At 47.7% G+C, this 104,848-nt stretch overlaps 1 protein-coding gene, 1 long non-coding RNA gene and 1 other non-coding gene across 12 annotated transcripts; 2 read left to right on the top strand and 1 right to left on the bottom strand.

Moving 5' to 3' along the window:
* Nucleotides 1-6,863: 6,863 nt before the first annotated feature.
* LOC110567604 (uncharacterized) lies at nucleotides 6,864-10,121 on the top strand. The gene is made up of 2 exons (XR_010344464.1): nucleotides 6,864-7,043; nucleotides 9,600-10,121. It is a non-coding gene; the product is annotated as an uncharacterized LOC110567604 (long non-coding RNA).
* PAQR5 (progestin and adipoQ receptor family member 5) lies at nucleotides 7,643-99,946 on the bottom strand. 10 transcript variants are annotated; one of them, XM_064382158.1, is made up of 12 exons: nucleotides 99,859-99,946; nucleotides 94,859-94,937; nucleotides 58,986-59,081; nucleotides 56,926-57,043; nucleotides 51,326-51,491; nucleotides 30,975-33,746; nucleotides 30,571-30,698; nucleotides 26,654-26,859; nucleotides 23,930-24,056; nucleotides 16,020-16,116; nucleotides 13,626-13,767; nucleotides 7,643-9,809 (listed from the first exon to the last, which is right to left on the bottom strand). In XM_064382158.1, exons 6-12 carry the CDS (start codon nucleotides 30,981-30,983, stop codon nucleotides 9,568-9,570), a joined length of 951 nt encoding a protein of 316 aa, XP_064238228.1. In that variant the 5' UTR covers nucleotides 30,984-33,746; nucleotides 51,326-51,491; nucleotides 56,926-57,043; nucleotides 58,986-59,081; nucleotides 94,859-94,937; nucleotides 99,859-99,946; the 3' UTR covers nucleotides 7,643-9,567. The 10 variants fall into 10 exon arrangements, with proteins under 10 accessions (XP_064238228.1, XP_064238215.1, XP_064238219.1 ...); XM_064382145.1 differs by lacking the exon at nucleotides 30,975-33,746; XM_064382149.1 differs by lacking the exons at nucleotides 30,975-33,746; nucleotides 99,859-99,946 and adding an exon at nucleotides 95,766-95,818.
* LOC135277429 (small nucleolar RNA SNORA77) lies at nucleotides 67,034-67,168 on the top strand. The gene has a single exon (XR_010345029.1). It is a non-coding gene; the product is annotated as a small nucleolar RNA SNORA77 (small nucleolar RNA).
* Nucleotides 99,947-104,848: the final 4,902 nt, after the last annotated feature.

The raw sequence follows: 104,848 nt of genomic DNA, 5'->3' as shown, positions 1-104,848 counted from the left end.
TTTTGGGAGATCGAGTTGTGGGGTATCACAAGGTAAGGAGTTCTAGACCAGCCTGGCCAACATGGTGAAACCCTGTCTCTCCTAAAAATACAAAATTAGCCGGGCGTGGTGGCGCATGCCTGTAATCCCAGCTACTCAGGAGGCCGAGGCAGGAGAATTGCTTGAACCTGGAAGGCAGAGGTTGCAATGAGCTCCAGACTGGGCAATAGAGCAAGACTTGTCTCAAAACAAAAACAAACAAAAAACCCTGTGATTCAATCAATTGGTTATCCATTTATCTTGTTAATCTGTCTTTTGTTATGGTAGTGTCAGCTGTGACCCTTAAGCTGGGTAAAGAAAGGTATCACACCTTTTCCACCCTAAGTTAGGATGGTTCCAATTTTTGCTATTACAGATGTGGCTATAGTGAATAAGCTTGGAAATTTATACAATGCAGGTAAATATGTAGGATACATTTCTAGAAACAGAATTGCTGAGTCAAAGCGTATACGGGTGTAATGTTTCACAGATACTGCAAATTGTTCTCCATAAAAGCTGTCCCAATGTACACTCCCACCAGGCTGTATGAGAGTACCTGTTTCGCCACAATTCTCAAAGTTTTATCAAACTTTTCAATAGATATCAATCTATTGATATCTGATATCAATTGGTGAGAAAAATCATGTAAAATTTTCATTTATCTTCTGATAAATGAGGTCGAGTGTATATTCATATATTTAAGAACCCTTTTGATTCCTTTTCTATGAACTGTGTTCATATTCTTTGCTTCTTTGTTCTATTGGTTGTTAGTTTTTCTTAATGATTTGTGAAAGTTCTTATATTAAAAAGAATTGGTCCTCATCCAAAATGTGAGTTTAAATATTTTTATCGTTCATATTTTGGTTATTTTATTTGTATATGTTTTGTGACAGCTTAGAAAAAATTTCAGGTAGACATTTATCTGTCTTCTTTTATGGCTTCTGTTTTGTGTCATACTAGAAAAATACATCCATTCTGAGTTTTTTTTTTAATTTCCCGTATTTTTTTCCTACTGCTTTTATTGCTTTGTTATTTATTTATTTTTTGAAGTCTTTGAATCATTAGGACTTTGTTGTCAAGCCAGAGTTTGGAATTTTGTTTCATTTTGTTTTTTGAGACGGAGTATCGCTCTGTCACCCAGGCTGGAGTGCAGTGATGCGATCTCAGCTCACTGCAACCTCCGCCTCCAGGGTTCAAGCAATTCTCCTGCCTCAGCTTCCCGAGTAGCTGGGACTACAGGCATGCACCACCACGTCCGGCTAAGTTTTTGTGTTTTTAGTAGAGATGGGGTTTCGCCATGCTGGCCAGGCTGGTCTCGAAATCCTGACCTTAAGTGATCTGCCTGCCTCAGCCTCCCAAAGTGCTAGGATTACAGGTGTGAGCCACAGTAGTGTGAGCCCAACCTAGAGTTTTGAGTTGTTATCATTTAGAAATTAGGCTTGGTTGCTGACTAATCTCTTAGTTGCTCTTCAGTTTAGCTTCTACCTCAGACTCTCCATTAGAACTTTTCACCAAGGGGAGGGAGGAGAGAAAAAAGAAAAAGAAAAAAAAAAAAGAACTTGTCACCAAGATTACCATTTCCTTGATGCTAAATCTAACTGACCTTTGTCTTACTTGACCTCTCAACAACACTAAAAGATGTTGCCCATTCCCTTCTTCCCTTGCCTTTATTTTTTCTCCTGGCTGTCTAGCCTTTCTTTCTGTCTCCTTTGTGAGTTCTTTTTTTCTCCCTTAAGTATTGTGGCTCGGGGTTAGAGCTGGTCACTAGGTGTGCCTTCTCCCTAGGCACTCTCAAGCACTCACATGACTTCACATCATTCATGTGTTCTCTTCTGAGCTCCACAGCCATATATCCAACTGTCTTCTGGATTCTCCACTTCCATATCCCACAAGCATCTCACGCCTAACACATTCTAATCTCTTCTCCCAAACTTGCTCCCTCTCAGTGGATGGCATCACCCAAGCCAGAGTCTAAGGCACCATTTTTGGCTTTTCTCTCTTCTTCTGTCTCAACATTCAATCACTAAATCTTAACAATTCTACCTAATAAGTAGCCAAACCTCCAAGCCTCTCTACTTTTCTTCATCTCCTTGGCCACCACCATCTCTGGTCTGATGAAGACAGCAGCGTCCTTACAGGCCTCCCTGCTGCCACGTTCCAATCCAGTTTCCAATTTGCTCACCTCTAAATCACGGATCTGACTATGTCACTCCCCTGTATGAAACTCTGCAGTGGTTCCCCATTGTTGGAGACCCACCACAGGGCTCTGAGGCATTTCCTCTGCGGGCTCTTCACCCATCACTGCCCCATCCCCTCCAGTCATGTTGAACAGCAGTGCCCTGAACACACTGGGCTCACACGCCGTGCTCTGTGTTGTCACACTGTCCTCTCTCCTTTCCTCTGACAGTGCCTCACCTTCAGTTCTCAGCAGATCTGGCAACTACTCTGCTGTGAATACTGGACCCCGTGGGTACAGCCCCCACCTCCCACTGCACACTACCCTTTCCCACTCACTGCACCTGTTGACTTGTTTCAGCACTAACATTCCAGTTAGCTAACCTTCACTGTTCATTCCTGTCTCCTCTACTGGCTTCTCCCCACAGCCTCACTAGATGGCATTGTTGCATGTCCAGTGCCCAGCAGTGTAGGTGCCCCATACATGGTTTGAAGGGATGAATGAATCCATCCCTTCAAAGAACACTGCAGTTGAGGACTCAGTTCCATCGCACCTCCTCCAGCTTCTCTTCAGGCCAGTTTCTTCTTCCTCCCTCACTTCTGTATTAAAACTCTCTGGCTTTTTAATTTTCTTAAAACTACCGAATCATTACATCATTTCTCTATTCAAAAATGGCAAAGGGCTCCCTATAGCCAGGAAAAGATTTGCATTTTACCATAGAATTAGAGATCCAGATCAGGAGTGAGGGTAGGAGGGTGGGGAGAAGAGCACTGGGGGACTTTTTTCTTTCTAAAGTCAGGTATTTTAGGTATAATTTACATACAGTAAAACTGACCCTTTTTAGTTGTATTATTCTGTGTATTTGACGAATATATACTATGCTGTAACCACGATCAATCGAATGTTTATTTCCATCACACTGGAAAATTCTCTGTGCTGCCCCTACTCCCAGGCCCTGGCAGCCACTTTTCTGATTTTTTTCCCTATACTTTTGCCTTTTCCAGAATGTCTTTTTTCACTCAGCAAAACGCTTTGACATTCATCCATGTGTTGTATGTACCAGTGATTTGTTCCCTTTTCATTGCTGAGTATATTCCACTGTATGACTGCCGGACAATTCATTCATTCACCAGTCGGACGTTTAGGTGGTTTCTACTTTCTAGAGATTACGAAACTGATATGATTATTTGTGTAAAAGCCTTTATGTAGGTGTGTTTTTATTTCTCTTGGGTGGGATTCTGGGTCTTATGTTAACTTTATTAGAAACTATTAAATTGGACCAAAAGAATCTTATGCAAATCATTGAGGAGGGGCTAACACTACACAAATTTGAAACCATTTATTAATCAAAACACCCAGATAAACAAGGCCAGCTGTGGGGACCCAGTAAACACCAATGACCAGAAACTGATAACGCCCAGAGTGTTTGAGGGGAGGCATTAAAGTGGAGACAGCACTGCCTTGGGAGCTTGGACATGCTCCACACACTGTTCCCTCCCAGACCCTGCTGGCAACTTAGTGGCCTCAGAAACATTGTCTTAGGTTCCCAGGCCATGAATCTCTCTTGTCAGTCCATTGGTAACATGAATGGTTAGATGTTAATGTTTACATACACAAAACACAAATTAATAAAATCAATGTGTGTGTGTATGTGTGTGTTGGGGGGGACAGTAAAATTTGCACAAAAAGAAACAAATGAGGCCGGGCGCAGCAGCTCAAGCCTGTAATCCCAGCACTTTGGAAGGCCGAGGCGGGTGGATCATGAGGTCAAGAGATCGAGACCATCCTGGCCAACATAGTGAAACCCCGTCTCTACTAAAATATAAAAATTAGCTGGGCATGGTGGCCCGCGTCTGTAGTCCCAGCTACTCGGGAGGCTGAGGCAGGAGAATTGCTTGAACCGGGGAGGCGGAGGTTGCAGTGAGCCGAGATCATGCCACTGCACTCCAGCTGGGTGCCTGACGACAGAGCAAGATTCTGTCTCAAAAAAAAAAAAAAAAGAAAGAAACAAATGATCTGAACTATATTTCAAATAAATAACATACACAGAAAGGGGGAAATAATCCAGGTAACTGTGACTATTTAGAATCAAGCTTGCCTTCAGGCTCAAGACAAAAAGAACTTGAAATGTTGAATTCTAATTAGTAGGCACAGACATGAGTTGGTAATTCTGGAACAACATTCTGTATGTTCTAGGATTGAGCAAATAAAATGTTTTGTGGGCTGGACCAGGTGGCTCGTGCCTATAATCCCAGCACGATGGGAGGCTGAGGCAGGTCTATCACTTGAGGTCAGGAATTTGAGACCAGCTTGGCCAACATGATGAAACCTCGCCTCTACTAAAAAATATAAAAATTAGCCAGGCATTATGGCAGGTGCCTGTAATCCCAGCTACTCGGGAGGCTGAGGCAGGAGAATCGCTTGAACTGGGAGGCAGAAGTTGCAGTGAGCCAACATCGTGCCACTGTACTCCACCCTGGGTGACAGAGTGAGATTTCATCTCAAAAAATAATAATTTAAAAAATAATAATAATAAAACGTATCGTGGCTAATGGGAGTCAGGTTTCTCACTGTTGGAAAATGGAGTAAAGGAGAAAAGGTGAAAAGTACCTGGGAATTCTTTGCAGTATTTTGCAACATTTTTCTAAGTCTGAAATTATGTTTAAAAATGATTGGACTATATCAGTGCTTCTTAAACTCCCTTACATTAAAAATCACCTACAGCTTTAGCTAAAAATTCGAAACTACAGGACCCCCTCCCCCACTGTGGGTAGTCTGTGTCAATATGTTTGGGCCTGAGAATCTGCATTATACCTCATCGAACACATTTTAAAAGGGCTGAATTCAGTGCTCTTTGAGGGCCTTTCCTTCTGTGTTCTGGAGGAGGCAAAAGTTCAGCCTGTTTTAGAAATCTGTTGCTGAGCATGAAGAGAATGGGCATGACAACTGTTTGTCTGAAATGCATCTTTTACAAGTTGACACATTCCATACAAGAACCAAGGAGACATAGGAAAGCTCTAGAGGCAATTTCTCAGGGGGGGAAAAAATCAGGAAAATCTCAGAATTCTTCAAAAGGCAAGTCATCCAGGTATCTTCCAGAGTTAACATCCTTCCAGTAGAACAAGTACCTGCCGGCCTGGGGACCTCTCTACTTAGCTTGACCTGCAATGCCTTCCCCCGACAAGCTGACAAGGCTGGTTCCTTTTTGCCCATTAAGTCTTCCTCAAATGTCAGCTCGTCAGAGTGGCCATCAATTCACATGCCCTATGAGGCTTAGTTTCTTTACAGCACTTAATATCTGGATTCCTCTATATATATTGTCTACCTGCCCAACCAGAACACTAGCTCCATGAGGGAGGGACATTGTAGGTTTTGTTCACTTGTGTATCTCCAGTTCCTAGGATAGTGGCCATTCTATACATACGAAGCACTAACTATTCATTGAATGATTTACTGATATACACGTGTATGGGGATCTGTTTCTCATGATGAATGAACATGTTTGCAGTGTGGTAGATAAAACATAACCAAATCAAGTGGCAAACAAGATGACTTTATGATAATAAATAAATTTTATTTATTTTTTTCTCTCACACAGTTCAAGAAAGCCAGACATTAGTGTAAGTTGAAGAACATCAGAGTTTGGAAATAGGTCTTTGCCTTAACGGATTATTGACTAGAAAATCAGAGGCTGGCATTCAAATAATATGTTTTGAAGTGTTGTTGTACAGTGTTAATAGGTGTTTCAAAAGGGTATCATGGACTGGGCACAGTGTGGCTCATGCCTGTAATCCCAGCACTTTGGGAGGCTGAGGCAGACAAATCACTGAGTCCAGGAGTTTGAAACCAGCCTGGGCACAGCATGGCAAAACCCCATCTCTATAAGAAATACAAAAAATTAGCCAGGCTTGGCGGCATGCACCTGTAGTCCCAGCTACTCAGCAAGCTGAGGTGGGAAGATCACTGAAGCCTGGCAGGTGGAGGTTGCAGTGAGCTAAGATTGCAACACTACACATCAGCCTGGGCAACAGAATAGGACACTGTCTCAAAAAAATTTTTTTTAATTAAAAAAAATTTAAAAGAGTACCATAAGGTACAAAATAGGTCAAACAAAGGGTTTCTTGAACATATCTGACAACGCCATTCTACTCCACCCGACCTTCCTCAGAACCTCTCAAGTGAGCAAGGTTCCACTGGTGGTGGGGGAGGAGGAGAGACAAAAAACAACACTTCCAGAAAGACTTCAGCAGATCAAATATTTAAATCACTCTATACTCAGAAAGCCTCTAAATTTCCCACAACATCCTACCAACAATTACAAATTCATTTCTTTTTTTTCAATTTGAGGCAGGGTCTCGCTCTGTCGCCCAATCTAGAGTGCAGTGGCACAATCATAGCTCACTGCAGCATCCAACTCCTGGGCTCAAAAGTCCTCCCACATCACCCTCCACAGTAGCTGGGACCACAGGTGTGCACCACCATAGCCAACTAGTTTTTAGATTTTTTTATAGAGTCAGTATCTGGCTCTATTGCCTGGGCTGGCCTCGCACCCCTGGGTTCAAGCAGTCCTCCCACTTCAGCCTCCCAAAGTGCTGGTATTACAAGCATGAGCCACTGCACCCAGCCACAGATTCATTCATTCTTTCTTTCTTTCTTTTAAGACTAGAGTCAAGTGTAGTAGTGAGAAGAAGGAAAGAGCAGAACAAGGAGCTTGATCTATGACTGACTGTGAACAATTGAGCTAACTTACTACCTTCAGACCAGCCACAAATTCATTTCTTAAGAAAAAAGATGAGAATTATTTTCTAAAAACTGAGCAATGGAAAAGGAAACCCTTCAAAGAGTGAAGGTAGGTAAAGTTGACTAAATGGCTTCATTCATACACATTCAAGTTTTATCACAATTGTAAGGTCTGGTAAATTTTAGAGTAGTGCTTCTCAAGCAAGGGGATGGAGAGGTACATCCCATTAGGAATGTGTCACCCTCCTGACCATAGTCTTTTTTGAGACAATGCCATGGTGAGCAATTGTTATCAATGGAAATGTGTCACATCTCTTAAGTGTAGTGAGACACTTTTTAAAAATTGAGACCAGCTCCAGTGAGGCCTTCAGCTGACTCCCTGCCAACATTTTAGGCTGAGATGGCTTGGATGGAACTGTACTCACATTAGACATCTAATGCTTATTACTTAATACTTAATGATCATTAGTATATTTGAACCCATTCTTATTTTGCACTGGAAGCTTCCAAATCAGTGTGCTGCAAACTGTCATAAAATTCTGATTTATAACACTGTCCCCAAAAGTATACAGGACTAATGTTTACCAAACTTACAAAAATGTTATGAAACGCTCTATCTTATTTTGTTGATTTAACATTTCATTTTCATCATTAAGCATGTGAAAAAGCAATATAAGCAAAGATTAAATAATCCCCAAATCCTTCAAATTGATCACTGATTATTTCAATTTTTACTGAGCTAAACATTATTTTGTTATCTATAAAGGAGAGAATTTAAAACACTGCATGTTTTTGGCATTCATAGAAAGGGGAATTTAAACTTTGAGCTGTTTTTGCCATAAAATTGAAGTTGCAGTCAGATGAACTGGAAGCCCACAGACCCTGCTGTTGTGGAATTCCACTAAAAATGGCAGGTTGTTGCCAAAAAAACAAATTTTGTCATGCAGCTTGCAATTAATGTGCCAAAAATTTACCAGCCCATATAATTTTATCAGTCTGCCTTCCCCAGAGGAAGTAAACAAATAATAAAACGAATGAAATCATATTTCTTGACCACTCTCATCCAATATAAATTGTTACATGTCCTTAGAGGATTAGACAGTGAGCTACTTACAAGGCCATTCAAATGTCTGGGCTAGTTAATGGTAGAGGCAGTAGTCTAAGACATGGGGTATTCCTGAGTCAGTAAAGAGGATCCTGCAATTTGAGGAAGGCCCCCTAAGTCATTACCAAGTGCAGAACAGGGTTTGATGGGCCTCTGTCAAAAGTTGTCTTGCATCAGCATTTCTGTGTTCCCTGGAAACACCATGAAATACTGAACTTTAATCAGTAATGCAAAAAATGAGAAAATGCTCAGTGTTTCAGAACTATTCAGAGTAGAAAACTCTGGAACATAAAATGGGGCTTACGCTTTTGTTGGTGAGTTGCTAAAACTTGAGATCGGGCAAAACAAGGCTGAGATGTCCAATATCTTCTGGAACGTGTAACACTAGCAGTTCTTCAAGTTTGGCCTCTGGCCCTCCTGCATTAGGATCATCTGGGAGCCTTGCTCCAGTGCAACTCTCTTCTATAAAACCTACATTTAACCTAGTGAAGCAGAATACCCTGGTTTTCCCCAGGAGTCCACATTCGTCACAAGATTACTAGATGTTTCTGGTTCACAGTAAAGCTTGAAAACACTATATGTGACCACCCCACTGGCAAGGTCATTAACATCCTATGCACATGGATACTAAATTTTGCAGCATATTTGAAATGCTGAAGCAATATCAAATATATGACATCCCCAAATATAGCAATTTCCATTGATTGAAAAGGTGGCAGATGAGCACAACTAATTGGGATTAACTCAGCCAACTCTTAGAGTTTAACACATTTTACCTGCACCGAATAATACTTTGGAGATCAAACTGGCAACCAGAAAACAGAGCATAACAGAACACATGACACCCCACTGTGGACTTTTAAGAAAAAAAAAAAGTGACAAACTCCAAATCCATAATGACATGAGAACTTGCACCTTGAAGGCAGAATGGACTTGTGGGAAGAGAGGACTCTCCTTCTGTTCTCCCTTCACTGGGTGGAGAAGGAAAGAAGACCCCTTCCCAAACAGGTCTCTTCATTCTGGAATGTTTTCCCAGTCCCCAAGGCTCTCAGTGACCAACTTCCTTTCACAGATCCTCCCAGTGACTGACCTAGCTCAATCTCCCAAAGTAGTTGACAGGCCACTACAAGAGCTCTTTAGAGAAGCTTTGCTACATGAAATTTATCAAATGAAGAAAGATTCATTTTTAAAGAATAATACAAAGCTCCAGGGTAATATGCTTAATCCAATTGTTTAAATAGAATTAAAAACCAATTGTCAGTAATTGTAAAATTAATAAAATGTCAATAGTTTGCTTTAACAAGGACTTGCTTGAACCATGTTCTCCTTTTAAAATCACACACACAGAATCAGTATACATTTAGAGAACGTTCTCTAGCTGAATACCTTTTTGAAATGAATGCATTCAAAAGACACAAAAGACACCAACCATTATGAATATTTTAGGCCACCTCCGGCTCATTATGGTGGTTAAGGTGTTGCAGCTTAATGTTGACATCTTAATGGCATGAAAAGCTTATGGTCTGAATCATGTTTCTTTTTTATGTAATTCTGGCTCAGGAGTCCGATACAGAGCAGCTGAGAAATAAATTATGTTGCTGAGGCTGAAGATGATGCACAGAAGTATGGCTCCAGCTATCTGAGAGAAAGAGAAGGGCTTGGAGGTGGCCAGGAGCCATTCCTTCCTCAGAGTCTTGTCCAGAAGTATGGCTTCCATCTGCAGGTGCGTGGCCAGGATCACACACACATGAAACAGCTGGTGACTGTGACCTATGGCAAACACAAAAGGCCATCAATATCAGCAATTAAAAGGAATGAGTACTGATACATGCCATGGCATGTATGCAAAAATGATGCTAAGTGAAAGAAACCAGACAGGAGACCACATATTATATGATTCCTTTTATTATGAAATGTCCAGAATATGCAAATCCATAAAGACAGAGGGTAGACTGATGGCTGCCTCAAGCAGGGGTGAGAATAGGGATTAACAGTGCATGGGTCTGATGGAGGGGACGAAAATGTTCTAAAACTGATGTATGGTTACTTTACTGAAAATATCATTAAATCGTATACTTGACATCAGGGAATTATTGAATATGTGAAATATACCTTAATAAACTTATTTTACACTTGATCTTAGCCAAAAGGCTGAGAAGTGATAATAAGTTTATTTTTATTTTTATTTTTTTTAAGACAGGGTTTCACTATGTTGGTCAGGCTGGTCTTGAACTCCCAACCTCAGGTGATCCGCCCGCCTTGGCCTCTAAAGTGCTTGGATTACAGGCGTGAGCTACCACACCCGGCCAATAAGTTTATTTTTAAGAAGCAATATGAGAAAAATAAAAGGGCCACCAGAGAAACCAAATCCAAATTCTTTTTTAAAACAACTTATCTACTAGTCTCATTTTTCAGATGAAAAAATTAGGTACCACTTTCTGCCAAAGGTCATCTCTTGAGAGCCAGCACTGATCAGCTCAGGGTCTCACTTTAATGCTGAAGGAGAAGCTGGCTGAATTTTCTGTTGGCCACTAACCAAGTGGACCTCTCCTTACTGCTGGGTATTCACAGACATGACCAGGACTCTTCCTCCCTGATGCCATGCTGGACCCAGCTCACATGGTGCTCATCACACAGGGTGGGAGCCAAGTAGAGGGTAGTGGGAGTGGACAGGGACATGCTGGGTGGTTGGCGGTTGGTGAGAAAACAAGTCCAATGCCTAGGGTCAGGGGCAGTTTGGAGGACAACCCTCAGACCCCAGGAGTAAAGAGGAGACCACATGTGTTATGGGCTAAATGATGTCCCTGAAAAATACATGTGCTGAAGTCTTAATCCTCAGAATGAGACCATATTTGCAGATAGGATCTTTAGAGAAACAAGTAAAAGTGAGGTCTCTAAGATGGGCCTAATGCACTATGACTGGTGTCCTTATAAGAAAAGGAGGTTAGGACACAGACATGCATGTACACAGAGAATAAGACCACATGAAGAGAGATGGAAAGGACAGCCATCAACAAGCCAAAGAGAGAGGCTTCCGTTGAAATCAACCCTGCCAACACTTCGATCTCAGATTTCCAGCCTCCAGAATTGTGAGAAAATAAATTTCAGTTGTTTAGACCCAGTCTGTGATACTTTGTTATGGCAGCCTTAGTGAACTAATACAACATAAGAGTTAAATAAGGATTCTCCTTTGGTTTTAAAAAATAATAATAAAAAGCCTGGGCATGGTGGCTCACACCTGTAATCCCAGCACTTTGGCAAGCCAAGGAAGGAGGATTGCCTGAACCCAGGAGTTTGAGACCAGCCTGGACAACACAGGGAGATCCCATCTCTAGAAAAATAAAAACTTCAGTGTTGCACTCCCAGGACCTATCTCAGAAGAAATATTCAATAAATGTGTCCTAGGACTGAAGCAGCCTGGCCACCTCCACTGTTGAGCAGGAGGAGAGTCTGGAATAAGAATGTAGAAGGGTCGAGGATTCTCAAGTGGGTAAGTTTCCTATAGCATGGAGCTGTGAGGCCCCCAGTATCTGTCTCCCAGAAAGAAGATGTGCCTGGAGCTGCCACACCTGCCTTACTCAAGCTATACTAGTGGGCTGGGTATGATTTCCAAATCTGTATGTGATACAGCAAAGTCGTTTCTTCTCCAGCAGAGAGCTGTGCTCTCAGAACACAGGGCAAAGCCGGTAACTAGGCACCTTCTCCAGCTGAGGCTCAAGCCTGTCTCCACTGGGGCATGAGATAAAAGACAGAAAGAACCATCAGCATTGGATGTATCTGAAATGTGGCTGCAGCAGGAAGAGTGATTTCAACAATCCTGCCTAACAGGAATAGGGAGGAGCTTCCTGTGGGCCAAACCATGCCAGGCCAGCACTTCCCAGGAAATCTGGGGCTCATGGCCAGAGAGGGATTCCCACCTCCAGCAGACTCTGTTAGTTAAGGACTAACACTGTCCCAAATCTTAATGATCTGTCATGAACTATTGTCTAGGAAATGTCCCCCACAGGGGTGTTTTTCAGCTCTGTATCCCTAGGCCCAAGAGGATACATAGAGATGAAGAAATAAAATGTTAAGAAACCTGAGTGGTAGCAAAAGAAGGCCCAGGGCTCTTTTTCCTGCATCCCCCAAGACTCACTACACAGCCACCTCTACTTCATCAAGGGGGCTGGGGAGGTGGACATGGCAGTCAGGGTGCTGGTGACTCCTGTTCCCTGGCCTCTCCTTTTCCTCCTTTTTGGAAATCTGCCCTCTAAGCATTTTGCTAGTTACAACCCTTTCTGACAACAAAAGAAGGAAAGGAGCTAAAACTTTAATCAGATCAAATAAACCACATCTGGCCACATCTCTTAGGGGAAGGAGATGGAAAATCGGGGACAAAATGGGCTTGGAGAGAAGCAAGCTTCCTGCCCTCATGGGGACAATGACTGGCCCTTTGATTCCTATGTACTCATCTAAGGAACTCTCACCCCAAAGTCTTGTTAGCCTCACCAGGGGTGATGCAAAGGTGCCTCCTCCTAGTCAGTCCCAGAGCCAGGGTGGAGGAGGCACATTCTGCATGTCCCCACCACCTTCCCTAGACAGAAAGGGGGAAAGAGCTCTGCCAGCAGGTGGAAACCCCCGTGACCCTGACACCTTCTCTCCACCCTACATCATCTCAAACTTCAGTGAGCTCAGGTTCATCTGGAGGATGACTTAGCCTCTGTGTGAGTACTGGGTTCCACTCTTGGGAGTTTCTGGTTCAGGAGGTCTGGGGTGGGGCCTGAGAATCTGCATGTTCTCAGATAATGCTGATGCTGCTTGGCTGATGACCACCCCTTGAGAAACCACTGCTCTACCACGACTCCTGGCCCCCTCCCACCCACCATGCTCAAGACAAAGACAGACACTGTCGCCTTTCCCCTTTTCTGCACAGCCCCCTGTTGTCTGGTACCCTCAGAGCCATCTTCATCCTGTCTTTCCTCTTCCTCTCCACAGCTGCCCCCAATGTTCTTTTCATTTTTTCTTCAGATAAGACCTCTCTCACTCAGACTAGAATGCAGTGCATGATCATGGCTCACTGCAGCCTCGACCTCCCAGGCTCAAGCCAGCCTCCTGCCTCAGCCTCCCGAGTAACTGGGACCACAGATGGATGCCACCACACCTGGCTAACTTTTGTATTTTTTTTTTTTTTTTTTTTAGAAACAGGGTTTCACTATGTTGCTCAGGATTGTCTGCAGCACAGGCTCAAGTAATCTGCTCACCTTGGCCTCCCAAAGTGCTGGGATTACATGCGTGAGCCACCACGCCCAGCCCCATTAACATTATCAAATGTTCATTTAATAATGGGATTCCATGTTCTAGATGACAATAGGACACACTGGCTCCATACTCCATCAGAATGCTTTAGGCTCCTGGGTCCACCTGCCCTCCATCCTGCCCATGCTACCTAACAATGCACCTGCTGTGGACATCCTGGCCTCTGTCAACTTGCAATGTCACTCACCTTGGCCTCTCTCCCTGCCCATCCCTGCCTTTGCAGCTACATGTACTGGAGTCGGGGACGGGACCCTTCCCAGCCAGGAGGGCAATGAACAGAGTAGCACTCACCGATGTAGTCAAAGCATCCCGGGGCTAGGCGCTCTGGCAGGTGTGCAGAGTACAAGAAAGAGGCCAGGAGGGTCATGATCATGTGCTTCTGGTGGTACAAGGTGGCTTCATTCTGTGCAGTCTTCCCTGGGAACAGGAATAGCTGCAGGTGTTTGAAGAAACATCAGGTCTTGAGAGGACAAGCCTGAGGCAGGCCCTCTTCCTTCTCAGCACCTGGAGCTGAGACTTTGGGGGCTCTGATACCCACACATGTCAGCACACACACACAAACTCCAGAGGCCAAGGTGCTCGCCTCCTCAGGTCTGTGGCCTGGGAGAGGAAACTCAGGCACCATGTGAGCAGAACTCCTACCCTGAGTGTGGTCAGTTGAGACTCAAGACTATTGTATTTCAATCCCCCAAATGCTCATAAGAGTTTTGGGTTATTTACTTACTGAAGGGGGAAAAAAAGGAAAGAAGGAAGGAATGGGAAAGAAAAAGAAAGGTAAAAATCCTGTTAGATAATTGCTACTCTTAGTGGGGATAAAATGTAAGTACAGTTGACCCTTAACATACAGGCTGGGGCACTGACCCCCTGCAGTCAAAAGTCCATGTACAACTTTTGACTTCTCCAAACTTAACTCCTAATGTTGACTGGAAGCCATGACTGTAACAAACTGTCAATTAACACATACTTTGTATGTATTATATACTGTATTCTTAGAATAAGCTAGAACAAAGCAAGTGTTACTGAGAAGATTTCAAGGAGGAGGAAGAAGAAAAGGGGTTGGTCTTGCTGTCTCATGAGTGGCAGAGGTGGAGGAAAATCCATGTTAAGTTCAAACCTGTGTTGTTTAAGGGTTAACTGTTTAGTAAGAAGTGGTTGATTCACACTAGAACTCACTTTTTATCAGCACATCCACTGCACTGGTGCTCCTAATTAAGGCTTTAAGGCCTAGCAATCCCTGAAAGGCCTTCTGAATCATCCGAAAGTATCAATGATGGCCACTGTACTGTTTCAGAGCTACAGACAGTTTTTGTATTATTGTTATAAACAGCCATAGTAGCTAGCACTTACCGAGGGCAGCAGGCCAGGCCTCTTTCATGCATCATTTCATCTGAGCCACAATTACCATAAGGCAGAATCTTACTTTCCCCATTTTGTAGATGAGGAAAGTGGGCCAGAAAGTGCACATCACTTACCGAGAAGTGAAGTCAGCATCTGAATCCAGGCAGACTGATTCCAGCATCAACATCACCACTTAGAATTGGACCTCCCCTTCCTTCTGCCCTCCTCTGACACGTGCCAGAAGCACACAGCGTTGTCACAACATAGGACCTGCACTGCCTGATTTGGAGGTGCATGGGACAGAATTGCTGTGCCTGCTTTCGGATTCCTGTGTGTGGTCTGCGCCCTCAAGGAAGGAGTGAGGGGAACGGGCGGCACCCCCATCTTTGGGGCTCCCTCAGATCCACAGAGGCAGAGCACAGAGAATGTGCTCAATGCCCCAGCTTCTGGGTGGAGCACTGTCCCTCCCCTTGCCCCTCAGCCCTGCCATCTGGGCTTCAGTCTTCAAACCCACAGAACACTGCCTCTAGGAGGGAGCTTCACTCACTGGGTACTGGACAGGCACTGCAGGGCCTATCAGATCCATTGTTTTGATTAATCATCATTACCCGATACAAAGGAGGGGCTGGTACTCTCAGGTACAGATGAGGAAACTAAACTGAGGCTCAGAGAGTTGTGTGCCCTGCCTGAGGTCACACAGCCAGTGAGCAGTGGGACCAGAATTTGAACTCAAGCTTATATGATTTGAAAGTGCATGGACTTTCCCCTTCTTGTCCTGCTTCTTGTCCCTCCTACATGCTTTCCATCTCATTCCCATCACTCCTTTAAGACCCTCATTCATACCTTTTCCTTCAATGCTAACCACATACTACTTGATGATAGAATCATGCATTCCGAAACTCCTGCTACCAGTCAGCACTTTACATGTTCTCCGTGTCACCCTCCCCATGGCCCATGAGGTGTTATCATCCCCAATTTACAGATGAGGGAAATTGAGGTGTAGAGAATTTGCCCAGGGTCTGACAGCAGGTATTGGAGATCTGCCTGCAGAGCTCGCCCTCCTGCTCACCCCAAAGCCCCAGGCTGCCTGCTCACCCCCAAAGCCCCAGGCTGCCTGCTCTGCCTGGCTCTCTGACGTTCCCGAGCCTCCAGTCATATTGTCTGTCAGGGCCTCTGTGTTTATGCCATCTCCTAACCACTCCTCAAGTGCCACCAAGGCAACACCTGGGTCTCAACTCCTGTTTTGTTCTATGGTTCGCATTGCAGTGTTTTGACCCCCAGAAAGCTCAGAAAGAAACTGACTTCCTGGCATTGCTAACAGGCAGAGGATTTGCAGCCAGTCCTTACCCTGTAGAAGATGGGGAGGGAGTCCCAGGTGTAGGGATAAGCAAAGGCGAGGACACGAATCACCTTACAGAGTCTGGGCTTCTGGATTTCAAGAAACCTAAATCAGGGAAGGAAAGTGGGGAGGAAATGGAATGAAAAGCATCTCAGTAAATTACATGTACACATGCATACACACCGAGTGCCTGGTTATCAACAGAGGACAAGCATTTTTGTACAAGCTCCTGTGGCCAGCAGCTTCTCCACCAGCCTCGTCCATTCCTCCCACCCCGATGAAAGTGACAAAACTTCAGATGCAAAAAGATCTCCAGAGAGACCCCTGCTGACAGTGGGAAGCAGTGATGTCTAGACTGAGCTGGAAAGGAGGTGCTGGGCAGAAACCCTTCGAGGGCCAAGTTATGTAACTGCCAAAGAGCCTTTTAAAACCCTAGTTACTGTGGGACAGGGAACAGGTAGGGGGAAAGGGGGGCCCACTGGCACAGACTCTTGGGGAGCACACTGCAAAGGCGGAGATGCACCCATCTAGTTGGAGGCCGGGTATTGTCATGAAGGAGACCTGGGTTCAAGTAGGAATTTGATCCTTGGAGAGCTTTCTGGAATATTTATACCACACATGGTGATACTTTGCTTGGGAAAACTAAATAAACATGAAGTCTTTCCTTCTCTCCTTCATTGCCACCCTTACCCAACCTACAATCCAAAGACAGCTGACAGCAACGATAAAACAAGTGATGCTGATTGTTGAGAAGACAGGCAGGTCCCCCTGGACAGCACATGACAGGGCCTCAGCTGACTTGGGCCCAGCCTGGGGCAGCAGCTCAGGGTATGGGGAGCTGGGCAGCACCGAGGGCAGGCTGCACCCTGGGAGGACATGGGGAGGCAGGCAAGGAGGGTCTCTGCACAAAACCACAGCCCAGAACTGAGGCCTTGGTAAGGAAGTGCTCACGGGTGCTGGTTGGGCAGCCAAGGCCAAGTAGTAGGGACAGGTACAGTCCCCGCATCAATGCTGAGATGTACTGTGGAGGGCTCTGTCCTCCCTCGGGGCCCACAGGACTGCCGGGTAAGGAACCCAGTACAGTGGATGCAGAGCCACGCACCGAGGCTCTTGGGGTGGCTGTTCTGATGCAGTCTGCAGAGGCAATGCATGCATTGGGGCCCTTTCAGCCTTTGCTGACAGTTCTGCCCCTCATCACACTCTCTGCAGGGATGGGGTCTGTGTCCTGCTGTGGTTCCCACCTCTGCTTCCAAGAACCTCCGTCCCAGTCCACAAGCCTGTTCCTTCTCCTTCAAATGCCATCTGTGTTCCCTCTGAGCCCAGACCCATGTCCCCTGTCCAGGCTGCCCATGCCTCTTAGGAGCCAGTAAAGCCACCCGACCATAAGCCCCACTGCTGCCTTATCCCTCAGCATGGAGTATGCAGGGACTCCCACATCGGGCGGCTGTGGAACCTTCCTCAGGCAGGCGCCAGGTCTGGTCAGGCCTGGATCCCCGGGACCCAGCGCAGAAGCAGGTCTGAGGATGCGGACATTCTCCAGGCTAGTGTGCTCCACTCAGTCCTCAGGCCAACTGAGCACAAAGGGCCACCCAGGGATTCCTATTTCCGGGGAAAGGGACACCTCTGTGTGCCCCAAGAAGCCCCACAGCCTCCTAAGACAAGCCCCAACTTCACTCCAGCCCACTTTCATGTTCCTTCTTTCCTGACCCTGCCAGTAAGTCACACACGCACATGGCACGTACCAGGTGAGAAGCTCAAGGAGAATGGACTCGGATGCATCATCCCCCCTCCCAAAAAAAAGAACCACAGCCAAACTCCAGGACAGGTGAGGCAGCACAGCACTGTGATTTCACGTGGAGGGCTTGATCGGGACACTGGGTTCAAATCCTGACACTGCCCTTCACAACCATGTGACCTCGGCAGGTCACTAACCTTTGTGTACCTCCTGATCCTCAGGTGTAACACAGAGACAATGACTGTGCCTCGTCACAGCGTTGTTGTAAGGATTTAATGAAACAGTGCCCACCAGGTGTTTAAACTGTGCACTGCACAGTCACATAGACTAAATGGCAGCTCTAAACTTGCATCATGGGGTGCCATTCTCTCTCCTTCACCACCTTCTATGTTGGTCCAGAAAATAGGAACAGGAGGGAACAAACAGGTTCTGGGTAATCTGCCAGAAATCAGATGAGCCAATGAGAAGCAGAGCTAGGATTTAAGCCCTGGACTTTCTGGCTCCCAAATGTCATCCCCTCTGCCTCCTGCAGTAGGCTGGACAGCCTCAGACCCCACTCAGCCTTCACCCTTCCCAGCCTGCTCTGCCCCGAGCAGAGGCACACACTCCTGCTACCTGCCTCACCTGCCCGCCTTCTCAGTCCTCCAGCAGACCCTGACCCGCCAAGGCAGGCCGCCCCCTCCCTCCCTGCGCCCTGCCACCGCCTGCCGTCTCTCCAGGTTGACAGGCTCACTCTTAAGGGCTTCTGTGACCACTTACACTCGAAGAACTCTGGCTCTGGCTGGCGAGGGCCATCCCCCAAAGCACGGATTTTCTGTGACTTGAGACAACATTTGGCTTGGCCTGAAAAAGTGTTTCCCCAGGGACAAACGGACCAGCCTCTCCAGCTGCAAAGCCGAGTCTAGAGGGAAAGAAAAGAAGAAAAAAAAAGCAGAACAGAAGAGAGACAGCAACAGAAAGAAAAAGGCAGAAGGGCCAGTAGCCTGGGAGAGGGGCCGCCAGCTACCAAGGTTCAGTTCCGCGTCAGGCCACGCGATGTCGCCACAGCCAGAGCAGAGCCACAGCCGTGGAATCCTCGGAGGCGTTCCACGTGCAGCCAGCCCTCTAGTGGGAACAGCCCAGCCTGCTCAGGCTTACTGCAGTCCCGCCCTAGAGGTTTGAGAGGCTGCTGTAAGGAAATCAGGGCTCTGCCCAGAACGACGTTGGCAGCATACACTGGGTTGCGGGAGAACCCTTCGTTTGGAGAGGGTCGATTCATCACAGCCTGTTCTAAACCCTGACGACAAAGCTGGAAGAATTAGCAACTGAAATTCCGGAACTCGGGCTTGAAACTAGTGGGTGTTTGGAAAAACCGTTCTACTGCAGAGATGCACACACGAATGCATATGGGGCGGTGGTTATGGTTGCTTTGTTTTGTTTTGTTTTGAGATGGAGTCTCACTCTGTAGCCCAGGCTGGAGTGCAGTGGCTCAATCTCAGCTCACTGCAACCTCCACCTCCCAGGTTCAAGCGATGCTCCTGCCTCAGCTCCCTGAGTAGCTGGGACTACAGGTGCCCGCCACCACACCTGGCTAATTTTTTATTTTTAGTAGAGACAGGGTTTCACCATGTTGGCCAGGCTGGTCTTGAACTCCTAACCTCAGGTGATCCGCCCACTTCAGCCTCCCAAAGTGCTGGGATTTCAGGCATGAGCCACTGCACCCGGCCTGTTATGGCTGTTTTATTGTGTAGGAGTTGTCTTATTTTGGAGAACTGCGGGAATGTGAACATTTCCCCATGCTCGCACCTGGCCATAGCAACACTTTATCCTCTGGCCAAGGCTCTGTCTGAGAACCATGCCTGCTGAGCCCTCTACATCCAGCACTGACCCCAAACCCCTTCCAGGTCAGCTCCACCCCTTTGAGCTGCCTCAGCAACTGCCAAGCTATCCTGACAGCAGAGCTCATGGGTGAAAATTAATCTCTCACCCTCACAGCTCTAACCAAGGGGTTTCTCGCTCAGCAGCTGTTTGAAAAAAAAAAAAGGCAATCAATGGTTGGATGCATTGGCTGGAGATGGTCAGTGATTCGTGATACACAGCACTCACCGTGTAACTGACATTCCTGAAGGGACTGACAGCCCTTTCCTGTGCAGGTATGAGCAGGCCAGGGCCCCGGCCACCTCAACCTTGCTCCAAGACCCATGAAGAGAGCATGCATTCTCTCATTTCTCCTCTCAAATGCTATGGAATGAGAAGGCAGTTTTCTGGAACATATTCATTTGAACCAAAGTCCATGATAGTAAGAACCAAAAACCACTCGGAGCATGACAAAGCTCTCTATATTGAGATTGGCCTTAATGGTTGGCCTTGTGATGGAACGAATGCCATTTCAATCCTGATTTTGGGGCAAGCATCGGATAACTATCAGGCTGATAATGAGGTTCCCAGTCTCCCCCTGTGCTTCGGGAAGGGGAAGGTGCTTCTCTCCCGCTCCTGCCCAACTGCGGCCGGATGGAGCAGGAGGGAGAGGCAGGGTGGAGCCTGGGGGAGGAAGGCAGCTGGGAGAGGAAAACCTGGAGAAGACACTAAGGCATTGGCATCGCAGGATGCCCAAGCCAGAGAGGACCCAGAGGACATCGTCTCAGATGCCCTCATTGAAGATGCAGACCCTGAGACCCAGAGGGGACAGTGACTGCCTTGAGGCCACACAGCAAGTCTGGAGGAGCAGGGCTGAAATCCAGGCCTCCAGATGCCCACATCCCCTCTCTACCCACTTCTGCTGAAGTTAGTCAGGGCCAGCGTCACTCCTGCACACGAGTCAGCTTTCTCCCCAGACACCCGAGGCAGAGGCAGGGAATGAACGAGGAGAGGACAGGGCTTGTAAGAGCGGCAAAACCATGGGTGAGGGAACGTGGAGCGAGGACGAGGTACAAAGGGCACTGGAAGGGCCACAGCTGGAATGCCCTCTCTCTCTTTGACTGCAAGAGTGTGGCATGTGCCCACTTCCTCCCTTTCAATTCCAACATAGCCCCCCATCTCTCTCTCCCCTCAGCTCCCACTTCAGTTGCTATTAACACACCTGGAAACCCCTCAGGACATGGAAGCCGAGTGCATGGGATTTTTATTTTTTCCCTAGGAGATTCTCATCCTTCAGGAGCAAAGGGCTGGACCTCAAAGGATTCACAGGCCCCCAGCCCACCCTCCAAGCCCCTCTCTAGCTGCTGTCCTCCATCCACCCTTGCAGACTCTGGCAGCTCTGATGCACCTTACTGCTTCCTGACGCTGGCCCACCCTCTCTGCAGTCCTCACCCTTGTCCAGGCTGGTCACTCTGTCCTCCTCTCCAGTAAAAGTGTCCAGCTTTCTTCAATATCCAGTCCTAATACCACTTCTCAGAACTCCGTGTATCCCAGCAGCTGGCATTTTGCCTTATCATTATTTGTTTACATTACACTCCTTCCTGCTACACTCTAAAGTATAATGGCCTCATGCTGGGCCTTTGGGGGCATCTGCAGTCTGTCTTTCCTATGGCACTGGGTGCTCTCTGAAGGCAAGGGCATCCTCCTGGCACCCCCAGCTCCTAACATAGTACCTGGAGTATGGTAGGCATTTAAGAAATGTTGGATAGGTCTGTAGATGGGTGGATGGATGTGTTCCATAAATAAATAATCCATTTCATTGGCAAAGGGAGAAGCCCCCAGACTCAGGCACCCAGGAGATGCCTGGCAAAGCTGGCCTGCCAGACAAGTTTTTCCAAAGACACCAGGCATTCCACATCCAAAAGACCCCATCTGTTATATCTGAAACATCAGAGAAGACGCCTGGCTAGAAGAATGCAAGCTAGGCTGGGCACGGTGGCTCACACCTGTAATCCTCGCACTTTGGGAGGCTGAGGAGGGTGGATCACCTGAGTTCAGGAGTTCGAGATTAGCCTGGCCAGCATGTCAAAACCCCGTCTCTACTAAAAATGCAACTTTTTTTTTTTTTTTGCTCTGTTGCCCAGGCTGGAGTGCAGTGTCACAATCTCAGCCCACTGCAACCTCTGCCTCCCGGGTTCAAGAGATTCTCTTGCCTCAGCCTCTCGAGTTCTCCTCTCCAGCTAAAGTGTTCAACCTCCTTCCAAGTTGGGATCACAGGCACCTGCCACCACACCAGCTAACTTTCATATTTTTAGTAGAGATGGGGTTTCACCATTTTGACCAGGCTGGTCTCGAACTCCTGACCTCAGGTAATCCACCCACCTGGGGTTCCCAAAGTGCTGGGATTACAGGCGTGAGCCACGGCACCTGGCCTCACTCTGGAGACTTTCTTTTACACTTGTGAAGCCTTCTCTTCCTCTTCTGCTCCCTCAACCTATGGTGCTCTCCCCGTCTAATCCTAACTTTCAAACACCAGAGCCACACAGCCCTGGGAGAGTCAGGCAGACAGGGGCAGTGACTGGTCCAAGGACCAGTCCAGGTTCCTGGACCATGGCCCGTCCATAAGCCCACGCACCCAGGCACTGTTCCCTTGGGGCTGGCTTCATCTCTTTTGGGCTTCTTTCCACAGCGTTATTTTCTGTGTGTGTTGTGCCTCCTGTCATCCACGGCAGGGACTCCTAGAAAGGAGACTTTCACTCCCATGGAAGGTAACGCCCCGCTTCCAACCCGTCTCAGCGCAGGTAAATAGAAGGTAAGTTAGAACAAGTATTCCCCATGTTGCTTCAGAATCTATCCTTCCATTTAAAAATACAAAACAAAAACAAAAAAACTGGTTTGTCCAGTTTGTGAAACCTGCCTGCTCTCCCTCGGCCCCATACATCCCAAGTGTCGCCCCAAGGAAGTTGGAGGCAAAATCATTCTGGAGAAGTTACCAGATGGGGCACATCTCACCTCCCTGTTTTTTCCTGGGGAGAGGTGGGTGAGTGGAGGCAGGGAGACTCCACTGGCTCGCTGGAGTTGCCGCTGTGGGGGACAAGGAACTCAGATGTGCCTGCCAGCCTATCTTACCTGACCAGCACCAAAGCCCTCCAGCCCAGAAGTACCAGCCTTGGCACTATTCAGCCACGGCTGCCACCCCAGCACAACCATGCGGGAGATTTCCTTTAGGGAAAAGGAACTTCCGTGCAGTTTGCTTTTACAGAGAGCCGAATAAACGGGTGTAGTTATCCTCATAACCACATTCCCTGCAGCCATGCCCCAGTGAGTTTTCTTGAAATAAAAAAAAAAAAAGTGGAAATTAGAGCCAGTAACCTGGGCCTGACTCACAGCGATGAGGGATGCATAGGGCATTTGAATAATACTCATCATCTACCACATATGCCCAGAGGCAGGCACACCCAGTCACCATTAGCAACCACACATTTATGGGGCATCTCCTCTGTGCCAGGTTTGTGCTAAGAGTCCGGGTGCCTTACCTGTAATCCTTCCATTTGTCTTAGGGGTGTTTGTAATGGCCTTATTTTATAAATGAGCAAACTGAAGTTCAAGGATAAGCGACTAGTCCAGCAATAGAACCAGCTACATAATTTGTAGAGCCTGGTACCAAATCAAAGAGCAGGGACCTTCAAAAATCATTACAAATTGTTAAGAATGCAGCAGACGAGCCCGGGAAGCTGAGGTTGCAGTGAGCTGAGATCGCACCAGCCTGGGCCACAGAGTGAGACCCTGTCTTGACAACAAGAACAATGAAACTGGCCGGGTGCAGTGACTCATGCCTGTGATTCCAGCACTTTGGGAGGCAAAGGTGGATGGATCACCTGAGGTCAGGAGTTCAAGACCAGCCTGACCAACATGGTGAAACCCTGTCTCTACTAAAAATACAAAAATTAGCCAGGCGTGGTGGTGGGTGCCTGTAATCCCAGCTATATGGGAGGCTGAGGCAGGAGAATTGCTTGAACTCAGGAGCTGGGGGTTGCAGTGAGCCGAGATCACGCCATTGCATTCCAGCCTGGGTGACAGAGTTAGACTCCGTCTCTAAAAAAACAAACAAAAAAAAAAGGCAGCAGAGTATTAAACCAAGTATGAGACTCTCTGAGCATGGAGGGCTGGCGCTTGCATGCCCAAGAAGCTGATTTTGCCACAATGGGAAGTCCAGCTGCAACTGAGTGCTAGGTTCCCAAGCACCCTTTCCATGAGCCCACCTCTTTCCGGTTCCCTCAAAGAGTCCCAGGAGCTGCATGCAAGGCCTTCCCTCCCCTCCCATCTGAGGTCAGAGCCACCCAGTACCTGGAGTAGCAGGAGAGGCCTGTGCTGAGGGTGGTGTTCAGCACAGCCAGAGCCACGTAGTAGTCATGGAAGGTGGTGCACACCAGTGCGTCCGGGAACGTGTACGCAGAGTAGGCAATGGCCGAGCCTGGGGAAGGAAAGCCAAGCTTGGGAGAGGGGCTAGGCCTTGGCACCAGGTGGGACCCTTGCAAAGACCGTTCCCAGCATCTGGCTTGGCCCTCATCATTCCCACAGTCCTGACTCTGTGCCCTCACTTGTGCCATTCTGCCTTCCAGGATGTCCTCCTCTCCCTTCTCTGCTCACCCAAATCCCATCCTGAGAATGTACTATAAGCCCAGCTTTGCTCTAAGGGCTTTACCTATATGACCTCACGTAAGACTTTAACTACCCTCCTTCATAACTCCGCACTTATCCTCATTGTACAGATAGGAAGCTGAGGGACAGAGAGGTGTAATCACTCGCCCAGGGTCCTGCAGCTAGGGAGTTAGCAGAGACGGGCTTGAAACGCAGGCAGTTTAGTGACAGTCCCTGCTTTTAGCCACATGCTGTGGTCCACGATGACAGACCCAGAGAGCTGAGCTCTACTCAGAGTGTGCACTTCTCACCTGCTCAGGGACACGGGTGCTGCTGGTAGAAAGATCAGTGCTGGAGGGAGGGCCCTTGCTGAGATGAGGATGTCATATCACAGCCAGGGGAGCAGGCCAGCTGAGAGGCTGGGTGTTGTGTTGTGTTTTAGGTTTGGTGTTTGTGAGAGAAGGGTTGCCTAAGGACCTTCTAGAGACCTGTTTGCTGAAGCATGTATTTGGAAGAGCAGAGGAGATCACTGTCCTTTTCAAATGGGCCATGCAGCGATTACTCCAGAAATGCCCACACTTATCAAAACAAGCCTGGGGCGGGTGACCAAGAAGCCAAGAAGCCGCCCCTTGGAGTCTGGAATGCTTCCAATGACAAGGAGCCCTGTCCGTGGAGGGCGAGGTGGTAGAAGGTATCGTCGAAGCCTCCAGGGGCCAGGTGAGGTGGAGGGGACTGTGATAACCACGCAGGTGAGAGGCCCGGGCCTGAGTCAAGACAAGGGGGCAGTGCTGCTTACAGCAGGTAGGAGAGAAGTCACCTGGCCTTAATAACCAATTGGCCAGAGGGTGGGAGGGGGCAGGGAGTGAGAGGAAGGGGACCTGAGGATTAGTCAGACTTCTGACTCGGGAGAATGAGTAGGGGCACGGCCATCAGTCAGGTTGGACATACAGAGGGGTAGCAGGTGTGGGGGCAGGGGCGGGAGGAGGCACGGTTCTGGTCTCCTGGCTCCAGGTGGTATGGACCTCAGGTAGGAGGTTTACACTGGAGGTGGGGTTTCTCCAGAGGTGGGGAGAGATGCAGTAGGCACAGAGATCCCCGGGGAGCTGGATCGTGTGAGAGGAGAGGTCAGAGAACCACTTCTGAGCCTCTCCACCCATATATGCTGGAAAGCAGAGGAGGGGAGCCAGCCCAGCGGAAGGTGGGAGGACCCCCCAGAGGGAGGGAGGGACATGGCAGGGGCCAGAGAAAGAGGGGCAATCACGGCAATCCTGGCAGTCAGGAGGCCGGGACCCTGGACAGGGCACATACCTTCCCTGCTCTCTTCTGCAAACCCATCAAAGCCTGAGGGTGACCCTGGCTCACAGGCGAAGGGGCAAGGTCTGGTGAATGCTGGGGACTGGACAGCAGAGCACTGAGGAGTTGGCAATGAAGTGGGAAAGGGTGTGTGCATGTGAGTGTATTGTGTGTGTGGTGTGTGTGTATATGTATGTGTAGTGCACTGTGTGTGTGTCAGTGCATGTGTGTTTGTGTGAGTGTGAGTATGTGTATATGAAGAAAGAGGATGGAGGTAGGCTTCTCATGGACAGCCTCTTGGGCAAGGAAGACAATAACTGGTTTTCTCACCTAGAGTGGGACCTGGAGGAAGAATCTAGAACTCGCATCCTTGGGAATGGATGCATGCCCACAAGGGAAGGAGAGAAGAGGTGGCCAGAGGAGGGAGCATCATAGTTAAAGAAAAAGTCAATATAATCAGGAGAAGGGCAAAAAAAAAGAGAGAGAGAGACATGGAAGTAGAGGCTGTCAGCACCCAGTTTCACTGGCTTAGGCCACTGCTCTATTCCCACGCACTCTGAGCACCTCCCTGATTGCTCTAAGCCTCTGGACGTGCGAGGCTCATGACCTCACCCTCCTCCTCTGCCTGGCATGACAGATACCAGCACTGATGTACTGGAGTCAGCTCATTCTGAACTGTGAGAGAGCTGGGAGCGGAACACAGCCATCATTAAAAATTAAATTACATGAACTTGCAATTAAATAAATCATATTAACAAAAGTACTGAGTACTCAATGACTACATCTATTGTATCTGCACAGTGGAATTTCTGTAATGGTGTGCTGCACATATCTCTTCCCACCCCTGTGCTCTGTGACGTCATGTTGGTGGGTTGAAGCTGGCTATGGTGGGAAGATTTACACCACAGAAATTGGCAAACACTGCAGATCGGGGCTGTCATCCCCAAGGAGCCAGTGGCTAAATATTTAGCAGCATAGTTTCTTATAAAACACCTATTGGGAAACTGGACAGGAGCACTGGTATTCCCTGGGCTCTTCTGCAAACTCATCAAATCCTTCTGGTGACCCTAGCTCACAGGAGAAGGGACAAACAGCTCGGTTGCATGGGAGGGAAAGCAAGAGCAGGGCCTCACCTACCCAGGCCGAAGAGGTTGACGGCGCCATAGTCCAGGAAGTAGCATATGTGCCGGGCATTCTTGGACATAGAGCTGAAGGTGTGTGCACAGCTGGACACAAGTGGGTACACGCAGCTGGTGCACATGTACACAAGCATGGGCCAGGAGTAGCTGTCATTCTTGATGTCTGTCACGTACAGAGCAGTCACAAACCTCCACGCAAAGAACCTGGAACACAGAGGGCCCACTCACCCTTCATGATGGGAGCTCCTTTTAGTTCCTTGCCTATATCTTCTGTCTCCATTCCCCCTCCCACCATGACCAATTCCTCTGTCTTCTCACTTTGGGGAAATACCATGTGCTAGGGAGGTGGGGGTCCTTTTTTAATTGGGAGGCAGGATGTTGGGAATGGGCAGGTAAAGTAATAAGAGAGGCTTTATGTATATCTAGTCCAATCCCCTAGTTATTCTCCAGTCTCAGCTTGCATGCTTCCAGGGATGGGGGCCTCATTACCTCCCAAGGCAGCTCTGAGGGCTGGAAAGTTCTCCTTCACTGGCTCAAATCTGTTCCCCTGGAATCTATCTCCATTTGATTGGCCTTAGTTCTCTCCACCAGGATTATGGAAAACAAGCCTATCAAATATTTCAAGGCAGTCTTTCTAACTCCCTCCCACCTCCTTGAACTTCACATTAAATAAATCCAGTTCCTTCAGCCACTCCTCACAGGATGTGATTTGGCGTTACCACCATCCCTGTGGTTTGTCTTTGCTCCATGTAGTTTGTCTCTGTCCCTCTTGTAGAAAGGCTCCTCAAGTAGAAGCAATGCCCCAGGTGGGGCCTTGCAAGCCCAGAGGACAAGAGGACTATTTTCTCCCTCCTCCTCCACGCTGTTCCTCCGTTAAGAGTACAATCACTTTTCTGAGTAGCTAGTCCCACAGCTGACTCTCAGCAGAGCCTAGATGTCCCTGCAGAGACACTTCACAATTCATCAGATCTGCCTGACCTACAATCCACGCGTGAGGTCCCGTCTACAGAGCACCCCACTTCCACAAACCACTCCTAAATTGCTGGCTCCCTTTCCCACTAACTCCTCCAAGGGAGGAGACTCTACAGAGCTTTTTCATATACAGAAACTGAAGGAGCATTGCTAAGTCCTTCCAGCTACGCTTGTGATCTTTTTATTTTTGTCCTAGCAGAAGTAAAGTTTAAGCTATTTGCTGTTTCTCAAAACATATCATTTAGTCATTTCAATTTTTCAGTGGTCCCATTTCCTTAGGGCTTCTTGATCCAAACCTTCCCAAGTCCTTCCTGCTACTCTCTGTTGCTCAGTCAGGATCATCTCTGAGAGCCTGGTGCAGAGATGTGCCAAGCAGTGCTGGGGGTGAGGGGAACGTGGCTCAGCCAGCTTGGCTCAGCTGTAAAACAGCAAAAAAATCACCTTACAGGGATCCATGCATGAAAAGCAAGACCCGTAAGCAGGGATGGACAGGCTGGCACCCTTTGAAGCAGCTCACATCTCAAAACAGCCTAAATCAACCATGATTAATCCAGAAAATGGAATGGAACATCCAGGCAGATGTTCCAAAATCCAGGAGACATGAAGATTGCAGCTGCTGACAGAGTGAGATCTCCAAGGGAGGGCAATAAGGGGAGAGCAGCAGGGAAAGAGGTAGATGCTGGGGACACTCATAGCACAGATCCTCCTGGTTCCCCAGAAAAGCTCCAGGAGGTTACACAGGAGGCAGGTCCCCTGGCCACTCCAGGGAGGAGGACCAGGGGCCAGTGACAGAGCCTGACTCTAGTCCCTTCTGCAGGATTATAACTTATAAGCATGTATACTTTTAAAAATGACAAACAGCCGCTGGAGCAGGGCTGTGCTGCACCCCCTGCCCAGTCTGCAAGCCCAGGACTGCCACGCTCCTTTACAGATCACTTTGGGGGAATACCACATGCTGGGGAGGTGGGGGGGTCCTTTTTTAATAGGAGGCAGTATGCTGGGAATGGGCAAGTGAAGTAAGAAGAGAGCCTTTATATATATCTAGTCCAATCCTTTAGTGCTTCTTCAGCCTTTATGTATGTCTAGGCCAAATTCCCTAGTGATTCTCAGCTTGCATGCTTCCGGAGATAGGGGCTCATTACCTCCCAAGGCAGCTCTAAGGGCTGGAAAGTTCTCTTTCATTGACTCAAACCTGTCCCCCTGGAATCTATCTCTATTTGATTGTCCTTCGTTCTCTCCACCAGGATCATAGAAAACAAGCCTATCAAATATTTTTCTTTTTTTTGAGACAGAGTCTCACTCTGTTGCCCAGGCTGGAATGCAGTGGCTCAATCTTGGCTGGTCACAAACTCCGCTTCCCGGGTTCAAGCGATTCTCCTGCCTCAGCCTCCAGAGTAGCTGGGACTACAGACATGTGCCACCATGCCCTGCTAACTTTTGTATTTTTAATAGAGACAGGGTTTCACTATGTTGGTCAGGCTGATCTCGAACTCCTGACTTTGTGATCCGCCCACCTCAGCCTCCCAAAGAGCTAGGATTACAGGTGTGAGCCACCGCACCCAGCCAGCCTATCAAATATTTTAAGGCAGTCTTTCTAACCCCCTCCCACCTCCTTGAACTTCACACCAGACTGAGCTTTCTCCCCTCTCCACTGGGCTGGCTGCTGGAACCAAACAGCCTGCCCCTATGTTTTGGTTCCGGGTCTGTCTTCTGACTTCTGCTCAGGCTGACTGTCCCTGTGTGGGGGGCATGGGCCCATCTCCACTCACTGCACACTCTGAATCTCTTCTTGACATGACTGGAGGGAGTCCAGAGACCAGCCTGTGCCACAGCCCCCCTGCATGACATAAGGAAGCCACCCCTTCTCTCTGCTGTGTCTATATCAACCAATGGCGGTCCGAGTGGGACAGTGACTTGAATGGCCTCCTAGTTCTTCCACTTTGGATCCACTGTGATTTGGTGCTTTGACCCTGTCTCCATCCTCCACTCATTAAGCAAAGGGTTGCAACGTGTGACATTGGCTTTCAGCCCCCACCTGTCTCAGCAAGGCTCCCCTTCGCTTCCCTGGCAACTCCCATTTCTGCGTACAGGTTTCCCAGAGCTTTGCTCTTAGCTGGCTCCATCTACAGGCTGCCTGACCAAGTGCCTCCCGGTTGCCATGGTTCCCAGAATGACTAGGAACCCGCACAGCTCTGTGCCAGGTGCCTCTACCAATGTTTTCTTCCCAAACCCTCACGGCAACCCCTGGGGACCATCACAACTGCTTTGCAGGTAGGAACATGTGAAGCTTAGAGAGGCTGACTTGCTCAAACTAGTGACATTTTAACCAGGGCTCCTGGAAGACTAGAAAAGTCTCCAGGACTGAAGGAGATGAAGGTAAATGCTATCAAATCCGGCACCAGAGCAGAGAAGGACAGAGGCGCTTTCGAGATTTCCCCTCAAATCCTACCACAATCCATTCCTTAAATTATGTCATCCCAGTGGCACACCCAATGTTTCTTCCCTCTGTCACACACTCCCTTCACCCGCATGTACCCATGGGGGATCCCCAAATCCCAGCACAGAATCTCAGCCATCTCAACACTAACTGTGTTTTAAGACACGCTGGTCGGCCAGGCACGGTGGCTCACACCTGTAATCCCAGCACATTTGGAGGCAGAGGCAGTTGGATCACCTGAGATCGGGAGTTTGAGACCAGCCTGACATGGAGAAACCCCATCTCTACTAAAAATGCAAAATTAGCTGGTATGGTGGTGCATGCCTGTAATCCCAACTACTCGGGAGGCTGAGGCAGGAGAATCGCTTGCGGTGAGCTGAGATCGCGCCACTGTACTCCAGCCAGGGCAGCAAGAGCAAACTCCATTAAAAAAAAAAAAAAAAAAAAAATTCCTGGTCTCCAGGACTCCCGGAGGAGACAGGCCGGTCAAAGGGGTAGGAAGGTACCAGAAAGGCAGCAAGTGAGTCCAAATGTTGAGAGTCTCATTGGTCATTTGGAAAAGACTGAGGATGCAGGCCGTGGCAGAACTCTGTGGATGGCGGTAGCCGAACAGGATGCCTTGCTCATGGAACACCTGCGGAGGCAAGGAAAAGGACACTGAGGTCAGACCAGAGGGCGGCACGACGGTCTCCGGAGAAACATCTTCGTACAGGCTGTGCACCGTGTGCCTGGAACGCTTGATCACAAGCCGTTGACCCGCTAAGCTGCTCCCCTCACTCTCTCCTTCCCTTGCAGTGGTTTCTAAAATCCCAAGTCCTCCAAGAAGCCTCCAGCCAGCTGGAGGAGAGAATTCAAGGGCCAGGCTCCCTTTGGGAATCCAGTCTGCCTTTGCATCCCCTGCCATACTTACCCTTGGCATGAATCTTGCCTAATAATCCGTTTTTGCACCCTCTGCCTGGGCCTACAGCCCGGTTTCTGGACGCCTTTTTGGTGAGCTGACATAGATGCTGTCTGTCTGAGCCGGCAACCCTGCAGGTCGGGGCTGGTGGGAAGAACTCTGCAGAAGATGCCCCCGGTATATTCACCGAGGTGCTTCATAAAGGGCTTTTGATGATGAGGACCATGATGCTGATGCCTGGGCTGCAGGAAGAGGAGGCAGCTGCCCATAGCAGGGCCGCTCAAGCCACCCCACCCCCATGCAGCCCACTTGGTGAGTCCCCGCTGAAAAACACCCCCACTGAGAAATCTGGACTGGTCAGGTGAAATACAGGCTATCAACCTGCCTGGAGTATTGTATTCCATCCACTAACAGTGGTAAGTGAGAAGATAATGAGGCCAGAGGGACAACAGCCCAGGATACAATCATAAGAGAAGAAAAGTTGAATTTAAACTGTATTCCTGCCACGATTACAAGAGCTTGGGAAATTTAAGTTTACACCATGGGGCAGAGGCTGGGAGGAACATAGAAAAGTGAAGCGTTTAATTTGTTGAGGTAGCAGGATTGCAGGAGACATTTTTTCCCCTTGGGTGTTGATTTAGACCAAGAGTTCTCAAGTCTGACACTATTGACACTTTGGGCCAGATAATTCTTTGTTGTGGGACCCACCTGTGCATCCTTTCCCAGCATCCATGGCCTCTATCTGCTAGACACCACTGGCTCACACTGTCGGCAGCTTATGCCTCCAAATTGTGATAACCAGAAACGTCTCCAGATATTGCCAGATGTACCCCGGGGGCAAAAGTCACCTCCAGGTAAGGACCACTGATTTAGATAAATGACAACATAACCTTTGAAAGGTAAATTATAAGGCCAGGCTCAGTGGCTCACGCCTGCAATCCCAGCACTTTGGGAGGCCAAGGCAGGCCGATCATGAGGTTAGGAGTTCAAGACCAGCCTGAAAAACATGGTGAAACCCTGTCTCTACTAAAAATACAAAATTAGTCCGGTGTGGTGGCGTGAGCCTGTAATCTCAGCTACTCGGGAGGCTGAGACAGGAGAATTGCTTGAACCCAAGAGGCGGAGGTTGCAGTGAGCCGAGATGGCACCATTGCACTCCAGCTTCAGCAAAAAAGAGCAAAACTCTGTTAATAAAAAGAAAGAAAGAAAGGTAAATTATAAATGAGTAGGATAATTGAAGCAAATAATAATAACGATAATATTAGTAATCACAACATAAATCAGGTCACAATAAATTGTAAAGCCTCTTCTTTGAATTTCTAAGGCTGTGAGGGAAGCTAGAGGGACTTCAATCTAGCCACCCATCTCTCATTTGGGGCGCCAAGTTTTTAGTGTAAGAGAGGTTCTCTGTTTAAAAAAAAATGCAATATATAATACCAGAGTGTGTGCTATCTCTCTCTCTCTCTCTTTTTTTTTTTTTTCTGAGACAGGATCTTGATCTGAAGCCCAGGCTGGAGTGCAGCGGTGCAATCATGGCTTACTCAAACTCTTGGACTCAAATGATCCTCCCACCTTGGTCACCTGAGTAGCCGGAACTACAGGAGTGCCGCCATAGTCAGCTAATTTTTTTTTTTTTTTGAGACAGAATTTCTCTCTTTCACCCAGGCTGGAGTGCAGTAGTGTGATCTCCATTCACTGAAACCTCTGCCTTCCGGGTTCAAGTGATTCTTCTGCCTCAGCCTCTCGAGTAGCTGGGATTACAGGTACACACCACCACACCCCGGCTAATTTTTGTGTGTTACTAGTAGAGACAGGGTTTTATCCAGTTGCCTAGACTGGTCTCAAACTCCTGACCTAAAGTGATCTTCAAAGGGCTGGGATTACAGGCGTGAGCTGAGCTGGGCCTAATTTTTTATTTTTTTAGAGACAGGGTCTCACTATGTTGCCCAGACTCATCTTAAACTCCTGGGCTCAAGTGATTCTCCCATCTTGGCCTCCTAAAATGCTGGGATTAAAGGTGTGAGCCACTGTGCCCAGGCTTGTGCTATTTTGGGGGGTTCCAAGTCAAGCAGTCACATGGAGCAGTTCTAAAGGTGAGGGGCTGCCAGAGTAGTGAGTCAAATCTGGGCCCCTGGGGTGCCACGTGGCCTTGAGAAGAGTGAAGCATTTAAGTGAAGCCGAGGCCCTGGGCCACACCTCTCAGGGCTTCCGTGTAAAATGAGATGGCTTGGCTAGCTGAAGGATCGGGACATTCCCTTCCAGCAGTAGCTCCAAGTTGTAGAGAGCCCTTAGTTCAGTTCTGGGTTAAACTGGTCAACTAGGACGAGGGGATATAATGAAGTTGGTTCATGGTCCAATGAAGAAATACTATGAATTAGGTTTGGGTCTTAGGTAATTAAAGCGATTTGTTCCAGTTTTTGGTTCACCATTCAATTCTGCTGATGTCCCGGGTTTACGGTGGACGGATTCCTATAATGGGCAGCAGGAATCTTGACTTGCAGATTTCTACTCCACCAAGGCTGATGACAAGGAGGCAAATAGGCCAGTGGCCTTCAGCCTTTGATCTTTGTGGATGAGGACGGCGCGTGCTTGGCGGGATTCGGAAGGCCCTCTAGCAGAAATAACAGCTCCCACACTGGGTCCATCCTTCTACCTTTCAAGCTTCTTTCTCTGTTCCTTTTAAGTTGTTGTTTCATAATTATTAATTAAAGCACTGGCCACTGGTTACAATGCAGACTCCAACAATCATTATTCACTCCTTCATATGAATTAGGCTAGCAGATCCTATAAATCAAGAGACATTTGTGACAAGGGGCCAGTGAGAGCAGAAACATTTCAGAGCACTGGGTATGTGCGGGCGGTCGCCTGCAGGGAGGAGGCCAGGCAGGGCTGCAGGAGAGCACAGACTCCGTGACAGCCACAGCGGCAGTGGCTGAACACAAGCTGGAGGAAAAGACCACTCCGTTTGTGACTATTTCCCTTCTCTCTGCGGGTCCCGGCATTCTGGCAGGCAAAACTAGGGGGATTGATCTTGTCAAAAGCTAGTGAGGAACATGAGGGAAATCCGTACACTGGACAACTTGGCTTTATTTAGGAATCTGGCCCCAGACCTAGGGAGAATATTTTGCCACCAAAGCCAGGGCTGTGTCCAGATTAAAAGAACCTGCCTCCATCTGACCTGCTCTGCTGACCCCAGACAGGACTGGGAAAGCCAGTATTGGCCGTGCAAGAGGGGCAGGATTTAAAGCAGCCTTTCCAAAAAAAAAAAAAAAAAAAAAAAAAAAGGCAAATGGATAAAGGATAATAAAAGGAGTCCCTCTGTCCCAGGACAGTGATGTTCCAGCTTAGAATAAGAAGACCGGCGTGCCCCTGCCCTCCCCAGCTTGAACCTCTGTCTACTGAACCCCATTATCAGTTCTTAGTTGCACTCCCGCTCTGAGCTTCTGTGAGCACAGGAAAGGACAAACATTCTCTCCGTCTTCCCACTCTAGCCTTAGCAAAGTGCTTTGCAAAGAGCAGGACTTCGTAGAACGCATGGTACATACATCAAAACGACAAACTAAATATTTGAAAACAATTTTGTATTCCAAACCCAGTTTGACCCCAAAGGAAAACTGCAATCATTTCCTCAACAATTTGTAGCTTGGCCTCATTTCTAAGCAGCCCCAAGTAAGCAGGTTCCTGCTTATTTGCACAGCAGAATTGATCTGTAGGACTCCACCTTGCATCCCTAGTTGCAGGCTGGGCAATTTAGAGTGAAATGACATCAAATCATATGCAGCCTGTTATTTAGAAGTGAGAACCTCCAGGAACTCGGAGTGTAAGGGCACATCAGCAAGTTTTCCCTTTCAGTTCCTGCCTTAGGCTCAGCATCCCGGAAAGCCTTCTTGCATGACCAAGACTTGCATGCACCTGCTAACCCATGCCTATAATTTCACTGTGACAGTTTCAAGCCTTCGGTTTTTCTAGCTATTAAACGGCAAACCATCTGGGGAAAATAACTGGGCATTTTTGGCCAGCTGTAAATAAGAGCAGATTTTGATAGCAGGGAAGGAGAAGAAGCCGAGTGGGACCAGGGGGCCTCAGGCATTATTAACGTGAATTCTGCATTTCCTGCTCACTGAATCCTCACGACCAGCTTGTGAGGAAGAGTCTTTCATTGTCCCCATTTCACAGAAAAGGAAACCAAGGCCAGGAGAGGTTAGGGCATTTATTCAAGTTCTTAAAAGTAACAGAAGCAAAGCTGAAACCTAAATTCAGACAACAGATTCCATTCCCTGTCCTCTGGGCACTGTCCTTTATTGCTGCCCCTGGGGAGGGCTCTGTCGAGAGATAAAAACCCTTATCCCCTGGCCTGTACTGTGATTTTGGACTGTGACATACTTCCCTGAGCCTTAGCTTCTTCGTTACAGTGCCATTATGAGCTAAATCTAGGAGGGAACTGCGTCCCTCCCAAAATTTGTCTGTTCAGTTAAAGTCCTAACCCCCAGGACCTCAGATGCAACTGCAGAGATAAAGTCTTTCAAGAGGCCATCAGCGAAGGCCCTAATCCAGTCTGCCTGGTGTCCCTGACAAGAAGGGGAAATTTTGAATTCACAGAGAGACACCAGGGATAAGCACCCACAGAGTGGTGACCCCGTGCAGGGGCAGCAAGAGTGGCCATCTGTGAGCCAAGAGAGAGGCTTCGGAGGAAACCGCCCTGTCCACACCTTGATCTGGAACACCTTTCAGTCTCCAGAACTGCAAGAAAATAATTTTCTGTTGTTTAGACCACTTTTTATTATGGCAGCCCCAGCAAACTAATACAAGCCATGAGGTTGTGCAAGCCAGTGCCTCCCGAACTTTCTTCTGCAGGTGTCTGTAGGCCACCTGGGCATCTTACTGCAGTGTGGTGGCTGAGGTGAGAGTCTGCAGTTCTAACCAGCTCCCAGGGCCTGCTGATGCTGCAACTGCCTCTGGCTTCAAAGCCAGACTCCCACCCCAGCATTGTGCTGTCACTTCCCTGCCCAGAATCCAGTTCCTACAGAAGAGGAAGTTCCCACTACGTAAGCTGGACAAGGTGACAGGGAAAACCAGGACAGGGAATAATTAGAGGCCAGTGGGGAGTCTGGTGAGGTATTTGCTGGCAGAGGGCAGTGGAAGAATGGGAGGGAAAAGGGGGAGGCCATGCATTGCTGCAGCAATTATTATTATTATTATTTTTATTTATTTTGAGACAGAGTCTCACTCTGTCACCCAGGCTGGAGTGCAGTGGTGCGATCTCAGCTCACTGCAGCCTCCACCTCCTGAGTTCAAGTGATTCTTGTGCCTCAGCCTCCCAAATAGCTGGGACTACAGGCGCGTGCCACCACACCCAGCTACATTTTTGTATTTTTAGTAGAGACGGGGTTTCACCCATGTTGGTCAGGCTGGTCTCAAACCCCTGACCTCAGGTGATCCACCTGCCTCGGCCTCCCAAAGTGCCGGGATTACATGCCTGAGCCACTGTGCCCAGCCTTGTAACCTGCGGCAATTGTAACCTGTCATTTGCTGAGTACCTGCAGTGCACCAGGCCTTAGGCTGAACAATATGCCACGTCCCCTGCGGGATCATGCTTAGTTCCCACAGGAGAGAAATACTTAGGCTCTTAATTAAAAGAGCATAAAACAACACTTGCACATCACACACATGCAATTACTAGAACTTTAAACAGGCTTAATCAATAGCCAAGCATTGTTGGTACATGACAATTACAGGAAAATGCCAATTTACAACACTGGGTGTGATGTTTTTTAAAAAATAATGTGTCCAATATTCAGTCAAGCATAAGAATGCTTTTTATACACGCAGCACAATATTTACAGAAGACAATGGTAAGTCTCTATTAGCTGAACATGTAAGATGGATAAAAAGTAATGAAATAAATGATCAATGTCAGGGATGGAGGAACCAAAGGATATTAATAATTTAATGGACAATGGACAATAAAGTGAAAAAAATGATACACAAAATACCTTTAAAAAGTAAATAGCGCTGGGCACAGTGGGTCACACCTGAAATCTCAGCACTTTGGGAGGCTGAGGTGGGCAGATCACTTGAGGTCAGGAGTTCGAGACCAGCCTGGCCAACATGCTGAAACCCCATCTCTACTAAAACTACAAAAATTAGTCGGACCTGGTGGCAGTGCCTGAGGTCCCAGCTACTCTGGAGGCTGAAGTAGGAGAATTGTTTGAACCGGGAGGCAGAGGTTGCAGTGAGCTGAGATTGTGCCATTACACTCCAGCCTGGTCAACAAAGGGAGACTGTCTCAAAAAAAAAAAAAAAAAAAAAAAACGAGGTAGATAAGACTCAGGCAGTGAGTAATAGGGAAGAAAAGTCCCACTAAATGACTAGCATTATAGACAGTATTGATCTACAGAAGAAGAAAGTAAGAAAGTTGATATAACAGAGTAATTCCATCAGATTTACATTTGTTCTAAAAATGCAGTCTTTGATTTAAGAAGTAGAAAACTTATTTTCAGTTTTAGGCATTGATATCACAAGCTGCCATGGGCAAGCTTGTGATAACAGTATACCATGGTTGGTAAGTCTGCAGGAGGCAGAATAATGGCTCCCCAACGACGTTCACATCCTAATTGCCAGAACCAGTGAATATGTTAGGTTACACAGTAAAGGGGTATTAATGTCCCAGGTGAAATTAAAGTTGCTAATCCACTGACCTTAAAATAGGGAGAGTCTCTGGTTACTCAGGTGGGCCCAGTATAATCAAAAGATCCTTAAAAATGGAAGATGGGGCCAGGTGCAGTGGCTCACACCTGTAATCCCAGCACTTTGGGAAGCTGAGGTGGGTGCATCACGAGGTCAAGAGATCTAGACTATCCTAGCCAACATGGTGAAATCCCATCTCTACCAAAAATACAAAAATTAGCTGGGTGTGGTGGCACGTGCCTATAGTCTCAGCTACTTGGGAGGCTGAGGCAGGAGAATAGCTTGAACCCTGGAGGCAGAAACTGCAGTGAGCCAAGATCGTGCCACTGCACTCCAGTCTGGCAACAGAGCGAGACTTCGTCTCAAAAAGAAAAGGAAGATGGAGGCAGAAGAAGAGACTCACAGGGAGAAGTGACTACAGAATAAGGTCCAGAGAGATGCAACGTTGCTAATGTGAAGATGGAGGAAGGGGCCAGCAACTAAAGAGAGCAGTCAACCTCTAGGAGCTGGAAAGGCAAGGAAACAGATTCTCCCCAACAGCATCCACCAGAACTTAGATCTTACCCAACGGGCCCCATGTCAGACTTGCAACCTACAGGACTGTAAGATCATATGTTTGTTCGTTTTCAGAGCCACTAAGTTTGTGGTAATTTGTTACAGCAGCAATAGAAAACTAATGCAAGGTCAGAATTTGACCAAAAATCCAAAAGTATTCTTAGTGCTGAGTATGGTGGCCCGTGGTTTGAATTGCTTACCAGGAGAACTGATTGGGCTCTCAATTAAAACATAAAGCATCGCTTGCACACAACACGCATGCCATCATTAGAACTTCAATAGGCTGAATTAATAGCCATTGTTGGTATGAAACAATTACAGGCAAATGCCAACTTACAACAATGGTGTGATGTTTTTTAAAAAATAATGTGTCCAATATTCAGTCAAGCATAAGAATGCTTTTCGTTTTGTTTTTTGTTTTGTTTTTCAGTGCAGTGGCGTGATCTCGGCTCACTGCAACCTCTGCCTCCTGGATTCAAGTGATTCTTCTGCCTCAGTCTCCCAAGTAGCTGGGATTACAGGCATGCACCACCACACTCAGCAAATTTTTGTATTTTTAGTTCTAAAATTAGGGGTTTCACCACATTGGCCAGATAGGTCTTGAACTCCTGACCTCAAGTGATCCACCCACCTTGGTTTCCCAAAGTGGTGAGATTACAGGCATGGCCACTTCGCCTGGCCAAGAATGCTTTTTGTACGTAGAGCACAATATTTGCAGAAGACAAATTTCTTCTGGACGAACATGATGGCTTTAAAAGTATCCTTAGTGCTGGGTATGATTGCACATGGTTTGAATTGCTTCCTAAAATTGATTAGGCTCTCAATTAAATTTTCTATGGAATAGTTCAAAGATTATATATGACATTTTCTGAATCTTCCCCCAAATGGGACATCTTGCTAATGCACATAACAAATTTGACCTTAACTACTCGTATTCACACAGTGAGAATAACAAATCTGTGCTGTTAAACACTTAGGCAAGATATAGGATGATGGGAAGAAATCAGTGTAACAGAAAAATTCTATTTTTAGTGGGAAATAACAATAATTTTGAATTTGAGCTCTCAACGGACATTTGTTATGAGATAATGTTAGCAAAAGCCTACCAAAAAATCTAGGTTTGGCTATTTCATTTTTAAAGGGATTAAAAATACATATTTATTGTGTTAAATATGTATAGGACTTTTCTAAACCAAAGGAGTCACACATAAAATACATCATAAAGGTGACATTCCAATAAGATAAAATCCAGAAAAGGAAACAAAAATGTCTGTGGACTAAGAAAGAGAAGACTCATACAAATCATCCTGAAGTGAATTTGTATAGGAATTATTTCTCTGGACGTTGTAGACTGAGGTATCATTTTGGCTGAGTAAAATCCTACTGTTTTCAGTTTTCTTTATACTACGTCTTTATAATATATTTTTCCTTACTAAAATAGTCAGATGAATACTAATCTAGATATTACTTTGAGGGAGTAAAGATAGCAAGATGAGATGATAATCTATATGGAATTAAAATACTTAATATTTTTTCTACTTAATATAATTATCATATGTTGCAGCCTCACTATAATGTTTGAACTTCATATGAAAAACTTATAATTTTCCTGCTCAAACTGGCTTCAATTTTTATTAAAAAAAAAAGAAAAAAATTATAATTCATTTCTGATTCAAAATGTGGCCTTAAGAATTTTTTTTGGTAATTCCAGTTGTTTTACTTCAGCAAAACTGAACAGAATCTCAGCAAAATTTCTCCCAAATGAAATTAATTTGAGAAACAAAACGAAGAACTACAAGGACTCAGAAATAGTGGTTTAATTTAACATCATTGTCAATAGAACACAAATTGTATAATAATATTGATTACAATACTATAACTCAATTTTGCTGAAATGAAGGAATAAAATAAATTATGTGGAATAAACACATAATAATTTATAAATTATGTATGCTTTTCTTTTATTACTCTTTCAAACATAAGCAATTCATCAACATTTAGACATGTGCAATAATAATTAAACTCAATTGTGTTTCATATTTTACTGACTTCTGCTATATAAAAATCAGAATTTTCCTTTTTCTGTCCTTATAAAGGGGCATTTGTCAAGGTAGAATAGAACCACTTTACATAACTGTTTGTTGGCTTCATTTATAACTTTTAAGTATTTAGACATATAGCCTATGGCCTGCATTTGTTCCGCTGATTCAGAGTCAGCGTACGTTAAAGGCAGGTCCAGTTTCATTTGATCATCATGAAAGCATGGCAAGGTAGGGGATTGTTGACTCATTTGACAAATAAGAAAACCGAAGCTCAGTGAGATGCAGTTTCCAAGGCCATGATAAATAGCAGAACCAAGACGCAAACCCTAATCTTAAATTGAAAAACCCATGTGTGCTTCACAGTATCCAGCTGGCGGAGCTAAGGATTGCTGCAAACATATTTTATAGAAATGCTAAGTGCCATAAAAGTTTTCAGAAGGAAGCGATGAAGGAAGGACCTGGAAGAATGGCTGGGGGACTCCAGTTCTGGCTGAATGATGGTCGATTAGATGTTACGAAGGATCCTTCTGACTAATGCAATTAATATGCTGTCTGGCACATGCATCGTATGCCAATGTATCGGCAAAATGACACCAAAGTAAGGAAGTCACAAAGCCCCCAAACAGAGGGAATCCAGGAACCCCGTGAGGTAAGGTGCATTCACCGTCAGAGTCTCTGCTGCCAGATTTTGTAAACAAGAGATGAAACCCAAGGCCCATCAAAGGCCGGGAATCTAATAGGAGACTTTGCCGATAAAGCTAGCAGTCTAAAGATAAGTGAGTGTGAAATAAATTCAACCAGGCAGAAGAGGACGATAAGGAAAGTTGTTTCTCTGAAAAATAAAAAAATCTCTCAAGATTCAGAACCATCAACTAGTCTTTAAATGGGTTTGTGTTTAAGCCCCTACTACTTTTGTGGTCCAAGAAATCTCAAGTGAAAAAACTGAAGTAAGTACAAATAGAAAGAGGTCAAAGTTTCATAGTCCCCTCAGGTAAGTAACAAAAGCAAACACAAATCCTCACTGAAGAATTTCTACTTTTTTTTTTTTTTTGAGATGGAGTCTTGCTCTGTCACCTAGGCTGGAGTGCAGTGGCGCAATTTTGGCTCACTGCAACCTCCACCTCCTGGGTTCAAGAGATTCTCCTGCCTCAGCCTCTTGAGTAGCTGGGATTATAGGCACCTGCCACCATGCCCAGCTAATTTTTGTAATTTTAGTAGAGACAGGGTTTCACCATGTTGGTCAGGCTGATCTCAAACTCCTGACCTCAGGTGATCCACTCACCTTGGCCTCCTAAAGTGGCTAGGATTACAGGTGTGAGCCACCACACCTGGCCAGATTTCTACTTTAACACAGGCATGCACACATAGGGAAAGAAAACACCATGAGTGAGAAACAGAAGAACAGTAGATGGCAGAGACAGAGATCAAAGAATAAATACTAAAATATAAAATAACTGTGTTTAACATATTTAAAAAAATAACTTAGCCAAACGTGGTGGCTCACACCTCTAATCACAGCACATTGGGAGGCTAAGGTGGGCAGATCACAAGGTCAGGAGATCGAGACCATCCTGGCCAACATGGTGAAATCCTGTTTCTACTAAAATATAAAAAATCAGCCAAGCATGGTGGCACGTGCCTGTAGTCCCAGCTACTCAGGAGGCTGAGGCAGGGGAATTGCTTGAACTCAGGGGGCAGAGGTTGCAGTGAGCCAAGATTGTGCCACTGCACTCCATTCTGGTGACAGAGCAAGACTCCGTCTAAAAAAAAAAAAAAAGAAATAGCTTAAAGATAAACAGGAAACAAGCGAATTTGAAAAGAACAGGTTGGGCATAGTGGCTCAACACTGTAATGCCAACACGTTGGGGGTCGTTGTGGGGTGGATTGTTTGAGCCCAGGAGTTTGAGACCAACCCAAGGCCACACAGTGAGACACCCCCATCTCTATGAAATTTTTTTAAACATTAGCTGGGTGTGGTGGAGCACAGCTATAGTCCCAGCTATTGTGAAGGCTAAGGCAGGAGTATTGTTTGAGGCCAGGAGTTCAAGGCTACAGTAGGCCATGATTGCACCACGGCACTCCAGCCTGGGTGACAGAGCAAGATCGTATCTCAAAGCAAAGAGCCTAATATAACTGTTAAAAATTAAAATACAATAACTGAAATTTACAAGACATCAAAGGAATAAATAATGCACTAGATCTGTCTGAAGAGAAAATTAGTCAACTGAAAGATCCAGAGAAAGTATCCAGAATGCAGTCCAGAGAAAGTAATAGATAGAAAATATGAAAAAGCAAATAAGAGACATGGAGAACATTTTTGCAGAAGGAGAAAATATAAATGGTTTTGATGTGCTATTTGAAGAAATAACTGATACATTTCCAGAATTATTGAGTCATCAGTCTTCAGATCCAAGAATTTAAGTAGACAGTTGGTGTTCACCAAATATTCCATGTGCTTTCCTACATTCCTCAGACTTTCTCAAAGTTAGGTTGAAGCCATGTGACTATTTCCAGTTAATGTTACTTCTAGGCCAGAACAGTTAAAAGTAGAGGCCAGGCACAGTGGCTCACGCCTGTAATCCCGGCACTTTGGGAGGCTGAGGCAGGCAGATCACCTGCAGTCAGGAGTTCGAGATCAGCCTGGCCAACATGGTGAAATCCTGTCTCTAATAAAAATACAAAATTAGCCGGGCATAGTGGTGCATGCCTGTAATCCTTGCTACATGGGAAGCTGAAGCAGGAGAATTGCTTGAACCTGGGAGGTAGAGGTTGCAGTGAGCCCAGATTGCACCACTGCACTGCAGCCTAAGTTACAGAGCAAGACTCCGTCTCAAAAAAAGAAAGAAAGCCTTTCAGAGGGACTCTTCAGAACTGAGCCACTCTTTGCTTCATGGGAATTGCTTTTGGCCAATGGGCACTAGTTTTATTCCTCCCCAGGGGCTGTACGCATCCACTAATGATGGACCAAGTTCCTGGCCTCCTTTTCCCATTTGGGACACCTCTGCAAGGCCAACTAACGTCCAGAGCTCCTGAGTGACTGGTGGAGGCTTCTAATGCAGCTTCTCCTTCTGCACAATCCTGCCCCCTCACATCCTCGCAGGTGTCGTTTCTGAGAATACTCCCCCATAAACTTCCTGTGCCCAAATCTTTTTCTCAAAGTCTGTTTCTGAGGAAACTAACTTTCTCTTCTCCCTCTCCCATCCAAACTCAAACCCGGACCAGCCCTGCCTAGTTTCTGAGATCAGGCAAGATGCACATGTTCAGGGTGATGTGGTTGTAGACCTGCGCTTCCCGCTTCTGGGATGACTGTGGAGGCTGCACGTTCCGGAAGGAGCAGCCAGGAGATGGTGGATCTTCCATCTGCCTGGGTATCTCAGTCCCTCACTGACCACTTAGCTATGTAGTGTGATGTGAAATAACCTTTGCTATGTTAAGTCACTGAGCTATCTGGGGTGTTTTTTTTTTTTTTTTTTTTTTTTTTTTTGAGATGGAGTCTTGCTCTGTCACCAGTCTGGAGTGCAGTGGCACTATCTCGGCTCACTGCAACCTCCACCTCCCAGGTTCAAGTGATTCTCCTGCCTCAGCCTCCTGAGTATCTGGGACTACAGGTGCGCCACCATGCCCAGATAATTTTTGTATTGTTGGTAGAGACAGGGTTTCTCTTGACGTGATCCGCACGCCTCGGCCTCCCAAAGTGCTGAGATTACAGGCGTGAGCCTCCACGCCCGGCCTGTCTGGGGTAATTTTTAACTCAGCATAGCCTGACTATGTCTAGTACAGCTATTCATGTAAAATAGCTGAAGTGATCACTAAACTAATCCACATAGAGCATATTTCTAACACATTAATTATATGACAGGTGGAAGGAAAAAACAGAACATGAAAAGAAAAAGAGATGAATGTAAAAATCAATCCAAAGAAAGCAAGGGAAAGAAGGGACACATAGAGAAAACATGACAGAAGCATCTGAGACAATGAAAATAAATGTGGATATCAATAATCATTATAAATAGAAGTAGACTAAACTGTCAGGTAAATGACAAATATCGTCAAACTAAATAAAATCTCGCCATGTGCTGTTTACACAAGACACGGTTTAAATATAAACATGAGGAAGAATTGAAAGTCAAAGGAAGGAGCTAAGCCAAACAAATAATAACAAAAGCTAGAGTAGTTATATCAATATCAGATGCATTCCGAGGCAAAAGCATTACTAGATGCAATCACTACAAAATCATACCTTTACATCACCAGAAAGATAGAAGGTGGGACAATTATAAACTTGGATATACCTAAAAATACAGGCTCACAATACATAAAGCAAAAAAATAACATACAAGAAGTAATTTACAAATTTGCCACCATAGTAGAAGATTTTAACACATCTCAATTATGGATAGATGAAGTGGAACAAAATCAGTAAAAACTAAAGATATTTGATCTATGGACAAACATGAAATACTTCCCCCAACAACTGGAGACTATACATTATTTATAGGCACACTTAGAAGATTTATGAAAATTATTCATGTGGTAGGCCATCAAGCTAGTCTGAACAAACGTCAAGGATTGGAATAATCCTTTTGGTCAGAGGGCTTATTCTCTGACCAAGATCAATTAAGTTAAATCAATAGTATAAAAACTCCACATACTTGGAAGCATAGAGTTATTACCATACGATCCAGCAACTCTATTCCTGGGTGTACACCAAAGAGACTAATAAACTTGTCCACCTAAATGACTTGTACATGAATGTTGACGGCAGCATATTTACAATAGCCAAAAAAATAGAAACAACTCGCCTATTCATCAGCTAATGAATAGATAAACAAACTATGGTATATCCATTCAATAGACTACTATTTGGCCATTCAAACAAAGTAATGATAGATGCTACAGCATAGATGAACCTTGAAAACATCATGCTAAGTGAAAGAAGATAGTAAGAAAAGGCCATATATTGCACAATTCCATGTGTGTGAGATTTCCACAACAGGCAAATCCATACGGACAGAAAGTAGTTAGGTGGTTGCCAGGAACTGAGGGGAATAGAAATTAGCGGCTAATGGGTACAGTTCTTTCTGGGGTGATGAAAATCATGGTGATGGTTTTGTGCAACATACACTCTGTGTGTTCAACATATTAAAACCCACTGAATTGTATACTTTTACAGAGTGGATTTTATGACATGTGAATTGTATCTCAACAAAGTTGTTATAAAAAAATCTTCCCATCAAGAAAATTCAGTTGTAGGGCCAAGTTGTTCCCTGTACAACTCCAGAGGTTGCCAGTCAGGTAGACTAAAAGGGAAATGGTGCCCCCTTAGAGTTGGGCAATATGGTAATTTCACAGATAAATTCTACCAACCACTCAGGAATGTGTAATTCTAATATCACATATTTCTCCCTGTAGAATAAATAGGCAGCAACCTCCAGCTCACTTGTGGTTGGCATAAACTGCATCCCAAGTCTAGGCAAGGACAGCGTAAGAAGGAAACATTACAGGCCAACTCATTAAATAGATTTAAGGATCCTAAAGCAAATATTAGCCAACGGATTCTGGCAATAGATTAAAGAGATATTGCATGATAATCAAGCAGTATTTAAACCAGAACAAAAGATTGGTTTAACATTGGCAAATCAATGTAATTGCCATGTTAACAACTTAAATGAATCATATATGATCATCTCAAAAGATATTGATAGGAAACAAGAGTTTTGTAAAATTCATAAGGGAGGCTGGGCATGGTGGCTCACGCCTGTAATCCCAGCACTTTGGGAGACCAAGGCCGGTGGACCACCTGAGGTCAGGAGTTTGAGACCAGACTGGCCAACATGGTGACATAGAGACAATCCTGTCTCTACTAAAAAGACAAAAATTAGCCGGGCATGGTGGCGCTTGCCGGTAGACCCAGATACTAGGGAGGCTGAGGCATGAGAATCACTTGAACGCAGGAGGCAGAGTTTGCAGTGAGCCAAGATTGCACCAACGCACTCCAGCCTGGGTGAGAGAGAAAGACCCTGTCTCAAAAATAAATAAATAAATGAAAAAATCCTAGCAAACTAGGAATATAAAGTGACACCCTTAATCTGATAAAGAATTAAAAGATTACTTATACACATTCACACACATACACACACACACAGCTGAAAGCATTTTTCATTAAAACCAAAAACAATACAAAGATGCCTGCTATCACAACTCCTATCATATATATAATTTTTATCATATATATAAAAATATATAATTTTTTGAGACAGAGTGCTGATTGCCTTACAATTACCCACCTCAGCATCCCAAAGTGCTAGGATTACCCGGCTCCTATCATATTTTAATAAGCTACCAGGTGATTCTGATGTTGGTGAGCCAAGCACCCTCTCTGAACAACACCGGGCTGGAGAAACTAGCCATTGAGATGGCTCTTGTTCCCAGTGGCTGAGCCCGCTACCAAACACCACTGCCAGCCACTGATCTGGCTATGCTTCCTTTGTTCATAATAATCCCACTGTTCTATTTTATTTTTCTTGGATCTTCACAATTGCCCCGTGAGACTGACTTAGCAAAAGTCACCTCCGTTTTACAGATAAGAACACTGAGGCTAAGGTTATGACTGTGTGGCAAAGCTGCAGGGCAGGTCTGGAAACAGCACTGCATTCCCTCTCTGTGCAGACCACCGCCTCAGGAAATCCTCCTGTCCACGTCCTTAAACTAAGGCATCTGGGACTATGGGATGTGTTTACCTGTAGCCTGTGAGTCAAGGCAGTAGTTCATTAAAGATTAGCAATTTGGCCAAGCGTGGTGGCTCACGCCTGTAATCTCAGAACTTTGGGAAGCTGAGGCAGGCGGATCACTTGAGGTCCAGAGTTTGAGACCCAGCCTGGCCAACATGGTGAAACCCTGTCTCTACTGAAAAATACAAAAATTAGCCAGGCCTGGTGGTGTGCGCCTGTAGTCCCAGCTACTTGGGAGGTTGAGGCAGGAGAATCGCTTGAATCTGGGAGGTGGAGGTTGCAGTGAGTCACAGTCACGCCACTGCATTCCAGCCTGGGCAACAGAGCGAGACTCTGTCTCAAAAAAAGGAAAAACAGGTTAGCAATTTGACATTCAACGTCCTTGTTTCCTGGCAAAGTGTCATGCCATGTTGCATATGAACTTGTCATCATTTTTCTAGAACTGTTTTGTGTCTAAATGAGGTCTGTGTTGGAATCAACATCTAGAGAATTATTCCACTCCTTGAGGTTTTGTTCACACCTTTAATGACCCTCTAATGTACCCAGGCCTAGTTTTGGACACAAGGAAGACTAACTATTATGAGGCATACACACAAGTTCTGCCTTCTGAAGCAAGAGAGAAACTGCCCTTTTCCGTGAACAATCTGTCGGCCAGGAATGCACCAAGGAGGTGCACCAAGGATTACAACTCTGATGATGCAGGGAAGTGGACACACCATCCCCTATTGATGGCTGAGGCTCAGAGAGGGTAGTGAAGTGGCCCAGGCCACACAGCTGGCTGATACACAAGAGGAGAGGCAGCTGAACAGAGCAGCCTGCAGAGGTCCAACCAACAGCTGAAGGAGCCTGGAGAAAGGAGCAGTCACCTGTCACTCCATAAAGAAGGAAGCTAGAAAGGGGAGCACATGGTGGGGAGAGAAAGGCCTTCTTCAAACAGAAATCAAGACAAGTGAAGGTTGCATCTGCTGGGGAGAATAAAGAGAAGAGGGTCTGTGGATGGGACGTGGTGGGAGAGGTGGGGAGGGGTCAGGTTGGTGAAGATGGTGAATACCAGTCCGGGGAGCTGGGGTTTGGGTCTATGGACAGGGCTTCTGAAGTCTCCTGCCAGCATGCTCTACCCCTCAAAGTGCTCTAGAGAGCCTAGGAGAGAATGATAATAATGACAACCAACATCACTAACTGTTCACCACGTGCCAGGCACTTCACTTGGGTTATCTGATTTAATTCTCACAACCCCAACAGGCAGATACTATTGTCATTCCCATTTTACAGATGCAAAAGCTAAAGTAGAGAGATTATCTTGCTGGAGGCCCCTCTAAAAACCAAGTATTGGAACCCCCAGAGCCCACCAAAGGTAAGTTTTAACAATTGTATGAAGTCTCCTATTTTAAATACTCACGTAAAGTGTGTATTTCTTCTTTAATACATGTGCATCTGTTTTATTTTTATTTTTTGAGATGGAGTTTCACTCTTGTTGCCCAGGCTGGAGTGCAATGGCATGATCTCGGCTCACCGCAACCTCTGCCTTCTGGGTTCAAGCAATTCTCCTGCCTCAGCCTCCTGAGTAGCTGGGATTACAGGCATACACCACCATGCCCGGCTAATTTTTTATTTTTAGTAGAGACGGGGTTTCTCCCTGTTGGTGAGGCTGGTCTTGAACTCCCGACCTCAGGTGATCCACCCGCCTCAGCCTCCCAAAGTGCTAGGATTACAGGTGTGAGCCACCTCACCTGACCACATCTCTTTTAATACTAATGAATGTCTTTGCCCCCAAATTCTCAGGTGAAACTACCCTCCAGGCAGAGGCACTGTATTTTCTCTATGGCTTCATAAACCCTGGGCATGATGCCCAAAAACCCAATAGTGGATGCTGGAGCCCAAGGAAGATTTTGAAGCAAATAGTGGATGCAAGGTGTGGTGTTGGCTTTCTGCCTCTAGCTAGTGCCATTTCACTAAAAGATATTATCATCCCCATAACGTACAAAAAACTGGACAGAGAGGACCTGTTCATCTTTCTCCCTTAGCCTCTGTTAGGGTTGTCCAGCCCTGACATTCAGGATCTCCATGCATTCAGATTCTCAGCCGGTTACCCAAAGGACCTATCGATACCACTCTGGCCCCTTCGCTTCTTTCCTAGGGACATACTCTGAGCCCAATCCTGACCAAAATGTCCACAAAGATGTCTAAGCAGACTCCCATAACCTCTACCCACAAAAGGCTCCCCATGCCCCGCCCATCACCACCTGCCCCGTCATCTCCCATCTCCGGGCCTTTGTTCACACTGCTCCTTCCACCTGGAATGCTCTCCCCATCTCCACAATCCTGTCCATCCATCAAAATCTGTCCTCCAGATCACCCACTTCACAAAGCCTTCCCTGATCCCTTCCTCCCTGATATCATTTGGCTCTGTGTCCCCAAATCTCATCTTAAACTGTAATTCCCTCAATCCCCACATGTCGAGGGAGGACCCTGGTGGGAGGTTATTGGATCTTGGGGGTGGGGTCCCCCAAACTGTGAGTGAGTTCTCACGAGATCTGATGGTTCTTTAAGTGTCTGACAGTTCCTCCTTTACATCACTCTCTCTCTCCGTCCTGCCTGCTGCTATGTAAGACGTGCCTCTTCCCTAATGATTGTAAGTTAACCTGAGGTCTCCCCAGCCATGAGGAACCGTGAGTCAATTAAACCTCTTTTCTTTATAAACTACCCAGTCTCAGGCAGTTCTTTATAGCAGTGTGAGAATGGACTAATACACTCCCCCATGATGGAAGTGACCAGTCCCTTCTCTGAAACAATCACCCTGTCTTAAGTAGACCCTAACCCACTCTAGGAAAGAATTTCTCGTGCACATTTAAACATCTTCCTGACCAACACATGAGCCATGCAAGGACAGGATTTGTATGTAATTATTCTCCGAATCCCTTGCACATGGTAGGCAGTCAATACAAATTTCATGAGTTAATAAATTCAAGAATCACACTGTATACCCACTAATCACAGCTGCTAATGCTCTGTGGGTAGAACCAACTAGCAAAGTGCCCCAGGAAGAGAAGGTGATGACCCTGTGAGAGCAGAGGCAGGCGCTCTGCCCAGTGTCATTGGAGCTGGCCACACGTGTAGATTGCGTTCCACTTGCCACATTCCTCAGCTCACCCCACCAAACAGCTGTGCATCACTTACGGTTTTCCCCATGCCATCTTCCTGGAATCACTGGGCTTCACAGGCTTTGGGTTTGGCAGCTTCCCCCTCAACCTTCCATTGGTGATGCTGAGTTTATTTAGGAATTATTTTTCTGGGGCAAGTCATAAGTGCTTGGCCACCAGCCAAGTAGAAAGGGGCTCTCCTCCACTCTATCATGTCTTCCCGATGAAACTTCCCACTGTGCCTATAATCCCAGCACTTTGGGAGGCCGAGGTGGGTGGATCACGAGGTCAAGAGATCGAGACCATCCTGGTCAACATGGTGAAACCCCGTCTCTACTAAAAATACAAAAAATTAGCTGGGCATGGTGGCACGTGCCTGTAATCCCAGCTACTCAGGAGGCTGAGGCAGGAGAATTGCTTGAACCCATGAGGCGGAGGTTGTGGTGAGCTGAGATCGCGCCATTGCACTCCAGCCTGGGTAACAAGAGCGAAACTCCGTCTCAAAAAAAAAAAAAGAAACTTCCCACCGTGAGATAACACCCACTCTTCTTAGTCAAAAAGGAAGGAAATTTGACATCAACAAAGGGGTGCAACATAATGCTGTTTTCCTTTGCAAGGGAAGGAGGAAGTGCACTGGTTCTCTGCAGCACACAGCCAGACTCACCTACAGCTTACTAAAGCAGACAATAAATCTCACATATTTCGGGATACCTGCCTGTGAGCTCCCAGGCCCGTGAGTCCACTAAAGGGCAGTGTTAAGGCCCATTCAACAACCCTCCCCATCGCCCCAGTGCAGACCTGGCCTGGGCCTCCTGCAAGTAACAGGGATGAGCAGAGCCAAGCCCTGGGTACCTTTGCCCACAGCCTGCTTTCAAGCACCCATAGGAGACTCATAAAAAAATAAACCTCCTACTCGGCCAATTGCTGCTGGCTTCATCTCTTCAGCTTGAATTTCAGTAATGACTTTGCTTCTGGATAAAACACAGATGTCGCAAGGAAGGGTTACAACTTAAATGATTTTGGGACCACTTCCATTTCAAGGTGCGTGGGGGCAGTAGGAGGCTGTAATATCCCCCAAGGAAGTGTGGGAGGGGATCCTTGAAGAGAATGGGCCTGTACAGATCAGACTAGGTGAAGACAACAGTCCCCCGTGGCAGAGTCCTGGTCACACCCTGGAAATGAACCATTATAATAAATGGAGCACGTACCTGGGGTATCTGGTCTATGCTAAACAGCCTGGGGAGCTTCAGGCTCAGCATCTTGGAGCTGGATTGGACAGGCCAGTGGGTGACAGCACCTCCCTGTTACCAGGCCTCACTCAAAGAGCTGTCATGGCCTGGGGCGTCTCTGCCTAGTTGGTGCTGTGCTGCTTCCCTGAAAGAGGACAGCATGAAGAAATCAGTCAGTTTCAGCCTAACTCCAGCTGGAGCAGGACAGTCAGCTTGTTCAACTATTGAACATATGCTTACTACATATACATGATGGCACAAGATCAAGCTTCCTTAAAAACAGCAAAACGATCAGACTGCTGAGTCATCCACTCCAAGAGTGCTGGACGGAGGTAATTAAATAATAATATGGGTGATTACTATGGTCTGAATGTTTGTGTGTCCCCAAAATTCATATGTCGAAACCTAATCTCTAGTGTGGTGATAAGGAGCAGGGCTTTTGGGAAGTGACTAGGTCACAGAGGCTCTGCCCTTACAAGTGGGATTAGTGCTCATATAAAAGAGGTCTGAGGGAGCTTGTTCATTCCTTCTTCTATGTGAGGACACATAGAAGGAGACATCTGTGAGGAATGGGCCCTCACCAGACGGGGAATCTGCTGGCACCATGACCTTGGACTTCCCAGCCTCCAGAGCTATTACCAATACATTTCTGTCGTTTATAAATTACCCAGTCTTAGGTATTTTGTGATAGCATGCCAAATGAACTAAGACAGTTATCATAAAATTGCAGAGCTAAGGCCAGATTTGGTGGCTCATGCCTGTAATCCCAGAAATCTGGGAGACTGAAGTGGGAGGATCAGTTGAGCCCCAGAGTTCAAGACCAGCCTGGGCAATATAGTGAGACCTTGTTTCTACAAAAAAATTTAAAAATTAGCTGGGCATGGTGTTGTAGTCCCAGCTACTCAAGGGCAGGCTGAAGTGGGATCACTCGAGCCCAGGAAGTCAAGGCTGCCCTGAGCCATGATCATACCACTGCACTTCAGCCTGGGCAACATAGCAAGACTCTGTCTCAAAAAAAAAAAAACACTGCAGAGCTGGAAAGGGCCTTAGAGGTCACCCAGTCTTCTCATGTTACACATGAAGGTGGGAAGGGTGGAGTAACTTTCCCAAGGCTGCACTGCAATGGGAGAGCTGGGCTGCTCACCCTGCATTCTACCAGAGGCTGTCCCTGGACAGAGAGTGGGATCTTAAGTCTGTATCCAGTCAGTGGGCAGAAGAGGACCAGGAACTGGCCCAGATCACAGAAAGAGAAGTAACTCTTCCAGAAAGTTGACCAGTGCTTGGTTGCCCTGAGACACACAAAAGAACCAAGCCAAGCAAATAAATCCAAGGTACTCACTGGAGTACTCTCTCTCCTCCCTCCCTCCCTCCCTCCCTCCCTTCTTCCCTTCCTTCCTTTCTTGCTTCCTTCTTTCTTTCTTTCTTGTGATGTGATCTCAGCTCACTGCAACCTCCACCTCTCAGGTTCAAGAGATTCTCCCACCTCCACCTCCCAAGTAGCTAGGGCTCTAGGTGCATACCACCATGCCCAGCTAAGTTTTGTAGTTTTTGGCAGAAATGAGGTTTCACCATGTTGGCCAGGCTGGTCTCTAAGTCCTGAGCTCAAGTGATCCACCCACCTCCACCTTTCAAAATGCAGGGATTAAGGGCGTGAGCCACAGCATCCAGCCTCCACTCATAGTTCATAGAAATAAGTGTATTCAAAATCAACGAGAGCATCTTCACAACCACAGCCACTCTTGAGTTGCCTGTTTGCTTGAAAAATACTCTCACCACCAACAAAGTTGTTTGAAATCTTTATGTTTTAAAGCGATGTTTAATGCTAATTGCTGAAAAGTGTGTCCCAAGTCACAAGTACTCATTTGCTGTTATTATGCTGTCTGAAATTTGCTTTCAAATACACATAGATAGCATGATACGGAAATGTTAGTTTTAATACAGACCCCTGGCAGACAGGGGGTGATTAGTTAGCATTTGAAAGACAAATCATAAACTCACACACACATTCCGGAGAGTACAGCTTTGGTTCAGTTGGGGTTATTTTTAATCAACATCAGAGGGTGTGCTAATTAGCAGAGTGAATGCTGTTTCTTCAGAGGAATGAGTGGAATTAGAGATATGTGAATTAGTGAGAAGGTTTCCTCTCTCTTGCGTGACAGCTCTGGTACACCCGAAAGAGGCTGCTCCTCTGAATGAGCCTGGATGAGCCCTTTAGGGAAGAGTCAATGGTTTGAATACAACTAGAAATTCAGCTGAAGCATGCCACAAGACAGCTTTTCACATCAGCCACATGTGAACTTTCAAGCAAGGTATGCCTAAGAGTTCCTAAAAGAACAGCTTGCTGTAGCCGGGCGTGGTGGCTCACACCTGTAATCTCAGCACTTTGGGAGCCCAAGGCAGGTGGATCACTCAAGTCAAAGAGTTCGAGACCAGTCTGGACAATATGGGCAACATGGTGAAACCCCGTCTCTACCAAATATACAAAAATAAGCCAGGCATGGTGGCATGTGCCTGTGATCCCAGCTACTCAGGAGGAAGAGTAGCTTGCTGGGGTGTGCTAGGTCATTATATTGTTTCTCTGCCTACTTGTGAGTGCCTGTAGTCCCAGCTACTTGGGAGGCTGAGGCTGGAAAATCACTTGAACCCAGGAGGTGGAGGTTGCAGTGAGCCAAGATTGTGCCACTGCCCTCCAATCTGGCGACAGAGCGAGACTCCATCTCAAAAAAATAAAAATAAATAAATTTTTTAAAAACAGATATTCATGGTGGAACTCAGCCTGAATCTTTCATTGTGCTGTGCCACCTGGTGCTGAGATCGTGGGGGTCCTTCTAGTTCTCAGGTACCTGCAGATACTGAATGAGCCTAGGACTGTATTTCAATCAACTTCAGACACTGCATCAGTTGAAAGTCATGCTGCTATTTTTGTGTACCACTAACACACACACACACACACACACACACACACAAATGCTGCCAATTTTATCATGAAGCACCATGATGGGAAATGAATCCTGATTTCAGAGCTGTTAAAATGTCACACAAAAAAGTGCATGTTGAAATTAGTTGATGAAATACAGTCATTGTGAATGAGCAATTGGCTTAGGTCCATCTGCAATGATTACTCTCTCCAAACTCACTACTCTGCTCTTTTCCTTTTTTTTTTTTTTTTTTTTTTTTTTGTAGAGATGGGTTTTCTCCATGTTGGTCAGGCTGGTTTTGAACTTCTGACCTCAGGTGATCCACCCACCTCAGTCTCCCAAAGTGCTGAGATTACAGGCATGAGCCACCGCACCCAGCCAACTCGCTTTTTACAGGGATCTTTAAAGGCTCTTTTACCACAAAATCAAGACTTGCACCTGGAAGACCATATCCCTGTGAATAAACCTCAATCTGTGTTTCATTTTTTTGCCTCTATTTCTTCCCCTCTCTCTGGATTGTGCCAGGTGCTTTCTGAAAGGATCCCAAATAAGTATTCGCAGGGAAAGGGCAGAATTACCCAGTGTTCCCCAGACAGCCTATTATCCTAATAAAGCGACCCTCAATATCAAAATCTGGATACACCCACCTGTAATGCCACTTCCTTGTTTCCGAAAAATATATTGGAAAACAAAATACTTAATTCATAGTTGGGCAACTCATAGCAAATGCAAATAATTCTGTTTGGTAGGAAGTTTCTCCATACTTGCTTTAGAATGGAAACATGAGACCCGGAAGCTCCTGAGAAGTCATCCAGTCTAAATCATCACTGGATGTCTGGATTTTGTTGAAGGCATTTCAGACAAGTGGTCATACATTTGACCCAAAGAAACAAGCGTAACAGAGGGGTTTCAGGTTTTGTGAGAAGGCAGCGGGGAGATGTCGGGGAAAGGAAGCCAGCATCACCTTTCTCCTCACCCTCAGAGTGGTCTGAATGCCTCCTGCGTGTGGAGCTGGCTTCTTTAGCCAGTGCTGTGAGCTGGCTGGAGAAGAACACAGAGTGAGAGGTGAAGGGGAGGTCCTGCATTCAGGCAGACACTGGGTGGCTGAGCCACACTTCTGATCCTCTCCCTCCCATGGGGCTCCTGTCTAACCTCCTTTATGTGGACAGAAAACAGCACAGAGCACAGGAGGTGACCGAGGCAGAGTCTTGGTCCCATCACTGTGCCAGAAGGCCCCGGCAGTCCTCACCACCACCAAGGACTGAATTGCACCCTGGGGGAGGATGGAGGGAGGCACAGCCCAGGAGCAGGGTGCCCAGCTGCTTGCAGACTTCTGTTCTACCTTAAAACATGTGATCAAAATTAAAAACCTGCATGCATCAAAGCACACTATCAAGAGAGTGAAAAGACAGCCCATGGAATGGGAGATTTGCAAATCAGATGTCTATAAGAGACTAATATCCAGAATGTATAAAGAATGCCCAGAACTTGTCCAGGCGCGGTGGCTCACACCTATAATCCCAGCACTTTGGGAGGAAGAGGCAGGCCGATCACGAGATTGAGACCAGCCTGGGCAACATGGTAAAACCCCATCTCTACTAAAAATACAAAACTTAGCTGGGCATGATGGCGGGCACCTGTAATCCCAGCTGCTCAGTAGGCTGAGGCAGGAGAATCACTTGAACCCAGGAGGCGGAAGTTGCAGTGAGCTGAGATTGCATTACTGCACTCCAGCCTGGGCAACAAGAGTGATACTCTGTGTCAAAAAAAAAAAAAAGAATTCTCAGAACTTGACAAAAAATTCCAAACAAGCCAATTCAAAAATGGGCGAAGGGGTTGAATAGATATTTCTTCCAAAATATACAAACAGCCAATATAAAAGAAAAAAACAAAAGCGCCAATAGGCACATGAAAAGATTCTCAGCACCACTAGTCATTAGGGAAGCGCAATTCTAAAGCGTAATGGGGTACCGCTTCCTAGCCATTAGGATGGCTACTATCAAAAAACAAAACAATCAAAAAACACAGAAGGTAAGTACTGGCAAGGGTGTGGAGAAATGGAAACCCATGCATTTCTGGTGGGACTGTAAAACGGTGCAACAGCTATGGAAAACAGTACGACAGTTACTCAAAAAGTTAAAGAGAACTACCATACAATCCAGCAATTTCACTTCCAGGCATATACGCAAAAGAAGTGAAAGGGGCTGAAACCAATCTTTTTCTTGACAGGGTCTCACTTTGTCACACAGGCTAGCGTGCCTCACCGCAGCCTTGACCTCCTGGGATTAAGTGATCCTCCCACCTCAGCCTCCCAAGTAGCTGGGGCTATAGATGGACACCACCACACTGTCTAATTTTTGCATTTTTTGTAGAGATGAGATCTCCCTATGTTGTCCAGGCTGGTCTTGAACTCCTGGGCTCAAGTGATCCTCCCACCTTGGCCTCCTAAAGTACTGGGATTACAGGCGTGAGCCACCATGCACGGCCTGAAGCAGGTATTTCTAAACCAATTTTCATAGCAGCATCATTCACAACAACCAAAAGGTGGAAGCCCAGATACTCATCAGCAGGTGAATGGCTAAACAAAATGTGGTATATCCATACAACGAAATATTACTCAGCCTGAAGAAACAATGAAAGGTCCAATGTGGTGGTTCATGCCTGTAATCGCAGCTACTCCGGAGGCTGAGGTGGGAAGACTGCCTGAGCCCCGGAGTTCGAGGCCACTGTGAGCTGTGATCATATCACTGCGCTCCAGCCTGGGCAACAGAGCAAGATCCTGTTTCAAAAAAAAAGAAAGGAATAGAATTCGAAAACATGTTTCAACATGGTTGAGGCTTGAAAAAATTAAATGAAATAAGCCAGACAACACAAAGGGACAAATACATGATCCATTAAGATGAGGTGCCTAGAATAGGTAAATTTATAGAGACATGTATGTAAAGACAGTCTGGCAGGGGGCCAAGGGGGCGGGTAGGGGATGGGGAACTAGTGTTTAAGGGATACGTGGTTTCTATTTGGGAAGATGAGAAAGTTGTGGAGATAGGAGATTCTCGTAGCCGCTCAATGCCAATGAATTATACATTTTTAAGTGCTTAGAATGACAAATTTTATGTTATGTATATTTTACAACAATAAAAAAGTATCATAAAAAGCATGTGCTTTTTGTAGCCTGCTTCATAATTTACAGTTGTTTTAATACAAAAATTTATTTTCTCCAAATCTTCCAGAAAAAAATACATATTATATACATCCTGTTACTGCCAACCGCACCCCCCTGCTATTTTGAGAAGCACAGACTAGCTCAATCCACCCTTCTTCCATTTTTTTTTTAGACGGAGTCTCGATCTCTTGCCAGGCTGGAGTGCAGTGGTGCTATCCTGGCTCACTGCAACCTCCATCTTGTGGGTTCAAGGGATTCTCCTACCTCAGCCTCCCAAGTAGCTGAGACTACAGGTATGCACCACCACGCCCGGCTAATTTTTGTATTTTTAGTAGAGACGGGGTTTCACCATGTTGGCCAGGGTGGTCTTGATCTCCTGACCTCATGATCCACCTGCCTCAGCCTCCCAACATTCTGAAATTACAGGTGTGAGCCACCGTACCCGGCCCCTTCTTCTCCTGAGAACCTCAGATAGGAAATGGCTTGTCTGAGGTCACACAGTGAGGACCTGGCAAAGTCAAAATTAAAGAAGGACTCTGACGAACAGTGGGAACATGTGCATGGGCATAGACTAGAGTCAGAAGGACCAGAAGCTCATGCAGCCTTGCCAATGCCTGAATCCACCACGGAGAGAAAAGGACCAACTCACAGGACAGGGAGCTGGAGGGCAGCTGAGGTCACTCATCAGCTGCGTGACACATGCCTGAACTTCAGCCTCCCTGCAGCATGTGTCAAATGCCCACCTCAGCAGGATTATAAACAACTCCCAAGTAGCTTGCCATTCATTAAAACTGTGATTATGCCTGCTCACGCAGTGCTTTCCAAACTGCAGGTCACAACCTCAATGGATCGTGAAATCTGTTTAGTGAGTCATGACTAACGTTTAAAGATAGAATCATATAGAAAAGAATAGACAGAAAATACCAGTGCATTGCAGAGTAAAGGTAAGTACTGTTTTGTGATATTTGTTATATGTGTTAAAGATATTGGTTGCTATGTCATATGTGACTGTATGCCAGCTACTGAGTCACAGCATTGAGCAGCTTCCATTGCTCTCCCCAGAAAAAACCTAGAGAAGCCAATCTCAAGCTTGCACAAGCTTTCAACTGCTTGAGAAAAAAATGTTTAGGACTAACTATGACATGAACCCCCAAATTCCTGTCCTCTGGATGGCAGAAACCAAGAGAACATATCCTCACATAGTCACCAGGTTAAAGCTCTTAAGGACACAAAACAAGACAGAGAAATTTCATCCGGTATTGGTTTCAGGGACACGCAGCAAAGTTTGTAACTGACCAGCCTGGCAGGCTGGCTTGAGAAGTGGGCTTATAGGGGTCCTAAAGCCACACGCTATCCTGTGATGCCCCCTCTTCATTATAGAACACAGAGAGACAAATTCTTAGCACTAAGTACAGCAGATTTGCTACAGCCTAAGACTGGTCTCACAAATCCTTTTTTCTGCTAATCAAACCCTTGCAGAGGAGATCAATAGTTTACTGTTTTACCCAGACAGAGAAATAAAGAGAGACCAGAAACTTGGCTGAGAAGAGTGTCTTACCCTTTTTGCTGGCACACCAGGTTTCTGGGTTCCCTTTCTCTTCAACTTCCAGAAGAATGAAGTGGCATATGATGGCCTGGCTCACTTGTGCTATAGCTGTGGGGTTCAAGCCATTTTACAAGAGAAAATCACCCTTTACTCTTTTATGGAACCATAGGCAAGATTCTTAATTTGCAAAATGCTGCCCAACAGGTTGCATTAATATTTTCCATCCCAGCAAAATGCATGTAACAAAACAGACATTAGTCACCTCATTCAGCACCCAATATCAGCCTGGAAAAGCTCAAACGTTTTCCCATTCATCCCTGTTTTTGATCCACTCCAGGTGGGGAGGGAAGAGCTCTGAATGGTAATTCACAATGGGGTCTCTGGGCAAGGTGAAGAGCAGATGGTCACCCTGAGATACAGGCCTGTTGAGCTTTCTTTAGGGCATATCGAATATGACTAGACAAATAAGGAGGGTTCTCTGAGTTAGACCTGCTGGACTTCCATCAGCAAGCCCTCCTGAGATCCCATCCATATATACAAACACACACAAAGAGGAGACAGACAGAAGGCCTTCCAAGTCAGATCCCTAACCAGAACTCCAAGAGTATCCCTTCCAAACTATCCTCCTAGTCTCCATCTGAGAAACCTCTACAAAATCTTCCTGATTGAGGATAAATCTTGCAAACCAGGACTCTTCCTACTAGTTAGAAAGAGCCAACCAATACCCCACCAGGGGTTGAACAGACACCCCACAATGGGGCTGCAGACACAGACACCCCATGGTGGAACTACAGACATTCCGCAACGGGGCTACAGACACCACACCATAGAGCTACAGAACCAGTAGGGAGAAGGAAGGAGGCATTGACGGCGCTTAGGATACTCACCAATCCAGACATCCCGCAATGGGGCTACACAGACACCCTGTTCCCAGGACAATTTCTCCATTGCAATTAAATCTATGCACATTGGGTTGGCAGCACCCTGCCAGTAGAGAGAGTACCAGAGTCAGCCCCCAGTCCAAGAGAACTGGGCAGCCACCAGGACCGGTTTCTGGATCCATCACTGGAAGGGGGCCACTGAAACAAAGGCAATCCTGGATGAGCCCCCACATTTGTAAACGCCCAAGAGGTTCACCTTGCCTGCTGCCTAGACAGAGCCAATTCATCAAGACAGGGGAGTTGCAGTAGAGAAAGAGAAAGAGTAATTCTCTCAGAGCCTGCTGTGTGGGAGACTGGAGTTTTGTTATTACTCAAATAAGTCTCCCCAAGCATTCGGGGAGCAGAGTTGTTGGCTTTTTTTGTTTTTTTGAGACAAGAGTCTCACTCTTGTTGTTCAGCCTGGAGTGCAGGGGCGCCATCTAGGCTCACTGCAACCTCCGCCTCCCAAGTTCAAGCAATTCTCCTGTCTCAGCCTCCAAAGTAGGTGGGATTACAGGCACATGCCACCACATCTGGCTAATTTTTGTAGTTTTAGTAGAGATGGGGTTTTACCATGTTGGCCAGGTTGGTCTCGAGCTCCTGACCTCAGGTGATCTGCCCACCTCAGCCTCCCAAAGCGCTGGGATTACAGATGTGAGCCACTGTGCCCGGCTGGGGAGCAGAGTTTTTAATGGATAACTTGGTGGGTTGTAGGGGTAACCAGTGAGCCAGGAGCGCTGGTCAGGGATGAAATCATAGGGAGTAGAAGCTGTCTTCTTACACTGAGTCAGTTCCTCGGGTGGGGACCACAAGATCAGATGAGCCAGTTTATTGATATGGGTGATGCCAGCTGATCCATCAAGTTCAGGGGCTGTAAAATATCTCAAGCCCTGATCTTAGGAGGAGTTTAGGGAGGGTCAGAATCTTGTGGCCTCCAGCTGCATGACTCCTAAACCATCATTTCTAATCCCATGGCTAATGTTAGTTTAGTCCCCAGGCGAGAAGGAGGTCTGCTTTGCGAAAGGGCTGTTACCACTTTTGTTTAAACTATAAACTACAAACCAAGTTTCTCCCAAAGTAAGTTCAGCCTACGCCCAGGAATGAACAAAGACAGCTTGGAGGTTAGAAGCAAGATGGAGTCCATCAAGTTAGATCTCTTTCACTGTCTCAGTCATAATTTTGCAAAGGTGGTTTCACTAACATTCCCTGATGTATTACAACGAGTACCCAGGACTGCCTGAGCTTGGAGAATGTTCTGTGAAGATGGGGAGAGGCACACAGAGCTTGGGATTTTGGATCACTGAGGTCAGGTCTCCTCTCTGCCATCTCCTAGGTTTGAATTTGGCTGTCCTTTTTCCAAACGACTTCCATTTTTGCCATCTGTGAAATAAGAATATTAATACCTCCCTGGCCACGGCTATGGGGCAGCTAAAATGAAACAATAATAGATGCGAACAAACTTTATTAACTACAAAACACTGAATCAATGCTAGTGTCATTTACCATTATGGCTACTGTTGTAGCTACTATTACTGTAAAGAACACATTCAGAAGAGTGAGCTGTCTGCTGCAAAAACTCTTAAGATGATTTAAAAAACAAAAATTGAGGCTGTTCACAGTGGCTCATGTCTGTAATCCTAGCAACCTTGGGAGGCCGAGACAGGCAGATTGCCTGAGCTCAGTTCAAGACCAGCCTGGACAACACGGTGAAACCCTGTCTCTACTAAAATATAAAAAATTAGCAGGGCATGGTGGTGTCCACCTGTAGTCCCAGCCGCTCGGGTGGCTGAGGCACAAGAATTGCTTGAACCTGGGAGACAGAGGTTGCAATGAGCTGAGATTGCACCACTGCACTCCAGCCTGGGTTACAGAGTGAGACTCAGTCTCCAAAAAAAAAAAAAATTTAGGTAAAATATACATATATAATTTACCATCTAGTTCAGTGATTGTAAATACATTTATATTCTTTTTCCTCCCCTTCATCCCCCACCTCCTTCCCAGCCTCTGGTAACCACCAACCTACTCTCTATCTTCAAGGATGGGGGTTTTTAACCTGGGTCTGTGGAAATTCATGAATGGGCCTTAGGGAGTTCATCAAATTATAGGTTAAATTATGTGTGGGTGGGTGCATGTATGTGTGAGTGTGTGTGTGTGTGTGTGTGTGTGTCAGTGGGGACAGGGGCCATGGCTTTCAACAAAGTTTCAGTGGCATCTGTGAGCCAGGAAAGGTTAGAACCACCAGCCCCCTACAGTGCCTGGTGAACAAGGTCAAAGCCACATTCCCAGGGTAACCCAGTGTCCAGACCAAATCCCCAATCCAGGGCAGGAGTCATTGGCGTGGCTCCAAGTGGTGGGATAGAGTCATGCTACCAGTCAGTGAATGAAAGGAGTGTCACTTCACAGAAACCTGTTTCTGCCTGGCTGCCCCACCCTGGAAACTGAAAACTGGTCTGGTGGCTGGGAGAGGCATTCCCTCAGCAGGCGTGCTCCAGGGAGGAGCAGCTCTGCCCGCTGAACTGGCCTTGCCCTCCGACTTGGGTCAAGTCCACACCCAAGGCAACCAGCCCCTGACAGAGGCAATGGGCCTGATTCTCATCTGCAGACCCAGGGGGAGGAGAGACAGAGGCAAAGGCAACGGGAACCTGGCAAGGCCCTAAGGAAGGGTGGCCAGCCACGTCACTGTGGGCCACTCAGGGTAAGCACAGGCTGGGATAATGGCCATCCCCACCCTCATCCCCCACAACTCCCTGGGAGTCTCTCCAGGCTGGCCAGGCTGCAGGCCCGTCCCCAAGCCTTGAATCCCCTCTAGCTGGCCACTTGCCTGGCAGACTTTCAGACACAGCCCACAGTCGGCCTCCTCCAGGAGGGACGCCAGCTCCAGGACTCCTCTCCTGCTGCCCTCCTCCTCCCTGAACCCTCTAGCTGTAAGGAAGTGGCTGAGACCAGACTTCAGGGTCACCTGATCTGGGTTTCAGACCCGGCTTCTCTACTCACTGACTGGTGCTTTTGAACATGTTGCTTAACTTTCTCAGCCTTGGTCTTAGCTTTCTCAGCCTCTCTGTCCTTAGCTTGTAAACTGCATGAAGATTTAAATGAAATAATGTACATAAGGTTCTTTGCATGGAATGTGGCTGACAGCGAATAGCTCAATCAAAGGTCATCATTATTATTAGCTTGATTTATATCATTCTCTGATTCTTTTAGGTGTGGTCATTTTGGTAGCCACAATTTAGATTCCTGAAAGACTGGACCTGGATCTAGTTTCATTACAGAAGAGACTTGGCTGGGCTTGTGGCTCACACCTGTAATCCCAGCACTTTGAGAGGCTGAGGTGGGCAGATCACCTGATGTCAGGAGTTCGAGACCAGCCTGACCAATATAGCAAAACCCTGTCTCTACTAAAAATACAAAAATTAGCCCAGGCAAAGTGACTCGCGCCTGTAATCCCAGCACTTTGGGAGGCCAAGGCCAGCGGATCACCTGAGGTCAGGAATTTGAGACCAGCCTGGCCACCATGGTGAAACACCGTTCTACTAAAAATACAAAAAATTAGCCAGGTTGGCAGGAGCCTGTAATCCCAGCTACTTGGAAGGCTGAGGCAGAAGACTCACTTGACCCCAGGAGTTGGAGGCTGCAGTGAGCTGAGATTGCACCACTGCACTCCAGCCTGGGCGAGAGAGCGAGGCTTCATCTAAAAAAAAATAAAAGAGAGAATCAATGGGAAGTGTTGGCTGTTTTACTCAAAGACTGGCTATTCATTCATCTGTCCGTCCACTCATCCACTCATCCATGCGGTGCATGAGCTCTGTGCCGGGCACTCTGCTGATAGCTAAGGACACAGGGGAATAACCACAGCCTGAGCCTAGGGGGAGCTCCCTGCAGAACAGGGGAAACACACAAACTGGTGAGCCCATGTGCTAGATGCTGTGTGGATGGTGAAGGCAAAGTTCAGTGGAAACAGCTGGGCAGGAGCACCTTCACGTGTGGGGAAGCAGGCTTAGGGTCATTTACAGAGGAGATGGCGTGTGAATGGAGTATAAGAGAGCAGGAAGAATCTGTCAGCATGGGAAGGGAGAGGGCACGGCACACCGGCAGAGGGGACAGCTTACTTGAGCAAAGGCACAGAGGCATGACTGTGTGGGGCATGTCACGGGAACAGCCAGTCACCCCTTTGGGTCCCTTTAGCAGACTGGAAGGTATGTGTCCTCTTCTGGCTATGGTGAGGGCAGAGCTGGGTGAGCTGTGGGTGGGAGAGAGAGCCCGGGCTGCCTTGGGGGACTGGGAGGACAGCCCCACTAAGGAGGAGGGGTTTTGCATCTGTTTTCCTTCTCAAACTCACTTTCCTGAAGGAGGCCGCTGCTGGGGACACGCAGGGGAAGGGGAAGGTGGAATACATGACCCCACCCCATCCCTTTCACTTCCTTCTCCCTGTCCTGCCTCACCGGCTGCTACCCAGTCTACACTCACAGCTTGCCAGCCACACCCTGGGCTTTCTCTCGGCTCTGCTTGGGGAGCAAGCCTCGGCCCCACACGGGGCACTGACTCTTACAGGCCATTCATCAAGAAGATGGGGGTGACGGCAGGAAGGCTGCAAGAGGCAGAGAGCACCCTGGGTTCTGAGGTTTGCTGGCCGCAGACCTGCTATGGGGCTTTGGGTACACTCCCCTCCCCTCTCTGGGCCTCATTGTTTCCACCGGGAGAAGGAGGGCCCTGGACCACATGAGTCTGAGACCCCAGCTTAGGCATTCTATGGGGCAGCTCCCAAGGATTCGAGCATCCTCCCCCTCAAAGCTGTTTGTCCTTACCTCTCCTCTCTCTAAAACCGTTCTCGCTGGAGCACCTCCTCTCTCCTCCCTGCAGTCACTGCCACTGGAGATGTGCCCAAGTCTCCATCCCTTGCCACATGCTTTCTGTCTCTCTGTTGTCAACAGGACCTGACATCTTCCTGGAAGCCTCAGAGCCAACACACCTGCAGGCAGTTGCTCAATATGTCTGCAGGTGAATCTCAGAAGCACCCTAGGCATTGGGGAGACTGAGACTTCTAATTTAAACCTCCAAGTGCCTCCAGGAGCTTGGAGTTTGGTAGAAAGATGACGCAGATGAAAAACTGACCACGTGTAGGGACAGGAAGCTCTCAGGAGTGGAGAGAGGGGAGAAGAGCTCAATACTGTGGGGCAGATACAGTATGAAGGAGGGGCACACTAGGATGAAAGAGTGTAGAAAGCAGAGACTTCTGATGACTGAAATGTTTAAACAATAATCTGCATGGGTTGGGCACAGTGGCTCACACCTGTAAGTACTTTGGGAGGCTAAGGCAGAAAGATCACTTGAGTCCAGTAGTTCAAGACCAGCCTGGGCAACATAGTGAGACCCTCCATCTCTACCAAAAAAAAAAAAAAATTAAGAAATTAGCCAAGTGTGGTTGTGCATGCCTGCAGTCCCAGCTACTAGGGAGGCAGAGGCAGGAGAATCACGTGACCTGAGGTGGACGTTGCAGTGAGCCATTTTAATGCCACTGCACTCAAGCCCAGGCAACAGAGTGACACCTTGTCTAAATTAAAAAATAATAATAACAAAAAATAAAAAACCATCATGATACTGTGAAGGTGGAAACATGACATTAAGCATTTGTCAAAGCCCATGGAATGCACCACACAAAGTGTGAGCCCTGATGTAAACGAGGGACAACAGTTAATAACATCGTGCCCATGTTGGTTCATCAGTTTTAACAAACATACTACACTAATGCAAATGTGAATAACAGGGGGTGGGGAGGGAGGGATGGAAAGTGCACCTTCTGCACAATTTTTCTATAAACCTATATCTTCTGTAAAATATAAAATCTATTAAGAAAACAAAAGGCTAGGTGCGGTGGCTCACGCCTGTAATCCAGCACTTTTCAAGACCAAGGCAGGTGGATCACCTGAGGTCAGGAGTTCGAGACCAGCCTGGCCAACAACGCGAAACCCCATCTGTACTAAAAATACAAAAATTAGCCGGGCGTGGTGGCAGGCACCTGTAATGCCAGCTACTTGAAAGGCTGAGACAGGGAGAATAGCTTGAGCTAGGGAGGCGGAGGTTGCAGTGACCCAACAGAGAGAGATTCTGTCTCAAAAAAAAAAAACTGGACCAATATTTAAAAACCAAGAGCTGTCAACATAAAAACCTGAGCTCCCAGTTTCTTTTGATAAATCTGAAGATCTACAACCCTGGGCTGAATTCGCACATGAAAAGAACAGGCAGCAGCTCAGGAGACATAGCTCCTTCCCATGGATACTCACGCTTAGGTTTGCTGAGGCTTCACTGCTCCTGCCAGGCTTGGCTGGGAGCTTTTGGGAGTTTGGGGACCTGGTGATAAAAGTCAGGTGTCTGATCACGAAGAAACAGACAGGCAAATTTGGCTGGGGTCTTCGGAGTACTATTTCCCAGGTGCCGGAAAATGATGATATCAAATGGGAAATGATGAAGAACGTGAGGAAAATCCGGGCAGTTTTCAGACAAATTGAGTTTGATTTGCACGTATTTGCAGTTAAAAAAAATATGATTGCATCTTGGAGGAGATGTTGAAGCTGCAGATAAATTTCAGAGGGAGAGAAAAGTGACTTTCAAAGACCAGGGAATACTTGAGGTCCCACAAAGGAGAGGAACACAGACAGGTGAGCCCAAGGGAAAAAGCCAGGTTCATGGGATGATGTGGTAGAGGTGATGATAAACAATTCACCCGGCATCTTAGTTTCCCAGGCAAATGGCTGTGAGTAGAAGCTGTGGTGGGAGGAGAGGTAGATGAGGCTTAAGGAGACCGGAGAGGGCAGGTGTTTGCGGAGTGGTCAGGAACCAGCCAGGTGAAAGACGGGAGAACTCGGTAGGCCGCTTGGGTTAATGTAGTGCCTGGTTCACCCTGCCCTGGGGCTCATAGCGGAAATGAAGAGTGGGCAGGAATATGCTTGATCATTCATTCATTCATTCATTCATTCAGCACACATTTCCTGAATACCTACTCTATGTCCAACGCTATGGTAGGAAATATATGGGGACGAAGAAGCAGACACAACAGTTCTATCCCCTAAGAGATCACATTCTAGCATAGATCCGCACTAACAATTGCCACATGGCACATCTAATGGTAAAACAGTGGTTACTGCAGACTCACTAGGCACCTGGCTGCAGCCCCAGGTGGGTGCTTGTTCCCTCTGCCAGAGAAACAAACATTCCTTATAGGTCAGTGCTGTGGCCGCCTGACCTATAAGGGTGATGCAGCTGCCTGGAGATACAGAATGCTTACAAAAATAGTGGTTATGCCTCTAGGGGAACACTGAGGAGGGCATTACAGAGTTAGGGGGAGACATCTTAAAGAAATGAAACTTGGGGCAGGGCATGGTGGCTCACACCTATAATCTCAGCACTTTGGGAGTCCGAGGTGGGATGATCACCTGAGGTCAGGAGTTCAAGACCAGCCTGGCCAATATGGTGAAACCCCATCTTTACTAAAAATACAAAAATTAGCCAGGCATGGTGTCGGCCACCTGTAATCCCAGCTACTTGGGAGGCTGAGGCAGGAGAATCACTTGAACCAGGAAGGCAGAGTTTGCAGTGAGCCAAGTCGCCCCGCTGTACTCCAGCCTGTACAACAGAGGAAGACTCCATTAAAAAAAAAAAAAAAAAGAGGAATTAAGCTTGGGATAAGTCTTAAAGAGTCAACAGTAGTGCAGCAGCCATCGGGGAGAGCTGAGGGTACAGGGGCACAGGGGAAAGCAGGACAGGGGCATGGAGGTAGGAAGAGGGTGTATAATTCAGGGACCCGTCTGCAGTTCAGCACAGAAGTGGTGCAGGAGGAGTAGCAGGTGGCCAGAGCGGAGCCCAGAAAACAGAGACCAGATGAAGAATCAGTGTGAGCCACATAGAGGCTGCCCACCCCAATTGTGGTGGTAAGGAGAATGCTGAGGAATGAATGCAGACTAATTTCAAATCCTGGCTCCATCATCTACTGTGTGCCCTTGGACAGATTCCCTAATCTCTGATTTTCTCATCACTTAAGTGAGGATCATAAAAGTTTCATCGGCTCTGGTGAGGATGAAAAACCATGGTATCTACTAGATGATAAGGACTCAATAAAGGGCTATTATCACCACTGCATTTTAGGCGGTCTCAGGTTTGCATTAATGCTCCTTCCTGTGCCTTCTGCCCTTGGCTTATAAGACTGCTTGAAAACAGACTGTTTCCCCTCCAGCTCTGACCCACCTCCCTGGCTGGAGCCGTGGCAAATGGGCACTCCCTGTGTGAGGATGGCAGGGGGTTGCCATGGTGACCTCCCAGCTTGGCTTAGGACTTGAGTGTACTGAGCCTTTTTTTCTTTCTTTTCTTTTTTTTAAGCCCTAGCTATCCCAGCTATTCTAAATATTTACTTCAAGGCGATTATTACACATCTGAAAAAGCTGAATAATATTCCCTAGCACATTGCAGAGAAAAATGGAAAACAATCCACATTTTTGGCAACAAATAACTGGCTGGGTAACTTATGGCACATCCATGCAAAACTGTACCGTGGGGCTGTTAAAAATGCACAGCTCTGTGGTAACTGACAGGAAACGGTGTCATGACAAGTTGTTAAATGAAAAACAGCAGGTTACAGAATAGCCTAAATCTTGTAATCCTGTCTACATAAAATGATGCTACATTTAACTGCTTTGTATTTATGAACAGAAGAAGGTTTAGAAGGCCGTTTGCTGTGGCTCTCTAGATGGTAGTGGTGGATCAGCAAATCTAGGGATTTGCTTTTCTCTTTCTACTTTTCTGTAACAACAGAGTTTGCCCACAATGAACATGTGTATTCTTTTTCCTTTTTCTTTTAACCCAATGCTATTAGAAGAAAATAAATGAATGAGTCCTCTAACTCCTTGCCAATCTTAAAGGGATTGTGTCAGCCAGCCCTTGGGTTGCAAATGCTGGCATTTGCTTGTACACCCACCTGAGAAAGTCACAGGTGAGCCTTACTCTACGTGCCCGCATCCTGCCTGCTGGCCCAGGAGCACCACTGCTCTAGTGGCACCCCATCCAGGGGAGCTGGGGACCGAATCCTAAAGCCTAACAGCTCATGCATTTGGAAAAGCCGCCCCATTTCCCTGGCCAAAGGAGTAAAGAGGAGGCTCCCTTTCTCACCCCCATGGGTGAAGGTGGAGGTTGGTGGGAACACCCCCACTGGGAGCACAGCAGAGGCCATCCATTAGTAGACCTATATCAAGCACTCACTGTGTGCCAGCCTCTGTGTTATCCCTGGAGACTCATGGAGATCCAGGCAGACTCTTGGCCTAGTGGACAGTGGGCTCCAGGAAGGACCTGTCCAAATCCTCCTCATTGTTCCTGCAAGGTTCTGTTCTCCTTCCCACACTTTATGTTCAAACAAGAAAATAGAGCAGTCCCCAGCAGGAGGTCCTGGAAAACCCCATTCCTTAGCATATCTTCAAGCCCTCTGCAGTCCCCAGCCCCACTTCTCACCAGCCTTGCCATATGCCCACCCACTTCTCCTCCCCATCCTTAGCGCACCAGGAACCCACGCCCACGTGCTCATTGTGCTTGCTGTTTGCACTGGATAAGACATCTCTTCCTCCATCTTCTCTTCTTGATAAAATTCCTCTCCTCCTCCTCCTCCCCCTTTTCTTCTCCTTCTTCTTCTCCTTCTCCTTTTCCTTCTCCTTCCTCCTCTTCTTCTCTCCTTCTCCTTCTCCTTCTCCTTCTTCTTCTTCTTCCTCTTATTCTTCTGACGGTCTCACTCTGTCACCAAGCCTGGAGTGCAGTGGTGCAAACACTGCAGTTCACTGCAGCCTCAATCTCCTAGGCTGAAATGATCCTCTCACCACAGCCTTCCCCTCCTGAGTAGCTGGGACCACAGGCACACACCACCATGCCTGGCTAGTTTTTTTCTTTTCTGAGACTGAGTTTCACTCTGTTGCCCAGGCTGAAGTGCAGCGGTATGATCTTGGCTCACTGCAACCTCCACCTCCTGGGTTCAAGTCCTTCTCCTGCTTCAGCCTCCCAAGTAGCTGGGATTACAGGTGCCTGCTACTGTGCCCCACTAATTTTTGTATTTTTAGTAGAGACAGAGTTTCACCATGTTAGCCATGGGTAGCCAGGCTTGTCTCGAACTCCTGACCTCACGTGATCTGCCCACCTTGGTCTCCCAAAGTCCTGGGATTACAGATGTGAGTCACTGCACCTGGCCCTGGCTAGTTTTACATTTTTTTTTTTTTTTTTTAGAAATGGGGTCTCACTATGTTACCCAGGCTAGTCTTGAACTCCTGGGCTCAAATGACCCTCCCACCTTGGCCTCCCAAAGTGCTGGGATGACAGGCATGAGCCACCAGTCTTCTTGACAAAATTCTACATTTTCGTACGGCTAAACGCAAATGTTACTTGCTCTATAATGCTTTCTAGGGCAAAATTAGCTTCCACTCTTCTGGGTTCCACTGCAAGGGTATCTATCATTTTATTTGTAAACTTCAGTTAGATGCCAGTATCCTGGTTTCCATCGGGTCAAGACAGAGTGAGTCTGTCTTGGTCATGGCTGTGCCCATGTGCCTAGCCCAGGAACACTGTTCAGTGTTCAGTGTTCCGGTTCAGGGAATGAAGGTTTGCTGAGCCACTGAATGGCTTCTGCTGTCCTCTGCACACTGAGCTCTGGAGGCAGGGTCTGGCCCGGTTGGCTGGCGTCTTCCACCCAGCGGTTTCCATGCTGTGTTCATAAAAACTGCAGTTTGGTGACAAAATTGTATATCTGTTTGGTCCAAAGATATTTTTTTTTTGAGACAGAGTTTCGCTTTTGTCACCCAGGCTGGAGTGCAATGGCACAATCTCCAGTCACTGCAACCTCCACCTCCTGAATTCAAGTGATTCTCCAGTCTCAGCTTCCCGAGTAGCTGGGATTACAGGCGCCCACCACCACACTCAGCTAATTTTTGTATTTTTAGTAGAGACAAGATTTCACCATGTTGGCCAGGCTGGTCTTGAACTCCTGACCTCAGGGGATCCACCTACCTCAGCCTCCCAAAGTGCTGGGATTACAGGCATGAGCCACCGCGCCCAGCCAAAAGATATTTATTTTAAAAGTTTAAACATCTGAAATCTCAAACAAACTAATTGTAAAACAAAATGTGGGAGAAACTGGGAAAATGTGAACATTTGCTCTTTTATGATAGTGAAGAATTATCAATTCTTAAGGTACAGCAATGGCACTGTGGCTATGTGTTTTATAGGGCCATTTTCCTTTAGCGATATATGCTGAAGTAACTGCAGATAAAATGATATGATGTCTTAGACTGGCTGCAACAGAATCTGGTGGGGATCCAGGGGAGTGGGTAAGAGTGTAGATGAAAATCACTGGCCATGAGTTGATAATTGCTGGAGCCAGGCATGGAAGTTAATCAAACTAATCTCTCCATCTTTGCATATGCTTTGAAAAGGAGACAATAACCATGTCAGAAAAAATCCTGAAGTATGAAATATGTCTTTTGAGTCCTACTCAGACGTTGCATGCCTATAGACAAAGCAAAACTCTGTTGCAAGAGTAATTATCACTCTATTCACAGACTTTCATAACATGTGGGATATCAACAAGACAGTTTGAAACTGATACAGGAAGTCTACATCCGAATCTCCATCTGAACAAGATAAAACCAAAGAACTTAAAGGCAAATCGGAAATGCTTTAGAAACAAAAACTGTGGCTCCTTATAAATAAATGACGGCAGTCTCTGAAAAAAAGCCAGAAGGCCTTGTCAGCGGAAAATATTCAAAGATATCACACAAATATATCTTCTCACTAGTCCCCAACTAGGGTAGAGTCAGGAAAAGTTGTTTCTAGAAAATTTTACAGGGAAAAAAACCATACTTGTGACATAATGATATTGCCAACATCCTTTGATCTTAAATATCTGCTTTAAAAGGATCATATAGTATCTCTTCTTGAACTTTCCATGACTAAATTTTTAGTTTTTGAGGTGGATAGGTTTTAATGTTTCGAATATTTCATTTTTGTTTATTTTATCTGCTACCTTGGATCAAAATGAGAGTGTGTATTTTTCTAAGTCAACCCTTATTGCTATTCTAAAACATTTTTATATTTAAAACTGTTAAATATTTGGGTTTCCTGTTTTACATTTTTTAAATACCTTTTTGAAAAATACTAATACTGATTTCAGCATTATATGATATGCATATTATCGGCCCTGGTGATCTTACCCCAGCACGGAATAACCATTTCCACGCATTGTCAGAGCTGCGAGGGGTTGCTGGGCGCCTCTCTGGATGGACATCAGAACTACCCAGAAAGTTAAAAAATACTAATGCCCAGGCCCAAACACAGCTCATTTAAATCTGGCTCACCAAGGGTCGGGGGAGGGGAACTGGGACCCATGTCAGTGACTCTCAGGTAAAGCTGAGAGTTGAGACCACTGAGATTCTGGTCCCAGGTAAGAGAAGCAGAGCCCACCTGGAGCCAGTCTGCTGCTGAGCCCTGTGGAGCTAGCACCAGGGCGCCAAACGCCAGCCTGGGCTCTTTCTGGCTCTATGCTATCCAGCTAATTGGCCTCCAGGATGGGTACAGCAGGCAGGGTCCTCCCCCAAGCCTGGGAAAGGGTGAAGCCCCGGCCAGGCCGATGGAAGGTGACTCCAGGCCCTGACTGTTGGGTTCCCCTCACCCCAACAGGGAAGCCTCTGACTGCTGGGGAAGGTGAGATCCTATCTCCACCCTGCTCTCAAGCTTCTAATCTGATCAGGAACTTGAAGTCTGAGATAAGGCTGCCAGCCTGTGAAAGCCAGCCCAGACAGCAGAGGGAGGAAAGGAGGGAGACCCAGAGAGGACTTGGGGTGAGGGTGAGTGCCTTCGCATGTCCAGGAGCAGCAGGCTGAGAACCTGGAGGAGGCCATAAAGCCCCTGAGAGCAGAACCAAGACCCCCAGATAAGAACTTCTAGGAGACAGGCTTCAGCTCAATCCACAGAGACAAGGCACTGCTCCCACCCCCACGAGGATGAATGCTCCATGGGCACTGAGTCCCCGCTCCAAAAATGTCCATGTTGAGTCTGAGGTTCTAACCCTGGGAAGTGGTGAGGACCCATTAAAGCTAGGGTGAAGACAGGAGCCTAAAAACCTCTCTGGCAGGAAGTCCCAAGCCCAGCTGTGTATCCAAATAACCTAGGGGCTTGTCAGAACCCAGAGCCGCCAAGGTGGGCCTATCTCAAGCCTTCCAAATCAGAGTCCCTTGGGGTGCTGCCTGGGGATCCCCCTGTTATCAGGCTCCAGTGGTGAGTCCCATGCTTGGCCCAGGGAGGGAACAGCTGCCTGAGCTGTGCTCGTTCGGGTCACATGGCCTAGAGTCCATGTGGGAGACAAGACCCTCACAACCAAAAGCAAGCACTACAAGGAGCTGGGGACCCACAGAGCAGTCTCCCTTCTCCATGGCTTCACTTTCTGCAGTCAGCCACCTGCAGTCAACGGTAGTCCAAAAATAGGTATGTATAGTGCAATAGGATATTTTGAGAGAGTGAGAGACCACATTCATATAATATTTTTTTTTGAGATGGAGTCTGGCTCTGTCACCCAGGCTGGAGTGCAGTAGCATGATCTCGGCTCACTGAAACCTCTACCTCCTGGATTCAAGTGATTCTTCTGTCTCAGCCTCCCAAGGAGCTGGGATCACAGGCGCCTGCCACCACACCTGGATAATTTTTGTGTTTTTAGTAGAGATGGGGTTTCACCATATTGGCCAGGCTGGTCTTGAACTCCTGACCTCAGGTGATCCACCCACCTCAGCGGCCCAAAGTGCTGGGATTACAGGCGTGAGCCACTGCATCTGGCATCATATAGCTTTTTTTTTTTTTTTTTTTTTGAGATAGAGTTTCACTCTTGTTGCTCAGGCTGGAGTGTAATGGCGCAATCTCAGCTCACCGCAATCTCAGCTCACCACAACCTCCACCTCCCGGGTTCAAGCGATTCTCCTGCCTCAGCCTCCCAAGTAGCTGGGATTGTGGATGCCCACCACCACATCCAGCTAATTTTTTGTATTTTTAGTAGAGGTTTCACCATGTTGGCCAGGCTGGTCGCGAACTCCCGACCTCAGGTGATCCACCCACTTCGGCCTCCCAAATAACTTTTATTATAATATATCATAATAATTGCTCTGTTTTATGATTACTGTTAATCTTTTACTAATTTATAACTTACTCTTTACCATTGGTATGTATATATACGAAAAACGTCCTATATACCAGGTTTGGTACTATCCATGGTTTCAGGCATCCACTGGGTCTTGAACCATCTCCCTTGCAGATAAGGGCATTACTGTGCTAGCAGGACAAGGTGAAAAGCAGGTGCCCCAAGGGGAAGGAGGCAGAATGGATGATGGAGGTGAGTTTAAATTCAATCCGCATCTCCTCAGGGAGCACGTGCTCAGTGCTGGGGTCCCAGCTGGGCAGTGTCAGAAATTTTGGCTGCCCTCAAAGAGAACCCCATCTTTCTGAGGAGACAGACATACTCAGTGTGACCACAAGCAGGCAACAGAGGAGAGGGAGACAGACATCTCCAAGGGACCACCTGCCTCTTGGACACATACGCCTGGTGTTAAACAGGTGTCTCAAATATGACACAGCCGCAGTTTGGGTCATTATCTGACACCAAATCCTGCCTTCTGCTTCCTACAAGCTGCCCCCTCTGCTTCGAGAAGCACATTCCTTGCCGGCCTATACAATCCCACCTCACCCTGTCTCAGCCCGAGCCTCACTTCATCATCCTCCAGTGCTCCTTCTCTCCTCTCAGCTCCTGCTGCAGCTCAGGCTGTCCAGGTGCTCCCAGAGCACACTGATGCCCCTCTGGCTCCAGGGCTCCTGCCTTGCTCTCTGCTGAGTCCTCGGAACTAACCAGAGTCTGATGCAGGGAAGAGCACTCAGAAAAGATCTGCCTGGTGGCTGGGAGACGTTTAGGGAAGAAACCCTGAGCAAGGATGCTGGTGCAGCCAGGGCAGACTCCTAGAGGAGGCGGTGCTTGAGGTGGATCCCAAAGAGGCTGCAGACTTGTTTTGGCAGAGGAGGGAACGATGTCCCCAGGGACAGCAGAGGTGCAAGGCGGGGAGGCAGGCTGGCAGACGGCGAGCAGGGGGGCCTGGTGGTGCTGAGCTCAGAGAGGCAAAAGGTGGGAGTACAGCATGGGGAGAAGGGGGAAGAAGGGTGGGCACGCGGAGAAGGCCAAGACATAGCACCCTAGATGCATTCCAACGCCAGGCCAGCAAGGGACGGTCCAGGGAGCCACTGTACCTCCCCAGATGATTGCATTCGTGGGAAGCTTTCCCAGCAATCATTAACTCTGAGTCTCACCCGCTGGGACTGGGGGGCGTTGTTAACCTGTAAAGCTGTAGGTGAGCCATTTCACGTAATCATTACCCAAAGAACACGCCTCACAGGTGAGGGGGAAATGGTCAGGGCAGCCAAGAAGCCAGGGAGATGTGAGCTGGCAGAAGGAAGAAGGCTGCATGGATCTGGATAGGGGGTGGAGCGGCATGGGCCAGCTCCTCAGCAGAGGCTGGAGGGCACTGGGGGTCAGAGAAGGACTCAGGGCCCAGATGGGAAAGGGCATGACTTGCAAGTGGCCCCACAGCCAATGGGGAGCTTAGATGAGGGTGAGGGAACCCAGGCAGATGTACAACCACTCTCCCTAATGTGCGTGGCATTTGGGCTTTGAGTCCCGAAGACTCTCTGGGCCTCACTTTCCTCCCTTATGAAATGGAGATGATGAGGTTTGATTGGAAACACCACTACTGAGCACTCAATCTATTCTAAACCCTTTATGGGCTGGGCGTGGTGGCTCACGCATGTAATCCCAGCACTTTGGGAGGTTGAAGCAGGTGGATCTCTAGAGGTCAAGCATTCCAGAGAAGCCCGGCCAACATGGCAAAACCCTGTCTCTACTAAAAATACAAAAATTAGCTGAGCCTGGTGACACACACCTATAGTCCCAGCTACTCAGGAGACTGAGGCGGGAGACTGAGGCAGGAGTATTGCTGGAATCCAGGAGGTGAAGGTTGCAGTGAGCCGAGATCCCACCACTGCACTCCAGCCTGGGAGACAAAGCAAGACTCCATCTCAAAAAAAAAAAATTAAAACCCCCTTAGGGCATTTTACACCCCATTTAATTTTCACAGCATCTCTTCAGGTGGGCACTTTTATAATCCCCAGAGCAACTGCCTCTCTGGGGTGTTTCAAGTATTAGTAAGTGCCCTATGTGTAAGTCCTTGATGCACAGCATGGTCTCAAAAAGACAACTGTGGGCTGGGCACGGTGGCTCAGGTTTGAGAATCACTAGAACGCAGGAGGCGGAGGTTGCAGTTAGCCAAGATCATGCCATTGCACTCCAACCTGGCAATAAAGGGAGACTCTGTTGGAAAATAAATAAATAAATACCTATGAAGAATGAGAGTAACAGTTCATCTAAATCAGCCTGCAAGCATGTGCAGCCAGAGCTCAGAAGGTGTAACTAGTAAGCCCTCCACCTTTCCTGGGCCCTCACTGCCCAGGACCACCTCTGAGACTCCAGGCTGTCCTTGAGCGCCTGACCCAAGGTCTGCTCAGAGCCCAAGGGGAAGGAAGTGGCATGGAATTGGCAAGTGCATGACAGTGCGGGGGTGGAGGGGAAGATTCTTACTACATTTGTCCCTAAACCCAGGTAGTCCCTGTCCCTAGAGCTCCAACTGCCATTGCTTGTTGTGGGAAAGGATTCACATTGCCCAGGGAGAAAAAGCAGGGCCTCTATATGAAAAGTGAGGAGAAAAGAAATCGTTTCTGTGGTTTAGACACCTCTCCCAAACATGCGTCCCTCGGCATGGGTAAGTGCCAGTCAAGGTGAAACACACTTGGAGATAGGTCCTTGTATTTCTTGGCACAGGAATACCACACAGGGCTGGCTGGGGAAGAAGGTGGAAAAGTGGTTGCCTCTGCACTGAGTCAGGGGCCAGCCCCTATGCCCCGAGACTGGAGATTTCACCATTCGAGACCTATTTCCTTGGGTCTACAAGGACGCTTGTGTGGGAAGTAGAAAAGTTCCTTTTTAAAGTTTCCATTCTTGTTAAAGAATGAGTATGCTGGTATGGACTGGGAGGCGGATCCAAGATGGCCAAATAGGAACAGCTCTGGAGCGCAGTTCCCAGCAAGAAGAACACAGAGGGTGAGTGGTCACCACATTTCCAAATGAGTTATTACTACCCACAGACCAGGAGATTCCTGGGATGAAAAGTGCCACGAGTTTTCAGCATGGCTGTTTCAGCTGGCACAGCGGGTCTCCACACAAAAACTCACACAAATCTGGGTGGCTGTTTCAATTGGTGCCTGGAACACCTGGGAGACAGAGCTGCCCATTCAACTGAAAAAAAGGGGGCTGAAACAGGGAGCCAGGTGATCTGGCTCAGTGGGTCCCATCCCCACAAAGACCAGCAATCTGAAACGCTCTGGGTTGAGAATTTCACAGCAAGCACAACTGGACCTGGGACGGTCCAGCTCTGTGGGGGGAAGGGTGTCCGCCATTACCAAGGCAGTCTACCACTACCAAGGCAGTCCGCCATTACCGAGGCAATCTGCCATTACAGGGGCAGACTGCCATTACTGAGGCAGTTCTAACTACACCTCTGTAAACAAAACTACAAGGAAGTTCACACAGCAGCTGGGCAGAGCCCACAGCAGCTCAGCAATGCCTCTGCTGGCAGGCTGTGACTAGGCTATCTCCTAGTTGGGCAGGGCATCTCTGAAAAAGGGCAGCAGCATGTCAGGAACTTATAAATAAAGCCCCACCTTCCCAGGACAGAGCACCTGGGAAAAAAGGTGATTATGAGTTCCACTGCAGCAGACTTAAACGTACCTACCCAGCCGCTCTGAACGGAACAACAGCTTAGCACTTGAGCTGCTATAAGGGTCAGACTGTCTCCTCAAGCAGCTCCCTGACCCTCGTATATCCAAAGAGACACCTCATAAAGGAAAGCTCAGGCTGACATCCGGCGGGTATCCTTCTGGGATGAAGATAACAGAAGAAGAAACTGGCAGAAACCCTTACTGTTCTGCAGCCACTGCAGGTGATCCCCAGGCAAGCAGGGTCTGGAGTGGCCTTCCAGCAGTCCTACAGCAGAGAGGCCTGTTAGAAGGAAAACTAAGAAACAGAAAGAAATAACTTCATCATCAACAAAAAGGACATCCACTCAGAGACCCCCATCTGAAAGTCACCAACTATAAAGACCACAGGTAGAAAAATCCACAAAGATGGGAAGAAATCAGCTCAAAAAGGATGAAAACAGTCAAAACCAGAATGCCTCTCCTCCTCCAAGGGATCACAACTCCTTACCAGCAAGGGAACAAAGCTGGATCAAGAATGAGTCTGATGAATTGGCAGGAACAGGCTTCAGAAGGTGGACAATAACAAACTTCTCTGAGTTAAGAGAACATGTTCTAACCCAATGCAAAGAAACTAAGAACCTTGAAGAAAGGTTTGAAGAAATGCTAACGAGAATAAACAGCTTAGAGAGAATATAAATGACCTGATGGAGCTGAAAAACACAATATGAGAACTTTGCGATGCATACACAAGTTTCAATAGCCGAATCAACCAAGCAGAAGAAAGGATATCAGAGATTGAAGATCAACTCAATGAAATAAAATGAGAAGGCAAGATTAGAGAAAAAAGAGTGAAAAGACATGAACAAAGCCTCCAAGAAATATGGGATTATGTGACGAGACCTAATCTATGTTTGATAGGTGTACCTGAATGTGACAGAGAGAAGGAATCCAAGCTGGAAAACACTCTTCAGGGTATTACCCAGGAGAACTTGCCCAACCTAGCAAGCCGGGCCACCATTCAAGTCCAGGAAATGCAGAGAACACCACAAAGATATTCCTCAAGAAGAGCAACCCCAAGGTACATAATTGTCAGATTCACCAGGGTTGAAATGAAGGAAAAAATGCTAAGGGCAGCCAGAGAGAAAGGTCAGGTTGCCCACAAAGGCAAGCCCATCAGACTCACAGGGGATCTATTGGCAGAAACCCTACAAGCCAGGAGGAGTTGGGGCCAATATTCAAAATTCTTAAAGAAAAGAACTTTCAACCCAGAATTTCATATCCAGCCAAACTAAGCTTCATAAGCGAAGGAGAAATAAAATCCTTTATGAACAAGCAATTGCTGAGAGATTTTGTCACCACCAGGCCTGCCTTACAAGAGCTCCTGAAAGAAGCACTAAACATAGAAAGGAACAACTAGTACCAGCCACTGCAAAAATGTACCAATGGTAAAAAACATCGACACAATGAAGAAACTGCGTCAACTAATGGGAAAAACAATCAGCTAGCATCAAAATGGCAGGATCAAATTCACACATAACAATATTAACCTTAAATGTCAATGGACTAAATGCCCCAATCAAAAGACACAGACTGGCAAATTGGATAAAAAGTCAAAACCCATTGGTGTGCTGTATCCAGGAAACCCATCTCAAATGCAAGGAAACACATAGGCTTAAAATAAAGGGATGGAGGAAGATTTACCAGGCAAATGGAGAGCCAAAAGAAAAGCAGGAGTTGCAATCCTGTCTCTGATAAAATAGACTTTAAATCAACAAAGATCAAAAGAGACAAAGAAGGGCATTACATAATGGTAAAAGGATCAATGCAACAAGAAGAGCTAACGATCCTAAATATATATGCACCCAATACAGGAGCACCCAGATACATAAAGCAAGTTCTTAACTACCTACAAAGAGACTTAGACTCCCACACAATAATAGTCGGAGACTTCAACACTCCACTATCAATATTAGATCAATGAGACAGAAAATTAACAAGGATATCCAGGACTTTAACTCAGATCTGGACCAAGCAAACCTAATAGACATGTACAGAACTCTCCACCCCAAATCCACAGAATATACATTATTTTCAGCACCACATCACACCTACTCTAAAATTGACCACATAATTAGAAGTAAATCACTCCTCAGCAAATGCAAAAGAATGGAAATCATAACAAACAGTCTCTCAGACCACAGTGCAATCAAATTAGAACTCAGAATTAAGAAGCTAACTCAGAATCACACAACTTCATGGAAACTGAACAACTGGCTCCTGAATGTCAACTGGATCAACAATGAAATGAAGGCAGAAATAAAGATATTCTTCGAAACCAATGAGAATGAAGACACAACATACCAGCATCTCTGGGACACATTTAAAGCAGTGTTTAGAGGAAAATTTATAGCAATAAATGCCCACATGAGAAGCAAGGAAAGATCTAAAATCAACACCCTATCATCAAAATTGAAAGAGCTAGAGGAGCAAGATCAAAAAAACTCAACAGCTAGCAGAAGATAAGAATAAGGTCAGAGCAGAACTGAAGGAGATAGAGACACAAAAAATCCTTCAAAAAATCAATAAATCCAAGAGCTGGTTTTTTGAAAAGATCAACAAAATAAACAGACTGCTAGCCAGATTAATAAAAAAGAAAAGAGAGAAGAATCCAATAGATGCAATAAAAAATGATAAAGGGAATATCACCACAGATTCCACAGAATTATAAACTACCATCAGAGATTACTACAAAGAACTCTATGCACATAAACCAGTAAGCCTGGAAGAAATGGATAAATTCCTGGACACTTGCACCTTCCCAAGCCTAAACTAGGAAGAAGTCGAAACCCTGAATAGACCAATAACAAGGGCTGAAGTTGAGGCAGCAATTAATAGCCTACCAATCAAAAAAGGTCCAGGTCCAGATGGGTTCACAGCCGAATTCTACCAGATGTACAAAGAGGAGCTGGTACCATTCCTTCTGAAACTATTCCAAACAATCCAAAAAGAGGCAATCCTTCCCAGATCATTTTATGAGACCAACGTCATCCTGATACCAAAACCCGGCAGAGATGCAACAAGAAAAGAAAACTTCAGGCCAATATCCATGATGAACATAGATGCAAAAGTATTCAATAAAATACTAGCAAATGGATTGCAACAGCACATCAAAAAGCTTATCCATCACGACCAAGTAGGTTTCATCCTGGGGATGCAAGGCTGGTTCAACATACACAAGTCTATAAATGTAATCCACCACATAAACAGAACCAAAGACAAAAACCACATGATTATCTCAATAGATGCAGAGAAGGCCTTTGACAAAATTCAACAGCGCTTTATGCTAAAAACTCTCAATAAACTAGGTATTGATGGAACACATCTCAAAATAATAAAAGCTATTTATGACAAACCCACAGTCAATATCATACTGAATGGGCAAAAACTGGAAGCATTCCCTTTGAAATCTGGCACTAGACAAGGATGCCCTCTCTCACCACTCCTATTCAATATAGTACTGGAAGTTCTAGCCAGAGCAATCAGGCAAGAAAAGGAAATAAAGGGTATTCAATTAGGAAAGGAGGAAGTCAAATTGTCTCTATTTGCAGACAACATGATTGTATATCTAGAAGACCCCGTCGTCTCAGCCCAAAATCTCCTTAAACCGATAAGTAAATTCAACAAAGTTTCAGGATACAAAATCAATGTGCAGAAATCACAAGCATTCCTATACACCAATAACGGACAAACAGCCAAATCATGAGTGAACTCCCATTTACAACTGCTACAAAGAGAATAAAATACCTAGGAATACAACTAACGAAGAATGTAAAGGACCTCTTCAAGGAGAACTACAAACTGCTGCTCAATGAAATAAGAGAGGACACAAACAGATAGAAACACATTCCATGCTCATGGTTAGGAAGAATCAATATTGTGAAAATGGCCATACTGCCCAAGGTGATTTATAGATTCAATGCTATCCCCATCAAGCTACCTATGACCTTCTTCACAGAACTGGAAAGAACCACCTTAAACTTCATATGGAACCAAAAGAGAGCCTGCATAGCCAAGTCAATTCTAAGCAAAAAGAATAAAGCTGGAGGCATCACACTATCTGACTTCAAACTATACTACAAGGCTACAGTAATCAAAACAACATCATACTGGTACCGAAACAGAGATATAGACCAATGGAACAGAACAGAGGCCTCAGAGGTAATGTCACACATCTACAGCCATCTTATCTTTGACAAACCTGACAAAAACAAGCAATGGGGAAAGGATTCCCTGTTTAATAAATGGTGTTGGGAAAACTGGCTAGCCATGTGCAGAAAGCAGAAACTGGAGCCCTTCCTGACACCTTACACTAAAATTAACTCCAGATGGATTAAAGACTTAAACATAAGACCTAACACCATAAAGACTCTAGAAGAAAACCTAGGCAAAACCATTCAGGACATAGGCATAGGCAAGGACTTCATGACTAAAACACCAAAAGCATTGGAAACAAAAGCCAAAATAGACAAATGGGACCTAATTAAACTCCAGAGCTTCTGTACAGCCAAAGAAACAATCATTAGAGTGAAATGGCAACCAACAGAATGGGAAAAAATTTTTGCAATCTACCCATCTGACAAAGAGCTAATATCCAGAATCTACAAAGAACTAAAACAGATTTACAAGAAGAAAACAAACAAACCCATTCAAAAGTAGGCAAAGGATATGAACAGACACTTTTCAAAAGAAGACATCCTGGTCAACACAGTGAAATCCCATCTCTAATAATACCAAAAAAAAAAAAAAATTAGCTGGGCATGGTGGCGCGTGCCTGTAATCCCAGCTACTCAGGAGGCTGAGGCGGGAGAATTGCCTGAACCCAGGAGGCAGAGGTTGCGGTGAGCCAAGATTGCACCATTGCACTCCAGCCTGGGTAACAAGATTGCAAAACTCCGTCTCAAAAAAAAAAAAAAAAAAAGAAGACATACATGAGGCCAACAAACATGAAAAAATGCTCATCATCACTGGTCATTAGAGAAATGCAAATCAAAACTACATTGAGATACCATCTCACACCAGTTAGAATGGCAATCATTAAAAAATCTGGAGACAACAGATGCTGGAGATGTGGAAAAACAGGAACGCTTTTACACTGTTGGTGGGAGTTTAAACTAGTTCAACCATTGTGGAAGACAGTGTGGCGATTCCTCAAGGAACTAGAAATAAAAATTTTATTTGACCCAGCAATCCCATTACTGGATATATATCCAAAGGATTATATATTGTTCAATTATAAAGACACATGCGCACGTATGTTCATTGTGGCACTATTTACAATAGCAAAGACCTAGAACCAACCCAAATGCCCATTAATGATAGACTGGACAAGGAAAATGTGGCACATATACACCATGGAATATTATGCATCATAAAAAATGATGAGTTCGTGTCCTTTGTAGGGACATGGATGAATCTGGAAACCATCATTTTTAGCAAACTGACACAAGAACAGAAAATCAGACACTGTATGTTCTCACTCTTAGGTGGGTGTTGAACAATGAGAACACATGGACACAGGGAGAGGAGCATCACACACTGGGAACACATGGACAGAGGGAGGGGAGCATCACACACTGGGAACACATGGACAGAGGGAGGGGAGCATCACACACTGGGATCAGTTGAGGGGGCTAAGGGAGGGACAGCAGGGGGTAGGGAAGTTGGGGAGGGATAACATGGGGAGAAATGCTAGATATAGGTGACGGGGGATGGAGGCAGCAAACCACATTGCCATGTAGGTACCTATGTAACAATCCTGCATGTTCTGCACATATACCCCAGAACCTGAAGTGCAATAAAATATATATATTTAAAAAAAATAAGTGTGCTAATAACTCTCTGTTAAGCACTATCCTATGTAGCTATTAGACATGCCATGCTTACAAGCACGTTGTACATTCTATGTCCTTGTACTTTAACCAAGATATCTATGCTGGACATGCTCACAGGCATGTCCCAGCTCTCCATCACTTTTACCTGTTTAGAAAAGCTTTAAATTGTTAACCAGTCTGGTTTTAGTTTAGATTGTGAGGACTGGCTTCAGCCAATGGAGATCAGACACAGCAGTAAGGATGACCCCAAATGCGTAGGGGATAAATTTGCGTGTTTTCCTTTGTTCATTGTACTCTCCTGGCAAGATGGCTAGCGAGGGTACCCTTCCTGCAGTCCAGGAAGTAGAAATTGTGTTGCTGAAAGATCCTTTGTCTCAGTGCTAATTTTTCCTTGCAGCACTGAGCATCTATTTCCAACACTTGAAAACATGAAGACATGCTAATGCTTTGGGGAGAGGGACGTGTTGCGGGGATTCATTGGAATTATTAGAGCAAACTTTTCTTTTCTCTTGTTATTTACACAAAGACCCAGATCTTTCTCCCTGAAGAAAGTGAATTCATTTACTCAATAATTGTTGACAATTGATGCTGCAGGGACACATCAGAGCAGAAGGGGAGGGGAGGAAGGGCAGAGAGCGCAGTGGCAGTCGTGTTGAGGTCCATCATAAACAGTCTGTGGGGCAGGGACCTCTGGGCAAGGAGTCCTAAGACCTGATTCAAGTCTGACCTGAACTGTCCCCTGGGAAGCCCAAGGGGTTCTGTACAAGCTGCACACCCTTCTGTTTCCTCATCCCAGGCCGAGAAAATGGAGATGACAACTCCTGCTCTGCTCCTCCAGAGTGGCCCCTAAGCACATTTAGTAGAGTGTGCAGCACCAACAGGTGCCCAGACAGTGATGCTGAGGGCACAGCCCGGCACAGCCCAGGTGCAGCTCAGGCACAGCCCAGGCATGTGAAACCCTTCGGCTCCCCCAGAGCAGGAGTCGTTTAACCCCCCAGAGATCCGGCGCAGCCTCTGTTCATACCTGCAGGATACTGGAACAAAGCCGTCTTTCATAGAACCAGACCCACCTTATCAGGAGAGCTGTTTTCCCTTTGAAAGTCAAATCTGAGACCGTGGGACAATGTGGGGTGTTCCCAGCACAGCAGGCCTGGTGGAGGCCCAGCCAGAGGCAGCGCTCCCTCTCTTCCCCAGCACGTGGCCCACCCAGCCTCCAAGAGCACGGCTGGAATTCACCTTCTCAGCCTCCTCTGTTCTTTTCAGGCCCTTAAGGTAATCCTGAGAGTGTGAAGCAAAGACTTTATCATCCGTGGGAGGGGATGGTCCAGATACCTAAAGGCAAAAATGCTGCATCCAGAAGAGAAGCCAGGTAGGAATCCAAGGCCCAGAGATGTCGGGGGTCTGCTCAACACCACACAGCGAGCTGATAACAGGGTAAGTCCAGAGACCATGGTCTTGTTAAGCTACACCCAGAAGTGACGTTCCAGCAGCTGGGCATCTGGGACTGCCTCTTCACAAAGGTGAAGATTAAACCGAACCAGACCAGGAGGGAGAGGAGGGAGGAGGGCAACTGGGCCATCACTTTCCCTTCCTGCTCGGTTAAGCCTGTGCTGAAACCAAAGGTTTCATCCTCCTTCACACAATTTCCTTTTTTTTCCACTTATAATTTGTAAAAAAAAAAAAAAAAAAGATTAGTCAGCTTCTAGAGAGGATGTGTACCAAAAACATCCAAGAAATGAACTATTGACATCCTGCATTTCAGAAACAGAAGTACTCCCCGCTCCCTATCACCCCCTTTCAGCAAGCCAGGTTTCAGGCAGGAGGCATTAGTGAGCCTGATCTGGGAAAAAGGTTGTTCCCTGCCATGGGGGTGCTTGGGGAGGCGGCTATGAAGGAACTTCAGTCCCTCACAGAAATGCAAGGTCCTGCCTGGCACGGTGGCTCACATCTGTAATCCTAGCACTTTGGGAGGCTAAGGCAGGTGGATCATGAGGTCAGAAGTTCAAGACCAGCCTGGCCAACATGGTGAAACCCCATCTCTACTAAAACATACAAAATTAGCCAGGCATGGTGGCGCATGCCTGTAATCCCAGCTACTCAGGAGGCTGAGGCAGGAGAACTGCTTGAACCTGGGAGGCGGAGGTTGTGGTGAGCTGAGATTGCGCCACTGCACTCCAGCCTGGGCAATAAGAGCAAAAATTAGTCTCAAAAAAATAAAGAAGGAAAGGCAAGGTCCCTGGGTCCACCTGCTCCCCATGCCCTGCCCATCCAGCTTGCAGCCCCCCAGGACTCCCCAGCTGGCAGAGAGGGGTGAAATTCACAGACCCCCATCCTCACTGTGGCAGGAACTCCATTGCCTCTTGTCCCTTTCCTTCTTAGGCGGCTCACCTGCTCACCTATCACCCCCCAACCCAGCCCAGGGTGACCCATCACCATCCACTGGCCACCTTGAAGGGCTGTCACTCAACCTTCCCTCGGGGGTACCTGGCTCTGTAGGGGCCGGAAATGGGGCCTCCTTGGTGGGCTTCCTTTTCTCTTCCTTCCACTTTGCTACCTTTTTTTCAGATGTACTGTCTGCTCGAGCTCTTCTGCTTTCAAGAAATCTTCTCTGCCAACCACAGCCCAGCTGGGTTCCCTGTATTTATTTATTTATTTGTTTGGTGGTGGTTGTTGCTGTTTTTGAGACAGAGTCTCACTCTGTTGCCCAGGCTGGAGGGCAGTGGTGCAATCACAGCTCACTGCAGCCTCAACTCCCTGGGCTCAAGTAATCCTCCCACCTCAGCCCCCTGAGTAGCTGGAACTACAGGCACACATCACCATTCCCAGCTAATTAAAAAAATTTTTTTTTTAAAAAAATGGGGGTCTCACCGTGTTGCCCAGGCTGGTCTCAAACGCCTGCGTTCAAGGGATCCTCCCTCCTTGGCCCCCCAAAGTGTTGGCATTACAGGCGTGAGACACTGTGCCTGGCTGGGTTCTCTTATTCTCTGCATTGACAACAGGGACTACAGGGAGTCATGACAGTGTCTTTTGTGTGTGTGTGTGACACAGAGTCTCACTCTGTCACCCAGGCTGCAGTGCAGTGGCATGATCTTGGTTCACTGCAACCTCCATCTCCCAGGTTCAAGGAATTCTCCTGCCTCAGCCTCTTGAGTAGCTGGGATTACAGGCGTCACCACACCTGGCTAATTTTTGTATTTTTAGTAGAGATAGGGTTTCACTGTGTTGGCCAAGCTGGTCTTGAACTCCTGACCACGTGATCTACCCCCACCTCGGCCTCCCAAAGTGCTAGGATTACAGGTGTGAGCCACCACATCCAGTCTCATGACAGTGTCTTTCCCGGGGAGGTAAAACACACACAACAAAGGTTTAAGATCCGTGGCACCTGGCCCAGTTCAGGGTTCATGAGAACTAGGCAAGCACTTGCTGAATGTGAGATGACCTCCCCACAAATTCCACTCTCAAAAAGATAAATAACTGTCTAAGCAACAATAAAAGAGAAATCACGAGATAGCATGAGCCATCGCCAAATAGGTGCATGCATTTGTGAGCTTCCCGTGGATTTATTGATTTAAAGCACATAGGACCGTGACCCAGGCCAGCATTATTAGAATAGGCAAATCCCTATCCCACAAAAAGAGTCTGTGTGATTTGAGGCAGCGTGGAACAGGGCCTCAAGCTCCAGCACAGCAACACCACCCCCCATCATCCAACCATTATGGCTCGAGTCTTCATGCTTTAAAGACTTTGATCTGGCCAGGCTCATATCTATAATCCCAGTACTTTGGGAGGCTGAGATGGGTGAATCACAAGGTCAGGAGTTTGAGACCAGCCTGGCCACTGTGGTGAAACCCTATCTCTACTAAAAATACAAACATTAGCCCGGTGTGGTGGTACACACCTGTAGTCCCAGATACTTGGGAGACTGAGGCAGGAGAATAGCTTGAACCCAGGAGTCGGAGGTTGCAGTGAGCCAAGATCACGCCTCTGAACTCCAGCCTGGATGACAGAGTGAGACTCTGTCTCGAAAACAAAAACAAAAACAAAAAAAAAAAAAAAGACTTTTTGGTCTTCAAGTTTTCTTTCATCAAGTCAAAAATGCCCCTGGAAAGTCAGAACCAGTTGTCAGGTAGGGGCAGCTGATCCTGGGGGAGGGAGGCACTGGGCGGGAGAAGGGGGTTTTCATGGGGAGGAAGCAGGCATCCAGAGGGCTGAGGCTCACTTCACCTAGGAGGGAAGTTCCCCTGCTGCTGTAACAAACAGAAGAGAGAGAAGAGGATGCCTTGTACCAGCGTTGAGGGGCAAAGTCAGGTGGTTGAGCTCAGCCAGGAATGGGGTTTTGTTAATCTGGTAACCAGAAGGTAGCAGGGTAGGGGGTTTGTCAGGTTGGACTCAGTGCAGGGTTGGATCGCACATCTAGGTCCTTCATCATAAGCAGCTTCAAGCCCCACCCTGAGCCCCCAGAGGGAGTTACCACAAAATTAAATCATTCTTGGAAAGAAAAATCCTGTTTGCAAAAAAGCATCTGCAGGCTGCAGCCTACCTCTTGGACCCTATCGCCCCTGCCTCCTCTATACACCATCAGACTAACCTCCTCATTGTAGATTTGCCTCCAGCCTCCTTCAGGTCTAATTGCTGTCCTCCCTGACCTCCAAACACACACACACACTCCCCTGCACCCCCTAGTCTGCTCTTGCCATTCCCACTACAAGGCATCTCCTCATCTCCATTCTTCGGGACCCATCTCCCCAGCCCACCTCCTCCAGGAAGTCTTCCTGGAGAGCTTGCTTATCTTAACCACTCATGCTGTGGTAGCTCTGGAGCCTCATTGGACCTGCAGTTTATTGACCCTTAAATTCGATTCCTGTTTGAGAGTCCTTCGTGGTCTCAATTGTACTTGCAGGATTGTAACTGATGGAAGCAACTGAGTAATAACAGAGAGAGGCAGTGCTGCTGAAGGAAGAACGCATTACCTACATTTCCCAAGAGGATGGGGCACGCCAAAGCTGGTGTGTGGCCGCAGGGGAATCACCAGGCTTTGGTCAGTGAGCAGGAGGCCTCAGTCAGATCCTTTACTGGGTTTCAATGGGAAAAGCACAGCAGGGCAGGTTGGGCAGGTTAGGAATGGCTAGTTTAAATAACCCTTATGGACACTGGGGCCTAGAGGTTGTCCCAAGTTGTTTGGTACCTGGAACCAGGTGACTAAGGGCAGGGAAAGATTGGCAGGGTGCATCAGACTTAGATAAGGAAGTGATTCAGAGCATGGATTTTAAATTGCAGGGGAGACGGAGATGACTTGGGCTGATCGTTTGGCCCTGTGACTAGCAAATGCCACACAGACAAACACAAAATCTAAGCAAACAACGTCAGAACACCCATCCACTCACTTCCCCTATCTCACTCAGGTTCCAGGGTTCATCGCTCCAATCACTCTCCTGCTAAATCTGTGAGCTCTCTCTAACTCTCGATCGCTCGTGAAAACACAGCCCCTTCTATAGATGAACTCATGACCTCTTTCACTCTTTCAACGTGTAGCCACCCACTTCCTGGCACACAGCTCCCTCTTCCCTCCCTTCTATCTGTCATGACAGTGAGGTGGCTCCCTTCCTGCCTAAGGACAAGCCCTGGTCCATTCTGGAACTCACCTCGATGCTTCCTCAGGGACCTCCACATCTGAGATCCCCTTTCTCTAATGAATCTCTCCCATCAACATTCATAATTCTTAAAAAAATAGCAGTAACAGCAAAAAAGGGAAAAAATCACTGACCAAATGGGGAAGGAAAAACGTAAAGTGTATTCCAGACAAAAGACTAGCTTCCCCAGTACACCAAGACTCCCTCTGATTCCTCTAATAAGAAAAAGATCAACAACTTCGAAGAAAATGGATAAAACACATGAATAGACAGTTCACAGAAAAGGAAATTCAAATGACTTTTTATCTGTGATAATGTACTCTACCTTATTCAAAAATGCAGGTTAAAACTATATCAAGAATCTTTTTTTGTCTTCCAGATTGGCAGATACCGGTGTGTCTGGTAGCACTCTATTGGAGGCTGTGGAAATGAGCATCTTATCTGCTGCTGGTAGGCGGGTACATTCTTATAGACTCCATGGAAAGCACATTGCTGGTATCCTTTCAAATACAAACAACATAACCCTGACCCACCAATTCCACGTCTAGGACTTTATCCTACCTATAGCCACCTATATTTGCAAAATGACCGAGGTACAAGGGATTCTGCGGGAAATCATTTGTGGTGGCAAAAGGCTCAAAACCCACCTCGTGTCCAAAAAATAGATTAGTTAAATAAGTTCCGTGACATCCATATACAGTCATAAAGCATTTTTTTTCCTCCCAGATTCCAGCAATTCTTCCGCCTCAGCCTCCCAAGTAGCTGGGATTACAGGTGCCTACCATGATGCCTGGCTAATTTTTGTATTTTTGTAGAGACGGGGTTTCACCATGTTGGCCAGGCTGGTCTCGAACTCCTGACCTCAGGTGATCTGCTGCCTCGGCCTCGCAAAGTGCTGGGATTACAGGCGTGAACCACCTCACCTGGCCAAGAAGCAGCTTTCTATGTACTGATACGAGAAAACCTTACAGTAGATAGCTAAGTGGAAAATTAAGACTCAGGGGCAGAGTGCATGCATGCGCCACCATCTGGGGGAAAGAATCTATATATGTCTTTCCTAACACATGCATGGGACTGCTAACGTTGCCTCCAAGGAGGGAGGGAACCAGGAGATCAGGGGAGATGGGGGGTGAAAACTCTTCCTAGTGAGATCCTTAACCCACTTCTCTTTCTGGCTTTTTCACTCTCTCCTCACCTCTACTGACATATTTTTGGAAAAACTGTCTGCCAGCTGCCTGTCTTCCCACCTGCTGCCCATTCCTCAACCATCTCAGTCTGGTTTCTCCCCGTAGCACTTCTCAATGCCCAGCCACTTCTCATTCCTCACCTCACTCGCTCACGCTCCGCAGGCTTCACAGTGGGCCACGCCCTGCGCCTGGAGCCCTCTTCCACGGGCCTCCACAGCCGCATTCTCCCTGGGGTTCTCCACTCATCTCTAAATGTTGGAGCTCCTGCTGCTCCCTGCCAGGCCCTGCTCTCCACGCTCCCCTTCTCAGTCCGCAGGCTCTCCTGGGGCTGTCCCATCCACGCAGGGCTTCTCTCATCACCTGTACGCATATAGCTTCCAACTGTGTATCTCCAACCAGACCTCTCTTCCGAGCTCAGGACTCCACCTGCTATCTCCCAGGTATCTCCAACCCAACATGCTCCAAATGTAATTCACCAGCTTCTAGTCGGTTTCATTCTCTGCACCTGGGGGATTTCCTTAGCACTCTCATGTCCAAACCCTTTCAGTCACCAGAACCCAGAGTGTTCCCTCTTAAAAATCCCTAGAATCTGACCCTTCTCTCCCCGCTTCACCACTGCTCGCCTAATCAAAGCCTTCCCCACTCATTCAGTGAGGAGGCTACACCAGGTTCCTCACTGCTGCCTCCGGGCTCTCTCCCACCTCAGGGCCTCTGCACTTGCTGGAACCTGGAGCCTTGATTACTCTCCTCCACTCTCCACCCCTGCTGTACCCTGATTAATTCCTGTCTATCTTCTGGAACTCAGATTAACATAACTACCTCAAAGAAATCTTTTTTGACGCCTAGACCGATGGATCTCACCCGGGGTGGTTTTGCCCCCCAGCAGACATTTTGCAATGTTTGGAGATATTTTTGGCTGTCACAAGCAGGGAGTGGGTGTCGTGGCTACTGGCATCTGTTGCATCGCAGCCAGGGATGCTGCTAAACATCCTCCAGTGTACAGGACAGTCCCACATGACAGAGAATTATCTGGCCCAAAATGTCAGCAGGGCCAAGGTGAGAAATCCTGCCCTAGCCTGTCATGTCCCCACGACACATTTCCATAACACACTCCATTTCTCCTGCACACCTGCTATCACCATTCAATCTTTAGCTGTGCAGTGGTATTGGCCAGGTTCCACTCTCTGAGCGTGATGGGATGAATACATGAATTAACGTCAGTGAGTCATGATAACTTCCGGATCTCCACCCACAGTGTCCAACCCAAGCATACATCCTCGAGCTTGTCTGAGAGAACGTGTGGATTGATATGACATGCCCGGGGCAGGGACTGAGCCACACCGAGCAGAGGCCACCCCATGTCCTGACCTCTAACTCTGCAGGGCCCTTCAGGTGACCTGATGGCAGTCCTTGCCTTGGCCCTTGACCGGCTTCTCACCCCATACTCAGCACCCAGCTCTGCACTGCCTCTGCACACTTGTCAACTCCTCGCCTCTCAGTTCATCTCCAGGTGGTTCTGTGGGCCCTTTGAAGCCCCCAGGCCTAAATCCATCTACTCCTCATCTTGTCAAACCAGCTGCTCCTCCAGTGAGCTTACCCAGCTGGTTGCGTCACTGTCAACCCAGCTAACAAACCAGAATTCTGGGCATCCTTGTGCAGCAAAGCACCCCTCAGACCTGCTCCTTCCACCTCCCCACCAATAGCCGCAGATTCCCCCAGCTTTTTCCTACTTGGTCTTCTTGCCTCAAGCCTCTTTCTCTCTCAGTCCACCTGGGACATTCCTCCCAACTGTCCTAAGATGACCATCGGCCTGTCTCACTTTCTGATGAAAACTCCCTGGACATTTCTCACTGTCCACAGGGCTGGGCCCAAGTTCTCCAGCCCCGGGTGCGGGCGGATGAAGGGTGCAAGACCTTCCATACTCTCCCCAGCCCCTCCCACCCTCCATGGCCTCATCTCCCGGCCCAGGCACCAACACCTTGGTGCCCCTTTCTTCAGGCAGCTTGGGCTTTTCTCTTCCTTCCTCTCCCCTCCCCTTCCCTCTGAGGTGCCCAGAGATCCCACACTCATCCTTAAAACCTAATTCAAACACCTCTTTCTCAATACTTCGGCAATTCTCCAAAACTTAAACGTAGAATCACCGTATGATCCAGATACTCCACTTCTGGGCATGCATCCAAAGGACGTGAGCACAGGGATGCAAACAGATATTTGCATGTTCATAGCAACATTATTCACAGCAGACAAGAGGTAAAGCAACCGAAGTGTCAGTAACAAGTGATAAACAAAATGTGGTCTATACCGGGAGGCGGAGGGTGCAGCCAGCCAAGCTCGCACCGCTGCACTCCAGCCTGGGTGACAGAGTGAGACTACCTCTCTCAGAAAGAAAAAAGAAAAAGTTGTGTACATCTAATGGAATATTATGCAGCCTTAAAAAGGAAGGAAATTCTGTCACATGCCACGGCACGGATGAACCTTGAAGACACTGTGCTAAGTGAAATTAGCCAGTCACGAGGAGACAACTGCAGCATGAGTCCACTTGCAGGAGGTATCTAGAGCGGTCCAGTTCATAAAAAGACAGGAGAATGGTGGTTACCGGGGTCGGGGGGAGGGGAAACGGGAAATTAGCGTTTATTGGGTACAGAGTTTCAGTTGGGAGATGACAAAAAGGTGTGGAGATGGGGGGGTGACGGCTGCTTACCAACGGGAACGCGCTTAATGACGGGGAATTTCGAGCTCTAAAGATGATTAAATGGTAAATCTTATGTTTTGTATGTTTTACCACAATAACAAAAAGGCAATAACACAATGACACAACAAAAAGTCCACCTCTTCCCTCAGGAAGCTCCCCGAACATTTCCGCCACCTCCCCAAACACGTGTGTTGCCCCTGCCGCCCACCCCCAATCCCCCACAACACAGCTGGGTGGAGCTGCCCACTCCCTGCTCCATGCATTCCACGCACATTCCCAGTACCCTGCAGGGACGGCCTCATGTCTGCCCTCTCAGACTGAGGGGTTCTGTAGGCAGGCACTCTGTCTCATTCCCCTCTCCTGCCCCACATCCAGCCCACGTCCAGAGCAGAGTTTCTTCAATGAAGGAATGAATCCCCCAAAGCAGTAGTTCTGGGTTAGTACTATCCCAAACCTCACAGCCTGTTATCTCCAGAACAGTGACTTACTTCTACTATTCATCAACAAACCCCTCCCCCTGCCAAAGATCTTCCATCCTTCTATAAGCAACAAGGTCAGAAGGGGGAATTCTGTGGACGAAGTTAATAAACAGCTAACTTGGGAGGAATAAACAAAATAAAAACCCAGGGTAGGCCGGCACAGACATGACCTTGCATCTAATGACGGCACACTCCACCCTCTCTCCCTCCTCTGCCTGGTGGGTGGGCTGATTCACTTCCTGTGTCCCCTCCCAGGGCAGCGTGAGAGGGGAAAGTTGGGGGGCTGAGTCCTAGCGCATGGAGAGATGATTAGTCACCAGGCTGCCCTGCACTGGACGGCCACTGACCTTAGTGTGTGGGCCCAGACCACAGACCTCTCTCCCCGTCACTCTGAGCCCCAGCCCCCACCCCAATTTATATAATCCAAGGTCTGGAAAGCGAAGGGAACTGGCCTTGGCTGACAGCATGAGGTCCAGGGGGTCTTTCCACCTGTAAGTCCCTGCATGGCCCACCTGTTGACTCTTCATTCACACAGTCCACATTCACGGAACAGGCTGGGAAGAGAAAACGGTCTCCCCTGTCCTGAGGATGATCGTTGGGAGGGTCTTCATAGATCATTTAACCTAGGGGTCTCAACTAGAGATGGGGTGTCCCCGAGAGGACATTTGGCAATGTCTGGAGACAGTTTTGTTTGCCAGGAAGGGAAGGGGACACGCTGCTGTGGTGTCTGGTGGGTAGAAGCCAGGACTGCTGCTCACCTCCCACAATGCACAGCACCCTCCCCTCCAATGCCCCCAACAAACAAAGAATTATCCAGTCCCAAAAGGCAATAGTGCTGAGATTAAGACACCATGATGAATTCAAGCTGTACAGAAGAGGAAACAGGCACATGGAGAGAGACAGGATCAAAGTCACACTGTGCATTAGATAGTGTCAGAATTAGAATCCAGGGCTCTCTACCAACCACACTAGCCTTCAGCTCCCAGGAGTGCAGTGACCAACTCCAAGACCAGTGGAAAGCTAGTGGAGTGGCTGAATTTGGGACTCTGGGGTCCAGAAGCCATCATCGTTGGGCTCTGTGTCTCTGGCAGGCTCCAAATGAATCCCACCAAAGTGAGCCGATCATCTTGGCCACAGGGCTCCCAAATAATCAGAAGAACACTGTCTTAAGGGGCTACGGTGTGTCCAGGCAGAATGACCCTCCCAGTCTGAGGCTTGGGCAAAACTTACCCCTTAAGTCCATAGCATTCTGGGGGTGATCCTGGCTGAGGTCAACATCAGGAGAGAGGGTGACTGTGTAAGGCAAAACCTGGATTGGAGAACAGGACATGGGTAAGAATTAAACCTTGGATCACTGCTTCGTGGGCACTGTCTTTTTTGCTACATGCCAAAAATGATTGTATCTCTCGCACCTGCTGGATCCTCACTGCCATCCTGCTTAATTGCAAACTGACGTCTAGAGTCACCCTTACCCTTTTCACCAAGGAGCCCACACTGTGTCTCCAACTGTGAGCCAGAAACCAGGGCACCAGAGCTGACGGTGCAATCCCATTATTTATGAACAACTGACTCACATCATGTTGCAACAGGCGCACTTTCCCATCCACTGGGGCTGAAAGTCAGCAAACTTGTAGTAACCGTGGTAATAAAAGGAAGGCCAGGGCAGCAGTGCATGAAGCTCTGTCTCAGGTCAGGTCTTCACCCTCTTCAGGAGCAAGGAGCCCACAGACAGTGGTTGGGGACAAGGATGGTGGGGTAGGGGAGGGCCTAGGATGGCCTGTCACAGAAGGCCCCATTACAGACCCGTTTCTTCTGGCAAAGCATTATCACTGCTCCCTCACCTGCCTGCCCCTTTCCTTCTTAACGTTTCCAACAAGCTGGAGAACTCCTACATATCCTTCAGTGCCTAATTTCTGGAGTCCCTCCCCCAACTCCAGGGTTCCGGTGCATTCCAACCCTGAATTTGGCAAACCACAATGACGATGGAAAAAGATGTTTGGGGTCAATAGCAGGGCTTGGGGGAAAAGCCAAAGCTCCCCATGGATGAAACGTAGAGGCCTGTACAAGATCTGCTCCTCTGCGGGGTGGTGCGGGTGGGGGCGGCGTGCTGAGCACCGAGGCCTCTAGCTTCTCTTACCAGATTCCTAAATGAGGCCTCAGAGTTCCAAGGCTTCCCTGGGCGTCTGGCTGCACTTCTCAGACTGGTTGTTTATCCCTAGCCCAAGTCCATGGGAACTCCACCCCTCTCCCAGGGCTGCCTGGAGCCTGGCTTTGGACTTCCTTAGTTCTCCAGTGCACTGAGGAATTTATTTATTTATTGCATGTGCTTTTTTTTTTTTTTTTATTGCACTGGGGAATTTTTAAAGGCTACCTGCAGAGGGCACTATTTTCACCAAGGGAGAACTCACTAACAGAGGAGTTGGCTGTCTTGGGAGAGCGGCCCTGGGTGGTTTCCTTTGAGGATGGAGGTCTGATAGGGATGATTCCTCCCTGGAACTCTCCAATCACCTCACATGGCAGCTGTCCATTCAGTCTGGGAGGTGCCCCTCTGGGTAACTCTGGAGGCAGCTGGCCTGAAGGTTCTTGCCAAGGGCCTCTTAAGCACCCCTAGCAACCAAGGTAATTCAAAATGAGGGACAGAGACCCAACTTTAAATTAACTTGAGTCTAATTAGGAAAAGCTCCAGCTCTGCCTCCAAGAGTCACTCCTCGCCTCTGGGTCTCAGTCTCCCCATCTGTAAACTGAGAAGGGGTGCGTTGGATGTGTTCATCTACTCAGCACATGTTAACTGAGCACCTACTACATTCTGATCCCTGGAGATAGACCAGGGAACGAGAGAGGCAGAAAGCCTTGCCCTCACAGAGCTGATATTCTAACAGGGAAGGCAGATGGCAAACAAGATTAAAGAGGGAAATCTATAGGCTGTCAGAAGGGGATATGAGCTACGGAAAATGAAGCAGAGAAGAAGCGGGAGGACACAGCTGATAAGGCTTAGTCCAGCTTAGAGACTCTGGGTTTAAACCTCTTACTCTGCTGGATCCTTGGTAGGAGGCAAGAATGGTGGCAGGAAACTGGGCAGGGCCATGTGTGAGTATAGGGACAGCTCTCGGGGATGGCGGGGGTGGTAGGTTTGCGCACGGGCTTGAGCCCCAGTCAGTCTCTCAGTGGCTTCCCCCAGGGAACAGAACTGACTAATCTTGGCATGCTGGCCTGTCCTCAGGTCAAAGGCAGACACCTGGGTCTGCTGAGGAGTCCAGGGGTCACACAGGGTTCCTGGGACAGGGCCTCAAAAGTCCTGACTGAGGGGAGGATTTCTTCAAAGCAGGGTGGGCGGCATCCTCAGGGCACTGCCAGGGACTCTTCTGCATCCTTCACTCTGCCCTGGTCTTCGATGAACAAGACACTGGCCACCTCCACCTACAGGGGCTCTCAGAACCTTCCTTCCGTCCAACTGACCCTCCCCTGCGTGGTAGGGTGTCCCCTTCCCTCACATGAGGAGGGAGGGAGAGGGATTTGAAAGTCCCCATTTCTGGCTGGGCACGGTGGATCACATCTGTTATCCCAGCACTTTGGGAGCTAGAGGCAGGCAGATCGCTTGAATTCAGGAGCTCGAGACCAGCCTGGACAACAAACACAGTAAGACCTCACCTCTACAAAAAATACAAAAATTAGCCAGGCATGATGGTGCGTGCTACAGTCCCAGCTACTAAGGAGGCTGAGGTGAGGAGAGTAGCTTGAGCCCAAGAGGCAGAGGTTGCAGTGAGCAGAGATCATGCTACTGCACTCCAGCCTGGGCGACAGAACAAGACCCTGTCTCAAAATATATGTGTGTGTGTGTGTGTGTGTGTGTGTGTGTGTGTGTGTGTGTGTACACATACGTCTATATGCAAGGATGCTGGGCTAAAAAATACAAAAAACTCCCCTGATTTCTTATGAATTCACAATTTCTCTTCCTGTAGGGATTATTTTCGAACATATGTCTTGCAAACCTTCTCTGTGCTCAGGATGAGTGAGGGATGCCAAGATGCTGCGAAAGAGCTTACAGCCGACCGGAGAGGCCAGGCGAGCACACACGAGAAAATCAGTCCGCTCTTACAGTTTGTTTCACAGCCTGCAGAGCCCTTTGGAACCACTTCCTATCCCTAAAACCACACAGAGTCTATTGTTCTCATTTTGCAGATGAGGAAATTGAGGCCCAGAAAAGCACCTTCTCTTCCCCCAATTCATAGCTGCCCCATGGAGTGGTAAAGAGAGAGAGAAGGCAATGAAGATTAAAATTTCCAAATAATTCCAATTCTTACCCCCGAAAGGATGGGTAAGAATTCTATGTCAAGGGACAAAGTTGCTCTGCCTCCAGTCTAGGGTAGGACTAAGCTGGGCATGGAACCCACCAGCCCCTGCCTCTCCTTGGCAGGACGAGATGTGAGTTGAAGATAAATCCAAAGTCCCCTGTCTCTCTGGAAAAGCACATGGGGGCTGGGCACGGTGGCTCATTCCTGTAACCCCAGTAGTTTGGGAGGCCAACGCAGATGGATCACCTGAGGTCAGGAGTTTCAGACCCACCTGGCCAACATGGTGAAACCATCTCTACTAAAAATACAAAAATTAGCCGAGCGTGGTGTTGGGTGCCCATAATCCCAGCTACTTGGGAGGCTGAGGCAGGAGAATTGCTTGAACCTGGAAGGCAGAGGTTGCAGTGTGCTGAGCTGAGACTGCGCCCCTGCATTCCATCCTGGGTGACAGAGTGAGATTCAGTCTCAAAAAAAAAAAAAAGAAAAGAGAAAAGAAAGAAAAGCACATAGGATTAAGGATGTGCTTTTGGCATAAGAAGAAAAAGTTACTCCACGTGGGTAAGAGTGCCAGGGGATCTCAGTGGTGGGGCTGAACACCTTTCTGATCCAACTTTTCAGAGTGCCCTTTCTGCTTGCCAAGGGCAGAGATAAGGCAGCTGGAAAAGAAGCTTTGCTGTTGCAGGCGAATTCACTCCGTTCTCGCAGAGCACCTTCCCTGTGCCAGGTACTATGGCTACGGCAGGAAACAAAGCAGGTCCCTGCCCTCCTGCAGTTCTGGGAGCTTAGCAAGGCACTGGCTGGCTCTTGGAGGACTTTCCTGACTGGAGTTTGTGTCTGCCTGGAGGTGCCCCGTCCCGTGAACCCCTTTCACAGGAAGAACCTAGGGAGGTGGGGAGTATGGGGGAAGAAGCAAACCCCTGCTGAGTCAAGGGCACTGCAAGAACACAGAAGCAACCATCCGGCTCTGGAAGGCTGTGGTGGGGCGTCCTCCACTCAGTGGTGGAGAAAAGTCCAACAGTTTCTCCAGCAAATGGCTGCACGTCGCTGGGCCTCCTTGTCTTCTCATCTGCCCATGTGCTAATATCTATTTGCCATTTGTTTGTTAGGTTCAAATGACATCAGGGATGTGTCCCTGCTGGCTGCCAGCTCTTCTCAGATCCCCTGACCTCTCCCCATCTCTTCTCTCTGGCTCTGCGTGGGAAGGGGCAGTTGTCACCCCCCGACCCCCACTAAGCTGAGCCCTCCTCCCACCCTAAGCGGGAGGAAGCCGATTCTGCTCACGGATGAGAGTTACCGGGTTCTGCTGGGCTAGGGTCCACACCCTCTCCTGGGCTCCTCCGACGGGGACTGGAAGTGCTGGGGGAGCTGGGGGCTGTGGCCAGCGGGGAGGCCAGTGACAGAGCATGGGGGACTCCCTGGAGCTGGGCACCCAATTCGGCAGGGCTGGGACCGACCCCCGCGGGTAGAGGGCCGCCCCTCACCCACACTGTCCCGCTCAGCTCCGGCTCACATCTGGGCTCAGGAGGCGGGAAGCCCAGATGTAAAGAAGTCGCCAACTGTGCAGCCCCAATCCGAGGCTTTTATCAAAGTCGGGGGTGGCGGGAGGGGGGCGGTGGAGGAAAGGTAAGCCGCGCGAACGCCCTGGAGAGTAAGAGAAAAGGTGCGACCAGGCAAGACACCTCCGCCCACCCCGCACCCCGATGGCAGCAGAGAGCCTTGTGCAAGGCGGCGGCCGCCCCACCTTCACACCGGCCCCGCGTGCGACCAAAGTGGCCGCGCCGCCCGCCGCCGGGTCAGGGCCGCCCGGGCTCAAACTTTCCGAGACCCGCCCTCGGAGCGGCCACCCGGGCTCCACTGGTGCAGGGCCGCGGCGGGCGGGTGCGCGTGGACCCGGAGGTGGGGAGGCCGGGCGCGGCGGGGAGTCCCGCCAGGGGTTACCTGGGTTCCGAGGGTCTCGGCGTCCCGGGGACAGGGCGCGGGGACGGCACAGGCGGGCTGGAGACCGGACGCTCCTCCCGGGCCGCAGCGACCCCGGACTCGCAGGCGCTGCACCTGGCCCTGCGGGTCGCCGCGCCTACCCACGCCGGTCCCCGCCCGTCCCCTCCCGCGCGGGGCGGGGCGGCCCCAGGGGAGGAGCCGAGGGCTGTGGGCACCACTCCCTGAGCCAGGCCTGCGCCTCATCACGTGCCACCGACCCTGTGTCTGTGACCTCCAAAGGCTCGCCACCCCACTACCCCCCACTCCACAGCCTGAGATGCCACCAAAGCCATAAGCCAGAGAGTCAGGGGGCGTGCTAGGCCTCTCACACCCCATTCTCCTAGGGCACATGTACCCCAGCCCACCTCCACCCCAGGGGCCGAGGGCCGGCAGGGAGGCTGCAGAGCCTCCTTGAGGCAAGGAGAGCTACACAGCTTGCCCCTCGAAAACTGCATGGGGTGGAGTGCAGGGAAGGAGAGAAAAACAACTGGGCGCCCGCAGCCCCACCGCGGGGTCCCCGTCCCTGGTGGGAGAGGCTTCTGGCCTCTCTGAACCCTTGAAGTGACTTCCACCCCTCTCTCTTGGAGTGCTGCGGCGGGGGGAGCGGTCCTCTGCCAGCCCTCACCCTTTCCCCAGGTCTCCTGTCGCAGATTACAGGCTCCTAGACTGCAAGGTGCTGGGCCCGGACCTCTGCCACTCAGTGGACACAGCGATAAGAGATGAGGGGACACAGAGGGCAAGGAAACATTTGACTTCGGGAACCGGCCTCTGTGGCTTCTTTCAGGTGCTGAAGGAACAGGTTACAGGTACCTCATGCCCCGACTCGGATCCTGCCAGAGAAAGGTTGGAACATCCACCTATGTGGACCAAACTCCCCACCAGGCTCCATCCTCCCACCCTTCAGCCCCAGGCTCTCTGAGCTCCTGCTCCTCCCTGCCTTGCCTTGTTTGCTGAGGGGGTGGACAGTGGAGAGAGCACAGGACCGGGAGTCCAGAGACCTGGGCTCTAGTCTACTCTGGGACTTGGGGCAAGTCTCTGGACCTTTGTGGGCCTAAGTTGCCCCATTTGCAGTGACTAGGTTGCAGTCAATTACCTCTGGCCGTTTTTGTGGATCCTGAATCGTGGTATTGGGCACCTTGCCTTATTAGGCTTTTTGGTGGCTGTGCATCTTGTAAGGGTGTGTGTGTGCATGTGTGTGTGTGCACGTGCGCTTGTCGTCTCAGACCTAAGTTCTTGTTTATTTGCTTTTTGAGACAAGGTCTCACTCTTGTTGCCCAGGCTGGAGTGCAGTACTGCGTTCTCAGCTCACTGCAACTTCTGCCTCCCGGGTTCAATCCATTCTCCTGCCTCAGCCTCCAGAGTAGCTGGGATTACAGGCATGCAGCACCACACCCGGCTAATTTTGTATTTTCAGTAGAGATGGGGGTTTCTCCATGTTGGTCAGGCTGGTCGTGAACTCCCAACCTCAGGTGATCCTCCCACCTCAGCCTCCCAGTGCTGGGTTACAGGCGTGAGCCACCACGTCTAGCCTCAGATCTAAGTTCTTAAAGGGAAAGAGCCTGGGGACTACCCAGAGACAGGCATATATTTTCTACAGACCAGAGCTTGACAAAAATGGGCACAAGGAGAGTGGAGCTCAGTCCCGGCTCTATGCTGAATTCAGAGTAGCCTTAAACAAGCCCCTCACCATCTACAAAACGGAGATTAACAATCCCTGCTTTGCCTTTCCAAGGCTAGTCGGGGGACTCAGTGAGATATTAGATATGAAGCTCTTTGAAGGGGATAGCACAGGGCTGTTTGCTTTCTGACACCACCTTTTGATGCCTGGGCCAGTGATGGGTTCGGGGGCAGAATAGGGTGTGAAGCGTTCTCTGGGAGGCAAAGCCCAGCACTAACCTGGTTGCCCACCCTGCCGATGCTGCAGCACGCACAGCACAGGTAGGGACCCCACCAGCAGCAGCCAAGGTAAGCAGAGATGCCCGGTGCTCACCCAGACTCCTGCCTGCTGCAGGCATCTGTGTGTGCACCTTGAGGAAACTAAAGAGGGAAGATAAAGAGGCTCCAGACCTACAGAGAGGTGGTCAGTGGGTTACTGATGAACTGATCGGCACATCTTGGCCAAAAATGCCCTCCTCTGCTCTTAGGGAATTTAAAGTCTAGCTGAATGATTGAACATGAACCCTTTGGAGAAAGATGTGGAGCTAGGAGGGGAATAATGGATGGTGAGGGCACAGGATGATCACAGGAGGGGGAAGGGCAGGGAGGGGCTGGAGAGGGGGGTATTTAGACCACCTGGAGATGCATTTAGAGAGTATTGTGTTTGGCTGGGCAAGGTGGCTCACACCTATAACCCCAGTTCTTTGGGAAGCCGAGGCTGGCGGATCACGAGGTCAGGAGTTCGAGACCAGCCTGACCAACATGGTGAAACCCCATCTCCACTAAAAATACAAAAATTATCTGGGTGTGGTGGCTGGTGCCTGTAGTCCCAGCTACTCAGGAGGCTGAGGCAGGAGAGTCACTTGATCCCAGGAGGTGGAGGTTTGCAGTGAGCTGAAATCTTGCCATTGCATTGTAGCCTGGGTGACAGAGCAAGACTCTGTCTCAGAAAAAAAAAAAAAAAGAGTATTGTGTTCAACACTCCTATTTCATAGTGATGAAATGGAGGCCCAGAGAGGGAAAGTGGCCTGCCCAAGGTCACACAGTCACAGGAAGTTAGTAACAGAGCTGGAACTTGGACCCAGGACTTCAGGACTCTCTGCTGGATTTGGGCCTCCCGTGCAGCCCAGGGAGCCCTGAAGTGCAGGAAGGGTTGGGATACGCACCAGTGGGCAGGAAGAAGGAGTGAGGCAAGGTGCAGAGGTGGGAACCTTGTAGAAAGGGAGAGGAGCTGGACTCACAGGCAGGATCTGGAAGGAGGGAGCTGCACAGAGCTGGAAAGCCAGGCCGAGCACTGCAGACCGCGGAAGATTTCGTGCCCATGCCAGCTGGGAAGACACAGGTGTGGGAGAGGCACAAGCCCACATGACCCAGTGAGATAGCAGGTGACATGACAGCAAGGCAGCAAGGAGATGGGGAGAGCAGCTCGGGAGTCAGGCAACCTCTGTTCAAACGGCCTTGAGCAAGTCGTTTCTCTTCTCTGACCCTCAGTTTCTTTATCCGTGGAGTGGAAGAGAATAATCTTCTTTTCCTTTGAGGGTTATTGTGGTGACCACAGAACACATTTGGAAGTGCTCTGTGAACTGCAGAGTGCAGGGTAAATGTAGTATTTGGAGTTGTGTTTTATTTTCCAAAGGCTTCAGTAAACATTTATGGAACTGACTGATATTGGATTGAGCAGTCTCCTCATGACCATGGACGGAGGGAGTCCCAGCTAGGCTGGGAGGGAAGGAGAGCTCCAGTCTTAAGTCTCTTTACAGCATAACTCAAAAAGCCTTTTGGGGGGGAAACAGTCCTACCCCAATCCATGTGACTCAAAATGCCCCATCTCTTCCTTTGCCCGTGTATTCAAGGGGCACCATATCAGATGTGGATCCATGTGTTCTTCAACCATCCCCACCAGGCATCTACCCCTCGGGCACTCACCAGCTCCTCCTGGGTGGGCCCAGACGTCGTATTTGTTTACAAAGCCTTGTTGAACAGCAGAAAAGGTGCAAAAGAAACCATCGTGCTCAGCTAATATGGCCAGAATCCAGTCCTTCGTAGGCATTCTCGGCTCCCTGGCACCCAACCCTACCCTAATACATAAGTCCGCTCCCTCCTCCGATCTCCTCGGCAATGGAATCACCAGGGCAGGGCTTACTGGCCCAGTTGGCAGATGAGAATACAGAGGCTGGGAGAGGTGCTGGAACCTGGTAGAAACCTAGAACAGCCTCTCCCACACCGTGGGAGTTGCCCTGCTGATGAGGCATGATCTCATCAGGGCTGGAGGTATTTGCCTCATTAACAGAGGAAGAAATGGCCGCTAACGGCAAGGACCTGCTTTACGGGAACTTCTTCAGAGGTTTCTTTTCTGCCACTACATCCAGACAAGGGGTCCATGTTGCCAGAGGTTTCCTAGTGCTGCCGTGATGAATGACCACGCACAGCACCTTAAAACGACACACGTGTACTCTCCCATGGTCCTGAAGGCCAGAAGTCCCAAGTCAGGGCGTTAGCAGAGCCACGCTCCCTCTGAAACTTCCATGCCTCCCTCTGACCGCTGCGCATCCCTGTCCCCCTGCGTTTATGGTCCCTCCACCCATTGCCCTGAAGAGACACAGGACCCAATCCAACATGGGTCTGTTCCACCAATGTTTACTGAGGCCTTTGGAAAATAAAACACAACCTCAAATATTGAATTTGCTTAGCGCTCTGCAGTTTACAAAGCCACTTCCAAATGCATTCTGCAGTGACCACAATAACCCTGAGAGGGAGAATCCTCCCTTGTGTCTTCCAGCTTCTGGTTCCCAGCACCCCTGGGCTCGTGGCAGCATCACACAATCTTGCCTGTCTTCACAGGCCGTCTCTGTGTGTCTGCACCTCTCCTCCCTGTAGGACAGCAGTCACTGGATCAGGATGAGCTTGTCTCAACATCCTTAACTTAAATACATCTGCAAAGACCATTTTTCCAAATAAGGTCACAGTCACAGGTAGAGGAGGTCAGGATGTGGACTTACATTTTGGGGACACTGTTCAGTCCACATTGGTGTCTTTCCCCGACTGGCAGCACAAGGGGGTCCAGCAAGGTCGGTCTCCTCCTTTTGTTCTTCCCTCAACTTCTCGCTGCATCAGAGAGGGTCTCCTGCAGCATCTTCTCCTCTCTGGTCACGCTATGGAGGAGAAAGGAGGCTAAAGCCACATAGGGTCCTTGCTGGGGCGTAGCGTTAGGGACTTACCGCCCTCTAACTCCCTTTCCCACCACTTCACAGTCTGGCCATGGCTTTTCTGTCTTCCTTCCTTCCTTCCTTCCTTC

The sequence above is a fragment of the Aotus nancymaae genome, unplaced genomic scaffold (genome assembly GCF_030222135.1).
Source record: "Aotus nancymaae isolate 86718 unplaced genomic scaffold, 86718_ANA_hifiasm-v0.15.2.pri h1tg000003l, whole genome shotgun sequence".
NCBI classification, from domain to species: Eukaryota; Metazoa; Chordata; class Mammalia; order Primates; family Aotidae; genus Aotus; species Aotus nancymaae.
Note: the sequence above shows the minus strand (reverse complement) of the source record. Positions and strands in the feature narration are given on the sequence as shown.

What these genes read in the sequence shown, in the direction of transcription:
- PAQR5 (XM_064382145.1), bottom strand. Translation starts at nt 51,376, where the DNA reads ATGCTGAGCCTGAAGCTCCCCAGGCTGTTTAGCATAGACCAGATACCC. An exon ending in GGCCTCTCCTGCTACTCCAG is followed by an intron (nt 16,117 to 23,929) that starts GTACTGGGTGGC and finishes TCCCTGATTTAG; the next exon opens with GTTTCTTGAAATCCAGAAGC. An exon ending in GGGATGCTTTGACTACATCG is followed by an intron (nt 9,810 to 13,625) that starts GTGAGTGCTACT and finishes TGTTTGCCATAG; the next exon opens with GTCACAGTCACCAGCTGTTT.